This window comes from Coregonus clupeaformis, chromosome 34 (genome assembly GCF_020615455.1).
Source record: "Coregonus clupeaformis isolate EN_2021a chromosome 34, ASM2061545v1, whole genome shotgun sequence".
In the NCBI taxonomy this organism is placed as follows: Eukaryota; Metazoa; Chordata; class Actinopteri; order Salmoniformes; family Salmonidae; genus Coregonus; species Coregonus clupeaformis.
Genome location: NC_059225.1, coordinates 26,326,308 through 26,446,135, shown reverse-complemented (window position 1 = coordinate 26,446,135; position 119,828 = coordinate 26,326,308). Strand labels below are relative to the sequence as shown.

General features: G+C 45.7%; 3 protein-coding genes across 3 annotated transcripts; 1 reads left to right on the top strand and 2 right to left on the bottom strand.

Annotated features, from left to right (window-relative positions):
- Window positions 1–16,537: 16,537 nt before the first annotated feature.
- timm10b (translocase of inner mitochondrial membrane 10 homolog B (yeast)) lies at window positions 16,538–24,119 on the bottom strand. Its single transcript, XM_041870949.1, has 3 exons — window positions 23,824–24,119; window positions 23,597–23,692; window positions 16,538–17,308 (listed from the first exon to the last, which is right to left on the bottom strand). Exons 1-3 carry the CDS (start codon window positions 23,848–23,850, stop codon window positions 16,694–16,696), a joined length of 738 nt encoding a protein of 245 aa, XP_041726883.1. The 5' UTR covers window positions 23,851–24,119; the 3' UTR covers window positions 16,538–16,693.
- A 4,295-nt stretch (window positions 24,120–28,414) lies between these two features.
- kpna7 (karyopherin alpha 7 (importin alpha 8)) lies at window positions 28,415–38,871 on the bottom strand. The gene is made up of 13 exons (XM_041870950.2): window positions 38,731–38,871; window positions 38,363–38,503; window positions 36,900–36,985; window positions 36,217–36,385; window positions 35,661–35,760; window positions 35,505–35,587; window positions 31,310–31,396; window positions 31,049–31,225; window positions 30,838–30,894; window positions 30,254–30,430; window positions 29,113–29,295; window positions 28,868–29,014; window positions 28,415–28,585 (listed from the first exon to the last, which is right to left on the bottom strand). The coding sequence occupies exons 1-13, from the start codon at window positions 38,794–38,796 to the stop codon at window positions 28,499–28,501; spliced, it is 1,560 nt and encodes a 519-aa protein (XP_041726884.1). The 5' UTR covers window positions 38,797–38,871; the 3' UTR covers window positions 28,415–28,498.
- Window positions 38,872–68,478: 29,607 nt separating this feature from the next.
- LOC121557076 (ras-related protein Rab-38-like) lies at window positions 68,479–93,783 on the top strand. The gene is made up of 5 exons (XM_041870951.2): window positions 68,479–68,708; window positions 68,907–69,072; window positions 90,244–90,395; window positions 90,518–90,646; window positions 93,506–93,783. The coding sequence occupies exons 1-5, from the start codon at window positions 68,637–68,639 to the stop codon at window positions 93,656–93,658; spliced, it is 672 nt and encodes a 223-aa protein (XP_041726885.2). The 5' UTR covers window positions 68,479–68,636; the 3' UTR covers window positions 93,659–93,783.
- Window positions 93,784–119,828: the final 26,045 nt, after the last annotated feature.

The following is a 119,828-nucleotide window of genomic DNA, read 5'->3' as shown; positions in this document are numbered from 1 at the left end:
TGTGATGTAGCATGTCAGAGGAAGATATGCATAGCGCACGTTAGCTAGCTATCTTGCTAACAACAGCTAACTGTATCCTACTAGCATTTAGGGTCAATACAGGGCAGGCACTTGGATACTAGCTTGCTGGCTAATCATAGGATGTAGCCAGCTTGCTTTCAAAGAAAAAAACGATTTAATCAATTTTAGAATAAGGCTGTAACATAACAAAATGTGGAAAAAGTCAAGGGGTCTGAATACTTTCTGAATGCATTGTATAGAGATGGCTCTGGCAGGAAATAGCAAAACATATCATCAAGCATTCAGCAACGTAGCTGATTGCATAGTAATGAAGTCAGCCTGAATCTATTCTGTAGTTACAGTCCCTCTATTAGCATATGCAGTGCATTCGGAAAGTATTCAGACCCCTTGACTTTTTCCACATTTTGTTATGTTACAGCCTTATTCTAAAAGGGATTTAATAGTTTTTTTCCCCTCGTCAATCTACACACAATAACCCATAATGACAAAGCAAAAACAGGTTTTTAGACTTTTTTGCAAATGTTTTACAAATAAACAGAAATATTACATTTACATAACTATTCAGACCATTTACTCAGTACGTTGTTGAAGCACCTTTGGCAGCGATTACAGCCTCGGGTCTTCTTGGGTATGACGGTACAAGCTTGGCACACCTGTATTTGGGGAGTTTCTCCCATTCCTCTCTGCAGTTCCTCTCAAGCTCTGTCAGGTTGGATGGGGAGCGTTGCTGCACAGCTATTTTCAGGTCTCTCCAGAGATGTTCGATCGGGTTCAAGTCCGGGCTCTGGCTGGGCCACTCAAGGACATTCAGAGACTTGTCCCAAAGCCACTCCTGCATTGTCTTGGCTGTGTGCTTAGGGTCGTTGTCCTGTTGGAAGGTGAACCTTCACCCCAGTCTGAGGTCCTGAGTGCTCTGGAGCAGGTTTTCACCAAGGATCTCTCCGTTAATCTTTTCCCCGATCCTGACTAGTCTCCCAGTCCCTGCCGCTGAAAAACATCCCCACAGCTTGATGCTGCCACCACCATGCTTCACCGTAGGGATGGTGCCAGTTTTCCTCCAGACGTGACGCTTGGCATTCAGGCCAAAGAGTTAAATCTTGGTTTCATCAGACCAGAGAATCTTGTTTCTCATGGTCTGAGAGTCTCCAAGCGGGCTTTCATGTGCCTTTTACTGAGGAGTGGCTTCTGTCTGGTGGTTGTCCTTCTGGAAGGTTCTCCTATCCCGACAGAGGAGCGCTATCAGAGTGACCATTGGGTTCTTGGTCACCTCCCTGACCAAGGCCCTTCTCCCCTGATTGCTCAGTTTGGCCGGGCGGCCCGCTCTAGGAAGAGTCTTGGTGGTTCCAAACTTCTTCCATTAAAGAATGATGGAGGCCACTGTGTTCTTGGGGACCTCCAATGCTGCAGAAATATTTTGGTACCCTTCCCCAGATCTGTGCCTCGACACAATCCTGTCTCGGGGCTCTACAGAAAATTCCTTCGACCTCATGGCTTGGTTTTTGCTCTGACATGCACTGTCAACTGTGGGACCTTATATAGACAGGTGTGTGCCTTTCCAAATCATATCCAATCAATTAAAAATACAACAGGTGGACTCCAATCAAGTTGGATTATCAATGGAAACAGGATGCACCTGAGCTCAATTTTGAGTCTCATAGCAAAGGGTCTGAATACTTATGTAAATAAGGTTAACTTTTTTTTTATGTGCAAAACCTTCTGAAAAACTATTTTCACTTTGTCATTGTGGGGTTTTGTGGTAGATTGATGAGGAAAAAAAGAAATGTAATCAATTTTAGAATAAGCCTGTAAAGTAAAAAAAATGTGGAAAAAGTCAAGGGGTCTGAATACTTTCCGAATGCACTGTATATAGGGCAGCAGTGTCTAAGGTGCAGAGTTGAGTAACCGGGTGGTAGCCGGCTAGCGACAGTGACTAAGTTCAGTGCAGGGTACTGGGTGGAGGCCGGCTAGCGACAGTGACTAAGTTCAGTGCAGGGTACTGGGTGGTAGCCGGCTAGCGACAGTGACTAAGTTCAGTGCAGGGTACTGGGTGGAGGCCGGCTAGTGACAGTGACTAAGTTCAGTGCAGGGTACTGGGTGGAGGCCGGCTAGTGACAGTGACTAAGTTCAGTGCAGGGTACTGGGTGGAGGCCGGCTAGTGACAGTGACTAAGTTCAGTGCAGGGTACTGGGTGGAGGCCGGCTAGTGACAGTGACTAAGTTCAGTGCAGGGTACTGGGTGGTAGCCGGCTAGCGACAGTGACTAAGTTCAGTGCAGGGTACTGGGTGGTAGCTGACTAGCGACAGTGACTAAGTTCAGTGCAGGGTACTGGGTGGAGGCCGGCTAGTGACAGTGACTAAGTTCAGTGCAGGGTACTGGGTGGAGGCCGGCTAGTGACAGTGACTAAGTTCAGTGCAGAGTACTGGGTGGTAGCCGGCTAGCGACAGTGACTAAGTTCAGTGCAGGGTACTGGGTGGAGGCCGGCTAGTGACAGTGACTAAGTTCAGTGCAGGGTACTGGGTGGAGGCCTGCTAGTGACAGTGACTAAGTTCAGGGCAGGGTACTGGGTGGAGGCCTGCTAGTGACAGTGACTAAGTTCAGGGCAGGGTACTGGGTGGAGGCCGGCTAGTGACAGTGACTAAGTTCAGGGCAGGGTACTGGGTGGAGGCCGGCTAGTGACAGTGACTAAGGTTCAGGGCAGGGTACTGGGTGGAGGCCTGCTAGTGACAGTGACTAAGTTCAGGGCAGGGTACTGGGTGGAGGCCGGCTAGTGACAGTGACTAAGTTCAGGGCAGGGTACTGGGTGGAGGCCGGCTAGTGACAGTGACTAAGTTCAGGGCAGGGTACTGGGTGGAGGCCGGCTAGTGACAGTGACTAAGTTCAGGGCAGGGTACTGGGTTGAGGCCGGCTAGTGACAGTGACTAAGTTCAGTGCAGGGTACTGGGTGGAGGCCGGCTAGTGACAGTCACTAAGGTTCAGGACAGAGTACTGGGTGGTAGCCGGCTAGCGACAGTGACTAAGTTCAGGGCAGAGTACTGGGTGGAGGCCGGCTAGCGACAGTGACTAAGTTCAGGGCAGAGTACTGGGTGGAGGCCGGCTAGCGACAGTGACTAAGTTCAGTGCAGAGTACTGGGTGGAGGCCGGCTAGCGACAGTGACTAAGTTCAGGGCAGAGTACTGGGTGGAGGCCGGCTAGTGACAGTGACTAAGTTCAGGGCAGAGTACTGGGTGGAGGCCGGCTAGTGACAGTGACTAAGTTCAGGGCAGAGTACTGGGTGGAGGCCGGCTAGTGACAGTGACTAAGTTCAGGGCAGAGTACTGGGTGGAGGCCGGCTAGTGACAGTGACTAAGTTCAGGGCAGAGTACTGGGTGGAGGCCGGCTAGTGACAGTGACTAAGTTCAGTGCAGGGTACCGGGTGGAGGCCTGCAAGCGACAGTCACTAAGGTTCAGGGCAGAGTACTGGGTGGAGGCCGGCTAGTGACAGTGACTAAGTTCAGTGCAGGGTACTGGGTGGAGGCCTGCTAGCGACAGTCACTAAGGTTCAGGACAGAGTACTGGGTGGAGGCCGGCTAGTGACAGTGACTAAGTTCAGGGCAGAGTACTGGGTGGAGGCCGGCTAGTGACAGTGACTAAGTTCAGTGCAGGGTACCGGGTGGAGGCCTGCTAGCGACAGTCACTAAGGTTCAGGGCAGAGTACTGGGTGGAGGCCGGCTAGTGACAGTGACTAAGTTCAGTGCAGGGTACTGGGTGGAGGCCTGCTAGCGACAGTCACTAAGGTTCAGGACAGAGTACTGGGTGGAGGCCGGCTAGTGACAGTGACTAAGTTCAGGGCAGAGTACTGGGTTGAGGCCGGCTAGTGACAGTGACTAAGTTCAGGGCAGAGTACTGGGTGGAGGCCGGCTAGTAACAGTGACTAAGGTTCAGGGCAGGGTACTGGGTGGAGGCCGGCTAGTGACAGTGACTAAGTTCAGGGCAGAGTACTGGGTGGAGGCCGGCTAGTAACAGTGACTAAGGTTCAGGGCAGGGTACTGGGTGGTAGCCGGCTAGTGACAGTGACTAAGTTCAGGGCAGAGTACTGGGTGGAGGCCGGCTAGTGACAGTGACTAAGTTCAGTGCAGAGTACTGGGTGGAGGCCGGCTAGCGACAGTCACTAAGGTTCTGGACAGAGTACTGGGTGGAGGCCGGCTAGCGACAGTGACTAAGTTCAGGGCAGAGTACTGGGTGGAGGCCGGCTAGCGACAGTGACTAAGTTCAGGGCAGAGTACTGGGTGGAGGCCGGCTAGTGACAGTGACTAAGTTCAGGGCAGGGTACTGGGTGGAGGCCGGCTAGTGACAGTGACTAAGTTCAGGGCAGAGTACTGGGTGGAGGCCGGCTAGTAACAGTGACTAAGGTTCAGGGCAGGGTACTGGGTGGAGGCCGGCTAGTGACAGTGACTAAGTTCAGGGCAGAGTACTGGGTGGAGGCCGGCTAGTAACAGTGACTCAAGGTTCAGGGCAGGGTACTGGGTGGAGGCCGGCTAGTGACAGTGACTAAGTTCAGGGCAGAGTACTGGGTGGAGGCCTGCTAGTGACAGTGACTAAGTTCAGGGCAGAGTACTGGGTGGAGGCCGGCTAGTAACAGTGACTAAGGTTCAGGGCAGGGTACTGGGTGGTAGCCGGCTAGTGACAGTGACTAAGTTCAGGGCAGAGTACTGGGTGGAGGCCGGCTAGTGACAGTGACTAAGTTCAGTGCAGAGTACTGGGTGGAGGCCGGCTAGCGACAGTCACTAAGGTTCAGGACAGAGTACTGGGTGGAGGCCTGCTAGTAACAGTGACTAAGGTTCAGGACAGAGTACTGGGTGGAGGCCTGCTAGTGACAGTGACTAAGTTCAGGGCAGAGTACTGGGTGGAGGCCTGCTAGTGACAGTGACTAAGGTTCAGGACAGAGTACTGGGTGGAGGCCGGCTAGCGACAGTGACTAAGTTCAGGGCAGAGTACTGGGTGGAGGCCGGCTAGCGACAGTGACTAAGTTCAGGGCAGAGTACTGGGTGGAGGCCGGCTAGTGACAGTGACTAAGTTCAGGGCAGGGTACTGGGTGGAGGCCGGCTAGTGACAGTGACTAAGTTCAGGGCAGAGTACTGGGTGGAGGCCGGCTAGTAACAGTGACTAAGGTTCAGGGCAGGGTACTGGGTGGAGGCCGGCTAGTGACAGTGACTAAGTTCAGGGCAGAGTACTGGGTGGAGGCCGGCTAGTAACAGTGACTAAGGTTCAGGGCAGGGTACTGGGTGGAGGCCGGCTAGTGACAGTGACTAAGTTCAGGGCAGAGTACTGGGTGGAGGCCTGCTAGTGACAGTGACTAAGTTCAGGGCAGAGTACTGGGTGGAGGCCGGCTAGTAACAGTGACTAAGGTTCAGGGCAGGGTACTGGGTGGTAGCCGGCTAGTGACAGTGACTAAGTTCAGGGCAGAGTACTGGGTGGAGGCCGGCTAGTGACAGTGACTAAGTTCAGTGCAGAGTACTGGGTGGAGGCCGGCTAGCGACAGTCACTAAGGTTCTGGACAGAGTACTGGGTGGAGGCCGGCTAGCGACAGTGACTAAGTTCAGGGCAGAGTACTGGGTGGAGGCCGGCTAGCGACAGTGACTAAGTTCAGGGCAGAGTACTGGGTGGAGGCCGGCTAGTGACAGTGACTAAGTTCAGGGCAGGGTACTGGGTGGAGGCCGGCTAGTGACAGTGACTAAGTTCAGGGCAGAGTACTGGGTGGAGGCCGGCTAGTAACAGTGACTAAGGTTCAGGGCAGGGTACTGGGTGGAGGCCGGCTAGTGACAGTGACTAAGTTCAGGGCAGAGTACTGGGTGGAGGCCTGCTAGTGACAGTGACTAAGGTTCAGGACAGAGTACTGGGTGGAGGCCTGCTAGTAACAGTGACTAAGGTTCAGGACAGAGTACTGGGTGGAGGCCTGCTAGTGACAGTGACTAAGTTCAGGGCAGAGTACTGGGTGGAGGCCTGCTAGTGACAGTGACTAAGGTTCAGGACAGAGTACTGGGTGGAGGCCGGCTAGTAACAGTGACTAAGGTTCAGGACAGAGTACTGGGTGGAGGCCGGCTAGTAACAGTGACTAAGGTTCAGGACAGAGTACTGGGTGGAGGCCGGCTAGTAACAGTGACTAAGGTTCAGGACAGAGTACTGGGTGGAGGCCGGCTAGTAACAGTGACTAAGGTTCAGGACAGAGTACTGGGTGGAGGCCGGCTAGTAACAGTGACTAAGGTTCTGGACAGAGTACTGGGTGGAGGCCGGCTAGTAACAGTGACTAAGGTTCAGGACAGAGTACTGGGTGGAGGCCGGCTAGTGACAGTGACTAAGTTCAGGGCAGGGTACTGGGTGGAGGCCGGCTAGTAACAGTGACTAAGGTTCAGGACAGAGTACTGGGTGGAGGCCGGCTAGCGACAGTGACTAAGTTCAGGGCAGAGTACTGGGTGGAGGCCGGCTAGTGACAGTGACTAAGTTCAGGGCAGGGTACTGGGTGGAGGCCGGCTAGTGACAGTGACTAAGTTCAGGGCAGAGTACTGGGTGGAGGCCGGCTAGTAACAGTGACTAAGGTTCAGGGCAGGGTACTGGGTGGAGGCCGGCTAGTGACAGTGACTAAGTTCAGGGCAGAGTACTGGGTGGAGGCCTGCTAGTGACAGTGACTAAGGTTCAGGACAGGGTACTGGGTGGAGGCCTGCTAGTAACAGTGACTAAGGTTCAGGACAGAGTACTGGGTGGAGGCCTGCTAGTGACAGTGACTAAGTTCAGGGCAGAGTACTGGGTGGAGGCCTGCTAGTGACAGTGACTAAGGTTCAGGACAGAGTACTGGGTGGAGGCCGGCTAGTAACAGTGACTAAGGTTCAGGACAGAGTACTGGGTGGAGGCCGGCTAGTAACAGTGACTAAGGTTCAGGACAGAGTACTGGGTGGAGGCCGGCTAGTAACAGTGACTAAGGTTCAGGACAGAGTACTGGGTGGAGGCCGGCTAGTAACAGTGACTAAGGTTCAGGACAGAGTACTGGGTGGAGGCCGGCTAGTAACAGTGACTAAGGTTCTGGACAGAGTACTGGGTGGAGGCCGGCTAGTAACAGTGACTAAGGTTCAGGACAGAGTACTGGGTGGAGGCCGGCTAGTGACAGTGACTAAGTTCAGGGCAGGGTACTGGGTGGAGGCCAGCTAGTAACAGTGACTAAGGTTCAGGGCAGGGTACTGGGTGGAGGCCGGCTAGTAACAGTGACTAAGGTTCAGGACAGAGTACTGGGTGGAGGCCTGCTAGTAACAGTGACTAAGGTTCTGGACAGAGTACTGGGTGGAGGCCGGCTAGTAACAGTGACTAAGGTTCAGGACAGAGTACTGGGTGGAGGCCGGCTAGTGACAGTGACTAAGGTTCAGGGCAGAGTACTGGGTGGAGGCCGGCTAGTAACAGTGACTAAGGTTCAGGACAGAGTACTGGGTGGAGGCCGGCTAGTGACAGTGACTAAGGTTCTGGACAGAGTACTGGGTGGAGGCCGGCTAGTGACAGTGACTAAGGTTCAGGACAGAGTACTGGGTGGAGGCCTGCTAGTAACAGTGACTAAGGTTCAGGACAGAGTACTGGGTGGAGGCCTGCTAGTAACAGTGACTAAGTTCAGGGCAGGGTACTGGGTGGAGGCCTGCTAGTAACAGTGACTAAGTTCAGGGCAGGGTACTGGGTGGAGGCCGGCTAGTGACAGTGACTAAGTTCAGGGCAGGGTACTGGGTGGAGGCCTGCTAGTAACAGTGACTAAGGTTCAGGACAGAGTACTGGGTGGAGGCCTGCTAGTAACAGTGACTAAGGTTCAGGACAGAGTACTGGGTGGAGGCCTGCTAGTAACAGTGACTAAGGTTCTGGACAGAGTACTGGGTGGAGGCCTGCTAGTAACAGTGACTAAGGTTCTGGACAGAGTACTGGGTGGAGGCCTGCTAGTAACAGTGACTAAGGTTCAGGACAGAGTACTGGGTGGAGGCCTGCTAGTAACAGTGACTAAGTTCAGGGCAGAGTACTGGGTGGAGGCCTGCTAGTAACAGTGACTAAGTTCAGGGCAGAGTACTGGGTGGAGGCCGGCTAGTGACAGTGACTAAGGTTCAGGGCAGAGTACTGGGTGGAGGCCTGCTAGTAACAGTGACTAAGGTTCAGGGCAGAGTACTGGGTGGAGGCCTGCTAGTAACAGTGACTAAGGTTCAGGACAGAGTACTGGGTGGAAGCCGGCTAGTGACAGTGACTAAGGTTCTGGACAGAGTACTGGGTGGAGGCGGCTAGTGACAGTGACTAAGGTTCTGGACAGAGTACTGGGTGGAGGCCTGCTAGTGACAGTGACTAAGGTTCTGGACAGAGTACTGGGTGGAGGCCTGCTAGTAACAGTGACTAAGGTTCAGGGCAGAGTACTGGGTGGAGGCCTGCTAGTAACAGTGACTAAGGTTCAGGACAGAGTACTGGGTGGAGGCCGGCTAGTGACAGTGACTAAGGTTCTGGACAGAGTACTGGGTGGAGGCCGGCTAGTGACAGTGACTAAGGTTCTGGACAGAGTACTGGGTGGAGGCCTGCTAGTGACAGTGACTAAGGTTCTGGACAGAGTACTGGGTGGAGGCCTGCTAGTAACAGTGACTAAGGTTCAGGGCAGAGTACTGGGTGGAGGCCTGCTAGTAACAGTGACTAAGGTTCTGGACAGGGTACTGGGTGGAGGCCTGCTAGTAACAGTGACTAAGGTTCAGGGCAGGGTACTGGGTGGAGTCCTGCTAGTAACAGTGACTAAGTTCAGGGCAGGGTACTGGGTGGAGGCCTGCTAGTAACAGTGACTAAGGTTCTGGACAGGGTACTGGGTGGAGGCCTGCTAGTAACAGTGACTAAGGTTCAGGGCAGAGTACTGGGTGGAGGCCTGCTAGTAACAGTGACTAAGGTTCTGGACAGGGTACTGGGTGGAGGCCTGCTAGTAACAGTGACTAAGGTTCAGGGCAGAGTACTGGGTGGAGGCCTGCTAGTAACAGTGACTAAGGTTCAGGGCAGAGTACTGGGTGGAGGCCTGCTAGTAACAGTGACTATGGTTCAGGGCAGAGTACTGGGTGGAGGCCTGCTAGTAACAGTGACTAAGGTTCAGGGCAGAGTACTGGGTGGAGGCCTGCTAGTAACAGTCTCTAAGGTTCAGGGCAGAGTACTGGGTGGAGGCCGGCTAGTAACAGTGACTAAGGTTCAGGGCAGGGTACTGGGTGGAGGCCTGCTAGTGACAGTGACTAAGGTTCAGGGCAGGGTACTGGGTGGAGGCCTGCTAGTAACAGTGACTAAGGTTCAGGGCAGGGTACTGGGTGGAGGCCTGCTAGTAACAGTGACTAAGGTTCAGGGCAGGGTACTGGGTGGAGGCCTGCTAGTAACAGTGACTAAGGTTCAGGGCAGGGTACTGGGTGGAGGCCTGCTAGTAACAGTGACTAAGGTTCAGGGCAGGGTACTGGGTGGAGGCCTGCTAGTAACAGTGACTAAGGTTCTGGACAGGGTACTGGGTGGTAGCCGGCTAGTAACAGTGACTAAGGTTCAGGGCAGGGTACTGGGTGGAGGCCGGCTAGTGACAGTGACTAAGGTTCTGGACAGGGTACTGGGTGGAGGCCGGCTAGTGACAGTGACTAAGGTTCTGGACAGAGTACTGGGTGGAGGCCTGCTAGTAACAGTCTCTAAGGTTCAGGGCAGAGTACTGGGTGGAGGCCTGCTAGTAACAGTCTCTAAGGTTCAGGGCAGAGTACTGGGTGGAGGCCTGCTAGTAACAGTCTCTAAGGTTCTGGACAGAGTACTGGGTGGAGGCCTGCTAGTAACAGTCTCTAAGGTTCAGGGCAGAGTACTGGGTGGAGGCCTGCTAGTAACAGTGACTAAGGTTCTGGACAGGGTACTGGGTGGAGGCCTGCTAGTAACAGTCTCTAAGGTTCAGGGCAGAGTACTGGGTGGAGGCCTGCTAGTGACAGTGACTAAGGTTCAGGACAGAGTACTGGGTGGAGGCCGGCTAGTAACAGTCTCTAAGGTTCAGGGCAGAGTACTGGGTGGAGGCCTGCTAGTAACAGTGACTAAGGTTCTGGACAGGGTACTGGGTGGAGGCCTGCTAGTAACAGTCTCTAAGGTTCAGGGCAGAGTACTGGGTGGAGGCCTGCTAGTGACAGTGACTAAGGTTCAGGACAGAGTACTGGGTGGAGGCCGGCTAGTAACAGTCTCTAAGGTTCAGGGCAGAGTACTGGGTGGAGGCCTGCTAGTAACAGTGACTAAGGTTCTGGACAGAGTACTGGGTGGAGGCCTGCTAGTGACAGTGACTAAGGTTCAGGACAGAGTACTGGGTGGAGGCCGGCTAGTAACAGTCACTAAGGTTCAGGACAGAGTACTGGGTGGAGGCCTGCTAGTAACAGTCTCTAAGGTTCTGGACAGAGTACTGGGTGGAAGCCTGCTAGTAACAGTCTCTAAGGTTCTGGACAGAGTACTGGGTGGAAGCCGGCTAGTAACAGTCTCTAAGGTTCTGGACAGAGTACTGGGTGGAGGCCTGCTAGTAACAGTCTCTAAGGTTCTGGACAGAGTACTGGGTGGAAGCCTGCTAGTAACAGTCTCTAAGGTTCTGGACAGAGTACTGGGTGGAGGCCTGCTAGTAACAGTGACTAAGGTTCTGGACAGGGTACTGGGTGGAGGCCTGCTAGTAACAGTCTCTAAGGTTCTGGACAGAGTACTGGGTGGAGGCCTGCTAGTAACAGTCTCTAAGGTTCAGGACAGAGTACCGGGTGGAGGCCTGCTAGTAACAGTCTCTAAGGTTCAGGACAGAGTACTGGGTGGAGGCCTGCTAGTAACAGTCTCTAAGGTTCTGGACAGAGTACTGGGTGGAGGCCTGCTAGTAACAGTCTCTAAGGTTCAGGACAGGGTACTGGGTGGAGGCCTGCTAGTAACAGTCTCTAAGGTTCAGGACAGGGTACTGGGTGGAGGCCTGCTAGTAACAGTCTCTAAGGTTCAGGACAGAGTACCGGGTGGAGGCCTGCTAGTAACAGTCTCTAAGGTTCAGGACAGAGTACCGGGTGGAGGCCTGCTAGTAACAGTCTCTAAGGTTCAGGACAGAGTACCGGGTGGAGGCCTGCTAGTAACAGTCTCTAAGGTTCAGGGCAGAGTACTGGGTGGAGGCCGGCTAGTAACAGTGACTAAGGTTCAGGGCAGAGTACTGGGTGGAGGCCTGCTAGTAACAGTGACTAAGGTTCAGGGCAGAGTACTGGGTGGAGGCCAGCTAGTAACAGTCTCTAAGGTTCAGGGCAGAGTACTGGGTGGAGGCCGGCTAGTAACAGTGACTAAGGTTCAGGGCAGAGTACTGGGTGGAGGCCTGCTAGTAACAGTGACTAAGGTTCAGGGCAGAGTACTGGGTGGAGGCCAGCTAGTAACAGTCTCTAAGGTTCAGGGCAGGGTACTGGGTGGAGGCCGGCTAGTAACAGTGACTAAGGTTCAGGGCAGGGTACTGGGTGGAGGCCTGCTAGTAACAGTGACTAAGGTTCAGGGCAGGGTACTGGGTGGAGGCCTGCTAGTAACAGTCTCTAAGGTTCAGGGCAGGGTACTGGGTGGAGGCCTGCTAGTAACAGTGACTAAGGTTCAGGACAGGGTACTGGGTGGAGGCCTGCTAGTAACAGTGACTAAGGTTCAGGACAGAGTACTGGGTGGAGGCCTGCTAGTAACAGTGACTAAGGTTCAGGACAGGGTACTGGGTGGAGGCCTGCTAGTAACAGTGACTAAGGTTCAGGACAGAGTACTGGGTGGAGGCCTGCTAGTAACAGTGACTAAGGTTCTGGACAGGGTACTGGGTGGAGGCCTGCTAGTAACAGTGACTAAGGTTCAGGACAGAGTACCGGGTGGAGGCCTGCTAGTAACAGTCTCTAAGGTTCAGGACAGAGTACTGGGTGGAGGCCTGCTAGTAACAGTGACTAAGGTTCAGGGCAGGGTACTGGGTGGAGGCCGGCTAGTAACAGTCTCTAAGGTTCTGGACAGGGTACTGGGTGGAGGCCTGCTAGTAACAGTCTCTAAGGTTCAGGGCAGAGTACCGGGTGGAGGCCTGCTAGTAACAGTGACTAAGGTTCAGGACAGAGTACTGGGTGGAGGCCGGCTAGTAACAGTCTCTAAGGTTCTGGACAGAGTACTGGGTGGAGGCCTGCTAGTAACAGTCTCTAAGGTTCTGGACAGAGTACTGGGTGGAGGCCTGCTAGTAACAGTCTCTAAGGTTCTGGACAGAGTACTGGGTGGAGGCCTGCTAGTAACAGTCTCTAAGGTTCAGGACAGAGTACTGGGTGGAGGCCTGCTAGTAACAGTCTCTAAGGTTCAGGACAGAGTACTGGGTGGAGGCCTGCTAGTAACAGTGACTAAGGTTCAGGGCAGAGTACTGGGTGGTAGCTGGCTAGTAACAGTGACTAAGGTTCAGGGCAGGGTACTGGGTGGAGGCCTGCTAGTAACAGTGACTAAGGTTCAGGGCAGAGTACTGGGTGGAGGCCTGCTAGTAACAGTGACTAAGGTTCTGGACAGGGTACTGGGTGGAGGCCTGCTAGTAACAGTCTCTAAGGTTCAGGGCAGGGTACTGGGTGGAGGCCTGCTAGTAACAGTCACTAAGGTTCTGGACAGAGTACTGGGTGGAGGCCTGCTAGTAACAGTGACTAAGGTTCTGGACAGAGTACTGGGTGGTAGCTGGGTAGTAACAGTCTCTAAGGTTCAGGGCAGGGTACTGGGTGGAGGCCTGCTAGTAACAGTCTCTAAGGTTCAGGACAGGGTACTGGGTGGAGGCCTGCTAGTAACAGTGACTAAGGTTCTGGACAGAGTACTGGGTGGTAGCTGGGTAGTAACAGTCTAAGGTTCAGGGCAGGGTACTGGGTGGAGGCCTGCTAGTAACAGTGACTAAGGTTCTGGACAGAGTACTGGGTGGAGGCCGGCTAGTGTCAGTGACTAAGTTCAGTGCAGGGTACTGGGTGGAGGCCGGCTAGTGACAGTGACTAAGGTTCTGGACAGAGTACTGGGTGGAGGCCGGCTAGTAACAGTGACTAAGGTTCAGGACAGAGTACTGGGTGGAGGCCGGCTAGTGACAGTGACTAAGGTTCAGGGCAGGGTACTGGGTGGAGGCCTGCTAGTAACAGTGACTAAGGTTCAGGGCAGAGTACTGGGTGGAGGCCTGCTAGTAACAGTGACTAAGGTTCAGGGCAGAGTACTGGGTGGAGGCCTGCTAGTGACAGTGACTAAGGTTCTGGACAGAGTACTGGGTGGAGGCCGGCTAGTGACAGTGACTAAGGTTCAGGGCAGAGTACTGGGTGGAGGCCTGCTAGTGACAGTGACTAAGGTTCTGGACAGAGTACTGGGTGGAGGCCGGCTAGTGACAGTGACTAAGTTCAGTGCAGGGTACTGGGTGGAGGCCTGCTAGTAACAGTGACTAAGGTTCAGGGCAGGGTACTGGGTGGAGGCCTGCTAGTAACAGTGACTAAGGTGCAGGGCAGGGTACTGGGTGGAGGCCTGCTAGTAACAGTCTCTAAGGTTCAGGACAGAGTACCGGGTGGAGGCCTGCTAGTGACAGTCTCTAAGGTTCAGGACAGAGTACTGGGTGGTGGCCGGCTAGTAACAGTCTCTAAGGTTCAGGACAGAGTACTGGGTGGAGGCCTGCTAGTAACAGTGACTAAGGTGCAGGGCAGGGTACTGGGTGGAGGCCGGCTAGTGATGTCTATTTAACAGTCTGATGGCCTTGAGATAGAAGCTGTTTTTCAGTCTCTCGGTCCCAGCTTTGATGCACCTGTACTGACCTCACCTTCTAGGTAACAGCCGGGTGAACATGCCGTGGATCGGGTGGCTGTAGGTGTCCTGGAGGGAAGGCAGTGTGCCTCCTGTGATGCGTTGGGCAGACCCAACCACTCTCTGGAGAGCCCTGTGGTTGCGGGCGGTGCAGTTGCCGTACCAGGCGGTGATAAAGCCAGACAGGATACTCTCAATTGTGCATCTGTAAAAGTCTGTGAGGGTTTTAGGTGCCAAGCCAAATTTCTTCAGCCTCCTGAGGTTGAAGAGGCTCTGTTGCACCTTCTTCACCACACTGTCTGCGTGGGTGGACCATTTCAGATTGTCAGTGATGTGTACGCCAAGGAACTTGAAGCTTTCCACCTTCTCCACTGCGGTCCCGTCGATGTGGATAGGGGGGTGCACCCCCTATAGTCCACGATCATCTCCTTTGTTTTGTTGACGTTCAGGGAGAGGTTATTTTCCTGGCACCACACTCCCAGAGCCCTCACCTCCTCCCTGTAGGCTGTCTCGTCATTGTTAGTAATCAGGCCTACTACTGTTGTGTCGTCTGCAAACTTGATGATTGAGTTGGAGGCGTGCTTGGCCACGCAGTCATGGGTGAACAGGGAGTTCAGGAGGGGGCTGAGCACGTACCCTTGTGGGGCCCCAGTGTTGAGGATCAGCGAAGTGGAGGTGTTGTTCCTTCACCACCTGGGGGGCGGCCCGTCAGGAAGTCCAGGACCCAGTTTCATAGGGCGGGGTTCAGACCCAGGGCCTCTAGCTTAATGATGAGCTTGGAGGGTACTATGGTGTTGAAGGCTGAGCTGTAGTCGATGAACAGCATTCTGACGTAGGTATTCCTCTTGTCCAGATGGGATAGGGCAGTGTGCAGTGTGATGGTGATTGCATTGTCTGTGGATCTATTGGGGCGGTAAGCAAATTGAAGTGGGTCTAGGGTGACAGGTAAGGTAGAGGTGATATGATCCTTGACTAGTCTCTCAAAGCACTTCATGATGACAGAGGTGAGTGCTACGGGGCGATAGTCATTTAGTTCAGTTACCTTTGCTCTCTTGGGTACAGGAACAATGGTAGACATCTTGAAACAGAATGTTACAGTCCCCGATGTCTCTCTGGAAGGAGATCCTTGTCTACTTGTCCAGACACTATAGACACTACTAGACAATATGTCCATTCCACTGAAATGTCTTGTCCATTCCACTGAAATGTCTTGTCCATTCCACTGAAATGTCTTGTCCATTCCACTGAAATGTCTTGTCCATTCCACTGAAATGTCTTGTCCATTCCACTGAAATGTCTTGTCCATTCCACTGAAATGTCTTGTCCATTCCACTGCTTTTAAATCCTTCAGGGGAAGAAGGTGAAGCATTTCCCTCCTCGTAACACAAACACATAATAGGAAAGAAGTTGGACAAGAAATCTAATCCCAGTGATGACTTCCTTTCCAGAATCTTTTAATATTTGACAGAATGGTATTTTTACATCATGGTGTAAGACTATACAGTGTTGTACACCAAGGCAACATCATCATTATCAACATATAGTAATAATAATAATATAATGGCATATTATTATTATATTAACATATAGTACTCTGTATTGCTGATAACCAAGCATTTACCCTGCAGGGCAGTAAGGTAACACACTTGATTCAGATAATTATGGCTGACTCCAGGCTGACTGAAGACCCTGATTATTAGAATATGTGACTCAGGGCTGTATTAACCCAGTAGCTCTCCAGGACCCTTTGTTACATTTTAAAGATCACATACACTCCAAGATGGCAGCTGGGAGTCCTGTGTGGTCTGGGTGGATACAGGCAGTAGGCTGGGGGAGAGAGGGACATCACTGCTGGGGTTAGGGCTGGGGCTGGGGTTAGGGCTGGGGGAGAGAGGGACATCACTGCTGCTGGTCGGAGCTGGGACTGGGACTGAAGCTGGCGCTGGAGCTAGCAGAAGTACTGGTGTCTGGTTAGGCTGGGGGAGAGAGGGACATCACTGAGCTGGGACTGGGGTTAGGGCTGGGGTTAGGGCTGGGGGAGAGAGGGACATCACTGCTGCTGGTCGGAGCTGGGACTGGGGTTAGGGATGGGGTTAGGGCTGGGGTTAGGGCTGGGGCTGGGGCTGGGGTTAGGGCTGGGGATGGGGTTAGGGCTGGGGATGGGGTTAGGGCTGGGGCTGGGGCTGGGGGCTGGGGATGGGGTTAGGGCTGGGGATGGGGTTAGGGCTGGGGATGGGGTTAGGGCTGGGGCTGGGGCTGGGGATGGGGTTAGGGCTGGGGATGGGGTTAGGGCTGGGGATGGGGTTAGGGCTGGGGATGGGGTTAGGGCTGGGGATGGGGTTAGGGCTGGGGATGGGGTTAGGGCTGGGGCTGGGGCTGGGGATGGGGTTAGGGCTGGGGATGGGGTTAGGGCTGGGGCTGGGGATGGGGTTAGGGCTGGGGTTAGGGCTGGGGATGGGGTTAGGGCTGGGGCTGGGGTTAGGGCTGGGGCTGGGGTTAGGGCTGGGGATGGGGTTAGGGCTGGGGATGGTGTTAGGGCTGGGGGTTAGGGCTGGGGCTGGGGTTAGGGCTGGGGATGGGGTTAGGGCTGGGGATGGGGTTAGGGCTGGGGCTGGGGCTGGGGATGGGGTTAGGGCTGGGGATGGGGTTAGGGCTGGGGATGGGGTTAGGGCTGGGGCTGGGGTTAGGGCTGGGGCTGGGGTTAGGGCTGGGGATGGGGTTAGGGCTGGGGATGGTGTTAGGGCTGGGGTTAGGGCTGGGGCTGGGGTTAGGGCTGGGGATGGGGTTAGGGCTGGGGATGGGGTTAGGGCTGGGGTTAGGAGCCACTATTGTAGGCGCTGGTGTCGCCTCTACAGGCACCACATGTGTAAATGTGGGCGGAACTAATATTACTGGTGTCTGGTTATCTACTTTGGTGGGGACCACTATGCGCTGCACTAGCAGCAGCAGTGACCGTGGATTCATCATGTCTAACGGGGGACAACTCTAAAATTGGGCCTGAAGTCAGCCTGGTGATCCCTGCTCCGTTCACGGCCTGGGACAGGGAGGAGGGTACCAGTGGTTCTGAGGCTGGGGTGGCGGGGGAGGCAGCTGCTAGTTTAACCTCTGTGGAGGAGGTGGAGGGGGGGTCAAGAGGAGAGGAGGGGGTGGCAGGTGCAGCAGCTATAGATATGGAGGCAGCTGGACCCAGGTCTGCAGAGAAATCTAAAACAGCAGGCTTTAAGACTGAGGCAGCCATCACTGCTACCTCTGAGGCTGTCGTAGCCTCACCTGTCCTCAGGGCTGGAGGGGAGGCTTCACCCGGGGTTGAGGCTATAGGTAGGCCTTGATCAGCCAGTCCAGGTGTCCCCTCCAGTGCCCCTGCAGCCTCGGCCTCCGCCGTGACCAGCTCAGCATTCTTCTTCTCCATCTCAGCCATGCGGCGCTGAACCATCCCGGGCATCAGGTTGACGTAGGTCCCCATCAGACGGTGGTTGGAGCGGATCAGCTTCCCGGCACAGCTGTCTGCACAGCGCTCCTGGAGGACAGGGGGATAAACACAGGTCATTCTAAACACCGTGTCGTGGTCCTTCTGGTCCATACAGTATCAACGGCTGACATCTAACAGAACAGCTCCCACAATCTTCTTATTATCAATTTCTTTCAACCAATCATCGGTCATGTTGAGTCCCCTTCTCCATAAGCATGCTGAAAGTATGTTGTTCATTTGTTTACAGAGAAATAGCATTGCATTTGGTCAAACCATTTTTTCCAACTGTTTTCTAAGAGCTGGCAGCAAGCTGATAGGTCTGCTGTTAGAACCAATAAAAAGGCTGCTTTATCACTCTTGGGTAGCGGAATGACTTTGGCTTCCCTTCAGGCCTGAGGACTAAGACTTTCCTCTAGGCTCAGATTAAAGATATGACAGATAGGAGTGGCTATAGAGTCAGCTACCATCCTCAGTAGCTTTCCATCTAAGCTGTCAATGCCAGGAGGTTTGTCATTTTTTATCGATAACATTACATTTTTCCTCCTATCCCACACTAACTTTACAAAATTCTAACTTTTTTTTCATTATTTGTTTTTTTTATGCATGAGTACGATGGCTCACTGTTCGTTGTTGGCATTTCCTGCCCAAGTTTGCCCACCTTGCCAATGAAGTAATCATTAAAATAACTGGCACCATCAAATGGTTTTGTAATGAATATCCATCTGATTCAATGAAAGGTGGAGTTGAATGAGTCTTTCTGCCCATAATTTCATTGAAAGTACTTTTTTTCCATCATTCTTTATATCATTGATCTTGGCTTCATAATACAGTTTCTTCTTCTTCTTGTTGAGTTTAGTCACATCATTTCTCTATTTGCAGTAAGTCAGCCAGTCAGATGTACAGCCAGACTTATTAGCCACTCCTTTTGCCCGTCTCTTTCAACCAGACAGTTTTTCAATTCCTCATCAATCCATGGAGCCTTAACATTTCTAACAGTCCGTTTCTTAACAGGTGCATCTTTATCAATAATTGGCAGAAACAAGTGCAGCGTCTGGATGTTCCTTATTAATCACATCAGACCAAAACATATTTTTAACATCATCCACATAAGAGTCACAGCAAAATATGTTTTATGATCTCCTATTTACTCTTTTAGGCCCAGCTTTTGGAACTATATTGTGATCACTGCATCCAATGGGTACGGATACAGCTTCAGAACAAAGTTCTACAGTATTAGTAAAAATGTGATCAATACATGTGGATGATCTTGTTCCTGTAGTGTTTGTAAACACCCTGGTAGGTTGATTAATAACCTGAACCAGATTACAGGCATTAGTTACAGTGAGAAGCTTCCTCTTGAGAGGACAGCTTGATGAAAACCAGTCAATATTCAGGTCCCCATGAAAGTAGACCTCTGTTTACATCACATACACTATCAAGCATTTCACACATATTATTTAGATACTGACTGTTAGCACGTGGTGGCCTATAGCAACACCCCAAAAGAAAAGGTTTCAGATGTGCCAGGTGAACCTGCAACCACAACACTTCAATAAGACTTGACATAAGATATTCTCTAAGCATTACAGGGATACAGTGAGGGAAAAAAGTATTTGATCCCCTGCTGATTTTGTACGTTTGCCCACTGACAAAGACATGATCAGTGTATAATTTTAATGGTAGGTTTATTTGAACAGTGAGAGACAGAATAACAACAAAAAAATCTAGAAAAACACATGTCAAAAATGTTATAAATTGATTTGCATTTTAATGAAATAACACATATGGAATCATGTAGTAACCAAAAAAGTGTTAAACAAATCAAAAATATATTTTATATTTGAGATTCTTCAAAGTAGCCACCCTTTGCCTTGATGACAGCTTTGCACACTCTTGGCATTCTCTCAACCAGCTTCATGAGGTAGTCACCTGGAATGGCGCCTCAGGGCTCATAGAAATAGGCTACGTGGCCTGCGCTCCACGCTATGGAGTCAGAACGTTGAATGTATGAATGGTGATGAAATATCATTTAGTCTGATTAAGACGAATGTACTTATGTAACAATGGATGTGGAAATTGCCTTTTACATTGTAGAACCAGTTTATTGTAATTGCCAGTGGGGTAATCGTCTGGTCCTGGGGGCCGAGTGGTTATATTATCCAGGCCTGCCTGTTTCAGCTCCTGTTAGACAGACTCCATTTGGTTTCTCAAGGGGAGGCTCTTGCAGTCTTGCCCTCTACCAGTGTCCGTTCAGATTGGACAGGTTCAACCTGATACAGAGGCTATTTCTTTAAGCCTATTGCCCGTGGATATTTGGTCAATATACTTGTATATTTTGTATGATATAGCGCTTTCACCATTGGATCACCAAGATCTGTAAATAAATCTACACTGAGCACGTCAACCCGCCTTGCCTTCTGAGGACATCAACCCGCCTTGCCTTCTGAGGACATCAACCCGCCTTGCCTTCTGAGGACATCCACCCGCCTTGCCTTCTGAGGCGTCAACCCGCCTTGCCTTCTGAGACACACTTGCCTTCTGAGGACTCAACCGCCTTGCCTTCTGAGGCGTCAACCCGCCTTGCCTTCTGAGGACGTCAACCCGCCTTGCCTTCTGAGGACGTCAACCCGCCTTGCCTTCTGAGGACGTCAACCCGCCTTGCCTTCTGAGGACGTCAACCCGCCTTGCCTTCTGAGGACGTCAACCCGCCTTGCCTTCTGAGGACATCAACCCGCCTTGCCTTCTGAGGACGTCAACCCGCCTTGCCTTCTGAGGACGTCAACCCGCCTTGCCTTCTGAGGACGTCAACCCGCCTTGCCTTCTGAGGACGTCAACCCGCCTTGCCTTCTGAGGACATCAACCCGCCTTGCCTTCTGACCCGCCTTGCCTTCTGCTGATTTCATGCCCTTACGACTGCTACAAGGTCCCCATTTTACAATTACATGGCTAATCACAATGTGTTGTCGACTAAATAATGAAAAGGGCTGTCTGGTAGCCTCAATAAATAGACAAAGATTTGTAGTTCAACAAGTCGTTGCATGTATATATTTTGACTTGAGACTTGACCTTAGAACATTAGAATGCACGACTTGGACTTGACACGAGTCTTGACCCGTTCAACTTGGGACTCGACTTGAGACTCGGACCTTGAGACTTGGGACTTGCTTGTGACTCAAATAATATTGAATTGGTCCCACCTTGAGATCAACTAGATGATTGGTTGGTCCCTCCTCTGCCATGAAACTGATTGAGATCAATCAAATGATTGGCATGCAGACAGATGCAGTAAAACGTGAATAATGATCATTATGACAGATGATGAAGGCCTATTTTCAAATGAGGTATGAACTTGGTGATTGAGGGTATAAAAAATAGAACATTTTCTTCAGACAAGGATATGCATGTATATGTATGTATATATATATATGTAAAAAAAATATATATATATATATATAAAAATAAATAATAATAATAGTCTGAGCTGTAGAAAGAGTCCAGAGTTCCCCTTGGAAATCTGAGTTGGATGACAGTTCAAAGCTCATTTTCCAGTCGGAGCTCGTTTTTTTCAGATTTCCCAGTTGTCTTGAACGCTCTGAAGTCAGAGATTTCCCAGCTCCCAGTTGTTTTGAATGCGGCATTGAAAATGATTATGACAATGTCTCTAGACACGTAAAATGACGTATAATTACATGAAATGCGTTTATAAAAAGGCCAAACATTTTCCAGACCCTAGGCCACAACAAATGTTTCCCATGTGTGCAACTTCTGCTTTATTATAAAGGTCTTTCTTTTCTTCATCCGGTACCCCACCTCACTTTTTGTTCCGGGACCACCCGTGTGTATGTGTACAGTGCATTCGGAAAGTATTGAGACCCATTCACCTTTTCCACATTTTGTTACATTACAGCCTTATTCAAAAACTAAATAAAGCAAAAATAGGTTTTTAGAAATGTATTTACAAATAAAATAAAAACCTTATTTACATAAGAATTCAGACCCTTTGCTATGAGACTCGAAATTGAGCTCAGGTGCATCCTGTTTCCATCGATCATCCTTGAGATGTTTCTACAACTTGATTGGAGTCCACCTGTGGTAAATTCAATTGATTGGACATGATTTGGAAAGGCACAAACCTGTCTATATAAGCTCCCACAGTTGACAGTGCATGTCAGAGCAAAAACCAAGCCAGGAGGTCGAAGGAATTGTCTGTAGAGCTCCAAGACAGGATTGTGTTGAGGCACAGATCTGGGGAAGGGCACCAATTTTTTTTTTGCAGAATTGAAGGTCCCCAAGAACACAGTGGCCTCCATCATTCTTAAATGGAAGAAGTTTGGAACCACCAAGACTCTTCCTAGAGCTGGCCACCAGCCAAACTGAGCAATCGGGGGAGAAGGGCCTTGGTCAGGGAGGTGACCAAGAACCAGATTAGAGCTCTCTCAGAGTGACAGAGTTCCTCTGTGGAGATGGGAGAACCTTCCAGAAGGACAACCATATCTGCAGCACTCCACCAATCAGGCCTTTATGGCAGAGTGGCCAGACAGAAGCCACTCCTCAGTAAAAGGCACAATAGCCCTCTTGGAGTTTGGAGTTTGCCAAAAGCCACCTAAAGGATTGTAGACGTCCACAAGTCTGGTTCATCCTTGGGAGCAATTTCCAATCGCCTGAAGGTACCACGTTCATCTGTACAAACAATAGTACGTAAGTATAAACACCATGGGACCACGCAGCCGTCATACCGCTCAGGAAGGAGACGTGTTCTGTCTCCTAGAGATTAATGTACTTTGGTGCAAAAAGTGCAAATCAATCCCAGAACAACAGCAAATGACCTTGTGAAGATGCTGGAGGAAACAGGTACAAAAGTATCTATATCCACAGTAAAACAAGTCCTATATTGACATAACCTGAAAGGCCGCTCAGCAAGGAAGAAGCCACTGCTCCAAAACCGCCATAAAAAAGCCAGGCTACGGTTTGCAACTGAACATGGGGACAAAGATTGTACTTTTTGGAGAAATGTCCTCTGGTCTGATGAAACAAAAATAGAACTGTTTGGCCATAATGACCATCGTTATGTTTGGAGGAAAAAGGGGGTTGCTTGCAAGCCGAAGAACACCATCCCAACCGTGAAGCACGGGGGTGGCAGCATCATGCTGTGGGGGTGCTTTGCTGCAGGAGGGACTGGTGCACTTCACAAAATAGATGACATCATGAGGAAGGAAAATTATGTGGATATATTGAAGCAACATCTCAAGACCTCAGTCAGGAAGTTACAGCTTGGTCGCAAATGGGTCTTCCAAATGGACAATGACCCCAAGCATACTTCCAAAGTTGTGGCAAAATGGCTTAAGGACAACAAAGTCAAGGTATTGGAGTGGCCATCACAAAGCCCTGACCTCAATCCTATAGAACATTTGTGGGCAGAACTAAAAAAGCGTGTGCGAGCAAGGAGGCCTACAAACCTGACTCAGTTACACCAGCTCTGTCAGGAGGAATGGGCCAAAATTCACCCAACTTATTGTGGGAAGCTTGTGGAAGGCTAACCGAAACGTTTGACCCAAGTTAAACAATTTAAAGGCAATGCTACCAAATACTAATTGAGTGTATGTAAACTTCTGACCCACTGGGAATGTGATGAAATAAATAAAAGCTTAAATAAATAATTCTCTCTACTATTATTCTGACATTTCACATTCTTAAAATGTGTCTCCTGAGTGGGGCAGTGGTCTAAGGCACTGCATCGCAGTGCTAACTGTGCCACTAGAGATCCTGGTTCGAATCCAGGCTCTGTCGCAGCCGGCCGCGACCGGGAGACTCATGGGCAGCGCACAATTGGCCCAGCGTCGTCCAGGGTAGGGGAGGGAATGGCCGGCAGGGATGTAGCTCAGTTGATAGAGCATGGTGTTTGCAACGCCAGGGTTGTGGATTCGATTCCCATGGGGGGCCAGTATGAAAAATATATATATATATGTATTCACTAACTGTAAGTCGCTCTGGATAAGAGCGTCTGCTAAATGACGTAAATGTAAAATAAAGTGGTCATCCTACCTGACCTACGACAGGGAATTCTTACTAGGATTAAATGTCAGGAATTGTGAAAAACTGAGTTTAAATGTATTTGGCTAAGGTGTATGTAAACTTCCGACTTCAACTGTATGTATATATATTCAATAGACTACATAAGTCAGTACAAACTTTGAATGAGGAAACGATGAAGTAATTTTTATTTTTCCCTCTCACACCTAAAATAAATAGCACTACACCACTGGCTAAAGACATAGAGCCGTGTCCCCTGAGGAGTGTCATCTCTCAAACACAACCATGTAATGTCCCAGGCCATACCTCGTCCATGGTGAGACTTCTGTAGTTGAAGTTACTGGTGCATCTCCGGAAGCAGATCTCTGTCATACGGTTGTAGACCATCAGAAAGTCCCGTAGCTAAAACAACCAAAACATAGGATCAACGCATCGCATGAACACAACAAGCCTGGTCTTGGAGTCATATCATGGCTACATCTATAACGTGTCCGTTCAATAAAGCACGAATCGATGACATGGGATGAACTTACGTTTCGCATTTGTGCTTCGGGCTCCATGCTGTAACGTTATCTGTCAAATCGGCTAGTTAGCTAGCTAGCTTCCTAGCTTTGAAATGCGTTAGCGTTGAGTTGAACTGTCTTGCCAGCCTCTACGTTTGTATTGAACTGAAAAGACGCCTCCACACGATGTGCAGTTCATGTATGAATACGTAAAAACGTATAATAGTTACAATGAAGAGAACATACGACCAAAAAGAATCACATTCATATGACAGAACAGAGCAGCATGACTTTCAGGTCAGTGCTATTTGGGATTCTTAGGACGTTCCTTAGTCTTCTTCTTCTTTGATGAGGTTTAACGGCGGTTGACGTCCAATTAATGTTGCATTACCGCCACCTACTGGACTGGAGTATAACTCCCTTATACTTTGCTTGAAAAAAATAAAAAAAATACAACAAATACCCTCCCATCTAATACCACACTCACACAAAAATAATATACACTACCAGTCAAAAGTTTGGACACTCCTACTCATTCAAAGGTTTTTCTTTATTTTTTTACATTTTTTTACATTGTAGAATAATAGTGAAGACATCAAAACTATGAAATAACAAATATGGAATCATGTAGTAACCTAAAAACGTGTTAAACAAATCAAAATATATTTTATATTTGAGATTCTTCAAATAGCCACCCTCTGCCTTGATGACAGCTTTGCATACTATTGGCTCATTCTCTCAACCAGATTCATGAGGTAGTCACCTGGAATACATTTCAATGAACTGGTGTGCCTTGTTAAAAGTTCATTTGTGGAATTTATTTCCTTCTTAATGCGTTTGAGCCAATCAGTTGTGTTGTGACAAGGTAGGGGGGGTATACAGAAGATAGCCCTATTTGGTAAAAGACCAAGTCCATATTATGGCAAGAACAGCTCAAATAAGCAAAGGGAAACGACCGTCCATCATTAATTTGAGACATGAAGGTCAGTCAATACGGAAAATGTGAAGAACTTAAAAAATGTATTCAAGTGCAGTCGCAAAAACCATCAAGCACTATGATGGAACTGGCTCTTATGAGGACCGCCACAGGAAAGGAAGACCCAGAGTTACCTCTGCTGCAGAGGATAAGTTCATTAGAGTTACCAGCCTCAGAAATTGCAGCCCAAATAAGTGATTCACAGAGTTCAAGTAACAGACACATCTCAACATCAACTGTTCAGAGGAGACTGTGTGAATCAGGCCTTTATGGTCGAATTGCAAAGAAACCACTACTAAAGGACACCAATAAGAAGAAGAGACTTGCTTGGGCCAAGAAACACGAGCAATGGACATTAGACCAATGGAAATCTGTCCTTTGGTCTGGAGTCCAAATTTGAGATTTTTGGTTCCACCCGCTGTGTCTTTGTGAGATGCAGTGTAGGTGAACGGATGATCTCCGCTTGTGTAGTTCTCACTGTGAAGCATGGAGGAGGTGGTGTTATGGTGCTTTGCTGGTGACACTGTCTGTGATTTATTTAGAATTCAAGGCACACTTAACCAGCATGGCTACCACAGCATTCTGCAGCGATACGCCATCCCATCTGGTTTGGGTTTGGTGGGACAATCATTTGTTTTTCAACAGGACAATGACCCAACACACCTCCAGGATGTGTAAGGGCTATTTGACCAAGAAGGGGAGATGACCTGGCCTCCACAATCCCCCGACCTCAACCCAATTGAGATGGTTTGGGATGAGTTGGACCACAGAGTGAAGGAAAAGCAGCCAACAAGTGCTCAGCATATGTGGGAACTCCTTCAAGACTGTTGGAAAAGCTGGTTGAGAGTGTAGTGTATGAAGAATTATGACTTTGCTAATGTTTTCAAGTGGAACCTGAGAGGATGTTTATTCTGTTTTAGAGGGAGACGTTTTAGAGGAACACCATAGAACAGAGGAAGTCTGTTGTGTGGAGACAGGTGATTGGTCTGTAGGGGAACACCCATATCAGATTACATAGAATATATACCACAGTTAGGACAGAGGAGAGTCAGAATAATCATATTAGAGATGGGGCGATTATTCTCCGGGTATCTGCAGGTATCTGTAAATCGACGCTGTAACCCTTTGTTATGAATAAACCTTTTGATGAAAATACAGCGTCAGCGGGTCCTCCTTGTCATCACAGCATAATTAGCAACGTTAACTCGACACTACAGAATGGCGACGAGGAATTTGGTCGTGTTGCGTTTTTCCTCAGCGTTTCATTCATGGGCGCCGAGCTGACTCTGGCTCCAGAGGCTGATAAGGGTGAGTTTGCTCTCAACTTTGGGCTCTGGTCGGTTCGTGTGTCTGTGTGTGTGTTGAAAGAATGCACTGTTAAAGAACTTGCGTGTGTGCGTTGCTGATGTGCTGTGAGATAGGAGTCCGTTCTAAATTTGTTTGCGCTGGTAAACAACGCAAAAAAGGGGGGAGTGTCTATAGGGATATTTTGCTTGAATAAAAGTTCAAGAAGAATAGATTGAGAGGAATAAGGCCAAGGTATATGTGTATAACTTAGAACCGCTGCGAATCTACGGTAGCCCTCCCAGGAGGCGATCATTATGATGGGCCAAAAAATCCTTAGAACACGTTAGGTGAAGTTAGGTAAGTCCAGGGGACTTGAGGCTGTGGTATATAATTCGATTGTATGTTACCTCTCAGCATGTGGTTGACGAATCATTTGATTGATGTAACCGCTCATTGGATTTCCGCGGGAACTCGTGGTAGCAGAAATTTAGAGGACAAAAGCCGGTGACTGATGTGGTAATTTCCTCAATGCCATCGGATGAGTCCCGGAACATATTCCAGTCTGTGCTAGCGAAACAGTCCTTTAGGTTAGCATTCGCTTCATCGGACCACTTCCGTATGGAGCGCATCATTGGTACTTCCTGTTTTTAGTTTTTGCTTTTAAGCAGGAATCAGGAGCTCCAGAGCTCCTCTGTGGAGATGGGAGAACCTTCCAGAAGGACAACCATCTCTGAGGCACTTCACCATTCAGGCCTTTACGGTAGAGTGGCCAGACGGAAGCCACTCCTCAGTAAAAGGCAAATGACAGCCCGCTTGGAGTTTGTCAAAAGGCACCTAAAGGATTCTGACCAAGAGAAACAAGATTCTCTGGTCTAATGAAACCAAGATTGAACTCTTTGGCATGAACGCCAAGCGTCACGTCTGGAGGAAACCTGGCACCATCTGTACGGTGAAGCATGGTGGCAACGCCATGCTGTGGGGATGTTTTTCAGCGACAGGGACTGGGAGACTAGTTAGGATCGAGGGAAAGATGAACAGAGCAAAGTACAGAGAACCTTGAAAACCTGCTCCAGAGCGCTCAGGACCTCAGGTTCACCTTCCAACAGGACAACGACCCTAAGCACACAGCCAAGATAACGCAGGAGTTGCTTCGGGACAAGTCTCTGAATGTCCTTGAGTTATCCAGGTTTAGCTTTCTTAATAAACCCCTCCCCCGAAACACTTATTTCTAATTGTTTAAAGTTGGCCAACTCATTGATCCTCCCCTAAGGGTCGTTCACTACAAGCAAAAGGTAGAAGCTAGCCAGGATGTACATATTGGAATCCGGTCTTATGAAAACACCCAACTTTCACCACTCCTTAATCTGAACATTAGGGGACACAAGTAATGGTCGGTTGGAGCCATATGGCTCTGTTCTAAGCCATATAAAGCTATTGGAATGCCTGAATGTTCCATCTAATGCAGTCGGCCCGCAGGAAACTGGGTAAAAAATAAAACTCAAGGCAATGTTTGAATGTGTCAATTATAATGGACCTATACAGTAATTTTAAATAACTTCAATTTTCTGGCCCACAAATTGCTCTTGAACAAATCCGCTGAATTTTGAAATCCCAATGTGGCCCTCGAGTCAATTTCCCACCCCTGATGTGTTTGGGGAACGTCTGAATAAATGCCATGTTGGTCATACGCACCAAACAAACCAGAAACAGACTACCGGAACTAGTTCTGTTGCACAACATTGCTAGTGTGCACTAATGAACACAACCCAGATGTTTAAGTTAGGATTTCCATAGGCTGTATAGAAGCTTTAGAATGTTTCCATATGTTCCATGATCGGATGGATCTAAAAGGAATGTCTTATCTACCAGAGATGAATACATCTGAATGAAGTATCATGAACTAGTACTGCGCCAAAAGTTATTCCAATTAGAACAAAATGATGAGACAGTATCCCCTAACCATGTTTCAACCCTTAACAATAGGGCCTAGATTCAAGCCAGATAGCGAAAGATCTGCACGAGTGAAATTTAAAGGTAACTTGTATTCAGGGAGACTGCGTTAATGGTAAATGAATGTAAGCGCAGTTGAAAATTACGCGCAATTTCAAATTTTTTTATTTTTTTATTGGCAGGGCCTGTAGGGAATAGTGTACTGCTTGGGACGTCGCCAAAGTAACTTGTCTGAACAATAAGAAAATGGGGTTGGGCAAGATACCGTATAACAGGGTGATTAAATACTTTTCCATCAAAAAAGTGTGCACTGCCTGTATCATATACCCCAGAATGGTATGAATCGGATACACCCTAGTAAACAAACACCATTACAGTGGATGATAAACTACTCAGCAGGGCCGGAAATTGCAAAAAATACATTTATTACATATTCCAAAATCATGTTTGAGTATTAACACTGGAAGGTCTTCTGGACATCATGTTGGAGTATTAAAACTGGAAGGTCTTCTGGACATCCTGGGTCTTGAAGATGAAGGAAGTGTCAGTGGCTTCAGTCTGCAGACACTCCGCCTCCTCCTGGAACAAAACAAGATGTCATCTGTTAGACCTGACTGTGTCTCAATTAAAATGCAATAAGACTGTCCTAGGACTCTGTCTGAAGTGTACAAGCAGTCAACTCATTGAGTCCTCAATCAAAAGCTCAATGAGGATGAGGTTGGAGGGAAGATATCATTGAGCCTCCGATGCACTGAGGGGGACATGAGGAATCAAGGACTTGACTGCGTCGACAACTTTCAGACATCACATGAAGGGACATCAGTTCAGTGACTAATTCCAGGTGATTTCAGAGTTACTCACATCAGTGAAGAACTTCTCTATGAGTCCCTGGGCAGTACGGTACACAGTGTCATTCTCATGGTTCTGGAGCATCTCGATCTTATCCAGCCCTCCCAACTCCTCAACCAGTAGACACAGCTTATCAGTCTCACCCAGCTTCTCTGCTGCCTGGAACAAGAGAAGAGGTTTGACTCCACAAAACGGACCGCTTCTCTGCTGCCTGGGAGGGAAAGTACAAAGGCTAACAAACTGACTAGGTGTCTCACCATGAAGAGGTTGTTGATGGCGTCCATTATGACGAGGATGGTCTTGGAGTCTTTGACAGTCAGCAGGTTGAGGATGGCCTCCAGGCCTCCTGATTGGACGAGCTGGATCACCTGCTCTACAGTGCCCCCGTTGGTGAAGTTAGTTATTGCCCACACTGCCTCCCGCTGGGTCTTAAAGTCACCCTGAGAGAACACACCAGATACGGGGTTAAGTGACGTTAGTTATGGACCACACTGAATCACCCTGAGAAACCAGATACAGCGTAAGTGCTTATGCCCTTCACAGTAAAAGTTAACGTGAATGAACTGTGAGGGTGAACACCCGACGAGTCCATCAAATTGCCACCTGTGACGGCATCTTGCGTAGAGAGAGCGGTGAACTGCTACGCAAGTTATAAAGCCATGAGTAGATCTAAAGCTAGCCAGCTTCAAATTCCAGCTCAGGCTTCATCCATACGGTGGATGTTGCTCGCCCGCCTGCAGGATTGTAACGTGCACGTCCCACACGGCTAGGCGAATGCTGACGTCAAAACTAAAAGCTACGACGTACGTGCAACCACCTTTTCCCACTCCTATCGATTTTATTAAGCCCAACAAAAGTGTTACTATGCATGAGGTTGAAAGCTCATTTTGTCATTATTAAATGTGATATTTTAACAAAAAGAATCTGATCGTCTTCAACTAATTGCTCAGACACTTCATTCAGGGTAAATGGAGTTAACCTGCACCAGGGCAGGCTAGTTCTGAAGGACTCGTTGCCATAGACATGCCGGTCTAAAAGGTCAGCCACATTTGTATGACCGTTTAGCACGTTGAAACTCCGTTAGCCAGCTAACTTTGGTGAACTCAAACCTGCTTCATAGGACACCCCTCTGGTCTTTAAGTGGAGGCAGAAGCCTAGTGGTTCCCAACCCTCTTCTCCGGGACCCCCAGCCAGCTGTCCCAACCCTACAGGACCCCCCAGCTGTTCCATGTATTTGATCTATTCCAGAACTAGCTAATCTGATTCAACTAATCATCAAGCCCTTAACTAGCTGATGTTCCAGTTCAGGGCTACAACTAAATATTGTAACTCTGGGGGTTCCAAAGGAGAGGTCTGAAAGCCACAGGTGAGTAGCGGCTGTATCAAGGTGTCACCAACGTTGCGTAGCAGGTCAATAAGCGGGGGCAGCAGGCCGCAGGTGAGTAGTTGTTGTATCTGTTGAGCGGGACCAGCAGCGATGTTGGATACGGCCCAGGCTGCCTCCTTCTGAACACTGGCCTTGTTGTGTCTCATTAACCTGGGCAGGGCAGACAGAACCCCTGCGTCGATGGCCACCTGACAGGAATACAATTATTAAAGTCAAAGTTATTCAAGCTTACAGGTAGTTTAGTATCATCTAGCCACATGATAAAATAATTTATCCTAATGAAATCATAATTCAAGTTCATTATGACTCTGTCCAAAGCTTACAAGTAGTAATCATAGTGTAGTATACTCTAGTTAATGTAACTTAGTGAATTTAATTGACTACTAAAGCTTACAGGTAATCATAAAACAGTGTCACACTGGATAAGTTCAGTGAAATGTTTTATTTTCAGGGACTTTTTACCTCTGGAGCAAGTTAGTGTTAAAGGCCTTGCTCAAGGGCACAGACAGATTGTTCACCTAGTCACCTCTTGGAACAAGCGAACTTTCGGCCAAACGCTTTAACCGCTAAAGTGCATCAGTCAGTGGATAGTCACCTGAGTCTGGACGTCTGAGCCACTCACGATGTTCCCTATGGAGCGCAGAGCTGGGGTCTGGAGAGGGAGAGGAACAGAAGCCTTCCTATGTAGTGGTTTAGAGTCTGAAGACCAAACAAGTCAATCTCATATAGCTCTGGGTAATTCCAACTCACTGATCGTAAATGGACCACTAGTCTTTAAAAAAGACCAGACAGATGACTTTATTTACCACCACAGTGAGCTCCTCGAAGCCCATGAGGGAGACCAGACGGGGGACAATACCGGTCTTCACCACAACGTCGATACGGTCGTTGGAACCATCAGTCAGGTAGGACACGGCCCAGCATGCATCACTCAGGATATCCTGATCACTCAGGTGGAGGAGCTGAAGCAGCGAGGGGAGCACCTGGGGGAGGAAGTGCATATTTCTGAATGGAGGGGCGGGGGGGGGTAGAGAACTGGAGTGCAACAGTGTGTTTGTGGAGGTTACCTGTTGGACAGCAGATAGAGGGGGGAAGGGGTTCTTGTTCCTACAGAGGTTAGACAGGGTCCATGTCAGGTTACGAAGGTAACCGACCTGGAGAGGAGAGATGACTTGTAACTAGAGCAGAGAACAGAATGAGAATGAAAGTGATCTACATCTGCTCTCAGGGGTTTTAGGCTGGGTTTCTGTATAAGCACTGACAACTCCTGATATAAAAGGCTTTCTAAATCCATTTGAGAGACTATACTGTTGCAGCACAGGAACCGGTTAATAACGTTTAAGTTCTGCCCATTTCCCCCCCCAGTTCCCCAAAATGCAAAGCCCACTGTCACTCAGAAAGTTGTCTGCCAGCTGAAAATCTTTGCCAGTGTGCGCGTAGGCTACCTGCCAAAGCATATGCTGCTGACATTGCAAGCGTGATTCAGAAATCAGGAGATAATTGTAAATTGAAGAAAGGTCAACCAATCCTCTATGCTAGCTGATTTATTAACTACAATAAAGGTAAGACCCTTTTATTCTGGTGCCGATCTGCACGTTAGCGGTCCAACATTAACACAACTGAAGTTCAAAGACAGAGTTTTCATAAACTCATTTTTTTTTTTTTAAGAAACGTCCTCACGGTCAACAGCGTTTATTGGCAAACTTAACATATGTTCATACAAATATTTATACCAGATTCAACTACTGAGACAAACTGAACAAGGTCCACAGACATGACTAACAGAAATGGACCTGAACAAGGGGAGGGGGGGGTCAAAAGCAAAAGTGTCAGTATCTGGTGGCCACCAGCTGCATTAAGTCCTGTAGTGCGTCGCCTCATGGACTGCACCAGATTTGACCGTTCTTACTGTGAGATGTTACCCCACCAAGGCACCTGCAAGTGGCCCTAGCCCTCACCCTCCGAGCCAACAGGTCCCAGACGCACTCAATGGGATTGAGAGCTGGGCTCGTCACTGGCCATGGCAGAGCACTGGCATTCCGGTCTTGCAGGAAATCACACAGAACAAGCAGTATGGCTGGTGGCATTGTCATGCTGGAGGGTCATGTCAGGATGAGCCTGCAGGAAGGGTACCACATGAGGGAGGAGGAGGTCTTCCCTGTAACACACAGCGTTGAGATTGCCTGCAATGACAACAAGCTCAGTCCGATAATGCTGTGACACCGCCCCAGACCATGACGGACCCGCCACGTCGATCCCGTGCCAGAGTACAGGCCTCAGTGTAACGCTCATTCCTTCAACGATAAGTGTGAATCCGACCATGGTGAGACAGAACCGCGACTAGTCAGTGAAGAGCACTTTTTGCCAGTCATGTCTGGTCCAGCGACGGTGGGTTTGTGCCTGGTGATGTCTGGTGAGGACCTGCCTTACAACAGTCCAGCCTCTCTCAGCCTATTGCGGACAGTCTGAGCACTGATGGAGGGATTGTGCGTTCCCAAGGTGTAACTCGGGCAGTTGTTGCCATCCTGTAACTGTACCGATCCTGTGCAGGGGTTGTTACGTGGTCTGCCACTGCGAGGACAATCAGCTGTCCGTCCTGTCTCCCTGTAGCGCCTCACACAGTACGGACATTGCAATTTATTGCCCTGGCCACATCTGCAGTCCTCATGCCTCCTTGCAGTATGCCTAATGCACGTTCACGCAGATGAGCAGGGACCCTGGGCATCTTTCTTTTGGAGTTTTTCCAAAGTCAGTAGAAAGGCCTCGTTAGGGTCCTAAGTTTTCATAACTGACCTTAATTGCCTACCGTCTGTAAGCTGTTAGTGTCTTAACGACTATTCCACAGGTGCATATTCATTAATTGTTTATGGTTAATTGAAACAAGCATGGGAAACAGTGTTTAAACCATTTACAATTATCTGTGAAGTTATTTTGATTTTTACTAATTATTTTTGAAAGACAGGGTCGTTTCTTTTTTTGCTGAGTTTAGACGCCGCTTTTCCATAGGTAAACTGTTTTCGGAAGATATTCAGACCCCTTGACTTTCCACTTTGTTACAGTCTTCCTCTAAAATAGGAATTTTAAAAGTGTTCCTAAATTTACAAACAATACTCCATAATGATAATGCAATAACTGGTTTAGAAATGCATTACAAATACAGAAATACCTTATTCAGACCCTTTGCTATGACACTCGAAATTGAGCATCGTGTTTCCATTGGGGAGAGGGGGATACTCAGTTATACGTTCAACTGAAATGTGTCTTCATTTAACCCAACCCCCTCTCAGAGGTGCGGAGGGCTGCCTTAAAAAGCGACATCCACGTCGTCGGCGCCCGGTGAACAGTTTAACTGCCTTGCCAGGGGTAGAACGACAGATTTGTACCTTGTCAGCGCGGGGAAAATCAATCCTGCAACCTTTCGGTTACTGGCCCAATGCTCCTACCCGCCAGGCTACCTACCGCCTCCTTGAGATGTTTCTACCGGTGGTAAATTCAATTGATTAGACACGATTTGGAAAGGCACACCTGTCTATATAAGGTCCCACAGTTGACAGTGCATGTCAGAGCAAAAACCAAGCCATGAGGTTGAAGGAATTGTCCGTAGAGCTCCGAGACAGGATTATGTCGAGGCACAGATCTGGGGAAGAGTACCAAAAAATATTAAAAACTCTGCAGCATTAAAGGTCCCCAAGAACAGTGGCCGCCAGTCTTAAATGGAAGAAGTTTGGAACCACCCAGACTCTTCCTAGAGCTGGCCGCCCGGCCAAACTGCGCAATCAGGGGAGAATGACCTTGGTCAGGGAGGTGACCAAGAACCCGATGGTCACTGACAGAGCGCCAGAGTTTGTGGAGCTGGGAGAACTGACCAGAAGGACAACCATCTCTGCAGCACTCCACCAATAAGGCCTTCATGATAGAGTGGCCAGACGGCAGCCCGCTTGGAGTTTTCCAAAAGGCACCTAAAGGACTGACCATGAGAAACAAGGTTCTTTGGTCTGATGAAACCAAGATTGAACTCTTTGACCTGAATGCCAAGCGTCACTTCTGGAGGAAATCTGGCACCATGACTATGGTGAAGCATGGTGGCGGCAGCATCATGCTGTGGGGCTGTTTTTCAGCGACAGGGACTGGGAGACTAGTCAGGATCGAGGGAAAGATGAACAGAGCAAAGTAGAGCGATCCTTGATGAAAGCCTGCTCCAGAGCCCTCAGGCTGGGGTGAAGGTTCACCTTCCACAGGACAACGACCCTAAGCACACAGCCAAGACACAGGAGTGGCTTCGGGACAAGTCTCTGAATGTCCTTGAGTGGCCCAGCCAGAGCCCGGACTTGAACCCGATCAAACATCTCTGGAGAGACCTGAAAATAGCTGTGCAGCGACGCTCCCCATCCAACCTGACAGAGCTTGAGGATCTACAGAGAAGAATGGGAGAAACTCCCCAAATACAGGTGTGCCAAGCTTGTAGAGTCACACAAGAAGAATTGCGGCTGTAAGCTATGCCAAAAGTGCATCAACAAAGTATTGGGTAAAGGGTCTGAATACTTATGTAAATGTGGTAGTTTAAAATACATTTGCAAAAAAAAATTCCTGGTTTTTGCTTTGTCATTATGGGGGTAGTGTAGATTTTTAATCCATTTTAGAATAAGGGCGTAACGTAACAAAAGGGGAAAAAGTCAAAGGGTCTGAATCCTTTCCAAAAGCCTAATTCAGATCATGCATGTCATAAACCCAGCACTTAAAGCCTCCTCCACGCCCAGCCTCCTCCACACCCAGCCTCCTCCACACCCAGCCTCCTCCACACCCAGCCTCCTCCACACCCAGCCTCCTCCACACCCAGCCTCCTCCACACCCAGCCTCCTCCACACCCAGCCCACCTGCATGTCATAAACCCTTAAAGCCAAGCCTCCTCCACGCTCACCCCACCTGCCAAGTTTCAGCCGCATCTCGCCCGGCCAATGCATGCAAATAGCTTGACTGCTCCATAGAAAGCGGCTCTAATTGGTGCGGCTAACTTAATATATACAGTAACTTAGATTCAAACGGGTTCAGAACTTTATTTTGCTGTTCGGCATCATGTTCAGAAGGAACAGAATGGAAAATTGGTTCCAACATGTTATGAACTTGGTCCACCTGGTGAGTAGAGCCAAACCATGACTTGTAACATGCAAGTAGACAATAGGGTATGGCCAGGCGTACATTAGGGTAAAGGAGTACATTAAGGACCCTACAGAGAGATCACTAGGTGTGCGTGTTTGAACTTACAGGTGTGTCTGGGGTGATCCTAGACAGCAGAGCAGGGATCACGTTACATTCTATCAGAGTATCTCGATACGCCGGACCGTCACCTGAAAAACGGGAAACAGTCTTAGTATGCAGGCTTTTGTTCCAGCCCAGTTGCCCTCCAGCTCTGCGCGTTACCTGCTATGTTTCCCAGGGCCCAGACAGCCTGCTCACTGATGTGTAACATGGGGGATGCCAGCAGAGCGATGAAAGCTGGCACTGCACCGTGCTCCACCACCTGTAGAGGGAGACGTTACACCAGTCAGCTTCATCAGGGCTGGCACCACTTGTGCCATCTAGAGGACGCCTAGCAGTGCAACAGTTTGGAAAGTTAAATACACAATAGTTCATAAGGAAATCAGTCTTGGTGGCCTTTTTTCCCCCCAACGTGCACCTGTGTAATGATCAAGCTTCTTGATATGCCACATCTGTCAGGTGGATGGATTACCTCCTGGCAAATGAGATAGCTCACTAACAAGGATGTAAACAAATTTGTGCACAACATTTGAGAAGTAAGCTTTGTGCGTATGGAACATTTCTGGAATCTTTGATTTCAGCTCATAAAAACATGGGCCCAAGACTTCACAAGTTGCATTTATATTTTTGTTCAGTATAGTAGTGGTTCACCACCAGGTGGGCAGAGCCATAGCTAGCTGAAGCGATGGTGAAAGCTCAGGGCCGTGTGTGTATGAACCTGTTGTGTGTGCCAGGAGGTCCCCGAGGCAATGTTGGTTAGAGCCCAGGCGGCTTCAAACTGCAGACTGGGGTCATCATCTCTCCCTAGGAACTCAACAAATCGGGACAGCAGCCCTGCCTCCACAATCTCCTTCAGCGGAGGCTTACACTCCTGGGACAGCAGCTTCCTACAGGGGGGAAGAGAAGAAGAGTTGAGTAACCCTAGTCCCTGTAGATCTAACCAACCTATTCCTGTAATTAATGCATGCATTCAGTTGTGCCACTGACTAGGTATCCCTTCCCCACACTTGGACAGCCATTATCATTGATGTATTACATTTCAGTCATATAGCTAGTGAGTGCATACATTCTTCATACTGGCGACAATCACCAACATCGTCGCTTCCCCACTTGGCCAGCCATTATCATTGATGTATTAGAGACAGTCACCAATGTTGCAACGGTCGCTTGCCAGTGGACAGGACCTTGCCAATACCCTTACTACCTTCCAGCCATCACTAGACAGGTCAGGTGATCGAGATGCACAGCAAAGACTTTAAAACAATGCGATAGATGAGACTGCTGCAAAAACACTTCAACACAACCAAAATAAGTTGTGGCTCAGTGGGTAACAGTGCTGCTCGCAACACCAAAGTCAGGTTCAGTTACCTAAGGGATCAACCCATCTCCGGTCCATCTCACCTGGCAGCCTGGCATCCTCGAGTCTGTCTCTCCTTACAGTCGCCATTCACATGACCAACAATCTCCTTGATGGTAGTCAGAGTCACCTGGAGACATCATGAAGCATTTTAACCAAGTGTCATGACACAAGGTACAATAACCACACTCATTTTCAAATTCAGAATCCCCACGATACTCAGACAACATTTGTGTATAGGAATTTCAGTTTACTTCCTGAATTGAAATTGACCAACCCAGCCACCGTACAGTAAAGTCCCAAACGGCATCCTGTTATATCGCACTTTTGACCAGCGTCCATATAGCCAGTAGTACACTACATACAGAACATGGTGTTATTAGGGGATGGACCGTTTTGACTAGCGTCCATATAGCCAGTAGTACACTACATACAGAACAGGGTGTTATTAGGGGATGGACCGTTTTGACCAGCGTCCATATAGCCAGTAGTACACTACATACAGAACAGGGTGTTATTAGGGGATGGACCGTTTTGACTAGCGTCCATATAGCCAGTAGTACACTACATACAGAACAGGGTGTTATTAGGGGATGGACCGTTTTGACCAGCGTCCATATAGCCAGTAGTACACTACATACAGAACAGGGTGTTATTAGGGGATGGACCGTTTTGACCAGCGTCCATATAGCCAGTAGTACACTACATACAGAACAGGGTGTTATTAGGGGATGGACCGTTTTGACCAGCGTCCATATAGCCAGTAGTACACTACATACAGAACAGGGTGTTATTAGGGGATGGACCGTTTTGACTAGCGTCCATATAGCCAGTAGTACACTACATACAGAACATGGTGTTATTAGGGGATGGACCGTTTTGACTAGCGTCCATATAGCCAGTAGTACACTACATACAGAACAGGGTGTTATTAGGGGATGGACCGTTTTGACTTTGATTAAAAGCCAACAATATCCTCAGTCTGAAATCACCTGGAGATGCCGTGACAAAAGCTATAACGACCTTATGTAGCCTACATTGACATCCCATATTGTAAGCGCTACACAGATGAAGGGTTGTCAACACATTAGCCTACAACCATTTGATTGTAGGCCACAAATATGACTGTTACCTAGTGATTACTTTAATGTACAGTATGCCAGCAATCCATGGTTTAGTTTCCCCAGGAATGTTTCCACACGCTGACGTTTGAGCATTAGTGCACAAATCCAATTAAAGTCATAGGTCAATATTAAATATCACTTAGTGGGTCTTGCTCATGTTCAAATCATCTAATCATGCCCATGACTTGGATGGGATTTGTAGTACAATTGTTGCTAAAAAAAAAGTGAACATGTGGAGACCGTGCCAGGGAAACTACACTACGCATTGCCGGCGTCATACCTTGTCCATAGACTTTACAGTCTGGGTGAAATGAAACCAATGATGTCAAATTGTAATTTGGGAGAACTATAACCTTTACTGTAACAAGTCATCAAATCTGTACCTTGTAGTCGTCTGTGTTGAACTGTGGTGACAGGACCTCGTCCTCCGGTAGAGTGGAGATGTTCCTCCTTTTGAGAAAGTTTTCGTTCTTCGCGGCTTTCCGCAGCTCCACGCACTCCGCTATCCGCCGCTCACGGAGCTTCTGCAGATCAACGACATTGATATCAAGTTACAACGTATTCAATAAAAAAAAAAAGTCAAATGTTTGGAAAATCATTACGATTGAAGGCTATACGTGCTGCCATCCTGTGCTCACGGAGTTGGATGGGGAAAGATCCAACCCGAAGCGTGGAAAAAGAATGCGGAACAAAAATAAAGGTAACGTTAACTCGACATTATAGATAATCAAAGGCTCCGGATCTGCCTTACCGACGGCTCTTTTCCCTTGTTCTTGAACTTGTTCAGACGGTCATCAGTAGCATTCTTGGTGGGCATGTTGACCGTTGGGTTAGTTTAGACTGACACAGTTCTCTCTTCGCGACACAACAACCGAATGCTCCCTGTAGGATTGTCAGGAGTTTAAATACCTCTTCTGAAGGACGACAGGTGCTTCTCCATCCTGGTGATTAGAGTGACACACGCTCCTCCTTATTCTGCCCCGGTCAATCCACTGGTGCGCTTGATTGAGCTCGCCTGTGGCGCCGGTGGGGAAAGATCCCTCATGAAAACCAATGCATTGTCCCAAAAATGCACAACCCGGCCCATATCAAGCACATACATTGTGTGAAACGGTGTCTTTTTCTTATATTAACAAACTCTGTTTTCAATATTTAATAAACCTACTCTATATTACTAGTTTAGCCTACTAACGTCAAAAGCAATGTTAAAGGCCCAGTGCACTCAAAATTATGTTTTTCCTTTGTTTTGCATCATATTGTACAACAGCTGATGAAACTAATGCTGTAAAAGTGTGACAAAATTTGATCTGTGTTATTTTCTGATACAGTGCCTTCAGAAAGTATTCACACCCCTTTACCTGTTCCACATTTTGTTGTGTTACAGCTTGAATTTAAAATTGAGATGTGTGTCACTGATCTACACAAAGTGAAATTTTGTTTGCAGACAGTTTTTAGAAATTAATAAAAAATGTAAAGCTGAAATGTCTTGAGTCAATAAGTATTCAATCCCTTTGTTATGGCAAGCCTAAATAAGTTCAGGAGTAAAAATGTGCTTAACAAATCGCATAATAAATTGTATGTGTGGGGTACAGATTCAATTACAAAGACCAAGGAGGTTTTTCTATGCCACCAAAGAAGGGCACCGATTGGTAGATGTGTAAAAATGCAAAATAGCAGATGCTGAATATCCCTTTGTGATTGGTGAAGTTAATAATTAGGCTTTGGATGGTGTATCAATACACCCAGTCACTACAAAGATACAGGCGTCCTTCCTAACTCAGTTGCCGGAGAGGAAGGAAACTGCTCAGGTAAGCCAATGGTGATTTGTGACTAGTTTCAGGAAACTAGGTGTATGTCGCGCAACACTACTTCACAGGAGTAAACATGCATTTTTTTTTGTCAGAAATGCCTTCTGGAACATGTGAACTTTCATGTGCCTTAATAACAAATGTGTATGCCATCTGTAAATATGAATAAAATGGTTAAATTACGAGCCTAGTTGGTTTAGCCACGGAAAAAGACAGGAACTTTCCCGCTTGCCATGATTGGCTGAGATAATGGATGGGCTGGACATGCTGCGAGATTAGTTCGGATTGGTCTGCCATGTAGCACGCTATAACATGAGCTGGTCAGTATGTGTAGGTAATCCTTTCTAACGCTGCTTTAAAAAAATATATATCATGTAGTAGAACTGCAAAAGTGTTGCTCTCCACTTTCTGGAGGACCGAGTTTTGAAATCAGTGGAATGCCCGGTAGAAGCAGAGTATGATAGCTAAGGAGATGGAGAAAATTCAGGCGTTTGACTGCAAATGCGGAGGGAGTCGAAAAGAGAACACAGAAGGCTGTTGTAAAACACCTGTCTCCGGATTACATCTTCAAACTAAGGGCAACCATGGCATCCGTGACAGAGAGGGAGAAGCGTTCATCCATGTATACGGGTAAGAGAGTCTAGCTAGTTATAGCCTAATGTTAGCTAGCTAGCTAACATTGACCTTAGCTAGCTAGTTGGTTAGCTTTAGCTACCTGTAGATTCATGCAGGGTTGTAATGTGTTGGGATTATGGTTCATTGTTTTGCTAGATACATGTCTAAACAAAAGACTCCACTATGCAAGCAGCAATTTCACTGTATACCGTTTACACCTTCTGTATCCTGTGCATGTGACAAATAAACTTAGATTTTATTTGATATAGTGTGTGTTTACCAGAGACGGTAATGTGAAGAACAACATGACCTGCACCAAAGTCAGATTAGGATATAACGTTAGGCCAACGAGACAGTGTCCAAGTTCTACACTTCTCCGGTAGAATGCCCTCCTTTTGTTTCATCACAACTTTAAGCTATTTTCTGTAATTAGCTCGCCATTAACTTGTAAATAATGATCTTGTTGTGAGTTTATTTTCCTGTAATAATGTATACAAATTAGCTAAAGTTAAGACGTTGTCAGCTATATGATATGGTCATTATTTGAACTGGCTAGCCAGCTAACTTAACTTTAGCTAGCTAGCTAACAAGCTAGAAACTAACCAAAACATTGTTTAGAAAGTTGGTGTTAGTTGCCTGGTTTGCTAGATTTACATATACTAAATTCATTTTTAAACGGATGGGTTCATTGATGTTAAAATACACCAGTTATGCTATTTTGAACCACCAGGCCACCAGACTGTCGTTTTTGTGTTTATACTTTTTCATAACGGCAACGACAAGTTTGATGTCGGACGACAATAGAATGTTCATGATGTCACCGCGACAACTGTATACAGACATGTCGATAGACGTAGTATAAACCAGCCTTTAGTCTTGAAATCTTTGGTTGTTTAGTCCACTACCGTACTCACTCTGTTTAGCACATGGCCTCAGATGTGAATCCTTAAATAGATGGGTGGGGCTAAGGCTTAAGAGGGTGTGAACGATGCTGAATGGGTGTAGACAAAAGAAGAGCTCTCCAAAAGAAATGAACGTTTTGTCCTGAATACAAAGCATTATGTTTAGGGAAAATCCAACACAACACATCACTGAGTACCACTCTTAATATTTCAAGCATGGTGGTGGCTGCATCATGTTATGGGTATGCTTGTCATTGGCAAGGACTTTGTAGGATAAAAATAAATGGAATAGAGCTAAGCACAGGCAACATCCTAGATGAAACCCTGGTTCAGTCTGCTTTCCACCAGACACTGGGAGACAAATTCACCTTTCAGCAGGATAATAACCTAAAACACAAGGCCAAACCTACACTGGAGTTGCTTTCTATGACAACATTTAAAGTGTTTGAGTGGCCTAGTTACATTTGATACTTAAATCGGCTTGAAAATCTATGACAAGACTTGAAAATGGCTGTCTAGCAATGATCTACAATCAACCTGACAGAGCTTGAAGCATTTTAAAATAACAATGTGCAAATATTGTACAATCCAGGTGTGGAAAGCTCTTAGAGACTTACCCAAAAAGACTCACAGCTGTAATTGCCGCCAAAGGTGCTTCTACAAAGTATTGACTCAGGGGTGTGAATGGGGCGGCAGGTAGACTACTGCAACTCGCTGTTGGCTGGCCTCCCTGCCTGTGCCATTAAACCCCTACAACTCATCCAGAATGCCGCAGCCCGTCTGGTGTTCAACCTTCCCAAGTTCTCTCACGTCACCCCCCTCCTCCGCACACTCCACTGGCTTCCAGTTGAAGCTCGCATCCGCTACAAGACCATGGTGCTTGCCTATGGAGCAGTGAGGGGAACGGCACCTCTGTACCTTCGGGCTCTGATCAGTCCCTACACCCAAACGAGGGCATTGCGTTCATCCACCTCTGGCCTGCTGGCTCCCCTTCCTCTGCGGAAGCATAGTTCCCGCTCAGCCCAGTCAAAACTGTTCGCTGCTCTGGCACCCCAATGGTGGAACAAGCTCCCTCACGACGCCAGGACAGCGGAGTCACTCACCACCAAATGCAGAAGACACATTTTGGTTTAATACATTCAGTTGTGCAACTTCCCCACTTACAGTGGGGACAACAAGTATTTGATACACTGCCGATTTTGCAGGTTTTCCTACTTACAAAGCATGTAGAGGTCTGTCATTTTTATCATAGGTACACTTCAACTGTGAGAGACGGAATCTAAAACAAAAATCAAAAAAATCACATTGTATGATTTTTAAGTAATTAATTTGCATTTTATTGCATGACATAAGTATTTGATACATCAGAAAAGCAGAACTTAATATTTGGTACAGAAACATTTGTTTGCAATTACAGAGATCATACGTTTCCTGTAGGTCTTGACCAGGTTTGCACACACTGCAGCAGGGATTTTGGCCCACTCCTCCATACAGACCTTCTCCAGATCCTTCAGGTTTTGGGGCTGTCGCTGGGCAATAAGGACTTTCAGCTCCCTCCAAAGATTTTCTATTGGGTTCATGTCTGGAGACTGGCTAGGCCACTCCAGGACCTTGAGATGCTTCTTACGGAGCCACTCCTTAGTTGCCCTGGCTGTGTGTTTCGGGTTGTTGTCATGCTGGAAGACCCAGCCACGATCCATCTTCAATGCTCTTACTGAGGGAAGGAGGTTGTTGGCCAAGATCTCGCGATACATGGCCCCATCCATCCTCCCCTCAATACGATGCAGTCGTCCTGTCCCCTTTGCAGAAAAGCATCCCCAAAGAATGATATTTCCACCTCCATGCTTCACGATTGGGATGGTGTTCTTGGGGTTGTACTCATCCTTCTTCTTCCTCCAAACACGGCGAGTGGAGTTTAGACCAAAAATTTATATTTTTGTCTCATCAGACCACATGGCCTTCTCCCATTCCTCCTCTGGATCATCCAGATGGTCATTGGCAAACTTCAGACGGGCCTGGACATGCGCTGGCTTGAGCAGGGGGACCTTGCGTGCATTGTAGGATTTTAATCCATGACGGCGTAGTGTGTTACTAATGGTTTTCTTTGAGACTGTGGTCCCAGCTTTCTTCAGGTCATTAACCAGGTCCCGCCGTGTAGTTCTGGGCTGATCCTTCACCTTCCTCATGATCATTGATGCCCCACGAGGTGAGATCTTGCATGGAGCCCCAGACCGAGGGTGGCCCAAGAACTCTAAGATAACCTGCCTAAATGACTACCGACCCGTGGCACTGACGTCTGTAGCCATGAAGTGCTTTGAAAGACTGGTCATGGCTCACATCAACAGCATAATCCCAGAAACCCTAGACCCACTCCAATTTGCATACCGCCCCAACAGATCCACAGATGATGCAATCTCTATCGCACTCCACACTGCCCTTTCCCACCTGGACAAGAGGAACACCTACGTGAGAATGCTATTCATTGACTACAGCTCAGCATTCAACACCATAGTGCCCTCTAAGCTCATCACTAAGCTAAGGATCCTGGGACTAAACACCTCCCTCTGCAACTGGATCCTGGACTTCCTGACGGGCCGCCCCCAGGTGGTAAGGGTAGGTAACAACACATCTGCCACACTGATCCTCAACACGGGGGCCCCTCAGGGGTGCGTGCTCAGTCCCCCTCCTGTACTCTCTGTTCACCCATGACTGCATGGCCAGGCACGACTCCAACACCATCATTAAGTTTGCCGACGACACAACAGTGGTAGGCCTGATCACCGACAACGATGAGACAGCCTATAGGGAGGAGGTCAGAGATCTGGCCGTGTGGTGCCAGGACAACAACCTCTCCCTCAACGTGACCAAGACAAAGGAGATGATTGTGGACTACAGAAAAAAAAGAGGACTGAGCACGCCCCCATTCTCATCGACGGGGCTGTAGTGGAACAGGTTGAGAGCTTCAAGTTCCTTGGTGTCCACATCACCAACGAACTATCATGGTCCAAGCACACCAAGACAGTCGTGAAGAGGGCACGACAAAGCCTATTCCCCCTCAGGAGACTAAAAAGATTTGGCATGGGTCCTCAGATCCTCAAAAAATTCTACAGCTGCACCATCGAGAGCATCCTGACTGGTTGCATCACCGCCTGGTATGGCAACTGCTTGGCCTCTGACCGCAAGGCACTACAGAGGGTAGTGCGTACGGCCCAGTACATCACTGGGGCAAAGCTCCCTGCCATCCAAGACCTCTATACCAGGCGGTGTCAGAGGAAGGCCCTCAAAATTGTCAAAGACTCCAGCCACCCTAGTCATAGACTGTTCTCTCTGCTACCGCACGGCAAGCGGTACCGGAGTGCCAAGTCTAGGTCCAAAAGACTTCTCAACAGCTTCTACCCACAAGCCATAAGACTCCTGAACAGCTAATCATGGCTACCCGGACTATTTGCACTGCCCCCCCCACCCCATCCTTTTTACGCTGCTGCTACTCTGTTAAGTATTTATGCATAGTCACTTTAACTCTACCCACATGTACATATTACCTCAACTACCTCAACTAGCCGGTGCCCCCCACATTAGACTCTGCACCGTTACCCCCCTGTATATATAGCCTCCCTACTGTCACTTTATTTTACTTCTGCTCTTTGTTTTTCTCAACACTTTTTTTTTTTTTTGTTGTTGTCTTATTCTTACTTTTTTTGTTTAAAATAAACGCACTGTTGGTTAAGGGCTGTAAGTAAGCATTTCACTGTAATGTCTGCACTTGTTGTATTCGGCGCATGTGACCAATAAAATTTGATTTGATTTGATTTGATTTGATTGACTTCTTCCATTTTCTAATAATTGCGCCAACAATTGTTGCCTTCTCACCAAGCTGCTTGCCTATTGTCCTGTAGCCCATCCCAGCCCTGTGCAGGTCTACAATTTTATCCCTGATGTCCTTACACAGCTCCCTGGTCTTGGCCATTGTGGAGAGGTTGGAGTCTGTTTGATTGAGTGTGTGGACAGGTGTCTTTTATACAGGTAACGAGTTCAAACAGGTGCAGTTAATACAGGTAATGAGTGGAGAACAGGAGGGCTTCTTAAAGAAAAACTAACAGGTCTGTGAGAGCCGGAATTCTCACTGGTTGGTAGGTGATCAAATACTTATGTCATGCAATAAAATGCAAATTAATAACTTAAAAATCATACAATGTGATTTTCTAAATTTTTGTTTTAGATTCCGTCTCTCACAGTTGAAGTGTACCTATGATAAAAATGACAGACCTCTACATGCTTTGTAAGTAGGAAAACCTGCAAAATCGGCAGTGTATCAAATACTTGTTCTCCCCACTGTATGTAAATGAGATATTTCTGTATTTCGTTTTCAATAAATCTGCAGAAATTTCTAAAAACATAATTTCACTTTGTCATTATGGGGTGTTGTGTGGAGATGGCTGAGAAAAAAAACTATATTTAATCCATTATGAATTCAGGCTGTAACAACAAAATGTAGAATAAGTCAAGAGGTATGAATACTTTCTGAAGGCACTGGTTGGACCTTCTAATCAGGGGGAGTTTCGGCTTGCCTGGTGATGAGTATATAGACCAGTAACAAAGAGAGTTCCAAATCTCTGCCAATAACAGCTCGTTTTCAGTTTCCCCTCCCCAATCAGACCACTCCCACTCCTAGCAAAATTCTTGCTTGAAAAATAATGTTTTGCTAAAAAGCTATTTTTGTTTCTTTCTGACCATTTTCATGAAAAACTATTACAGTACGGTACTTCATTGTTACCCAGAAATGAATTGATTTGGATATTAAAACGTCTGCATTGGGCCTTTAATTGGCATAGCACTGAAAAATAAAGTACAGTGTCTTCGGAAAGTATTCAGACCCCTTGACTTTTTACACAAGTTTTGTTTTTGTTGCCTTATTCTAAAATGTATTAAATAGTTTTGTTCCCTCATCACTCTACACAAAAAAACAGAAATATCGCATTTACATAAATATTCTGACCCTTTCCTCAGTACGTTGTTGAAGCACCTTTGGCAACGATTACAGCCTCAAGTCTTCTTGGGTATGATGCTACAAGCTTGGCACACCTGTATTTGGGGAGTTTCTCCCATTCTTCTCTGCAGATCCTCTCAAGCTCTGTCAGGTTGGATGGGGAGCGTCACTGCACAGCTATTTTCAGGTCTCTCCAGAGATGTTCAATCGGGTTCAAGTCCGGGCTCTGGCTGGGCCACTCAAGGACATTCAGAGACTTGTCCCGAAGCCACTCCTGCATTGTCTTGGCTGTGTGCTTAGGGTCGTTGTCCTATTGGAAGGTGAACCTTCACCCCAGTCTGAGGTCCTGAGCACTCTGGAGCAGGTTTTCATCAAGGATCTCTCTGTACTTTGCTCCGTTAATCTTTGCCTCAATCCTGACTAGTCTCCCAGTCCCTGCCGCTGAAAAACATCCCCACAGCATGATGCTGCCAGATTTCCTCCTGATGTGACGCTTGGCATTCAGGCCAAGGAACTCTAGAGCTCTGTCAGAGTGACCATCGGGTTCTTGGTCACCTCCCTGACCAAGGCCCTTCTCCCCTGATTGCTCCGTTTGGCCGGGCGGCCAGCTCTAGGAAGAGTCTTGGTGGTTCCAAACTTCTTCCATTTAAGAATGATGGAGGCCACTGTGTTCTTGGGGACCTTCAATGTGTAAGGGATCGGGGGTTGGCTGGGTCTAGACAGAGTCTGACACTTCCCCGATCTACAGAGAGGGGGAGTCATCAGACTCGATCTGGTTCACCTGAGTTCTGAGCACACCTGTCCGTAATTAGGGTAGGATATAAGGTGTGCTCAGAGGTTCAGTCGGTGCGAGGTATTGTTCCTTTGTGACTTGCTAAGCGTTTTGTTCCGAGAGAGAGAGAGAGAGAGAGAGAGAGAGAGAGAGAGAGAGAGAGAGAGAGGAGAGAGAGAGAGTTTGTTGTTTTGATTAACCGTGTATCCGACCTGTGCCTTGTTTGACTCCCCCGAATTGCTTAATCCTCTGCTTGTCTACCCCAGTGATTACCGTGCTCTGATCCTGTGCCTGTGCCCTCGACTACGACTAAGCCCGCTCCTTTGGTACCTCTGCCTGTCTATGCCTTGCCCGGTTTTGACCACAGCCCGCCCAACCACGATTAAGCTATACCCTTGTCTGTACTCTAATAAAGCATCGCTATTCTGCGATTGGATCTTACCACTCTGTCCGAGTATTCATTACAGAATACCTCGCCATTACCATGGATCCAGCGGAATTACAGAGGCGATGGGAGATACAGGAGAAACGGATGGATGAACTCCTACAGCTACTCCACGCTGGTGCGGCTGAAGGCACCACACCGAGCACGGTCAGTCCTCGTCATGCACCTCCGATTTCTCTACCTACAAGGTACGACGGGGAACCTGGCAAATGTCAGGGGTTTCTACTCCAGATGTCCCTGTATCTGTCATATAATCGTACTATGTTTTCCGATGACCGTAGCAGGGTGGATTTCATGATTTCTCTGCTAACGGGAAGAGCACTGGATTGGGCTACTGCGCTTTGGGCAGCTGAGGTCCCCGAGCTGAATGCGGAAGTTCAGTTCAAGAGACTGTTTCAAGAGGTGTTCGACCACCCAGTATCTGGGCGTAGTGTGGGAGACCAACTGTGCGAACTTCAGCAGGGCCGTCGCACAGTAGCCGACTACGCTCTAGAGTTCCGTACTATAGCAGCCGGTAGCGGATGGAGCGAGACTGCTTTGCTCACAGTTTTCCGAAGAGGGCTGCGCAAAGACGTACAGACTGAGTTGGCTTGTCGAGGAGATATCACTGCGCTACATGAGTTTATCAAAATAGCCATCGCTATTGATAATCTTATAGTGCAACACAAGGCATCCACTGTTCGGGAGCCCTCGATCACTGGTCCTATGCAATCGACAGAGCGGAGGAGAGAATCTGAGGAGGAACCTATGCAACTGGGACGGTCACCTCTACAAGGGTCGGTGAGACAACAACGTCGGCAAGACGGACTATGCCTGTATTGTGGTCAGTCGGGTCATTTCGTTCGTCAATGTCCGGTGCGACCTAACCATACCCCAGGATATCGCCTCGGAACTGCCAAACCGGTGAGTGAGACTCCCGTTTTGAACATTACATCTAGACAAATGTATGTACCGGTTACCTTATCTGTCGGAGAGAAAGTGCGCAGGTTGGAAGGACTTATTGATTCCGGAGCGGCGGCCAGCTTTCTGGATATGGGTCTTGCTGAGGAGTTGGGGGTTCAACTTATCCCAATTCAACCTCCCCTGCGAGTCAACGCGCTAGACGGTGAGCCCATGGGCACTGGGTTCATTACGCACCGTACCGGGGAGATCAAGTTACAAGTGGGCTCTCTGCACCATGAGAACATCATTCTGTTCGTCATCTCCGCTCCACGGGAGCCGCTAGTCCTCGGCCACCCCTGGCTCGTTACCCATGATCCGGTCATCTCCTGGAAATCTGGCGATATCACGGCTTGGAGTGGGGTATGTAGGGCTGAGTGCCTCATTTTACCTTGCAAAACGTCTACTGTGGAGGATGCGAAGGGTGCGGTGTCTACTGTTGTTCCTACAGAGTACCAGGATTACGAGTGTTACCAGTGTTACCACCGCATCAGGCCTGGGATTGTGCAATTGATCTGCTATCCGGGGCTACACCTCCTCGCGGACGAATCTACCCTTTGTCACAGCCGGAACGGGAATCAATGAGCAAGTATATTGACGAGGCACTTCAGCAAGGGGCCATTCGCCCATCTACGTCTCCAGCGGCATCCAGTTTTTTCTTTGTTAAGAAAAAGGATGGCGGACTGCGTCCTTGTATAGACTATCGAGGTTTGAACGATATCACCATTAAAAATCGTTACCCCCCTTCCTTTGATTCCAGCAGCCCTCGAGCAGGTGGGGCAGGCCTCCATCTACAGTAAACTGGACCTCAGGAGTGCGTACAATCTGGTGCGCATTAGAGAGGGGGATGAATGGAAGACCGCCTTCATCACCCATCGAGGACATTATGAATATTGTGTCATGCCCTATGGACTTACTAACGTGCCCTCGGTGTTCCAGGCGTTCATGAATGACATTTTTAGGGACTTGATTGATCGTTTCGTCATAGTGTACATTGATGACATCCTAATTTACTCTAACTCTCTGAGTGAACATGTGTCCCATGTACGACAGGTTCTGGACCGACTCCGCAAACACTCTCTGTTCGTGAAGGCCGAGAAGAGTGAGTTCCATGTCACGACGATTTCCTTCCTTGGGGCCATACTCACTCCCGACGGGGTAAGACTGGATGAATCCAAGGTACAAGCTGTACGAGACTGGCCTCAACCCCAGATGGTGAAAGAGCTTCAGAGATTCTTGGGGTTTGCCAATTACTATAGACGGTTTGTGCGTAATTTCAGCACCACCGCTGCTCCCCTGTCGGCGATGACCAGCCACAAGGGGCATGGTCTGAAATGGACGGAGGGGGCAGTGCGGGCTTTTGAGACATTGAAACAACGATTCACCACTGTCCCCATTTTATGTCAGCCGGATCCTACCTTGCCGTTCATCGTGGAGGTGGACGCCTCGGAGGTTGGAGTTGGAGCCGTGCTATCCCAGCGCCAAGGTGAGCCTCCCAAATCACGACCCTGTGCTTTTTTTTCGAAGAAGCTGAATCCGGCCGAGCAGAACTACGACGTGGGAAATCGTGAATTACTGGCGGTGAAGTTAGCGCTGGAGGAGTGGAGACATTGGCTGGAGGGAGCAGCTCATCCATTCCAAGTGCTTACGGACCACCGCAATCTGGAGTATCTTCACAGTGCTAAACGACTGAACTCCCGACAGGCAAGGTGGTCTTTGTTCTTCAACCATTTTCAATTCACTGTCTCTTATATTCCCGGGTCCAAGAATTGTAAGGCGGACGCGCTTTCCCGACGGTTCGAGCGCGCGGACAGACCGGTTGAACCAGAACCTATCCTCCCCATGAGTTGCCGTGCTGGTCCTGTGAGGTGGGCTATCGATGACACGATTCAGGAGAGCCTACAAGCGGAACCAGCCCCTCCAGAAACCCCGGTGTCGAAGGTGTTTGTACCAGCTCCGCTTCGACCTCAACTGATGGAATGGTGCCACACGTCGCTAGGATCTGGTCATCCCGGAATCACTCGAACTATCCGACTCATCAGTCGAAAATACTGGTGGGATTCCCTCACAGATGACGTCCGAGACTACGTATTATCCTGCCCAGTATGTGCTCAGTCCAAGGCGCCTCGAGCACTACCGGAGGGTAAGCTGATGCCATTGCCAACTCCTCAACGACCCTGGTCGCACATTGCAATGGACTTTGTTACCGACCTACCAGAATCAGAGGGCCATACTGTAATTCTCGTGGTCATCGATCGTTTCTCCAAGATGTGCCGGTTAGTACCCATGACCCGTTTACCTAACGCCACTCAGATGGCGGAGACTATATTTAACCAGGTGTTCCGGCAGTTTGGTGTTCCAGAGGATATTGTTTCCGACCGGGGACCCCAGTTCGTATCCCGGGTTTGGAAGGCCTTCTGCGAACGCTTGGGCATCTTGGTGAGCCTCACCTCCGGATATCATCCCCAGGCCAATGGGCAGACAGAACGGCTCAACCAGGAAATTGGGAAGTATCTACGGCAACAATGTTCGCGGCAGCCGCAAGAGTGGAGCCGATTCCCGCCTTGGGTAGAGTATGCTCAGAACTCACTCATTCACACCTCCCTACGTCTAACGCCCTTTCAGTGTGTTCTAGGGTATCAACCACCCCTGTTCCCATGGGATACCGCACCCGGGATGGTACCGGCGGTGGACGAGTGGTTCCGTCGGAGTGCGCAGGTCTGGGAGACGGCCCATCAACATCTCAGTCAAGCCTCACAGCAGCAAAAGACCTACGCCGACCGACGCCGGAGACCTACTCCCACTTATCAAACCGGGCAACGAGTGTGGCTGTCTACCCGAGACCTGCGGTTCCGACGGCGCTGCAAGAAGCTCCAACCCAGGTACATTGGTCCCTTCAAAGTACAGAGACGTATTAACCCTGTCACCTACCGTCTGTTACTCCCTCGACAATACAGGATAAACCCAACGTTCCACGTCTCCCTGTTGAAACCTGTCCATTATAGCCCGATGTATCCACCCATCGCTCAACAACCTACTACACCACCTTTGGAGGATGAACAGGACACCACCTATACAGTCCACGAGATACTGGAGTCAAGACGGAGACGAGGGGGCATTGAATATCTCGTGGACTGGGAGGGATATGGACCGGAGGAACGGTCCTGGGTTCCTGCTAAGGACATATTAGACCCCGCTCTCAAGGCCACTTTCCACGCTGAACACCCAGATCATCCCGGACCCCGACCCAGAAGAAGACCACCCGGTAGAGGTAGAAGGCCGTCAGGAGCCGGCCCTGGGGAGGGGGATACTGTAAGGGATCGGGGGTTGGCTGGGTCTAGACAGAGTCTGACACTTCCCCGATCTACAGAGAGGGGGAGTCATCAGACTCGATCTGGTTCACCTGAGTTCTGAGCACACCTGTCCGTAATTAGGGTAGGATATAAGGTGTGCTCAGAGGTTCAGTCGGTGCGAGGTATTGTTCCTTTGTGACTTGCTAAAGCGTTTTGTTCCGAGAGAGAGAGAGAGTTTGTTGTTTTGATTAACCGTGTATCCGACCTGTGCCTTGTTTGACTCCCCGAATTGCTTAATCCTCTGCTTGTCTACCCCAGTGATTACCGTGCTCTGATCCTGTGCCTGTGCCCTCGACTACGACTAAGCCCGCTCCTTTGGTACCTCTGCCTGTCTATGCCTTGCCCGGTTTTGACCACAGCCCGCCCGACCACGATTAAGCTATACCCTTGTCTGTACTCTAATAAAGCATCGCTATTCTGCGATTGGATCTTACCACTCTGTCCGAGTATTCATTACACAATGCATACTATCCTAAACATCAGTAATCTCCTTTGACATAATGGAATGTAGACTTCCTGACTCCAAACCCATTATCTACTAACTCTTGACTTTCACAACACTATGACATGACATCATTACACTATAAAAACATCATATCAATACACTTTTTTTTTTTTTTTATCTTGTGGTAAGTAAGATCACTTAACCCCCATAAGTTCATATAAACTTAGTGTAAAATACAATATTCCCCCTCAGTAGTACATATATCTCTGACTAGATCCTAAACTATGCTAGATAACTGAGAATTGATCCCTTCAACCTTTCATACCTGAATCCAACCTGATTCTCCATTTATTTAATCAACAAAGGTATAAATTCCCAGTCATCTATCTTATGTGATATCAAACCTCTCAAACCTCTATAAACTCAGTCTGAGTAAAAGATAAACACATAATTAACTACTAAATATTCATGCTAATAATCTATGTAGTCAAAACCTTATTTTTATATATAAAAGGACAAATCCCACATAGACATCATCCCCAGATACACGCAATAAAACAAGAATAAAAAATAAAAAACATAGAAATAAATTGTGACCATCATGACATCATCCATACAAAACAATTCTACATAACCATTACGTAATTACATGAAACACGTGAATATAAAAATAACAAAAACATCCATCTTCCTCATCCATGCGCTGTCAGAGGAACCCCAAGCTTATCACTGGTCACCTGGGGGATCTATCTGATCCACTGAGATAGCAAGGGGCTCTATCTGATCCACTGAGATAGCCATCTGTCCACATCTTCTTCCTGTAAACCTTAATTCCATGTCATACAATTCCACCTTAACATTCCCATTCCTCAATCAACATTATTAATGGACTCTAAACTGGAACAAGATTACATTTACATTTACATTTTAGTCATTTAGCAGACGCTCTTATCCAGAGCGACTTACAGTTAGTGAATACATTTTTTTTTTTATACTGGCCCCCCATGGGAAACGAACCCACAACCCTGGCGTTGCAAACGCCATGCTCTATCAACTGAGCTACATCCCTGCCGGCCATTCCCTCCCCTACCCTGGACGACGCTGGGCCAATTGTGCGCCGCCCATGAGTCTCCCGGTCGCGGCCGGCTGCGACAGAGCCTGGATTCGAACCAGGATCTCTAGTAGCACAGTTAGGATCTCTAGTAGCACACAAAGAATAATTATTATTCCTCTCCCTCCTCGTTTTACCATTAACTGACACATCTCTAACTGTAATCACAGGCATGTTAATAATCGTTTGTACCGATCTGAAAATCCATCCCCGAAAAAAATTTAAAACACCATCCCATAACTATTGGTACAATAATTACTATGGCCACTAGGGGAACTATAATGCTTGCCATCTATGTTCCTATTGAATTACCACTAAAAAAAACTTTGAAAAGACTTCAACAGCATTCAAATTACCATATCCTCTTAATCTTAATACAATAGCATCCAATGCTATGTGATTATCAATTACACATTCTGGTCCTCTGTAGCTCAGCTGGTAGAGCACGGCGCGTGTAACGCCAAGGTAGTGGGTTCGTTCCCCGGGACCACCCATACACACAAAATGTATGCACGCATGACTGTAAGTCGCTTTGGAGAAAAGCGTCTGCTAAATGGCATATTAAAAATTTTAATTTAATGATTAACATCTCAGACCCAATTCTCAAATTGTTAAAATATACAATGTTAAACTCTGACTTTGTCCTCCTAATATACCTGATATGACACATTATAACACTCTATTATCACTCCTTGTTAAATCATTACATCCCTAGACTATTCCTGCTTTAATAATTCAACCAAAATCAGATCATATGAAAATATCATAACCCCATGATAATAACCAATTAAGTACCTACTAATCAACCTAGATATTTACCACTCTAAACATCCATATCAATATCACCCCATACTTCCAATGTATAATGACTAATATATTAATACTGTAACTGAATTCATCAACCTACTAATGATTTCATTCACAATCCTCACCTTAACTTCCATGTTTCAAACAGTATGATTCAACAATGTCTACTCAAAATAAATCATATAAATGTATCCTAAGACATTACCTTAATGTATCACTGTTTTAACCATTAAAATCGATATAAAACATTTCTATACTTATACATACTAATGATTCACTTAAATCACTCATTCATATTATGAATTATAACTAACCAAATTACTTAACTCAACCAATTTAAAATGACAATCCTTATTGATTCACTATCCTTATCAATGAAAATTAAAACCTTCAACTTTATCACCCATTACAACTTTCATTGTACACTTATATTAACATACATTATAAACATTCATAATTCAATTATGACTTTCCTCATCCTGATAATAAATACAGATAGATCATTATCTCAATGCATTCTTAATACTATCAATTTACCAGTGTATATACCTACTACCCAAATTAGCAAATTTAGATAAATCCAATTTTATTATCAACAAGCAACCCCTTTATTCCACCCAGCACTTAAATCTTCTGGCGTCTCTTCATTATGTTCTTCAGACAGCTTCATATTTCAAAATGACTTGCCCATTACAATGTCACAACTACAATGTCCCATTCGATTCACCACCAACTCCACAACTTCAATGTCATGTCCATTTGTCAACCATTATACCAACAACATGAGAAATGTTGCATTCGAACAGATCTTTCTCCATTCTCACTCAATAGTGAACTCCTTTCCCACTCCTTTGATATAAAAACATGAGAAAATCCTTTGATATCTTCGAATGGTTGTAGACCAGTTGCATGTAGAAATTGTATTTTACAAAAACGTCTTCAACGCCTCTGATATTCATCTTCAGCCGGTTGATAGTTTGTTACTTCCTGATTTATAGGTTCACACCATTCCATTCCAAATGATCCCTTATTATGCATCAAGATACCATCTGGATTTACCTCACTAGAAGACAAAAACACAACAATTTAATTGATTTCATTTCTAAAACCAATAAATCCCTATAAACATTCATCATATGACAAATTATTATGCTTTAACAATTATTCCTAATACCAATTCCTAATATACTTCCCAATTTCTATTAGATAAACCTTTTAAATACATACAGTGGGGAGAACAAGTATTTGATACACTGCCGATTTTGCAGGTTTTCCTACTTACAAAGCATGTAGAGGTCTGTAATTTTTTATCATAGGTACACTTCAACTGTGAGAGACGGAATCTAAAACAAAAAAACAGAAAATCACATTGTATGATTTTTAAGTAATTAATTTGCACGTTATATGGAAAGGTAGAGATAGAGAATAATAGAATAATAGATATTGTAGAGGGTTTAAAAAGTAAGTAAGTTAATTGGGTGATGAGACAGGTTGACTTGATGTTGAATGGGATTGTTTAATATAAGTAATTATTTCTATTTAGGTGAATGAGAATATGTTATTAGGTAGTATTGCTTTGTGGAGACGATTTACTAATGAAGAACATATCTAGATAGTTGAATAAGGAAAGATATTTGATAATTGATCATTGTATTATGACATTATATAGTTTGTTTAAACAGCGGTGAGTTATGACGACGGTTCATTACTTCTGATAACGATAGGTTGTTTATAGTACGTTGAACGATGGGAGGTAGTTGTTGCTGTTAGCCTGGTGGATTAAGGTGACATCTTTTTGTGGGTTTTGGATTATGAAACAATAGGTTTATATTTTAATAACATCAATGCAACAGTTTGCGATGATTAAATTACTAGAAAGGGGTTATAGGTTTATAGTAGAAGGTGTAGTTAACTTAATAAACGTGGTATTATCCAGTGTTTTGTGAGGGGGCGTTTTTTTTCCAGGATTGATGGAAGTCTCCTATAGCATTATGACAAGGGGAGAGTAGGAGACAACGTAGCGAACATATTTTAAATAGATGCCTGGGATAAAATATCAAGTCTTACACAAAGTACAGTGGGGAAAAAAGTATTTAGTCAGCCACCAATTGTGCAAGTTCTCCCACTTAAAAAGATGAGAGAGGCCTGTAATTTTCATCATAGGTACACGTCAACTATGACAGACAAAATGAGAAAAAAAATCCAGAAAATCACATTGTAGGATTTTTAATTAATTAATTTGCAAATTATGGTGGAAAATAAGTATTTGGTCAATAACAAAAGTTTCTCAATACTTTGTTATATAGCCTTTGTTGGCAATGACACAGGTCAAACGTTTTCTGTAAGTCTTCACAAGGTTTTCACACACTTTTGCTGGTATTTTGGCCCATTCCTCCATGCAGATCTCCTCTAGAGCAGTGATGTTTTGGGGCTGTCGCTGGGCAACACGGACTTTCAACTCCCTCCAAAGATGTTCTATGGGGTTGAGATCTGGAGACTGGCTAGGCCACTACAGGACCTTGAAATGCTTCTTACGAAGCCACTCCTTCGTTGCCCGGGCGGTGTGTTTGGGATCATTGTCATGCTGAAAGACCCAGCCACGTTTCATCTTCAATGCCCTTGCTGATGGAAGGAGGTTTTCACTCAAAATCTCACGATACATGGCCCCATTCATTCTTTCCTTTACACGGATCAGTCGTCCTGGTCCCTTTGCAGAAAAAACAGCCCCAAAGCATGATGTTTCCACCCCCATGCTTCACAGTAGGTATGGTGTTCTTTGGATGCAACTCAGCATTCTTTGTCCTCCAAACACGACGAGTTGAGTTTTTACCAAAAAGTTATATTTTGGTTTCATTTGACCATATGACATTCTTCCAATCCTCTTCTGGATCATCCAAATGCACTCTAGCAAACTTCAGACGGGCCTGGACATGTACTGGCTTAAGCAGGGGGACACGTCTGGCACTGCAGGATTTGAGTCCCTGGCGGCATAGTGTGTTACTGATGGTAGGCTTTGTTACTTTGGTCCCAGCTCTCTGCAGGTCATTCACTAGGTCCCCCCGTGTGGTTCTGGGATTTTTGCTCACCGTTCTTGTGATCATTTTGACCCCACAGGGTGAGATCTTGCGTGGAGCCCCAGATCGAGGGAGATTATCAGTGGTCTTGTATGTCTTCCATTTCCTAATAATTGCTCCCACAGTTGATTTCTTCAAACCAAGCCGCTTACCTATTGCAGATTCAGTCTTCCCAGCCTGGTGCAGGTCTACAATTTTGTTTCTGGTGTCCTTTGACAGCTCTTTGGTCTTGGCCATAGTGGAGTTTGGAGTGTGACTGTTTGAGGTTGTGGACAGGTGTCTTTTATACTGACAACAAGTTCAAACAGGTGCCATTAATACAGGTAACGAGTGGAGGACAGAGGAGCCTCTTAAAGAAGAAGTTACAAGTCTGTGAGAGCCAGAAATCTTGCTTGTTTGTAGGTGACCAAATACTTATTTTCCACCATCATTTGCAAATAAATTAAAAAAAAATCCTACAATGTGATTTTCTGGATATTTTCTTTCTCAATTTGTCTGTCATAGTTGACGTGTACCCAATGATGAAAATTACAGGCCTCTCATCTTTTTAAGTGGGAGAACTTGCACAATTGGTGGCTGACTAAATAAAAGTCACTGTGTAATATTTTTTTTCCCCACTGTATGTTATACTATTTACTATGTGTCGTAAGACAATCCCTTTCACAACATGTTTATCAAGTCACCTATTAATCTATATCCTCAAAGTAAAAGTGTTGCTTTCTCTCCCTCTCTGGGTTTGAACCAGGGACCCTTTACACATATTCACAACATTCACCATCGAAACACCATTACTCGTCGCTCCACAGAATCCGCGGTCCTTGCAAAGCAAGTTAAACAACTACTTCCTTGTCGCATAGCAAGTTACGTCACCACTCTAAACGTCACTAGTTCGCACCACTAACTAGCTAGCCCTTTCACACCAAACATTCAACCCCCTATGACTTCCTTCTCCACAGCAACCATTGATCCTTGTACACCTAACGTAACCCATAATGTCCCTCCCAGCGCTCTCACGTTTCAGCGAGCCCCAATGGTTAACACCCGCAGACAAAAACATGGACATTCTTCCATGTTTTACTAGTAGACTAATTAACACACTCTCAAACAGCGTTCTACATTAACCTCTATCATAGGGTTTAAAAACTAACGTAACAACATTAACCATCATATAAATTACTCTAGTAACGTCATGTATGTTCAGTTTATTTATTACTTTTCCCAGCAGAACCAAAAAAATATAAATAAATAGACTGTAATTTCCCGGACACTGCTCCAGAAAATATAGCCTAAATTGCTCTCTAAAATAACGTCAGTCTCCATACCAACCAGTCCTTGATTATTCTATGAATTAATTAAGTTATATATCGTAACTTCTTATCCAAATTTATATCAAATTATTATACTAATTTTTAGAACTTATTTTTTTACCCTTCAGATTCAAATAACCTACTGCTCTTTGCTCATAAGATAGCCAATTTCATCCCATTCAATTACTTAATTTTTCATTACTTTTACAAAATACTTATTCTAACTACGATTTTTGCATGTAATAATTTTGTCACTTCCTGTCTCTCTCTTCGAGTTAAATGAAGCGCTGCTTTACGTTTAATGGTGACTGTTTTTCCAGATATCGCTCTACTAAGCTGGTCATTAATTACTATTAGTTCATGCAATCATTAGTAATTAAACACTTTACATAAAATCCCCATCTGTATTAAAATGTCGTTTGCTTATTTCTGCCATCTTGGTGCTAGTATTCAATAGGTTACATGTCATTGGCTCCATCTCCTGGCCATTTTGAGTAATTCATCCACAGGACTTATTGTATAACACGGTTGAGCCTTGACTAACACTTTATGTTGATTCTTTCACACCAAAGGCCTTAAACCTATTTTATGAACTTTATGATGATTCTTTCACACCAAAGGCTGACTCCGGTAAGACAAGGGGTGGCGGTCTGTGTATATTTGTAAACAACAGCTGGTGCACAAAATGAAATATTAAGGAAGTCTCAAGGTTTTGCTCGCCTGAGGTAGAGTATCTCATGATAAGCTGTAGACCACACTATTTACCAAGAGAGTTTTCATCTATATTTTTCATAGCTGTCTGTTTACCACCACAAACCGATGCTGGCATTAAGATTGCACTCAATGAGCTGTATAAGGCCATAACTAAACAGGAAAACGCTCATCCAGATGCAGCGCTCCTAGTGGCCGGGGACTTTACTGCAGGGAAACTTAAATCCGTTCTACTTAATTTCTACCAGCATGTTAAATGTGTAACCAGAGGAAAAAAACTCTAGACCACCTTTACTCCACACACAGAGACGTATACAAAGCTCTCCCTCGCCCTCCATTTGGCAAATCTGACCATAACTCTATCCTCCTGATTCCTGCTTATAAGCAAAAACTAAAGCAGGAAGCACCAGTGACTCGGTTAATAAAAAAGTGGTCAGATGACGCAGATGCTAAGCTATAGGACTGTTTTGCTAGCACAGACTGGAACATGTTCCGGTATTCTTCCGATGGCATTGAGGAGTACACCACATCAGTCACTGGCTTCATCAATAAGTGCATCGATGATGTCGTCCTCACAGTGACCGTACGTACATACCCCAACCAGAAGCCATGGATTACAGGCAACATCCGCACTGAGCTAAAGTGTTGAGCTGCCGCTTTCAAGGAGCGGAGATAGGAGATATAGATATAGTATAGGAGATATAGTATAGGAGGTATAGGAGGTATAGTATAGGAGGTATAGGGGGTATAGGAGGTATAGGGGGTATAGGGGGTATAGGAGGTATAGGAGGTATAGGGGGTATAGGAGGTATAGTATAGGAGGTATAGTATAGGAGGTATAGTATAGGAGGTATAGGGGGTACAGGGGGTATAGGAGGTATAGGGGGTATAGGAGGTATAGAGGGTATAGGAGGTATAGGAGGTATAGGAGGTATAGGAGGTATAGGAGGTATAGGGGGTATAGTATAGGAGGTATAGGAGGTATAGGAGGTATAGGAGGTATAGGAGGCATAGGGGGTATAGGAGGTATAGGAGGTATAGGGGGTATAGGAGGTATAGTATAGGAGGTATAGGAGGTATAGGAGGTATAGGAGGTATAGGAGGCATAGGGGGTATAGGAGGTATAGGAGGTATAGGGGGTATAGGAGGTATAGTATTGGAGGTATAGGAGGTATAGTATAGGAGGTATAGGAGGTATAGGAGGTATAGTATAGGAGGTATAGGAGGTATAGGAGGTATAGGAGGTATAGGGGGTATAGGAGGTATAGGAGGTATAGGAGGTATAGGGTGTATAGGAGGTATAGGAGGTATATGAGGTATAGGGGGTATAGGAGGTATAGTATAGGAGGTATAGGAGGTATAGGGTGTATAGGAGGTATAGGAGGTATAGGAGGTATATGAGGTATAGGAGGTATAGGAGGTATAGGGGGTGTAGGAGGTATACCATAGGAGGTATAGGAGGTATAGGAGGTATAGGAGTTATAGTATAGGAGGTATAGTATAGGAGGTATAGGGGGTATAGGAGGTATAGGAGGTATAGGAGGTATAGGAGGTATAGGGGGTATAGGAGGTATAGGAGGTATAGTATAGGAGGTATAGGAGGTATAGGGGGAATAGCGGGTATAGGAGGTATAGGAGGCATAGGAGGTATAGGGGGTATAGGAGGTATAGTATAGGAGGTATAGGAGGTATAGTATAGGAGGTATAGGAGGTATAGGAGGTATAGGAGGTATAGGAGGTATAGGGGGTATAGGAGGTATAGTATAGGAGGTATAGTATAGGAGGTATAGGAGGTATAGTATAGGAGGTATAGGGGGTATAGGAGGTATAGGGGGTATAGGGGGTATAGGAGGTATAGGAGGTATAGGGGGTATAGGAGGTATAGTATAGGAGGTATAGTATAGGAGGTATAGTATAGGAGGTATAGGGGGTACAGGGGTATAGGAGGTATAGGGGGTATAGGAGGTATAGGGGGTATAGGAGGTATAGGAGGTATAGGAGGTATAGGAGGTATAGGGGGTATAGTATAGGAGGTATAGGAGGTATAGGAGGTATAGGAGGTATAGGAGGCATAGGGGGTATAGGAGGTATAGGAGGTATAGGGGGTATAGGAGGTATAGTATAGGAGGTATAGGAGGTATAGGAGGTATAGGAGGTATAGGAGGCATAGGGGGTATAGGAGGTATAGGAGGTATAGGGGGTATAGGAGGTATAGTATTGGAGGTATAGGAGGTATAGTATAGGAGGTATAGGAGGTATAGGAGGTATAGTATAGGAGGTATAGGAGGTATAGGAGGTATAGGAGGTATAGGAGGCATAGGGGGTATAGGAGGTATAGGAGGTATAGGGGGTATAGGAGGTATAGTATAGGAGGTATAGGAGGTATAGTATAGGGGGTATAGGAGGTATAAGGGGTATAGGTTTTTTTGGAGGTATAGGAGGTTTAGGGGGTATAGGAGGTATAGGAGGTATAGTATAGGAGGTATAGTATAGGAGGTATAGGGGGTATAGGAGGTATAGGAGGTATAGGAGGTATAGGGGGTATAGGGGGTATAGGGGGTATAGGAGGTATAGGGGTTTTGGAGGTATAGGAGGTATAGGAGGTATAGTATAGGAGGTATAGGAGGTATAGGGGGTATAGGAGGTATAGGAGGTATAGGAGGTATAAGGGGTATAGGGGGTATAGGGGGTATAAGAGGTATAGGGGTTTTTGGAGGTATAGGAGGTATAGGAGGTATAGTATAGGAGGTATAGGAGGTATAGGAGGTATAGGGGGTATAGGAGGTATAGGAGGTATAGGAGGTATAGTATAGGAGGTATAGGAGGTATAGTATAGGAGGTATAGGAGGTATAGGAGGTATAGGAGGTATATGGGGTATAGGAGGTATAGGAGGTACAGGAGGTATAGGAGGTATAGGAGGTATAGGGGGTATAGGGGGTATAGGAGGTATAGGAGGTATAGGAGGTATAGGGGGTATAGGAGGTATAGGAGGTATAGGAGGTATAGGGCGTATAGGAGGTATAGGGCGTATAGGAGGTATAGGGGGTATAGGAGGTATAGGGGGTATAGGAGGTATAGGAGGTATAGGAGGTATAGGAGGTATAGGGGGTATAGGAGGTATAGGAGGTATAGGAGGTATAGGAGGTATAGGGGGTATAGGGGGTTTTGGAGGTATAGGAGGTATAGGAGGTATAGGGGGTTTTGGAGGTATACTGACTGTTGAAGAGGGTGGGGCTCAAGGTATATCCCAGGGACTCAGTCTCAGGGTCCTTTTCTTTATTTTTTTTGAAGTGTTCTGATGTTCCACCCTACTCCAATACCTTCTCTCTTAAAAGTGTGATCTTATAGCAGTGTGCCATGCCCAGGGGTAGTGTGATATAGCAGTGTGCCATGCCCAGGGGTAGTGTGATATAGCAGTGTGCCATGCCCAGGGGCAGTGTGATATAGCAGTGTGCCATGCCCAGGGGCAGTGTGATATAGCAGTGTGCCATGCCCAGGGGCAGTGTGATATAGCAGTGTGCCATGCCCAGGGGTAGTGTGATATAGCAGTGTGCCATGCCCAGGGGTAGTGTGATATAGCAGTGTGCCATGCCCAGGGGTAGTGTGATATAGCAGTGTGCCATGCCCAGGGGTAGTGTGATATAGCAGTGTGCCATGCCCAGGGGTAGTGTGATATAGCAGTGTGCCATGCCCAGGGGCAGTGTGATCTTATAGCAGTGTGCCATGCCCAGGGGTAGTGTGATATAGCAGTGTGCCATGCCCAGGGGCAGTGTGATATAGCAGTGTGCCATGCCCAGGGGCAGTGTGATATAGCAGTGTGCCATGCCCAGGGGTAGTGTGATATAGCAGTGTGCCATGCCCAGGGGCAGTGTGATATAGCAGTGTGCCATGCCCAGGGGTAGTGTGATATAGCAGTGTGCCATGCCCAGGGGTAGTGTGATATAGCAGTGTGCCATGCCCAGGGGCAGTGTGATATAGCAGTGTGCCATGCCCAGGGGCAGTGTGATATAGCAGTGTGCCATGCCCAGGGGTAGTGTGATATAGCAGTGTGCCATGCCCAGGGGGTAGTGTGATATAGCAGTGTGCCATGCCCAGGGGTAGTGTGATATAGCAGGGTGCCATGCCCAGGGGTAGTGTGATATAGCAGTGTGCCATGCCCAGGGGTAGTGTGATATAGCAGTGTGCCATGCCCAGGGGTAGTGTGATATAGCAGTGTGCCATGCCCAGGGGCAGTGTGATATAGCAGTGTGCCATGCCCAGGGGTAGTGTGATATAGCAGTGTGCCATGCCCAGGGGTAGTGTGATATAGCAGTGTGCCATGCCCAGGGGTAGTGTGATATAGCAGTGTGCCATGCCCAGGGGTAGTGTGATATAGCAGTGTGCCATGCCCAGGGGTAGTGTGATATAGCAGTGTGCCATGCCCAGGGGTAGTGTGATATAGCAGTGTGCCATGCCCAGGGGTAGTGTGATATAGCAGTGTGCCATGCCCAGGGGTAGTGTGATATAGCAGTGTGCCATGCCCAGGGGTAGTGTGATATAGCAGTGTGCCATGCCCAGGGGTAGTGTGATATAGCAGTGTGCCATGCCCAGGGGTAGTGTGATATAGCAGTGTGCCATGCCCAGGGGTAGTGTGATATAGCAGTGTGCCATGCCCAGGGGCAGTGTGATATAGCAGTGTGCCATGCCCAGGGGTAGTGTGATATAGCAGTGTGCCATGCCCAGGGGTAGTGTGATCTTATAGCAGTGTGCCATGCCCAGGGGCAGTGTGATATAGCAGTGTGCCATGCCCAGGGGTAGTGTGATATAGCAGTGTGCCATGCCCAGGGGTAGTGTGATATAGCAGTGTGCCATGCCCAGGGGCAGTGTGATATAGCAGTGTGCCATGCCCAGGGGCAGTGTGATATAGCAGTGTGCCATGCCCAGGGGTAGTGTGATATAGCAGTGTGCCATGCCCAGGGGCAGTGTGATATAGCAGTGTGCCATGCCCAGGGGTAGTGTGATATAGCAGTGTGCCATGCTCAGGGGTAGTGTGATATAGCAGTGTGCCATGCCCAGGGGTAGTGTGATATAGCTGTGTGCCATGCCCAGGGGTAGTGTGATATAGCAGTGTGCCATGCCCAGGGGTAGTGTGATATAGCAGTGTGCCATGCCCAGGGGTAGTGTGATATAGCAGTGTGCCATGCCCAGGGGTAGTGTGATATAGCAGTGTGCCATGCCCAGGGGTAGTGTGATATAGCAGTGTGCCATGCCCAGGGGTAGTGTGATATAGCAGTGTGCCATGCCCAGGGGCAGTGTGATATAGCAGTGTGCCATGCCCAGGGGTAGTGTGATATAGCAGTGTGCCATGCCCAGGGGCAGTGTGATATAGCAGTGTGCCATGCCCAGGGGTAGTGTGATATAGCAGTGTGCCATGCCCAGGGGTAGTGTGATATAGCAGTGTGCCATGCCCAGGGGGTAGTGTGATATAGCAGTGTGCCATGCCCAGGGTAGTGTGATATAGCTGTGTGCCATGCCCAGGGGTAGTGTGATATAGCAGTGTGCCATGCCCAGGGGTAGTGTGATATAGCAGTGTGCCATGCCCAGGGGTAGTGTGATATAGCAGTGTGCCATGCCCAGGGTAGTGTGATATAGCAGTGTGCCATGCCCAGGGGTAGTGTGATATAGCAGTGTGCCATGCCCAGGGGTAGTGTGATATAGCAGTGTGCCATGCCCAGGGGCAGTGTGATATAGCAGTGTGCCATGCCCAGGGGCAGTGTGATATAGCAGTGTGCCATGCCCAGGGGTAGTGTGATATAGCAGTGTGCCATGCCCAGGGGTAGTGTGATATAGCAGTGTGCCATGCCCAGGGGCAGTGTGATATAGCAGTGTGCCATGCCCAGGGGCAATGTGATATAGCAGTGTGCCATGCCCAGGGGTAGTGTGATATAGCAGTGTGCCATGCCCAGGGGTAGTGTGATATAGCAGTGTGCCATGCCCAGGGGTAGTGTGATATAGCAGTGTGCCATGCCCAGGGGAAGTGTGATATAGCAGTGTGCCATGCCCAGGGGCAGTGTGATCTTATAGCAGTGTGCCATGCCCAGGGGTAGTGTGATATAGCAGTGTGCCATGCCCAGGGGTAGTGTGATATAGCAGTGTGCCATGCCCAGGGGCAGTGTGATCTTATAGCAGTGTGCCATGCCCAGGGGTAGTGTGATATAGCAGTGTGCCATGCCCAGGGGTAGTGTGATATAGCAGTGTGCCATGCCCAGGGGTAGTGTGATATAGCAGTGTGCCATGCCCAGGGGCAGTGTGATCTTATAGCAGTGTGCCATGCCCAGGGGTAGTGTGATATAGCAGTGTGCCATGCCCAGGGGTAGTGTGATATAGCAGTGTGCCATGCCCAGGGGCAGTGTGATCTTATAGCAGTGTGCCATGCCCAGGGGTAGTGTGATATAGCAGTGTGCCATGCCCAGGGGTAGTGTGATATAGCAGTGTGCCATGCCCAGGGGTAGTGTGATATAGCAGTGTGCCATGCCCAGGGGTAGTGTGATATAGCAGTGTGCCATGCCCAGGGGTAGTGTGATATAGCAGTGTGCCATGCCCAGGGGTAGTGTGATATAGCAGTGTGCCATGCCCAGGGGTAGTGTGATATAGCAGTGTGCCATGCCCAGGGGCAGTGTGATCTTATAGCAGTGTGCCATGCCCAGGGGTAGTGTGATATAGCAGTGTGCCATGCCCAGGGGTAGTGTGATATAGCAGTGTGCCATGCCCAGGGGCAGTGTGATCTTATAGCAGTGTGCCATGCCCAGGGGCAGTGTGATTCACACAGGGCCCAGAGGGTAGTGATTCACACAGGGCTCAGAGCGTAGTGATTCACACAGGGCTCAGAGCATAGTGATTCACACAGGGCTCAGAGCGTAGTGATTCACACAGGGCTCAGAGCGTAGTGATTCACACAGGGCTCAGAGCGTAGTGATTCACACAGGCCCCAGAGCGTAGTGATTCACACAGGGCTCAGAGGGTAGTGATTCACACAGGGCTCAGAGCGTAGTGATTCACACAGGCCTCAGAGCGTAGTGATTCACACAGGCCCCAGAGCGTAGTGATTCACACAGGGCTCAGAGCGTAGTGATTCACACAGGCCCCAGAGCGTAGTGATTCACACAGGCCCCAGAGCGTAGTGATTCACACAGGGCCCAGAGGGTAGTGATTCACACAGGCCCCAGAGCGTAGTGATTCACACAGGCCCCAGAGCGTAGTGATTCACACAGAGCTCAGAGCGTAGTGATTCACACAGGCCCCAGAGCGTAGTGATTCACACAGGGCTCAGAGGGTAGTGATTCACACAGGGCTCAGAGCGTAGTGATTCACACAGGCCCCAGAGCGTAGTGATTCACACAGGGCTCAGAGGGTAGTGATTCACACAGGGCTCAGAGCGTAGTGATTCACACAGGCCCCAGAGCGTAGTGATTCACACAGGGCTCAGAGCGTAGTGATTCACACAGGGCTCAGAGCGTAGTGATTCACACAGGCCCCAGAGCGTAGTGATTCACACAGAGCTCAGAGGGTAGTGATTCACACAGGGCTCAGAGCGTAGTGATTCACACAGGGCTCAGAGCGTAGTGATTCACACAGGGCTCAGAGCGTAGTGATTCACACAGGGCTCAGAGCGTAGTGATTCACACAGGCCCCAGAGCGTAGTGATTCACACAGGGCTCAGAGCGTAGTGATTCACACAGGGCTCAGAGGGTAGTGATTCACACAGGCCCCAGAGGGTAGTGATTCACACAGGGCTCAGAGCGTAGTGATTCACACAGGCCCCAGAGCGTAGTGATTCACACAGGGCTCAGAGCGTAGTGATTCACACAGGCCCCAGAGCGTAGTGATTCACACAGAGCTCAGAGGGTAGTGATTCACACAGGGCTCAGAGCGTAGTGATTCACACAGGGCTCAGAGGGTAGTGATTCACACAGGGCTCAGAGCGTAGTGATTCACACAGGCCCCAGAGCGTAGTGATTCACACAGGGCTCAGAGCGTAGTGATTCACACAGGGCTCAGAGCGTAGTGATTCACACAGGCCCCAGAGCGTAGTGATTCACACAGAGCTCAGAGGGTAGTGATTCACACAGGGCTCAGAGCGTAGTGATTCACACAGGGCTCAGAGCGTAGTGATTCACACAGGGCTCAGAGCGTAGTGATTCACACAGGGCTCAGAGCGTAGTGATTCACACAGGCCCCAGAGCGTAGTGATTCACACAGGGCTCAGAGCGTAGTGATTCACACAGGGCTCAGAGGGTAGTGATTCACACAGGCCCCAGAGGGTAGTGATTCACACAGGGCTCAGAGCGTAGTGATTCACACAGGCCCCAGAGCGTAGTGATTCACACAGGGCTCAGAGCGTAGTGATTCACACAGGGCTCAGAGGGTAGTGATTCACACAGGCCCCAGAGGGTAGTGATTCACACAGGCCTCAGAGGGTAGTGATTCACACAGAGCTCAGAGGGTAGTGATTCACACAGGGCTCAGAGCGTAGTGATTCACACAGGCCCCAGAGCGTAGTGATTCACACAGGGCTCAGAGCGTAGTGATTCACACAGGCCCCAGAGGGTAGTGATTCACACAGGCCTCAGAGGGTAGTGATTCACACAGGCCTCAGAGGGTAGTGATTCACACAGGCCTCAGAGGGTAGTGATTCACACAGGCCTCAGAGGGTAGTGATTCACACAGGCCTCAGAGCGTAGTGATTCACACAGGGCTCAGAGAGATGGAATTGTTCTATATCTATTTTGGCCAGAGGATCTCCTGCTCAGGAGTAACTCCTGACCGTCTAGGTATGTTGTAAGATGAAGTGATTGTAGTGGACTATAAGCTACTTGCATTAAGAGGAGTTGTAATGGCAGCCAGTCACAGGGCCGGTATTGTTGGGTAACAACCAGATGATGTTCTTTAGCATCTCCCGTGACGCAGCCATAACAATTCATCATGAATGTGGCTCTCACGAGCTTCCTAGCATGTGTCTCCCTCCCCATGGTGCGAGGCGAGACCGGAGCGGCTGCTGCTGTGTCACAAGTTCCCTGCAGCTAGGCATTCCTCCGTGTGTGTGTGTGTGTGTGTGTGTGTGTGTGTGTGTGTGTGTGTGTGTGTGTCTGTCTGTCTGTCTGTCTGTCTGTGTGTGTGTGTGTGTGTGTGTGTGTGTGTGTGTGTGTGTGTGTGTGTGTGTGTGTGTGTGTGTGTGTGTGTGTGTGTGTGTGTGCTTGCGCGCAGAGCAGAGCAGAGCAGAGCAGAGAGGAGAGATCAGAAGACAGGGAACTGCTCCTTAAAACCACATTTAGAACCAAACCTTTTCCTTCTATAACGTATTTTTTGATTAAACTACCGGGTGAACCGTACCCTGAACTGGCATGATCAACCAACGACTTCCCCCGTCGTCCGCCGCCGGGATGCCGAACCCCGGAAAGGAACACCTGTACAAGGTAACGTGATATTTATATTTTCAATGTATTTGTGAAGTTATTATGATCAGAGAGATATTTTGAATCAAGATGTCTTATGATGTAGGGCTATGGTGGAGAATGGAGAATGATGGGTGATGTATGGGTTGTGCTCCAACAATGTCTAATGATTTCTCATGGAGAATGATGATGTGAGTCTGGTTGTGCTCCGTGTTCCAGGTGTTGGTGATTGGGGACCTGGGTGTGGGGAAGACCTCGATCATTAAGCGGTATGTCCATCAGACTTATTCCACCAACTACCGCGCCACCATTGGCGTGGATTTCGCCCTGAAGGTCCTGAACTGGGACTCTGAGACCGTCCGGCTACAGCTGTGGGACATTGCGGGTAGGACAGACAGCTTCTCATCTAGCCTACTAACTCATTTTTGTTAGGCTCATAACGCTTCTTATCTCAACTTCTGTTATATGCCTATCTATCAATTAAAGCTATCACAATCAATTAGAACATATATTTATTTATCCAAACCTTTTTTGTCGACTTCGTTCATACCGGAAAAGTTGTTAATTATTTATATGGTTAACAGTTGATGGGCAAGTCGACATCTTATTGGGAAAAAACTATTGTTCTTCTTGAGAAACCACTGAGAATGATGTTGAATGACTGTCTGTAATATCTTTATAAAAAAAAATTGACAGGTGAGAATGATAACATATACTGGATTCGGCTATTTCAACCACACCTGTTGCTGACAGGTGTATAAAATATAGCACACAGCCATGCAATCTCCATAGCACAACATTGGCAGTAGAATGGCCTTACTGAAGAGCTCAAAGACATAGGATGCCACCTTTCCAACAAGTCAGTTTGTCGAATATATGCCCTGCTAGAGCTGCCCCGGTCAACTGTAAGTGCTGTTATTGTGAAGTGGAAACGTCTAGGAGCAACAACGGCTCAGCCGTAAAGTGGTAGACCACAAGCTCACAGAGCGGGTCCGCCGAGTGGTAAATCGCGTAGCGCGTAGAAATAGTCTGTGCTCGGTTGCAACGCTCACTACCGAGTTCCAAACTGCCTCTGGAAGCAACGTCAGCACAATAACTGTTTGTCGGGAGCTTCATGAAATGAGTTTCCATGGCCGAGCAGCCGTACACAAGCCTAAGATCACCATGCGCAATGCCAAGCGTCGGCTGGAGTGGCGTAAAGCTCACCGCCATTGGAGTGGAAACACATTTCTCTGGAGTGATGAATCACTCTTCAAAATCTGGCAGTCTAACGGACTAATCTGGGTTTGGCGGATGCCAGGAGAAAGCTACCTGCCCAAATGCATAGTGCCAACTGTAAAGTTTGGTGGAGGAGGAATAATGGTCTGGGACTGTTTTTCATGGTTCGGGCTAGGCCCCTTAGTTCCAGTGAAGGGAAATCTTAACAGCTACAGAATACAATTACATTCTAGATGATTCTGTGCTTCCAACTTTATAGTAACAGTTTGGCGAAGGCCATTTCCTGTTTCAGCATGACAATGCCCCCGTGCACAAAGCGAGGTCCATACAGAAATGGTTTGTCGAGATCAGTGTGGAAGAACTTGACTGGCCTGCACAGAGCCCTGACCTCAACCCCATCGAACACCTTTGGGATGAATCGGAAACGCCGACTGCGAGCCAGGTCTAATCGCCCAACATCAGTGCCCGACCTCACTAATGCTCTTATGGCTGAATGGAAGCAAGTCCCCACAGCAATGTTCCAACATCTAGTGGAAAGCCTTCCCAGAAGAGTGGAGATGTTATAGCAGCAAAGGGGGGACCAACTCAAATATTAATGCCCATGATTTTGGAATTAGATGTTTGACGAGCAGGTGTCCACATACTTTTGGCCATGTGTATTAAGAAGGTGCTGCGTCATAACATAACGTGTGTTCATAATTCCTGCTGGTTTTGGATTGTATTGGTTTTAAAGCGGTGGTTCCATCAGAGTTGAAGAGTTCATGGATCAGGGTTGAAGAGTTCATAAACGATCTCTGTTTGGAGAAGCTGCCTGATGATGCAGCACGTCTCTCCTTTAGAACGCTATTTTAATTGGCCTATCTCATGTGCCAGGACTTCATCTCTCTCTCTCTCTCTCTCTCTCTCTCTCTCTCTCTCTCTCTCTCTCTCTCTCTCTCTCTCTCTCTCTCTCTCTCTCTCTCTCTCTCTCTCTCTCTCTCTCTCTCTCTCTCTCTCGCTCCCTCTCGCTCTCTCGCGCTCTCTCTCTCCCTCCCTCTCGCTCTCTCGCTCTCTCTCTCTCTCTCTCTCTCTCTCTCTCTCTCTCTCTCTCTCTCTCTCTCTCTCTCTCTCTCTCTCTCTCTCTCTCTCTCTCTCTCTCTCTCTCTCTCTCTCTCTCTCTCCTCTCGCTCCCTCTCGCTCTCTCGCGCTCTCTCTCTCTCCCTCCCTCCCTCCCTCTCTCTCTCTCTCTCTCTCTCTCTCTCTCTCTCTCTCTCTCTCTCTCTCTCTCTCTCTCTCTCTCTCTCTCTCTCTCTCTCTCTCTCTCTCTCTCTCTCTCGCTCCCTCTCTCTCTCTTGCTCCCTCTCGCTCTCTCGCTCCCTCTCTCTCTCTCTCACGGTTCATGTATCTCGTGGAAGGTATGGGTCTATCTCGTGAAAGGTATGGGTGGGATCATGTGAGCCCATGTGAGGGAGATTTAAGAGCAAGTCACAGTAGAACCATTGTAAACACACACACACACACACACACACACACACACAGTCCTTGTCTCACTCCCTACCTGTCTGCCTATAACTGCCTTTACAGCCTTGGCCTTGGCTGTCTTTTCATGAACAATATAATATAACTATATATATATATATATATATATATATATATATATATATATATATATATATATATATATATAACAACTATATTCACTTTTTATCCCACCAAAACACTAATGACAATACAAGCAGAACAACCAGAAATTATAATGGAGTACAAGAAGAAGAAGTTTGTTACGACAGACAGGCAGACAGGCAGGCAGACAGACAGACAGACAGACAGACAGACAGACAGACAGGCAGACAGGCAGACAGACAGGCAGACAGACAGATAGACAGGCACACAGGCAGACAGACAGACAGGCAGGCAGACAGACAGATAGACAGGCACACAGGCAGGCAGGCAGGCAGACAGACAGACAGACAGACAGACAGGCAGACAGACAGATAGACAGGCACACAGGCAGACAGACAGATAGACAGGCACACAGGCAGGCAGGCAGACAGCCAGACAGACAGGCAGACAGACAGATAGACAGGCACACAGGCAGACAGACAGACAGGCAGACAGACAGATAGACAGGCACACAGGCAGACAGACAGATAGACAGACAGACAGACAGACAGACAGGCAGACAGGCAGACAGACAGATAGACAGGCACACAGGCAGGCAGACAGACAGACAGACAGACAGACAGACAGACAGACAGACAGACAGACAGACAGATAGACAGGCACACAGGCAGGCAGACAGACAGACAGATAGACAGGCAGACAGATAGACAGGCACACAGGCAGGCAGACAGACAGACAGACAGATAGACAGGCAGACAGATAGATAGGCACACAGGCAGGCAGACAGATAGACAGGCACACAGGCAGGCAGACAGACAGTTACTCTCCTGTGAGTCAGTTATGGCAGCTTTTTTTTTTTACACAACAACCAGGGCCTAAAATACAACCTCTGAAGCTGTTTCATTTCCTCTTCTCCACCTCTGATGCTGTTTAATTTCCTCTTCTCCACCTCTGACGCCGTTCCATTTCCTCTTCTCCACTTTCCCTGACATCTAATGGGAGCACACCAGCTTGACTCTGAACACAGAGAGTTGACTCTGAACACAGAGAGTTGATTCTGAACACAGAGAGTTGATTCTGAACAGAGAGAGTTGATTCTGAACACAGAGAGTTGACTCTGAACACAGAGAGTTGATTCTGAACACAGAGAGTTGATTCTGAACACAGAGAGTTGATTCTGAACACATAGCTACAGTAGATATTTGTCCATTTCAAACAGGAGTTAAATACACTGAAAAAGGAACTAGTGAACTAATGTTCTTACACTGAAAACCTGTTTATGTAGATAGAATGGTGCTGTTTTACAGCTCCTGACCAATTCTGCTATTTTGTGTTTTTGTGCACTGATCATAACATTTTTGTACATAACGTCTCCGCCATAATTTCCTATGACCGAAAATAGCTTCTGGACATCAGAACAGCGATCACTAACCTCGATTTGGATGAAGATTTCTACTTCAATGAGTCGGTGGCACAGGACATACCTGGACATACCGCGGACCAGGACATACCCCGGACCAGGCCCTAATCCCTGAGACTCTGAAAAGGAAGAGACGGCGTAAAAGAGGTCTGACGACACTCTGACCCTCCAGTCTCCAGTCATACCCCGGACCAGGACATACCCCTATCCTCCATTCTAATGGCAAATGTACAATCACTGGAGAACAAACTGGACGAACTCCATTCGAGACAATCCTATCAACGGGACCTGAAGAAATGTAATATCCTGTTTCTCTGAGTCGTGGCTGAACAAGGACATGGATAATACACATAATAATACATAATATGAATCTAGCTGGTTTCTCTAAGCATCGGCAGGACAGAACAGCAACCTCGGCTCAAGGGGGGAGGTGTGTGTCTCCTTGTTAACAACAGCTGGTGCGCAATCTCTAATATTAAGGAATTCTCGAGGATCTGCTCGCCTGAGTTAATATTGATGATAAGCTGTAGACCATACTAGTTACCAAGAGAGTTTTCATGCTCATTCAGAGGCGGTGCTGCTAGTGGCTGGTGATTTTAATGCTCTGAAATCCGTTTTACCTAATTTCTGCATTCCACCTGTGTAATTTTTTATTTATTTTTTGTTCACCTTTATTTAACCAGGTAAGCCAAAGCAGTGCGATAAAAACAACAACAACACAGAGTTACATATGGGGTAAAAAAAACATAAAGTCAGAAATACAACAGAAAATATATATACAGTGTGTGCAAATGTAGCAAGTTATGGAGGTAAGGCAATAAATAGGCTATAGTGCAGAATAATTACAATAGTATTAACACTGGAATGCTAGATGTGCAAGAGATGATGTGCAAATAGAGATACTGGGGTGCAAAAGAGCAAAATAAATAACAATATAGGGATGAGGTAGTTGGGTGGGCTAATTTCAGATGGGCTGTGTACAGGTGCAGTGATCGGTAAGGTGCTCTGACAACTGATGCTTAAAGTTATTGAGGGAGATAAGAGTCTCCAGCTTCAGAGATTTTTGCAATTCGTTCCAGTCATTGGCAGCAGAGAACTGGAAGGAATGGCGGCCAAAGGAGGTGTTGGCTTTGGGAATGACCAGTGAGATATACCTGCTGGAGCGCAGACTACGGGTGGGTGCTGCTATGGTGACCAATGAGCTAAGATAAGGCGGGGATTTGCCTAGCAGTGATTTATAGATGGCCTGGAGCCAGTGGGTTTGACGACGAACATGTAGTGAGGACCAGCCAACAAGAGCGTACAGGTCACAGTGGTGGGTAGTGTATGGGGCTTTGGAGACAAAACGGATGGCACTGTGATAGACTACATCCAATTTGCTGAGTAGAGTGTTGGAGGCTATTTTGTAAATGACATCGCCGAAGTCAAGGATCGGTAGGATAGTCAGTTTTACGAGGGCATGTTTGGCAGCATGAGTGAAGGAGGCTTTGTTGCGAAATAGGAAGCCGATTCTAGATTTAACTTTGGATTGGAGATTCTTTATGTGAGTCTGGAAGTTGAGTTTACAGTCTAACCAGACACCTAGATATTTGTAGTTGTCCACATACTCTAGGTCAGACCCGTCGAGAGTGGTGATTCTAGTCGGGTGGGCGGGTGCTAGCAGCGTTCGATTGAAAAGCATGCATTTAGTTTTACTAGTGTTTAAGAGCAGTTGAAGGCTACTGAAGGATTGTTGTATGGCATTGAAGCTCGTTTGGAGGTTTGTTAACACAGTGTCCAATGAAGGGCCAGATGTATACAAAATGGTGTCGTCTGCGTAGAGGTGGATCTGAGAGTCACCAGCAGCAAGAGCGACATCATTGATATACACGGAGAAAAGTGTCGGCCCAAGAATTGAACCCTGTGGCACCCCCATAGAGACTGCCATAGGTCCAGACAACAGGCCCTCCGATTTGACACACTGAACTCTATCTGAGAAGTAGTTGGTGAACCAGGCGAGGCAGTCATTTGAGAAACCAAGGCTATTTAGTCTGCCAATAAGAATGCGGTGGTTGACAGAGTCGAAAGCCTTGGCCAGGTCGATGAAGACGGCTGCACAGTACTGTCTATTATCAATCGTGGTTATAATATCGTTTAGGACCTTGAGCGTGGCTGAAGTGCACCTGTGACCAGCTCGGAAACCGGATTGCATAGCGGAGAAGGTACGGTGGTATTCGAAATGGTCGATGATCTGTTTGTTAACTTGGCTTTCGAATACTTTCGAAAGGCAGGGCAGGATGGATATAGGTCTGTAGCAGTTTGGATCTAGAGTGTCACCCCCTTTGAAGAGGGGGATGACCGCGGCAGCTTTCCAATCTCTGGGGATCTCAGACGTTATGAAAGAGAGGTTGAACAGACTAGTAATAGGGGTTGCGACAATTTCGGCGGCTAGTTTTAGAAAGAAAGGGTCCAGATTGTCTAGCCCAGCTGATTTGTAGGGGTCCAGATTTTGCAGCGCTTTCAAAACATCAGCTGTCTGAATTTGTGTGAAGGAGAAGCGGGGGGGGCATGGGCAAGTTGCAGCAGAGGGTGCAGAGTTGGTGGCCGGGTTAGTGGTAGCCAGATGGAAAGCATGGCCAGCTGTAGCAAAATGCTTGTTGAAATTCTCGATTATTGTAGATTTATCGGTGGTGATAGTGTTTCCTAGCCTCAGTGCAGTGGGCAGCTGGGAGGAAGTGCTCTTATTCTCCATGGACTTTACAGTGTCCCAAAACTTTTTGGAGTTAGTGCTACAGGATGCAAATTTCTGTTTGAAAAAGTTAGCCTTTGCTTTCCTGACTGCTTGTGTATATTGGTTCCTAACTTCCCTGAAAAGTTGCATATCGCGGGGGCTATTTGATGCTAATGCTGTATGCCACAGGATGTTTTTGTGCTGGTCAAGGGCAGTCAAGTCTGAGGAGAACCAGGGGCTATATCGGTTCTTAGTTCTGTATTTTTTGAATGGGGCATGTTTATTTAAGATTGAGAGGAAATTACTTTTAAGGAACAACCAGGCATCCTCTACTGACGGAATGAGATCTATATCCATCCAGGATACCTGGGCCAGGTCAATTAGGAAGGCCTCCTCGCTAAAGTGTTTTAGGGAGCGTTTGACAGTGATGAGGGGTGGTCGTTTGACCGCAGACCCGTTACGGACGCAGGCAATAAGGCAGTGATCGCTGAGATCCTGGTTGAAGACAGCTGAGGTGTATTTAGAGGGTATGTTAGTCAGGATGATATCTATGAGGGTACCCATGTTTAAGGATTTAGGGTTGTACCTGGTAGGTTCGTTGATAATTTGCGTGAGGTTGAGGGCATCTAGCTTGGATTGTAGGATGGCTGGGGTATTAAGCATATCCCAATTTAGGTCACCAAGCAGTACAAACTCAGAGGATAAATGGGGGCAATCAATTCACATATGGTGTCCAGGGCACAGCTGGGGGGCTGAGGGGGGTCTGTAGCAAGCGGCAACAGTGAGAGACTTATTTCTGGAAAGGTGGATTTTTAGAAGTAGAAGCTCAAACTGTTTGGGCACAGACCTGGATAGTATGATAGAGCTCTGCAGGCTATCTCTACAGTAGATTGCAACTCCACCCCCTTTGGCAGTTCTATCTAGACGGAAAATGTTATAGTTGGGGATGGAAATTTCAGAATTTTTGGTGGCCTTCCTGAGCCAGGATTCAGACACTGCTAGAACATCAGGGTTGGCAGAGTGTGCTAACGCAGTGAATAACTCAAACTTAGGAAGTAGACTTCTGATATTTATGTGCAAGAAACCAAGACTTTTGCGATTACAGAAGTCATCAAATGATAGCTCCTGGGGAGTAGGAGTGATACTGGGGGCTACAGGCCCTGGGTTAGCCTCTACATCACCAGAGGAACAGAGGAGGACTAGAATAAGGATACGGCTAAAGGCTTTAAGAACTGGTCTTCTAGTGCGTTGGGTACATAGAATAAAGGGGGCAGATTTCCGGGTGTTATAGAAAAGATTCAGGGCATTATGTACAGACAAGGATATGGAAGGATATGAGTAAAGTGGAGGTAAACCTAAGCGTTGGGTAACAATGAAAGAGATAGTATCTCTAGAGGCACCGATTGAGCCCGTCTCAGCGTGTATGGGGGGTGGAACAAAGGAACTATTTGAGGCAGTTTGAGAGGGACTTGGGGTTCTACAGTGAAATTGTATAATAATAACTAACTGGAACAGCAATAGGCAAGGCATATTGACATGGGAGAGAGGCATAAAGCAATCACAGGTGTTATTAGAGAGAGCTAAGACAACAACTGGTAATGGCGATAAAGTTTGGGCCGAGGCTAAACAGATAAACAGGACAGGGTACCGTGTAAAGGAACAATCCAGCAGGCATTAGCTGTGCAGCTGAGTGATCATAAGGTCCAGTGAACAGCAATATGTGAGTCCGAGAGCAGTTCGAATTGGTGCTACAGCACAGGCGAGCAGGAAGAAGGAGGCTGTTGATTGCGTGTGCTAGCGGCCGGGGCTAGCAGATGGATCTTCGTGGTCGTCGCAACGGGAAGCCTGTTGAAACCACAGACGATTACATCGGCAGACCAGTCGTGATGGATCGGCGGGGCTCCGTGTCGACTCTAGGAGGTCCCGTCCGGTTGACAGAGAGGTAGATAGCCGGGAGATGTGCCTGACTCAAGGCTAGCTCAAGGTTGATTTGCCAACAACAACGTTCATTTGGTTGCAGCTAGCTAGTTGCGATTGTCCAGTGATTCAGTGATTCCGGCAGATAATCCGATAGGTTCTGGGTCGAAAACGCGCTGTGCAGACTGGCCGATAATAGTCCAGGCTAGAGCTGGCTGGTAGGTAGTGCAGGCCACGGACAATGGTGAAAAACCGCTAACGGTGGCTAATAGCAAGTAGCTAGTTAGCTGGTTAGCTGGCTACTCCCGTTCGGTAGACAGAGAGGTAGATACCCGGGATATGGGCCTGCTCAAGGGCTAGCTCAAGGCTAACTGGTGCTTGCTTCTGGGGCAGTGGTGATTAGCCTACAGCAACATCAATTCGACATCCATTCGGTTGTGGCTAGCTAGTTGCGATCCGGTGTTAAGGTCCAGTGATTCAGTTATTCCGGCAGAAAATCCGATGTTCTGGGTGAAAACCGCTAACGGTGGCTAATAGCAAGTAGCTAGTTAGCTAGTTAGCTGGCTAGCTAGTTTCAACTGGAGATTCTAGATAAAGGTGAGTAAATAATAGAATCCGTTCCACATTGAGTGAGGCGGGTTGCAGGAAAGTATATTTAGTAGAAGGATGAAAAGTGTGATAGGGAAATATATACGTAAAATACAAAAAATATATTAAAAAAACAGACTATTTACATGGACACACAAGAGAACACGACCACACTGCTACGCCATCTTGGACAAGCTATAGTTTCCTAGACACAGATTAAGTCCAGTCCTGGACTAAAAAGCAATGTGTGTCCGGATCCACTCAGTTCAGACATACAGACTTTCCTAAAACTTACAGTTAGTGAGTGCATACATTTTTCATACTTGGGTTTTTCTTTATTTTGACTATTTTTGGCATTGTAGAATAATAGTGAAGACATCAAAACTATGAAATAACACATGGAATCATGTAGTAATGAAAAAAGTGTTAAACAAATCAAAATATATTTTATATTTGAGATTCTTCAAATAGCCACCCTTTGCCTTGATGACAGCTTTGCACACTCTTGGCATTCTCTCAACCAACTTCATGAGGTAGTCACCTGGAATGCATTTCAATTAACAGGTGTGCCTTCTTAAAAGTTAATTTGTGGAATTTCTTTACATCTTAATGCATTTGAGCCATTCAGTTGTGTTGTGACAAGGTAGGGGGGATCTATTTGGTAAAATACCAAGTCCATATTATGGCAAGAACATCTCAAATAAGCAAAGAGAAACGACAGTCCATCATTACTTTAAAACATGAAGAACTTTGAAGGTTTCTTCAAGTGCAGTCGCAAAAACCATCAAGTGCTATGATGAAACTAGCTCTGATGAGGACCGCCACAGGAATGGAAGACCCAGAGTTACCTCTGATACAGAGGATAAGTTCATTAGAGTTACCAGACTCAGAAATTGCAGCCACAATAAATGCTTCACGGAGTTGAATTCACAGACACATCTCAACATCAACTGTTCAGAGGGGACTGTGTGAATCAGGCGTTCATGGTCGCATTGCTGTAAAGAAACCACTACTAAAGGATACCAATAAGAAGAAGAGACCTGCTTGGGCCAAGAAACACGAGCAATGGACATTAGACCGGTGTGTCCTTTGATCTGGAGTCCAAATTTGAGATTTTTGGTTCCAACCACCGTGTCTTTGTGAGACGCGGTTTTGGTGAACGGATGATCTTCGCATGTGTAGTTCCCACCGTAAAGCATGTAGGAGGAAGTGTTATGGTGTGGGAACTCCTTCAAGACGGTTGGAAAAGCATTCCAGGTGAAGCTGGTTGAGAGAATGCCAAGAGTGTGCAAAGCTGTCATCAAGGCAAAGGGTGGCTATTTGATGAATCTCAAATATAAAATATATTTTGATTTGTTTAACACTTTTTAGGTTACTACTTGATTCCATATGTGTTATTTCATAGTTTTGATGTCTTCACTATTATTCTACAATGTAAAAAATAGTAAAAATAAAGAAAAACCCTTGAATGAGTTGGTGTGTCCAACCTTTTCACTGGTACTGTACATATCTACCTCAATTACCTCGTACCCCTGCACATGGACTCAGTACTGGTACCCTGTGTATATAGCCAAGTTAATACCTCGTACCCCTGCACATCGACTCAGTACTGGTACCCTGTGTATATAGCCTAGTTATCATGGACTTAGTACTGGTACCCTGTGTATATAGCCAAGTTAATACCTCGTACCCCTGCACCCGTGTATATAGCCAAGTTATCGTTACTCATTGTGTATCTATTATTACTTTTATTATTACGTGTTTAACTTTTTTATTATTTCTCTGTTTTCTTTCTCTCTGCGTTGTTGGGATATATATATATATAGAGCATATATGTTTTATATATATATAGCATATAAGAGCCTTTCATTGTTAGACTAAACCACATGTTGTTTACGAAGCACGTGATTATTAAAATGTGTTTGGATTTGGAGAGATGAAAATGAAAAATATTTTTTTGTGGACTTTATATCGATATGTGGAGTCCCAATTAGACTAAAACAGGTCCTGAACTTCACTAACAATGTCGGGACCTTGTCCTGACAGTCAACACAATACTGATGTCTAGAAGAGTTGACTGTACCTTTTCTTTACAGTCAACACAATACTGCTGTCTAGTAGAGTTGACTGGCCTTGTCTTTACAGTCAACACAATACTGGTGTCTAGTAGAGTTGACTGGCACTTGTCTTTACAGTCAACACAATACTGGTGTCTGGGTAGAGTTGACTGGCACTTGAATTTACAGTCAACACAATACTGGTGTCTAGTAGAGTTGACTGGATCTTCTCTTTACAGTCAACACAATGTTGGTACCTTTTGCCTTGGTACCATGACAACTGTCTGCTCTGACTGTCTGACTGACCAGACTAGACCAGACTAGACCAGACCAGACCAGACCAGACCAGACCAGACTAGATCAGACTAGACCAGACCAGAATAGACAATACCAGACTAGACCAGACTACAACAGACCAGACTAGACCAGATTAAATCAGACTAAACCAGACTAGAACAGATCAGAATAGACCAGATTAAATCAGACTAAACCAGACTAGAACAGACTAGACCAGATCAGACTAGACCAGACTAGACCAGATTAGACTAGACCAGATTAGACTAGACCAGACTAAACCAGACTAAACCAGACCAGACTACACTAGACCAGACTAGACTAAATCAGACTAGACCAGACCAGACTAAATAAGACTAGACCAGACCAGACTAGACCAGACTAGACTAGACCAGACTAGACTAGACCAGACCAGACTAAATAAGACTAGACCAGACCAGACTAGACCAGACTAGACTAGACCAGACTAAACCAGACTAGACCAGACTAGACTAGACCAGACTAGACTAGACCAGACTAAATCAGACTAGACCAGACCAGACTAAATAAGACTAGACCAGACTAGACCAGAATAGACCAGACTAGACCAGACTAGACTAGACCAGACTAGACCAGACTAGACCAGACTAGACTAGACCAGACTAGACCAGACTAGACCAGACCAGAATAGACAATACCAGACTAGACCAGACCAGACCAGACCAGACCAGACCAGACTAGATCAGACTAGACCAGACCAGAATAGACAATACCAGACTAGACCAGACTACAACAGACCAGACTAGACCAGATTAAATCAGACTAAACCAGACTAGAACAGATCAGAATAGACCAGATTAAATCAGACTAAACCAGACTAGAACAGACTAGACCAGATCAGACTAGACCAGACTAGACCAGATTAGACTAGACCAGATTAGACTAGACCAGACTAAACCAGACTAAACCAGACCAGACTACACTAGACCAGACTAGACTAAATCAGACTAGACCAGACCAGACTAAATAAGACTAGACCAGACCAGACTAGACCAGACTAGACTAGACCAGACTAGACTAGACCAGACCAGACTAAATAAGACTAGACCAGACCAGACTAGACCAGACTAGACTAGACCAGACTAAACCAGACTAGACCAGACTAGACTAGACCAGACTAGACTAGACCAGACTAAATCAGACTAGACCAGACCAGACTAAATAAGACTAGACCAGACTAGACCAGAATAGACCAGACTAGACCAGACTAGACTAGACCAGACTAGACCAGACTAGACCAGACTAGACTAGACCAGACTAGACCAGACTAGACCAGACTAGACCAGACTAGACTAGACTAGACTAGACTAGACCAGACCAGACTAGACTAGACCAGACTAGACCAGACTAGACCAGACTAGACCAGACTAGACCAGACCAGACTAGAACAGGCTAGACCAGACTAGACCAGACTAGACTAGACCAGACCAGACCAGACTAGACCAGACAAGACCAGACTAGACCAGACTAGACCAGACTAGACCAGACTCGACCAGACTAGACTAGACCAGACTAGACTAGACCAGACTAGACCAGACTAGACTAGACTAGACCAGACTAGACCAGACTAGACTAGACCAGACTAGACCAGACTAGACCAGACTAGACCAGACTAGACCAGACTCGACCAGACTAGACTAGACCAGACTAGACTAGACCAGACTAGACCAGACTAGACTAGACTAGACCAGACTAGACCAGACTAGACTAGACCAGACTAGACCAGACTAGACCAGACTAGACTAGACTAGACCAGACTAGACCAGACTAGACTAGACCAGACTAGACTAGACTAGACTAGACTAGACCAGACTAGACCAGACCAGACCAGACTCGACCAGACTAGACCAGACTAGACTAGACCAGACCAGACCAGACTAGACCAGACTAGACCAGACTAGACTAGACCAGACTAGACCAGACTAGACCAGACTAGACCAGACTAGACCAGACCAGACTAGACCAGACCAGACTAGACTAGACTAGACCAGACTAGACCAGACCAGACCAGACTAGACCAGACTAGACTAGACCAGACTAGACTAGACTAGACTAGACTAGACCAGACTAGACCAGACCAGACCAGACTCGACCAGACTAGACCAGACTAGACTAGACCAGACCAGACCAGACTAGACCAGACTAGACCAGACTAGACTAGACCAGACTAGACCAGACTAGACCAGACTAGACCAGACTAGACCAGACCAGACTAGACCAGACCAGACTAGACTAGACTAGACCAGACTAGACCAGACTAGACCAGACTAGACCAGACTAGACCAGACTAGACTAGACCAGACTAGACTAGACCAGACTAGACCAGACCAGACCAGACCAGACTAGACTAGACTAGACCAGACCAGACTAGACTAAATAAGACTAGACCAGACCAGACTAAATAAGACTAGACCAGACCAGACTAGACTAGACTAGACCAGACTAGACCAGACCAGACCAGACCAGACTAGACTAGACTAGACCAGACCAGACTAGACTAAATAAGACCAGACCAGACCAGACTAGACTAAATAAGACTAGACCAGACCAGACTAAATAAGACTAGACCAGACCAGACTAGACTAGACCAGACCAGACTAAATAAGACTAGACCAGACTAGACTAAATAAGACTAGACCAGACTAGACTAAATAAGACTAGACCAGACCAGACTAAATAAGACTAGACCAGACCAGACTAAATAAGACTAGACCAGACTAGACCAGACTAGACCAGACTAGACTAGACCAGACTAGACCAGACTAGACCAGACTAGACTAAATAAGACTAGACCAGACCAGACTAGACTAGACCAGACCAGACTAAATAAGACTAGACCAGACCAGACTAGACCAGACTAGACCAGACTAGACTAGACCAGACTAGACCAGACCAGACCAGACTAGACCAGACTAGACTAGACCAGACTAGACCAGACTAGACTAGACCAGACCAGACTAGACCAGACTAGACCAGACTAGACTAAATAAGACTAGACCAGACCAGACTAGACCAGACTAGACTAGACCAGACTAGACCAGACCAGACCAGACTAGACCAGACTAGACTAGACCAGACTAGACTAGACCAGAATAGACCAGACCAGACTAAATAAGACTAGACCAGACCAGACTAGACCAGACTAGACCAGACTAGACTAGACCAGACTAGACCAGACTAGACTAGACTAGACCAGACCAGACTAGACCAGACTAGACCAGACCAGACTAGACTAAATAAGACTAGACCAGACCAGACTAGACCAGACTAGACCAGACTAGACCAGACTAGACTAGACTAGACCAGACCAGACTAGACCAGACTAGACCAGACCAGACCAGACTAGACCAGACTAGACCAGACCAGACTAAATAAGACTAGACCAGACTAGACCAGACTAGACTAAATAAGACTAGACCAGACCAGACTAGACCAGACTAGACCAGACTAGACTAAATAAGACTAGACCAGACCAGACTAGACCAGACTAGACCAGACTAGACTAGACTAGACCATACCAGACTAGACCAGACTAGACCAGACCAGACCAGACTAGACCAGACTAGACCAGACTAGACCAGACTAAATAAGACTAAATAAGACTAGACCAGACTAGACCAGACTAGACTAAATAAGACTAGACCAGACCAGACTAGACCAGACTAGACCAGACCAGACCAGACTAGACCAGACTAGACCAGACCAGACTAAATAAGACTAGACCAGACCAGACTAGACCAGACTAGACCCGACCAGACTAGACCAGACTAGACCAGACCAGACTAAATAAGACTAGACCAGACCAGACTAGACCAGACTAGACCCGACCAGACTAGACCAGACTAGACCAGACCAGACTAAATAAGACTAGACCAGACCAGACTAGACCAGACTAGACCCGACCAGACTAGACCAGACTAGACCAGACCAGACTAAATAAGACTAGACCCGACCAGACCAGACCAGACTAGACCAGACTAGACCAGACCAGACTAAATAAGACTAGACCAGACCAGACTAAATAAGACTAGACCCGACCAGACTAGACCAGACTAGACCAGACTAGACTAGACCAGACCAGACTAAATAAGACTAGACCCGACCAGACCAGACCAGACTAGACCAGACTAGACCAGACCAGACTAAATAAGACTAGACCAGACCAGACTAAATAAGACTAGACCAGACCAGACTAGACCAGACTAGACCAGACCAGACTAGACTAGACCAGACCAGACTAAATAAGACTAGACCCGACCAGACTAGACCAGACTAGACCAGACTAGACTAAATAAGACTAGACCAGACCAGACTAAATAAGACTAGACCAGACCAGACTAGACCAGACTAGACCAGACTAGACTAGACCAGACTAGACCAGACCAGACTAAATAAGACTAGACCAGACCAGACTAAATAAGACTAGACCCGACCAGACTAGACCAGACTAGACCAGACCAGACTAGACCAGACCAGACTAGACCAGACCAGACTAGACCAGACTAGACTAGACCAGACCAGACTAAATAAGACTAGACCAGACCAGACTAAATAAGACTAGACCAGACCAGACTAGACCAGACTAGACTAGACCAGACTAGACTAGACCAGACCAGACTAAATAAGACTAGACCAGACCAGACTAGACCAGACTAGACTAGACCAGACCAGACTAAATAAGACTAGACCAGACCAGACTAGACCAGACTAGACTAGACCAGACTAGACCAGACCAGACTAAATAAGACTAGACCAGACCAGACTAGACCAGACTAGACCAGACTAGACCAGACTACACCAGACTAGACCAACTACACCAGACTAGACCAGACCAGACTAGACCAGACCAGACCAGACTAGACCAGACAAGACCAGACTAGACCAGACTAGACTAGACCAGACTAGACCAGACTAGACCAGACTAGACCAGACTAGACCAGACTAGACCAGACTAGACTAGACTAGACCAGACTAGACCAGACCAGACCAGACTAGACTAGAATAGACCAGACTAGACCAGACTAGACCAGACTAGACTAGACTAGACCAGACCAGACTAGACTAGACCAGACTAGACTAGACTAGACCATACCAGACTAGACCAGACTAGACCAGACCAGACTACACTAGACCAGACTAGACTAAATCAGACTAGACCAGACCAGACTAAATAAGACTAGACCAGACCAGACTAGACCAGACTAGACCAGACTAGACTAGACCAGAATAGACCAGACCAGACTAAATAAGACTAGACCAGACCAGACTAGACCAGACTAGACCAGACTAGACTAGACCAGACTAGACCAGACCAGACTAGACTAGACCAGACTAGACTAGACCAGACTAGACCAGACTAGACCAGACTACACCAGACTAGACCAACTACACCAGACTAGACCAGACCAGACTAGACCAGACCAGACCAGACTAGACCAGACAAGACCAGACTAGACCAGACTAGACTAGACCAGACTAGACCAGACTAGACCAGACTAGACCAGACTAGACTAGACCAGACTAGACCAGACCAGACCAGACTAGACTAGACCAGACTAGACCAGACTAGACCAGACTAGACCAGACTAGACTAGACTAGACCAGACTAGACCAGACTAGACCAGACTAGACTAGACTAGACCAGACCAGACTAGACTAGACCAGACTAGACCAGACTAGACCAGACTAGACCAGACTAGACTAGACTAGACCGGACTAGACCAGACCAGACTAGACTAGACCAGACTAGACCAGACTAGACCAGACTAGACCAGACTAGACTAGACCAGACCAGACCAGACTAGACCAGACTAGACTAGACTAGACCAGACCAGACTAGACTAGACCAGACTAGACCAGACTAGACCAGACTAGACCAGACTAGACTAGACTAGACCAGACTAGACCAGACCAGACCAGACTAGACTAGAATAGACCAGACTAGACCAGACTAGACCAGACTAGACCAGACTAGACCAGACTAGACTAGACCAGACCAGACTAGACCAGACTAGACTAGACTAGACTAGACTAAATAAGACTAGACCAGACCAGACTAGACTAGACTAGACCAGACTAGACCAGACTAGACCAGACCAGACTAGACCAGACCAGACTAGACTAGACTAGACCAGACTAGACCAGACTAGACCAGACTAGACCAGACTAGACCAGACTAGACTAGACCAGACTAGACTAGACCAGACTAGACCAGACTAGACTAGACTAGACCAGACCAGACTAGACTAAATAAGACTTGACCAGACCAGACTAAATAAGACTAGACCAGACCAGACTAGACCAGACTAGACCAGACTAGACTAAATAAGACTAGACCAGACCAGACTAAATAAGACTAGACCAGACCAGACTAAATAAGACTAGACCAGACCAGACTAAATAAGACTAGACCAGACCAGACTAAATAAGACTAGACCAGACCAGACTAAATAAGACTAGACCAGACCAGACTAAATAAGACTAGACCAGACCAGACTAGACCAGACTAGACTAAATAAGACTAGACCAGACCAGACTAAATAAGACTAGACCAGACCAGACTAGACCAGACTAGACTAAATAAGACTAGACCAGACCAGACTAAATAAGACTAGACCAGACCAGACTAGACCAGACTAGACCAGACTAGACTAAATAAGACTAGACCAGACCAGACTAAATAAGACTAGACCAGACCAGACTAGACCAGACTAGACCAGACTAGACTAGACCAGACTAGACCAGACCAGACCAGACTAGACCAGACTAGACTAGACCAGACTAGACTAGACCAGACTAGACCAGACCAGACTAAATAAGACTAGACCAGACCAGACTAGACCAGACTAGACCAGACTAGACTAAATAAGACTAGACCAGACCAGACTAAATAAGACTAGACCAGACCAGACTAGACCAGACTAGACCAGACTAGACTAGACCAGACCAGACTAGACCAGACTAGACCAGACCAGACTAGACCAGACTAGACCAGACCAGACTAAAAAAGACTAGACCAGACTAGACCAGACTAGACCAGACCAGAATAAATAAGACTAGACCAGACTAGACTAGACCAGACCAGACTAGACCAGACTAGACCCGACCAGACTAGACCAGACTAGACCAGACCAGACTAAATAAGACTAGACCCGACCAGACTAGACCAGACTAGACCAGACCAGACTAAATAAGACTAGACCAGACCAGACTAAATAAGACTAGACCAGACCAGACTAGACCAGACTAGACCAGACCAGACTAGACCAGACCAGACTAGACCAGACCAGACTAGACCAGACTAGACTAGACCAGACCAGACTAAATAAGACTAGACAAGACCAGACTAAATAAGACTAGACCAGACCAGACTAGACCAGACTAGACTAAATAAGACTAGACAAGACCAGACTAAATAAGACTAGACCAGACCAGACTAGACCAGACCAGACTAAATAAGACTAGACTAGACCAGACTAGACCAGACTAGACTAGACCAGACCAGACTAAATAAGACTAGACCAGACCAGACTAGACCAGACTAGACTAGACCAGACTAAACCAGACTAGACCAGACTAGACTAGACCAGACTAAATCAGACTAGACCAGACTAGACCAGACTAGACCAGACTAGACCAGACTAGACCAGACTAGACCAGACTAGACTAGACCAGACAAAACAAGACTAAACCAGACTAGAATAGACTAGACCAGACTAGACCAGACCAGACTAGACTAGACCAGACTAGACTAGACCAGACTAGACCAGACTAGACCAGACTAGACCAGACTAGACCAGACTAGACCAGACCAGACTAGACCAGACTAGACTAGACCAGACTAGACCAGACTAGACCAGACTAGACTAGACCAGACCAGACTAGACTAGACCAGACTAGACCAGACTAGACCAGACTAGACCAGACTAGACTAGACTAGACCAGACTAGACCAGACCAGACCAGACCAGACCAGACTAGACCAGACTAGACCAGACTAGACCAGACTAGACTAGACTAGACCAGACTAGACCAGACCAGACCAGACTAGACCAGACTAGACTAGACTAGACTAGACCAGACTAGACTAGACTAGACCAGACCAGACTAGACTAGACCAGACTAGACCAGACTAGACTAGACCAGACCAGACTAGACTAGACCAGAGCAGACTAGACTAGACCAGACCAGACTAGACTAGACCAGACTAGACCAGACTAGACTAGACCTGACTAGACCAGACTAGACCAGACTAGACTAGACTAGACCAGACCAGACTAGACTAGACTAGACCAGACCAGACCAGACTAGACCAGACCAGACTAGACTAGACTAGACTAGACCAGACTAGACTAGACCAGACCAGACTAGACTAAACCAGACTAGACCAGACCAGACCAGACTAGACCAGACCAGACTAGACTAGACTAGACCAGACTAGACTAGACTAGACCAGACCAGACTAGACTAGACCAGACTAGACCAGACCAGACTAAACCAGACTAGACCAGACCAGACCAGACCAGACCAGACTAGACTAGACCAGACCAGACTAGACTAGACCAGACTAGACCAGACTAGACTAGACCAGACTAGACTAGACCAGACTAGACCAGACTAGACTAGACCAGACTAGACCAGACTAGACCAGACTAGACTAGACTAGACCAGACTAGACTAGACTAGACCAGACCAGACCAGACTAGACCAGACTAGACTAGACCAGACTAGACCAGACTAGACCAGACCAGACCAGACCAGACTAGACCAGACTAGACCAGACTAGACCAGACCAGACTAGACCAGACTAGACCAGACTAGACCAGACTAGACCAGACCAGACAAAACAAGACTAAACCAGACTAGAATAGACCAGACTAGACCAGACTAGACTAGACCAGACAAAACAAGACTAAACCAGACTAGACTAGACCAGACTAGACCAGACTAGACCAGACTAGACCAGACTAGACTAGAATAGACTAGACCAGACTAGACTGGACCAGACTAGACCAGACTAGACCAGACTAGACTAAAGGAGTTCTGTGAGACTCAGACCTGGAGAATGTGTTGCTTCACTGGGCCTCTATAATGACTGGGAATGTGGAGACTGCTGTTAACTCACTCTGGAATGTGGAGACTGTTGACTGGCTCTGGAATGGCCACTAATATAACCACGTTATCCACTGTTTTTCTGTTCGTCCCCTAGACTACAGAATGGAATGAGCTGTAGCTGGCTATCTGTAGAGTAGTAGCAACACTCATCACTAAGGAACCACAGGAAGAGTTTCTCTGCACCTTTTCCTTCTGTCTCCTGAACAGTGGTGGTAACCTTTTCCTGCTGGAGACATGAAAGACAATGTTACTGATTAGTCCTGCCTGAGACATGGAAGATAATGTTAGTGAGTAGTCCTGCCTGAGACATGGAAGATAATGTTAGTGAGTAGTCCTGCTGGAGACATGGAAGATAATGTTACTGATTAGTCCTGCCTGAGACATGGAAGATAATGTTACTGATTAGTCCTGCCTGAGACATGGAAGATAATGTTACTGATTAGTCCTGCCTAAGACATGGAACACAATTGTCGTCCTCAGATCACGAAGATCTTCTCTTGGTCTAATGGTGAGCGTTTTGGGTTACCATATGGGAGACCAGGGATCAAATCCCACCAGTTGCAATAACAGTATATCTGTGTCTCTCTCTCCCCTGTAGGTCAGGAGCGGTTTGGGAACATGACCCGTGTGTACTACAGAGAGGCGATGGGGGCGTTCATCGTGTTTGACGTGACACGGCCGTCTACCTTCGAAGCCATCACCAAGTGGAAGGAGGACCTGGACTCTAAACTCATGCTGACCAACAAAGAGGTGAGGACAGGACAGTGACAGGTTCAAATGTGCGCCGTGTAAATGAGTTGATTCTACCATTGCAAATTTAAATCATCTCGTTCATGCATCACCTTCTTATCTTTTACCTCTCTATTGTACAGAGCATCGCCACAGTCCTATTGGCTAATAAATGTGACCAGGGGCGGGAGGTTCTGACCAATAACGGCTTGAAGATGGACCAGTTCTGTAAAGACAATGGCTTTGTCGGCTGGTTCGAGACCTCAGCCAAGGTGGGAACAAACACGCACGCACAAACGCACGCACAAACGCACACACGTGCACACACACACACACAAAACATGCACAACAGCTTTGTGGGACGGTGTCCTCATTCAGCCATCCTCTATACAGACACACCAACCCAATCTCCAACCAGTGGTGTAACTGCAGCAACATCATTACGCCATGTGGTGCCATTTCTTAGCTGTCAGTCAAACTCCACAAAAGTGAAACTAAAACTTACATTTAGGCATTAATTCTGAGTGGTTAAGTTAAGGGTTAAGGTTAGGGATCGGGTTCAACTTACATTTAGGCATTAATTCTGAGTGGTTAAGTTAAGGGTTGAGGTTAGGGATCGGGTTCAACTTACATTTAGGCATTCATTCTGAGTGGTTAAGTTAAGGGTTAAGGTTTGGAAAACGCTTAAGACAACAACAACAACAACAATAAAAAACTAGTGCCTAGCACTGGGATTGAACATACGACCTTTGGAGCCAGAGTTTGCAGCTTAAACATCCATCCTCCATCCACGAGCCAGCCGCAAGTCTTCTAGAAGGTAATAGGTGCTCACGTTTCCTCAAGTGGATGGTTTCCACATTTCACCAGGTCCAAACCTAATCTGGTACCTGCAGAATGGACCCTCCTGATGTATTCCATAAGAGAATGGACTGAGACACACAGAGCCATAAACCTTTTCAATTCAGCCATTCTCTATCCTAACACAGAGCCATAATCCTTTTCAATTCAGCCATTCTCTATCCTAACACACAGCCATAAACCTTTTCAATTCAGCCATTCTCTATCCTAACACACAGCCATAAACCTTTTCAATTCAGCCATTCTCTATCCTAACACAGAGCCATAATCCTTTTCAATTCAGCCATTCTCTATCCTAACACAGAGCCATAATCCTTTCGCACAGATTACTCTAAAGAACTTGTTAGGAGTCTTCTCCCTCAGGTCACTGCACTCTCCCTGGCGAGGATGTTCTATAGGGGTCAGAGGTCAATGAGGTTATGGGCTAAGCTGCTGTCCAGTCAGACAGTCACTAAACATCCCCACTGCTTCTAAATCAGTTTAACCATGCTGTTTTACCTGTGTACAGTGCATTCGGAAAGTATTCAGACCCCTTGACTTTTTCCACATTTTGTTATGTTACAGCCTTATTCTAAAATGGATTAAATTGTTTTCCCCCCCTCATCAATCTACACACAATACGCAATAATCACCAAACAAAAACAGGTTTTTGGAATATTTTGCAAATATATTACAAATACAAAAATAAAAAATCACATTTACATAAGTATTCAGACCCTTTTCTCAGTACTTTGTTGAAGCACCTTTCGCAGCAATTACAGCCTCGAGTCTTCTTGGGTATGACGGTACAAGCTTGGCACACCTGTATTTAGGGAGTTTCTCCCATTCTTCTCTGCAGATCCTCTCAAGCTCTGTCAGGTTGGATGGGGAGCATCGCTGCACAGCTATTTTCAGGTCTCTCCAGAGCTGTTCCATCGGGTTCAAGTCCGGGCTCTGGCTGGGCCACTCAAGGACATTCAGAGACTTTTCCCGAAGCCACTCCTGCGTTGTCTTGGCTGTGTGCTTAGGGTCGTTGTCCTGTTGGAAGGTGAACCTTTGCCCCAGTCTGAGGTCCTGAGCGCTCTGGAGCAGGTTTTCATCAAGGATCTCTCTGTACTTTTCTCCATTAATCTTTCCCTCGATACTGACTAGTCTCACAGTCCCTGCCGCTGAAAAACATCCCCACAGCATGATGCTGCCACCACCATGCTTCACCGTAGGGATGGTGCCAGGTTTTCTCCAGACGTGACACTTGGCATTCAGGCCAAATAGTTAAATCTTGGTTTCATCAGACCAGAGAATCTTGTTTCTTATGGTCTGAGAGTCCTTTAGAAGCATTTTGGCAATCAAGCAGGCTGTCATGTGCCTTTTACTGAGGAGTGGCTTCCTCTGGCCACTCTACCATAAAGGCCTGATTGGTGGAGTGCTGCAGAGATGGTTGTCATTCTGGAATGTTCTCCCGTCTCCACAGAGGAACTCTGGAGCTCTGTCAGAGTGACCATAGGGTTCTTGGTCACCTCCCTGACCAAGGCCCTTCTCCCCCGATTGCTCAGTTTGGCCGGGCGGCCAGCTCTCGGAAGAGTCTTGGTGGTTCCAAACTTCTTCCATTTAAGAATGATGGAGGCCACTGTGTTCTTGGGGACCTTTAATGCTGCAGAAATGTTTTGGTACCCTTCCCCAGATCTGTGCTTCGACACAATCCCGTCTCAGAGCTCTACAGACAATTCCTTTGACCTCATTGCTTGGTTTTTGCTCTGACATGCACTTTCAACTGTGGGGCCTTATACAGACAGGTGTGTGCCTTTCCAAATCATGTCCAATCAATTGAATTTACCACAGGTGGACTCCAATCAAGTTGTAGAAACATCTCAAGGATGATCAATGGAAACAGGATGCACCTGAGCTCAATTCTGAGTCTCATAGCAAAGGGTCTGAATATTTATGTAAATAAGGTTTTTCTGTTTTTTATTTTTTATTAGTTTGCAAACATTTCTAAGAACCTGTTTTCGCTTTGTCATTATGGGGTATTATGTGTAGATTGATAAGGAATAAAAATAATGTAATCAATTTTAGAATAAGGCTGTAACGTAACAAAATGTGGAAAAAGTCAAGGGGTCTGAATACTTTCCATATGCACTGTAAGGATCAATAAAAACACCTCTTTGTATAATGAAAATGAGTTTATATAAACTGTACTGAACAACGTTAACGTAGCACCACAAGGCAACAGCTCATCGCTGAAACTAGCCACTAGCTTTTAACCATGATGTTGTTATTCTGCTGTGTCCCTTTAGGAGAACACTAACATCAACGAGGCAGCCAACTTCCTGGTGAAACACATCATGGCTACAGAGAATGACATCCTAAAGTCAGTGATCCCAGACACCATCTCTCCAAAACTAGACGACTCACAACCTGGGACCTGCTCTGCCTGCTACAAACCATAGCTAGACGACTCACAACCTGGGACCTGCTCTGCCTGCTACAAACCATAGAGGGAGGAGAGGAGGAGAGGACTGGGGAGGAGGCGAGGGGAGGAGGCGAGGGGAGGAGAGAACTAACCATAGAGAAGGGCTGGAGAGGGGGAGTGGAGGACTGGGTAGGGGAGGAGAGGACTGCGGAGGGGAGGAGAGGAGAGGACTGCGGAGGGGGAGAGGAGGGCTGGAGAGGAGGAGAGGAGACAGAGGAGAAGAGGAAGAGGAAGTGGAAGGGGGCTCTGTGTTGGTCCTCTGTAGTTCATCTGTTGGTCCTCTGTAGTTCACCTGTTGGTCCTCTGTAGTTCACTTTGTAAAGCATGGTGCTTGTAATGCCTGGGTACCTAAAATGTATGCACGCATGACTGTAAGTCGCTTTGGATATTATTATGATGATGATGATTATTATGATTATTATTATTATTATTATTTTGTTGGGGAGCAGAGAGTGGAAAGATGATTGAATGTCACCTGACGAAACTACAAGTTCCCTCCATCTCCACCTCTCCAGAAGACAGAGGCGCTGAATCCCAAATCACCCCCTTCTCCTCGCCCCTCAGCCCTCCATTTACGTGTTCATGCACACCTTCGTGTCCCAAAGCTGAGGGAGTGAAAATTAGACCCTCATATAGCCACTTCGACCGAGCCAGCAAGTCTGCAAGCTTCAGAGCGAAGTGATATCCTGACACGCACTGCGATATGTTTGGAGTATGTTTGGAGTATGTTTGGAGTATGTTTGCACAATTTCATACAAAATAATGGAGAGGCGTGCCTAATTATATGTCAGGTAGATTTGTTTATGTCTGAGTTGGAGATTTGACACATATAACAAATTAAATGTTTAACTGTTACTGAGGTTATAGAGTGCATTCGGAAAGTATTCCGACCCCTTCCCTTTTTCCACATTTTGTTACGTTACAGCCTTATTCTAAAATTGATGAAATTATATTTTTTCATCATCAATCTACACACAATACCCCATAATGACAAAGCGAAAACAGGTTTTTAAACATTTTTGCAGATGTATTAAAATAAAAAACAAAAATAACTATTTATGTAAGTATCAGGTGCATCCTGTTTCCATTGATCATCCTTGAGATGTTTCTACAACTTGATTGGGGGAAGACTCGAGGCTGTAATCGCTGCCAAAGGTGCTTCAACAAAGTACTGAGTAAAGGGTCTGAATACTTATGGAAATGTGATATTTCAGTTGTTTATTTTTAATAAATTTGCTAAAAATTATAAAACCCTGTTTTTGCTTTTTCATTATGGGGTATTGTGTGTAGATTGATGGGGGGGGTGAAACAATGTAATCCATTTTAGAATAAGGCTGAAACGTAACAACATGTAAAAGGTTTTGGTGTTTGAAAAAGTATGGCGTGATGGAAAAAAACGATTTAATCTATTTTAGAATAAGGCTCTAACGTAACAATGTGGAAAAATTCAAGGGGTCTGAATACTTTCTGAATGCACTGCATATGCTAATAGAGGGACTGTAACTACAGAATAGATTCAGGCTGACGTCATTACTCTGCAACCAGCTACGTTGCTGAATGCTTGATGATATGTTTTGCTATTTCCTGCCAGAGCCATCTCTATACAATGCATTCGGAAAGTATTCAGACCCCTTCACTTTTTCCACATTTAGCGTAAGCTGGCCAGTTCAAGTTGAAACATTGTTGAAAGCAAGCTGGCTACATCCTATGATTAGCCAGCAAGCTAGTATCCAAGTGCCTGCCCTGTATTGACCCTAAATGCCAGTGGGATACAGTTAGCTGTTGTTAGCAAGATAGCTAGCAAACGTGAGCTCTGCATATCTCATCAATGTGTAGGTTAATGAGAAAATAAAAACTATTTAATCCATTATGGAATAAGGCTGTAACATAACAAAATGTGGAAAACGTCAAGATGTCTGAATACTTTCCGAATGCACTATATATATATATATATTATTTATTTATATATTTTCCTTTATTATTTTCCCCTAATCCTACCACCCCTCCCATAATTGGAGTAAACTAATGGATAATAACACTTGGGCTTCTACTTTCCATCTTATACATACTACATACATTATACAGACACAGTATATTTTACAATAGTTATCTTTTGTTTGTTTTTAGTCCCACCCTTCAGCTCCCCTCAACCCCTCCCATCTATCTCTGAAAACCATCCAGTCCCACCCTTCAGCTCCCCTCAACCCCTCCCATCTATCTCTGAAAACCATCCAGTCCCACCCTTCAGCTACCCTCAACCCCTCCCATCTATCTCTGAAAACCATCCAGTCTCACCCTTCAGCTCCCCTCAACCCCTCCCATCTATCTCTGAAAACCATCCAGTCCCACCCTTCAGCTACCCTCTACCCCTCCCATCTATCTCTTAACACCATCCAGTTTTGACTTTTCAAATCACCCAGCAGTGCTATTTGCAGAGTTAGCTCCAGGTAAATGTTGCAATCTTCAGTAATTTCTGAACCTGCAACCCAAAACAAGCTACATATGGACAGTACCAAAACAAATGATCTAATGATTCTGTCTCTTCGCAGCAGAATCTGCAGAGCTGGGATGGTTGTATCAAACCAAATCAAAATCAAATCAAATTCAATTTTATTTGTCACATGTGCCGAATACAACAGGTATTACTGTGAAATCACATGTTACCTTACTGTGAAACGCTTACTGACAAGCCCTTAACCAGCAATGCAGTTTTAAGAAAAATAAGAGTTGAGAACTTCCGGTTTACAAGATGGTGCATTGAATACACAGTGCTACAAATCACCTCAAGATAAAAACATAATATTCAATATCAGTAAGTTAGACTAAATATTAGCACTTCATATATTCGAGGATAATAACATTCAATCTGGATAATAACACAAAACAGATCATAAGGCTAGAGAAATTTATCGACAAATATTACAACAACAAGCAACACCCAAATATGACGGAAGGTAAACGAGGAGAATCAACCCCCAAGAGAAAACGCGACTCCTCGACTGATACAGATGATTTATGCTTTTCACCACTGGGACTGGTAAGTGTGGAAAGCGACCTGTTGAAACTGGGCTACGTCAGTAAGGACGTAAAAGAGTTGAAGACGAGTCTTGAAATGAGTGACGGAAAAGCTGCGATAATGGAGAGCGATACAAAAAAACTAAAACGGACAGTCACTAAGATGGAAACGGACATTAAGGAACTTAAAAAGGACAACAACTTTCTGAGAGAAGCCTTAATAGACATACAAACTAGATCGATGAGAGAAAATCTAGTACTTACGGGTATCCAGGAAAAAGAAGGAGAGGTTACCGAAAAAATTGTGAAGGACTTCTTTCTTACAGCGCTTCAAATCCCACTCGAGGCTGTCGATAAAATCCAACTCGAACGTGTACACTGTTTCGGACAAAGAGGGCAGAGATATGAGCGTCCAATCGTTGCCAAATTTGCTTTTTTTTAGGATAAAGTAATGGTTAAAAGCCTAGGTAAAAGACTTGCTGGCACCAAAATAGGCATGAATGATCAGTTCCCGAGGGAGATTGCAGAACGGCGCAAAGTTCTGTACCCAATCTTCAAGGAAAATAGATTAAAAGGGAAGCGTGTTGCTCTCGTTGTCGATAAACTGTATATTGACAACCACACAAAGACTACTCCGCGACACAAAGACTACTCCATTGCTATTCTGAAAGTTCTAATAGAGGAGTCGAATAATGGAACACCCAATACTAGCCATGGAGGGATTGGAATGGAACACCCAATACTAGCCATGGTAGGGATTGGAATGGAACACCCAATACTAGCCATGGTAGGGATTGGAATGGAACACCCAATACTAGCCATGGTAGGGATTGGAATGGAACACCCAATACTAGCCATGGTAGGGATTGGAATGGAACACCCAATACTAGCCATGGTAGGGATTGGAATGGAACACCCAATACTAGCCATGGTAGGGATTGGAATGGAACACCCAACACTAGCCATGGTAGGGATTGGAATGGAACACCCAATACTAGCCATGGTAGGGATTGGAATGGAACACCCAATACTAGCCATGGTAGGGATTGGAATGGAACACCCAACACTAGCCATGGTAGGGATTGGAATGGAACACCCAATACTAGCCATGGTAGGGATTGGAATGGAACACCCAATACTAGCCATGGGAGGGATTGGAATGGAACACCCAATACTAGTCATGGTAGGGATTGGAATGGAACACCCAATACTAGCCATGGTAGGGATTGGAATGGAACACCCAATACTAGCCATGGTAGGGATAGGAATGGAACACCCAATACTAGCCATGATAGGGATTGGAATGGAACACCCAATACTAGCCATGGTAGGGATTGGAATGGAACACCCAACACTAGCCATGGTAGGGATTGGAATGGAACACCCAATACTAGCCATGGTAGGGATTGGAATGGAACACCCAATACTAGCCATGGTAGGGATTGGAATGGAACACCCAATACTAGCCCTGGTAGGGATTGGAATGGAACACCCAATACTAGCCATGGTAGGGATTGGAATGGAACACCCAATACTAGCCATGGTAGGGATTGGAATGGAACACCCAATACTAGCCATGGGAGGGATTGGAATGGAACACCCAATACTAGCCATGGTAGGGATTGGAATGGAACACCCAATACTAGCCATGGTAGGGATTGGAATGGAACACCCAATACTAGCCATGGTAGGGATTGGAATGGAACACCCAATACTAGCCATGATAGGGATTGGAATGGAACACCCAATACTAGCCATGGTAGGGATTGGAATGGAACACCCAACACTAGCCATGGTAGGGATTGGAATGGAACACCCAATACTAGCCAGGGTAGGGATTGGAATGGAACACCCAATACTAGCCAGGGTAGGGATTGGAATGGAACACCCAATACTAGCCCTGGTAGGGATTGGAATGGAACACCCAATACTAGCCATGGTAGGGATTGGAATGGAACACCCAATACTAGCCATGGTAGGGATTGGAATGGAACACCCAATACTAGCCATGGTAGGGATTGGAATGGAACACCCAATACTAGCCATGGTAGGGATTGGAATGGAACACCCAATACTAGCCATGGTAGGGATTGGAATGGAACACCCAATACTAGCCATGGTAGGGATTGGAATGGAACACCCAATACTAGCCATGGTAGGGATTGGAATGGAACACCCAACACTAGCCATGGTAGGGATTGGAATGGAACACCCAATACTAGCCATGGTAGGGATTGGAATGGAACACCCAATATTAGCCATGGTAGGGATTGGAATGGAACACCCAACACTAGCCATGGTAGGGATTGGAATGGAACACCCAATACTAGCCATGGTAGGGATTGGAATGGAACACCCAATACTAGCCATGGTAGGGATTGGAATGGAACACCCAATACTAGCCATGGTAGGGATTGGAATGGAACACCCAATACTAGCCCTGGTAGGGATTGGAATGGAACACCCAATACTAGCCATGGTAGGGATTGGAATGGAACACCCAATACTAGCCATGGTAGGGATTGGAATGGAACACCCAATACTAGCTATGGTAGGGATTGGAATGGAACACCCAATACTAGCCATGGTAGGGATTGTAATAATAAAGCACATTTATAGTATTTATAGTATTTTATAAAGGGATAAGACGGTATTACAAGAAAAGATAACAAGCAAAATAATACATATTCAAATACAACTAAATTAGAACACAAGTACTCAATCAACATAGTGGAGATAAAAACATAGCGAACAGAAGACATAGAAGGCACAGTATGTGGGTCTGTGTGGATGAATTGTGATGGAAGGCGTGGTGTGCGTTTTTGTGTTTGAAAAAGTGTGTCGTTAAGTGAGGGAGAAAGGAAATGGTTGCATATTCCAGAACCAACGTGTGTGTCTGTGAGCAGGGGTTGTGAGAGAGAGCTTTCAATTTTGTGCAGATGAGGGATATACATTTTAAAATATAGTAAACATCTAATATATTTTTTTATTGTCCTATCAGGATGGAAAGATCCCCAACCCTATGTCCTAGACACTATCTCCACCCACCTGAGTGACCCACACACCAAAGAGAAGTCCCCATCTGTTTTATGGACTGTAACTGTATACGCATTCGTAAATCAGGTCCTTTCTTGAGTTGGGCTCTGGGATGGAACAACCGTTGAGCATCTGATCTTATGGTTGATTGTGGAGGAAAGGGGTTGAGTGTGTTAGAGTATGTGCATGTGTGTGTGTGTGTGTGTGTGTGTGTGTGTGTGTGTGTGTGTGTGTGTGTGTGTGTGTGTGTTATGTGTGTGTGTGTGTGTGTGTGTGTGTGTGCGTGTGTGTGTGTGTTTATCCCACATCTGTTGCAAGGGGGTAAGGATGTTAGGGAGAATATAGGATGAACCACAATAATTGTTTGCTAAAATAATAATTGCTTGTCAAAAATGAAATGTAATACAATGGCAATCCGGCTTATATGTTAAAATCCTACACATGAACTGCCGACATTATAATGCATATTAATTGATAATGATGGAAAATAAGATATGCAAGATATTTGAATAGATATATACAGTGGGGAAAAAAAGTATTTAGTCAGCCACCGATTGTGCAAGTTCTCCCACTTAAAAAAATGAGAGAGGCCTGTAATTTTCATCATAGGTACACGTCAACAATGACAGACAAATTGAGGAAAAAAAATCCAGAAAATCACATTGTAGGATTTTTTATGAATTTATTTGCAAATTATGGTGGAAAATAAGTATTTGGTCACCTACAAACAAGCAAGATTTCTGGCTCTCACAGACCTGTAACTTCTTATTTAAGAGGCTCCTCTGTCCTCCACTCGTTACCTGTATTAATGGCACCTGTTTGAACTTGTTATCAGTATAAAAGACACCTGTCCACAACCTCAAACAGTCACACTCCAAACTCCACTATGGCCAAGACCAAAGAGCTGTCAAAGGACAACAGAAACAAAATTGTAGACCTGCACCAGGCTGGGAAGACTGAATATGCAATAGGTAAGCAGCTTGGTTTGAAGAAATCAACTGTGGGAGCAATTATTAGGAAATGGAAGACATACAAGACCACTGATAATCTCCCTCGATCTGGGGCTCCACGCAAGATCTCACCTTGTGGGGTCAAAATGATCACAAGAACGTTGAGCAAAAATCCCAGAACCACACGGGGGGACCTAGTGAATGACCTGCAGAGAGCTGGGACCAAAGTTACAAAGCCTACCATCAGTAACACACTACGCCGCCAGGGACTCAAATCCTGCAGTGCAGACGTGTCCCCCTGCTTAAGCCAGTACATGTCCAGGCCCGTCTGAAGTTTGCTAAAGTGCATTTGGATGATCCAGAAGAGGATTGGGAGAATGTCATATGGTCAGATGAAACCAAAATAGAACCTTTTGGTAAAAACTCAACTCGTCGTGTTTGGAGGACAAAGAATGCTGAGTTGCATCCAAAGAACACCATACCTACTGTGAAGCATGGGGGTGGAAACATCATGCTTTGGGGCTGTTTTTCTGCAAAGGGACCAGGACGACTGATCCGTGTAAAGGAAAGAATGAATGGGGCCATGTATTGTGAGATTTTGAGTGAAAACCTCCTTCCATCAGCAAGGGCATTGAAGATGAAACGTGGCTGGGTCTTTCAGCATGACAATGATCCCAAACACACCGCCCGGGCAACGAAGGAGTGGCTTCGTAAGAAGCATTTCAAGGTCCTGGAGTGGCCTAGCCAGTCTCCAGATCTCAACCCCATAGAAAATCTTTGGAGGGAGTTGAAAGTCCGTGTTGCCCAGCGACAGCCCCAAAACATCACTGCTCTAGAGGAGATCTGCATGGAGGAATGGGCCAAAATACCAGCAACAGTGTGTGAAAACCTTGTGAAGACTTACAGAAAACGTTTGACCTGTGTCATTGCCAACAAAGGGTATATAACAAAGTATTGAGAAACTTTTGTTATTGACCAAATAATTATTTTCCACCATAATTTGCAAATAAATTCATAAAAAATCCTACAATGTGATTTTCTGGATTTTCTTTTCTCATTTTGTCTGTCATAGTTGACGTGTACCTATGATGAAAATTACAGGCCTCTCTCATCTTTTTAAGTGGGAGAACTTGCACAATTGGTGGCTGACTAAATACTTTTTTTCCCCACTGTATTTTTAAATAGCTATATAAATATATTGAGGTGAGAGCATTGGAAATGCTTTTGGCGGTTGACCTGCTTCTGTTTTGTGGGTGGCACTGGGAGCTGTTTCCGATGGATGGGTCCTGGCCTCTCGGGGCCTTAGGGATCCGGGGGACGGGGGTGGGATGCTGATCACTGGGATGACGGCTCAACTTGGGATGGGGAGGGGCTTTAGCGGGAGAACAATTGGAGGGTTACTTAGTAGCAATGCAAATATCATGGTACAGCTATATGGACTCTCAATCATTATGGTATTTTCTATTGGTAAATTTACAAACATATATAATGATAAATAGATTTCAAAGTTGTATCTCATTATGGTGTGTGGTGAAATAAGTATAGCCAGTTATAATTGTAATGGCTTAGCAGATAATAACAAAAGAAGAACAATATTTACATGGCTCAAAGAGAAGGAATATAATATCTATTGTTTACAGGAAACCCATTCAACAATTCTAGATGAAGTTGCGTGGAAAAAGGACTGGGGGGGCAAATATACTTCTCCCATGGGCAAAGAAACTCAAAAGGGGTGATGATATTAATTAACAGTAATTTCGATCCAATTGTGCAAATTGTCCAAACAGATACGCAAGGTAGATGGATTATTTAAAATATGTTATTGGACCATAAACAGATATGGCTCATTAACCTTTACGGACCAAATAATGATGATCCACAATTCTTTGACAATATATATAATAAATGATCAACCCTGCAAGCAATACAAGACTATATTATTATGGTGGGAGATTATAATACTGTTTTAAATAGCTCAATGGACCGTAAAGGAAATCACACTACAAACAATCACCCTCATGCTCTTAAGGACATCGTGAACGTCATGGATACATTAGAACTAGTAGATATATGGAGGCTTAAATATCCTGATCTAGTGAGATATACATGGCGGAGACTCAATCAAGCTAGTCGTCTTGACTTCTTTCTTACAGTATGTCATTCTTGTTGGCACCAAAAGTTTAAAAAGTGTTGATAGGGGACAGAATGTGTTGAGACCATCATATAATTGGCATATACATTACTCTTTCTGAATTTCCACGTGGGCGAGGATATTGGAAATTTAATAAAAGCCTATTTGATGATAACTTGTTTTTAACTAGGACAGAGGAATTTATAACTGTTTTTTTTCCCAACATAACATAGGTACAGCGAATCCCCTTATTGTATGGGACACATTTAAATTTGCCTTTAGAGGCCATGCAATTCAGCACTCATCTCGAAAACAAAAGCAATTTAGGTCAAAAGAGTCCATACTAACAAAGGAAATAGAAGGTCTAACAGAACAGATACAGTGGGGGAAAAAAGTATTTAGTCAGCCACCAATTGTGCAAGTTCTCCCACTTAAAAAGATGAGAGAGGCCTGTAATTTTCATCATAGGTACACGTCAACTATGACAGACAAAATGAGAAAAGAAAATCCAGAAAATCACATTGTAGGATTTTTTATGAATTTATTTGCAAATTATGGTGGAAAATAAGTATTTGGTCAATAACAAAAGTTTCTCAATACTTTGTTATATACCCTTTGTTGGCAATGACACAGGTCAAACGTTTTCTGTAAGTCTTCACAAGGTTTTCACACACTGTTGCTGGTATTTTGGCCCATTCCTCCATGCAGATCTCCTCTAGAGCAGTGATGTTTTGGGGCTGTCGCTGGGCAACACGGACTTTCAACTCCCTCCAAAGATTTTCTATGGGGTTGAGATCTGGAGACTGGCTAGGCCACTCCAGGACCTTGAAATGCTTCTTACGAAGCCACTCCTTTGTTGCCCGGGCGGTGTGTTTGGGATCATTGTGATGCTGAAATACCCAGCCACGTTTCATCTTCAATGCCCTTGCTGATGGAAGGAGGTTTTCACTCAAAATCTCACGATACATGGCCCCATTCATTCTTTCCTTTACACGGATCAGTCGTCCTGGTCCCTTTGCAGAAAAACAGCCCCAAAGCATGATGTTTCCACCCCCCATGCTTCACAGTAGGTATGGTGTTCTTTGGATGCAACTCAGCATTCTTTGTCCTCCAAACACGACGAGTTGAGTTTTTACCAAAAAGTTATATTTTGGTTTCATCTGACCATATGACATTCTCCCAATCCTCTTCTGGATCATCCAAATGCACTCTAGAAAACTTCAGACGGGCCTGGACATGTACTGGCTTAAGCAGGGGGACACGTCTGGCACTGCAGGATTTGAGTCCCTGGCGGCGTAGTGTGTTACTGATGGTAGGCTTTGTTACTTTGGTCCCAGCTCTCTGCAGGTCATTCACTAGGTCCCCCCGTGTGGTTCTGAGATTTTTGCTCAGCATTCTTGTGATCATTTTGACCCCACGGGGTGAGATCTTGCGTGGAGCCCCAGATCGAGGGAGATTATCAGTGGTCTTGTATGTCTTCCATTTCCTAATAATTGCTCCCACAGTTGATTTCTTCAAACCAAGCTGCTTACCTATTGCAGATTCAGTCTTCCCAGGCTGGTGCAGGTCTACAATTTTGTTTCTGGTGTCCTTTGACAGCTCTTTGGTCTTGGCCATAGTGGAGTTTGGAGTGTGACTGTTTGAGGTTGTGGACAGGTGTCTTTTATACTGATAACAAGTTCAAACAGGTGCCATTAATACAGGTAACAAGTGGAGGACAGAGGAGCCTCTTAAAGAAGAAGTTACAGGTCTGTGAGAGCCAGAAATCTTGCTTGTTTGTAGGTGACCAAATACTTATTTTCCACCATAATTTGCAAATAAATTCATTAAAAATCCTACAATGTGATTTTCTGGAAAAAAAATCTCATTTTGTCTGTCATAGTTGACGTGTACCTATGATGAAAATTACAGGCCTCTCTCATCTTTTTAAGTGGGAGAACTTGCACAATTGGTGGCTGACTAAATACTTTTTTCCCCCAATGTAGATACAGTGGGGAGAACAAGTATTTGATACACTGCCGATTTTGCAGGTTTTCGTACTTACAATGCATGTAGAGGTCTGTCATTTTTATCATAGGTACACTTCAACTGTGAGAGACGGAATCTAAAACAAAAATCCAGAAAATCACATTGTATGATTTTAAGTAATTAATTTGCATTTTATTGCATGACATAAGTATTTGATCACCTATCAACCAGTAAGAATTCTGTCTCTCACACACCTGTTAGTTTTTCTTTAAGAAGCACTCCTGTTCTCCACTCAATACCTGTATTAACTGCACCTGTTTGAACTCGTTACCTGTATAAAAGACACCTGTCCACACACTCAATCAAACAGACTCCAAACTCTCCACAATGGCCAAGACCAGAGAGCTGTGTAAGGACATCAGGGATAAAATTGTAGACCTGCACAAGGCTGGGATGGGCTACAGGACAATAGGCAAGCAGCTTGGTGAGAAGGCAACAACTGTTGGCGCAATTATTAGAAAATGGAAGAATGGAAGAAGTTCAAGATGACGGTCAATCACCCTCGGTCTGGGGCTCCGTGCAAGATCTCACCTCGTGGGGCATCAATGATCATGAGGAAGGTGAGAGATCAGCCCAGAACTACACGGCAGGACCTGGTCAATGACCTGAAGACAGCTGGGACCACATTCTCAAAGAAAACCATTAGTAACACACTACGCCGTCATGGATTAAAATCCTGCAGCGCATGCAAGGTCCCCCTGCTCAAGCCAGCGCATGTCCAGGCCCGTCTGAAGTTTGCCAATGACCATCTGGATGATCCAGAAGAGGAATGGGAGAAGGTCATGTGGTCTGATGAGACAAAAATAGAGTTTTTTGGTCTATATTCCACTCGCTGTGTTTGGAGGAAGAAGAAGGATGAGTACAACCCCAAGAACACCATCCCAACCGTGAAGCATGGAGGTGGAATGTGCTAGTGATGGCTATTTAACAGTCTGATGGCCTTGAGATAGAAGCTGTTTTTCATCTTTGATGCACCTGTACTGACCTCACCTTCTGGGTGAACAGCATTCATAAGAGGCATAAGGGGCTGAGCACGCACCATTGTGGGATTAGCGAAGTGGAGGTGTTGTTTCCTACCTTCACCACCTGGGGGTGGCTCGTCAGGAAGTCCAGAACCCAGTTGCACAGGGCGGAGTTCAGACCCAGGGACCCGGGCTTAATGATGAGCTTGGAGGGCACTATAGTGTTGAAGGCTGAGCTGTAGTCAATGAACAGCATTCTTCCATAGGTATTCCTCTTGTCCAGATGGGATAGGGCAGTGTGCAGTGTGATGGCGATTGCATCGTTCTGTGGATCTATTGTGACGGTAAGCAAATTGAAGTGGGTCTAGGGTGACAGGTAAGGTAGAGGTGATATGATCCTTGACTAGTCTCTCAAAGCACTTCATGATGACAGAGGTGAGTGCTACGGGGCGATAGTCATTTAGTTCACTTACCTTTGCTTTCTTGGGTACAGGAACAAGTGTGGCCATCTTGAAGCATGTGAGAACAGCAGACTGGGATAGGAAGAGATTGAATATGTCCGTAAACACACCAGCCAGCTGGTCTGCGCATGCTCTCAGGATGCGGCTAGGGATGCCGTCTGGGCCGGCAGCCTTGCTGGGGTTAACATGCTTAAATGTCTTACCAAGTTTAATTGCCTTGCGGAGTGGGTAGCTACTCTGTTTGTATTCTACCATATTCCCCGTCACCTTGCCATTATTAAATGCGGTGGTCCGCGCTTTCAGTTTTGCGAGAATGCTGCCCTCTATCCACGGTTTCTGGTTAGGGTAGGTTTTAGTAGTCACAGTGGGCACAACATCACCTATACACTTCCTAAACTCAGTCACCGTTTCAGTGTATTCGTCTAAATTATTTTTGCAAGCTACCCGTAACATGTCCCAGTCCGCGTGATCAAAACAGTCTTGAAGTGTGGATTCCGATTGGTCAGACCAGCGTTGAATAGTCCTTAGCACAGGTACTTCCTGTTTGAGTTTCTGCCTATAGGAAGGGAGAAGCAAAATTGAGTTGTGGTCAGATTTGCCGAAAGGAGGGCGGGGGAGGGCCTTATAACCATCCCAGAAGTTCGAATAGCAATGGTCGAGGATTTTAGCAGCGCGAGTACAACAGTTGATATGTTGATAGAACTTCGGCAGCCTAGTCCTCAAATCTGCTTTGTTGAATACACGGCCGTCACTATAACCAAAGAGAATTCTCTTTGATTTGATTGTGAGGTATTCTAGGTCGGGTGAACAGAAAGACTCGAGTTCCTGTATGTTACTACAATTACACCATGAGTCGTTAATCATGAAACACACACCTCCGCCCTTCTGCTTCCCGGAGAGATATTTATTCCTGTCTGCGCAATGAACTGAGAACCCATCCGGCTGGACCGATTTCGACAGAATATCCCCGAGAGCCATGTTTCCGTGAAACAAAGTATGTTACAGGCCTTGATGTCTCTCTGGAAAGAAATCCTTGCCCGGAGTTCGTCGATCTTGTTAACCAAAGACTGAACATTAGCGAGTAGTATACTTGGAAGCGGTGGGTGGTGTGCGGGCCTCCTAAGTCGAACAAGCAGACCGCTCTGAGTGCCTCTCTGATAGATTAATTATTAATGACTAATTATTACACCCTGAAACTGTGTATAATGTGTTAGAAATGTGTGAGTGTAGGACCAGTAAAGGCTATGGCATTGAGCCACTATTTAGCAATGTGAGTAAGAGTTAGGCCAGACAACAAAGACAACTGAGAAACTAAGATAAAGAGGCCTCCCAATTTAGGGAGGGGAGAAACTGTTATGAAAACATGGTGCAGAATATTGTGAGAACAGCAATAACTGAGTAATGCAGGGAGTAGGATATGTGTGTGTGTGTGTGTGTGTGTGTATATGTGTGTGTGTGTGAACTGATGGTCAGTAGAGCAGTTTTAGAGTGGAAAACTACAGCCCGCCTACAGAGGGGAGGGATTTTTTTGTATGACGTATGAGTATAAAAGATGGACTCTGAAATTGTGATGGCAGAATTCTCAATGAATAAATATCTCTGACTATGCAGATCGGGACTCTGTCCGTTACTTAAATCCCAAAAGACTTACAACCTTTTGGGAGACGCACAGAGACACTGAAATAGTTTGTTAAATAATTCACATAACAGCTTGGTCCTTCTGAGCCGGACTCCAATACCCTGTTTCTGTCATTCCAGGTAACTCTGAAAACCGTCGACGGGCGAATGATACATTCGTAAATAGAAAGTCCTGCCCTTTGACATTAAGGGTTAAAACAGGCCAGAGGACACCTGATTAATGACAGAGACGGTGACGGAATCCAAACCTACATTGAATCTCGGCTGCAAGGAGAAGGTCAGTAGTCTTTATTCATTACTTGGTGAAATTGATTTGAGAACTTGCTAAAATATTGAAAAAGTATTAAATTGATCAATGCGTAGCCATTTTAAGTGAAATGTAGGGGACTGTCAGGAATTATCAAGATGACATTGTGAGGATAGATTCCTCCGTAGAGTAGGAGATAATTCTGGGGGACTAGTCAACCTGTTGGTGGGTCCGTAACGATTCACGGTAATAGGCCATTACCAAAAGAAACTACCCGGTGTTGAAATAGAAGGAACTATTAAAAGTACACCTATGGGATGTAACCTGTAAGAGATTATTGAACAGTCAACAAATAATCTGGGTTAAACAAATACAAAAAGTACACCAGAAGGAATTAAAATAGCATGTGTGAGAAATAGAATATTAGTAAAGTCAAAAGTCACAAACAACTGTAGATTTTGCTGTAACTCTATCCGTTCTGGAGCCTTATAAACACCAGGTTACCGATGGTGTTAACCAATAATCATGTAAGGTTGTATATGTGTGAGACCTAATGTTTGCTCAAAAGTCACATCTATGAATAATTCCAGGTGGTTGTATAGAGGAGGGAGAACCCATTCCTGTTGTATGAGACTGTCAGGAATTATCAAGATTACATTGTGAGGATAAAATTCCTCCGTAAAGTATGAGATAATTCTGGGGGACTAGTCAATATTACATATACAGGAAGGGGTGATTCAAGGTGTTGTTGTGTGAAGCTGTTTTGAATTACTTGTTAAATTGACTTGTTATATAGAAGAGGTGGCTAAGGGATTTTTAACAGTACCAACCATGGGGGGGCAAATCCTCACAAGAGGTCCCAGAATTTACTGGGGACGAGAAATACTTGATGTAATTAAAATGGAATCCAGGGATAGAAGAAATCTCCATTATGTGACCAGGTGGAGGGAGAGGTATGGTTTTTGAGGGACGTCTAGACGCAGATAAACTCGAATCCATGCTTAAACAGATACATAAGGTGTGTAAAGGAGAAATAAGCAGTGAGAGAGAGAGAGAGTAGGAGGGGGCCAGTACCCACTGATAGCCTTACCTAATCTATTGGCGGGGAATGAAAGGGGCCCCAGCAACCTTAGATGTATACAGTAATAATATGCCATTTAGCAGACAGGCCATGAACACAGAGGATGTGGCCAGAGCGGTAGAAGGAATGACCCACCCCAAAACAGGAATAGTAAGGTTTGGGCTGCCGTTAGAGGGCAGTGGGTTTCAGGGGATGCCCAGAGGACACTTTTGCCATGGGCCGATCACGGAGAGTATGTTGGGAAAATAACGGAATTGTGTAATAGCCTCAGAGAGACATGCAATCCATCATGAGCAGAATAACAGACAGGACAGAGCCAAGAAAGAAGAGGAAGATGCAGAGTAACTAATTGCCACTCTGGGAGAGATGGCGGGTAGAACTAGAAACTTAGGAGAGAGAAGAGATAAGGCAGGAAAGAGTGAAGGCCACAGGGGGAGAATAGGGGCTTTAACTGTAACAAGGGAGGGCACTTCGCCAAAGAATGTGAGGCCCCGTGTAAATACTGTGGCAAGATAGGCCATAACTTTTCCCGCTGCAAACATAAAGGAGAGGGCAAGAAGGGAAACCGGGGAGAGAAAAGAGAGAAAAGAGAGAAGAGAGAGAGAGAAGTCCATCCCCCAGCTTTGAGCGTGAGGAAGAGGAAGATTAGGCGTGACTAGTCCTTGAGGGAGAAATAGTAGACTCTAGTGGGGGGAAGACTAAGGAACCCTTTGATCCAAATTGTGAGGTGTTTGAATTGGCTTCTATTGACTTAGCACTTCAACAGGAACAGAAACCTTATTTGACATTGACAGTAATGGGTAAGAAAATTAAATTCCTTTGTGATACGGGAGCCTGCAGGACAGCAATCTGTGCAACAGACAAGCCAGATGGAGTCAGGATTGATAGGGAGAAATTCATAGTGCGATCTGCCTCTGGTCATCAATTTATTGACAGGTTATCAGCCCCAATAACCCTAAACACTGAGAGGGGAATGAAAGTACACCTAGTCAGAGACAATATGGTGGTCTGTGGGGAAGGAGAGCCATGTTATTGGTATAGGCAAGATTTGTTAAGGGGGGAACAACTGATATTCCCCGAACCTTGATGGAACTTGCTGATGATGTAGTACCAGGCCCCACTAAAATGTCCCCCGATGACCTACACTGTACTCTCTGGTATAACAAACACCCAGGTCCAGATGCAATCTATGAGGAAGCATTATTTAAAACCACAGAAAGGACTATAGCCTTGAAATGGTTTCACTATGACAACACCCACGCAGCAGTGGAGGTGGAACTAGGGCCCCAAAGTCAGAGACTGTTCAGGGAAATATGGAGCCCACATGTGTCCCTAGCAAAGGAGCCAGCAGAGGACTGGAAAGACATGGGCCAGTGGGTATCCAAGGGTAAGAGGATCACTGATTGGGTCAATATTGTGAGTGGCGATCAACACAGCCCATCCACAGATAGTACATTTAGATGAGAATAGCAGATGCTGAGGAGAGGAATACCTGTTGACAGAACAACAGGAGTCAGACTTAAAAGAAGTTCCAGAGCATTTGTGGTCCCGGGGTCCAGCAGACGTAGGATTAATAAAAGGGGTAATTCCAGTACAGGTGATACCCAAATCTAATCATAGGCCGTATCAGAAGCAATACCCTATGAAATCAGAAGCAATAAAAGGTTTGCAGTTTACCAAGAGCAGATTGGGAGGGACCTTGAGGGAGGGCCAATTCCCGGGGAGATAGTGAGGCCAGAAACAAAGGTGCAGTGTCCTGGAAATCAGTCTGTTTTGTTTTTTTCAGTTCTGCTGGGAGTACATTTGATGATGGAGTTTTGTGTTGAATTAGAGACAGTGAGACTATTAGTCAATACCTAGGAGAGAAGAGAGGTTACGGTAGCAAAGACAGACAAGAAGGAAATGGTAATAGTGGAGACAGGAGTGAGTGGAAGTGTTACAATTGTGACAAAACGGGACATTTTGCTAGAGAATGTGAGGAACCGTGTAGTTACTGTGCAAGGAAAGGGCACCAGTTAAGAAACTGTAGGCAGAAGGGGAAGAGAGAAATCAGGAGTCCTCATGACCTGGCTGTTTGGTTGTTGTTTTTTAATTGGGGTTTTCAAATAAAAAACAACACACCTAGTATGATGTTTATAAAGCCTTGTTGTTTCAATTTTGGGGGGTTTTCAGCAGGTCAAGGGTGATAGGTCTTGGAGGAGCACACAGTGAATTTTATGGAGTTTTTCGGTTTTGGCTGAGTTTGGGGTATATATGATTTCTTATGAGAATGAATGTCATGAGGACTTAATGAACACTTGGGATAAGTAACAATTATGAAATATTTAGAATAATGGTAATGTTTGGTATACTATGGGATGGAACAGTTCGTTGAATAATTTCAATTGCCTCTGAACTCTGTTTTAACCTTCTGGTGTTAATTAATCATCCACACTAGTAAATTCTAAAGGCATGAGAGGAGGACTTTAAGATAGTTTATTTTACTAAGTTGAGGGTAATTTATAATACTGTGAAAAGTGTGAAGAAGATTATAATTTGGTAATAATATATATGATTTGAACCATAAAATAACAGTAGAGAGAGTGGAGGGATGGCAATTGGATAATGAATTACCAATATTACCTAAGTGATTGTTTAGGTAGGTGGTAATATTGACGAATGGGCAAATCATGTGTCAAAAGGGGGATGGTAGGATTAAATATATACGAAGGAGAGGACAAAATACTTAGGTAATATTGGTAATTCAAAATACAGGGGCGGGGCACGCGTAGACAAGATGGCGTATTGAATAGAAATTGGTACAAAACACCTCAAGATAAAAACATAATATTCAAAATCAGTAAGTTAGACTAAATATTAGCATTTCATATATTCGCAGTTAATATAATTCAATCTGGATAATAACACAAAACAGATCATAAGGCTAGAGAAATATATCGACAGATATTACAACAACACGCAACACCCAAACATGACTGAAGACAAGCGTGGAGAGCCGATCCCCAAAAGGAAACGCGACTCATCGACTGATACAGATTATATATGCTTTTCACCACTGGGTATGGTAAGTGTGGAAAGCTACCTGTTGAAGTCGATAAATGACAAATTGGGCATACTAGAATTGGTCAGTAAAGACGTAAAAGAGTTGAAAGCGAGTCTTCAAATGAGTGACGAAAAAGCTTTGGTAATGGAGAAAGAAACCAAATAATTAAAAGTGACAGTCTCTAAAATGGAAACGGACGTTAGGGAACTAAAAAAGGAGAACAATCTTCTGAGAGAAGCCTTACTAGACATCCAAACTAGATCGATGAGGGAAAATCTAGTACTTACGGGTATTCAGGAAAAGGAGGGAGAAATAACAGAGAATATTATGAAGGACTTCCTGCATACAGCGCTACAAATCCCACTCGAGGCTGTCGATAAAATCCAACTCGAACGTGTACATCGTTTCGGAAAAAGAGGACAGAAATATGAGCGCCCAATCGTTGCCAAATATATTTTTTTTAAGGATAAAGCTATGGTTAAAAGCCTGGGAAAAAGACTTGCTGGCACGAAAATAGGCATGAATGATCAGTTCCCGAGGGAGTTTGTAGAAAGGCGCAAAGTTCTGTATCCAATCTTCAAGGAAAACAGATTAAAAGGGAAACGTGTTGCACTAGTGGTGGATAAATTATATATTGACAACCAAATGTTCAGAGACACAAAGACTACTCCATGGCTATTCTAAAAGTTGTAATAGAGGAGTCAAATATTGGAGCACCTGATACTAGCAATGATAGGGATTGTAATATTAAATAGCATTTATAGTAAGTATAGTATTTTATAAAAGGATAAAACGATATAACAAGCAGAATAATACATCTTTAAATACAAATAATTAGAACATGGCTTTTTTGGCGGATGGTTGTTGTGGTTGGTCCTGTGTTCTCTCTGGCGTCCTTTCCCTTTGCGGCAGATGTGGATGCGGGTGCGTTTGCACGCTCAAACCATTTCTTCCGCAGTCAACCATGTGGTGTGCATTTTAGTGTTTGAAAAGGTGCGGCGTTAAGTGAGTGAGAGGGGAAATGGTTGCATATCCCAGAGCCGACGGGGGGTCTATGAGCAGGGGTAGTGAGAGAGAGCTTTCAATTTTGTGTAGATGAGGGATATACATTTTTAAATATAGTATACATCTAATCAAATTTTTCATTGTCCTATCATGATGGAAAGATCCCTAACCCTATAACCTGGACACCCACCTGAGCGACCCATACACCAAAGAGAAGTTCCCATCTCTTTTATGGACCTGCTGAATATGCAGCCTAAACAGAGAAATAAATGCGGTCAGAGACCTACTTGAGCAGCACCGCCCCCTCAAGATTCTGAGCCTGCCTGGCAGGGTTGGTCCTACAAAGCCAGAGCCCCCTGATGGGAGAGCATAATATACAAGGAAATTCTCAAAGCTGCTAATGAGAACCTTGACGACCTTTTACCTAGCCGGTGGGGATTCCGGTGGGGTACGCCCACCCAGGTAGTGGCAGTGCTGGCAACACTGGCTGCAGTAACCCATGGGGAGGGGGTCACACTCGGACAATCAGAGAGGGGGTTTATCATTGTGGCCCAGGTGGCACAAAATAATCAAAGGTCTGACCGCATGGAGATGCTTGGGAAAATGGTTACAACAGGGGATCAGAGTGTTTGTGTCTCAGGTGAAGAGGGTGGATCTGATCTCCATCACCTAGGACTTGAAATAGATTAAGTAGATTAATTAAATCGCACATTGTTATCAATTTCTGCTCAATCTGCATGCTTTCTCAATCAGCTTTAACTGTATGTGCACTCGTAAATCAAGTTATTTCTCGAGTTGGGCTCTGGGATATAACAGCCGTTGAGTATCTGATTTTATGGTGGATTGTGGAGGAGGAGGGTTGAGTGTGTTGGAGTATGTGAGTATGTGCGTGTGTGCTTGTCTGGCATCTGTTGTGGGGGGGTGGGTATGGGATGGACCACAGGAATTATTTGCTAGGATAATAATTGCTTGTCAATGAATTAAATGTAATACAATGGCAATCCGGGTTATATGTTAGAATCCTATGCGTGAACTGCCGACATTATTAGGCATATTAATTGATAATGATGGAAAATAGGATATGCATAATTTTAAAAAAAATAGTTATATAGATATATATAGAGAGAGAGAGGTGAAAGCATTGGAAATGCTTTTGGCGGTTAATCTGCTTCTGTTTTGTGAGTGGCACTGTGTGCTGTTTTCGATGGATGGGTCCTGGCCTCTCGGGGCCTTAGGGATACGGAGGGACGTGGGTGGGATGCTGATCACTGGGATGACGGCTCAACTTGGGATGGGGAGGGGCTTTAGCGGGGGAATTAGTGGAGAACAATTGAAGGGTTACTCCGTAGCAATGCAAATATCACGGTAAAGCCATATGGACACTCAATCATTACGCAATTTTTTATTGGTAAATTTACAAACATATATAATGATAAATAGACTTGAAACTTGTATCTCATTATGGTGTATGGTGAAATAAGTATAGCCAGTTATAATTGTAATGGCTTAGCTGATAATAACAAAAGAAGAACAATATTTACATGACTCAAAGAGAAGGAATATAATATCTATTGTATACAGGAAACTCATTCAACAATTCGAGATGAAGTAGCGTGGAAAAAAGAATGGGGGGGATGAAATATACTTCTCCCATGGGCAAAGAAATTCAAAAGGGGTGATGATATTAATTAATAGTAATTTCGATCCGAATGTGCAAATTGTCCAAATAGATACGCAAGGTAGATGGATTATTTTAAATATGTTATTGGACCATAAACAGATATGGCTCATTAACCTTTACGGACCAAATAATGATGATCCACAATTCTTTGACAATATATATAATAAATTATCAAGCCTGCAAGCAACTCAAGACAATATTATTATGGAGGGGGATTATAATACTGTTTTAAATAGCTCAATGGACCGTAAAGGAAATCACACCACAAACAATCACCCACATGCTCTTAAGGAAATTGTGAATGTCATGGATACATTAGAACTAGTAGATATATGGAGGCTTAAATATCCTGACCCAGTGAGATATACATGGCGGAGACTGAATCAAGCTAGTCGTCTTGACTTCATTCTTATCTCATTCTCGTTGGCACCAAAAGTAAAAAAAAGTGTTGATAGGGGACAGAATGCGGTCGGACCATCATATAATAGGCATATACATTATTCTTACTGAATTTCCACGTGGGCGAGGATATTGGAAATTTAATCAAAGCCTATTAGATGATAATTTATTTATAATTAGAACAAAGGAATTTATAACTGACTTTTTCCAACATAACATAGGTACAGCGAATCCCCTTATTGTATGGGACACCTTTAAATGTGCCTTTAGAGGCCATGCAATTCAGTACTCATCTCAAAAACAAAAGCAATTTAGGTCAAAAGAGTTTATACTAAGAAAGGAAATAGAAAGTCTAACAGAACACATAGATGGCAATAAAAACTGTAACATAGAGGCTCAGAATAAATTAGAGGAAAAACAAAAAGAAATGGAGAAACTTATTCAAGGAAGATCAAGTGTAATATATTATAAAAATAAAGCAAACTGGATGGAATATGGGGAAAAATGCACAAAATTCTTTTTTAATCTTCAACATAGGAATGCTACCAAAAATAACTTTATGAAACTGGTTACAATTGACGGAGTCACCCATAATTCACCAAATTATATTTTGAAGGAAGAAACAAAGTACTTTAAGGATATGTTTTCTTTTCAGTCGCCTCCATCTCCTCTAACTGAAGCTAATTGTAGAGATTTTTTTTCTATTGATAATGTCAAATTAACAGCCACACAGAAAGACTCATGTGAAGGTGAAATTACAGAGGAGGAACTTCTGGATGCAATTAAAGACTTTAAGTCCGGGAAAACTCCAGGGTTGGATGGCATACCAGTCGAGGTATACCAAACCTTTTTTGATATACTAAGAGGACCGTTATTAGCATGTTTTAACCACTCCTATGTAAATGGTAGATTATCTGACACTCAAGAAGAAGGTCTGATCTCATTATTACTGAAACAGGATACAAGTGGAAAATATAAAGATCCAGTCCATTTACAAAATTGGAGGCCCCTTACACTTCAGTGTTGTGATGCAAAAATCCTAGCAAAATGTATAGCGCATAGAATTAAAAAGGTATTGTCGGATATTATTCATTCTAATCAGACAGGTTTTTTACATGGAAGATACATTGGAGATAATATAAGGCAAGTGTTGGAAACAATAGAACACTATGGAAAATATGGGAAACCAGGCCTGCTATTCATAGCAGACTTCGAAAAGGCATTTGATAAAGTTCGACTGGGGTTTATATATAAATGCCTGGAGCATTTTAATTTTGGAGAATCTCTTATAAAATGGGTCAAAATCATGTATAGTAACCCTAGGTGTAAAATAGTAAATAATGGCTATTTCTCAGAAAGTTTTAAACTGTCAAGAGAAGTGAAACAAGGTTGTCCACTATCGGCATATCTATTTATTGTGGCCATCGAGATGTTAGCTATTAAAATCAGATCCAATAATAATATCAGAGGATTAGAAATACAGGGCTTAAAAACAGAGGTGTCATTGTACGCTGATGATTCATGTTTTCTTTTAAATCCACAACTAGAATCCCTCCACAGCCTCATAGAGGATCTAGATACATTTTCTAACCTCTCTGGATTACAACCAAATTATGACAAATGTACAATATTACGTATTGGATCACTAAAAAATACAATTTTTACATTACCATGTAGTTTACCAATAAAATGGTCTGATGGTGATGTGGATATACTCGGAATACATGTCCCAAAGGAAATAAATGATCTCACTTCAATAAATTTTAATAGAAAGTTAGCAAAAATAGATAAGATCTTACTACCATGGAAAGGAAAATACCTGTCAATTTGTGGAAAAATCACCCTGATTAACTCTTTAGTATTATCCCAGTTTACCTATTTGCTTATGGTCTTGCCGACGCCTAGCGAACAGTTTTTTAAATTATATGAGAAAAAAATATTCAATTTTATTTGGAACGGCAGGCCAGACAAAATTCAAAGAGCATATTTATATAATGAATATGAATTCGGAGGACAGAAATTATTAAATATTAAAGCATTAGACCTATCACTAAATGCTACAGTCATACAAAAGTTATACTTAAATCCGAACTGGTTCTCAAGCAAATTAGTAAGATTGTCTCACCCAATGTTCAAGAAAGGCCCTTTTCCCTTTATTCAGATTACAACCTCTCACTTTCAGTTATTTGAAAAGGAAATAATCTCCCAAATGTCACTATTTCTAAAACAAGCCATAGAAAGTTGGTTGCAATTTCAATTTAATCCTCCAGAAACGACAGAACAAATAATGCAACAAATATTGTGGTTAAATTCAAATATACTAATTGACAAAAAAAATTATATTTTTTGACAGAATGTTTAAAAAAGGTATAATCTTCGTAAATGATATCATCGGTAGGACTGGTGGAGTTGTGTCACACATGCAGCTAACAAAAACATATGGAAATGTCTGCTCTACCCAAAATTACAACCAAATAATTGCAGCCTTACCGCCAAAGTGGAAGAGGAAAGTGGAAGGGGGAGAAAGTAAGGAACTTGTCTGTCGGCCTTGCATTAAAGAACATAATTGGTTAAGGAAACCTGTGATAAATAAAAAAGTATATCAGTTTCACTTAAGGACCAAAGGATTGACAGCCGTCCCATATAGATTGCAAAATAGTTGGGAAGAGATCTTTGACGTACCGATCCCATGGCATAGTGTTTATGAACTGACACGCAAAACGACACCGGATTCAAAAATTAGAATCTTTCAATTTAAATCATTATATAAAATTCTTGCTACCAATAGAATGTTATTTATATGGGGGATACAATCTTCCCAGCTCTGCAGATTTTGCTGTGAAGAGACAGAATCGTTAGATCATTTGTTTTGGTTCTGTCCATTTGTAGCTTGTTTTTGGACACAGGTCCAGGAATGGCTAAAGGGATTGCAATATTTACCTGGAACTAACCTTGCAGATAGCATTACTGGGTGATCTGAAAAGTCATAGTCAATCAATCAATAATATAATAATACTTTTAGCAAAAATGTTTATTTTTAATTCACAATCTGTAGAAGCAATGAGAATAGAAAGGTTCAGAACTTTTGTAAAACATCACAGTACGGTTGAAATATATATGGCAAATAGAAATCCTATATGGATGGTGTTAAGAGATAGATGGGAGGTATTGAATACAGTTGAAGGATGGGACTAATAACAAATAACAACAAATAATAACAAAGATAACTAATAATGTAAGCATACTGTGTCCATAATAACTATATAGGTTGAATGTTGGGAGCTTTTGTGAAAGAGCACAGTTAGAAAGATATGGCATATAGAAGCAAACCGGATGGACATCATGAAAATGATCGGAGAGGTTGAGAGTAGAAGAAGTTCAGGAGCAAAAATATATATATATATATATATATATATATATATATATATATATATATATATATATATATATATATATATATATATATATATATATCTATATATATAATAGAATTATTGTAAAATTAACTCTGTCCATAAGGTGTAGATAGTAATTATAGACCGGAAGTAGAGGCCTGGGCATTGTTGTTCACTAATTTACTCCAGGTAGGGAAAGGATGGTGGGGTTGAAAAGTAATAAAGGGGAGTATATATATATATATTTTTTTAATTAAAAAAACATGGGGGATTGGAAGTGATGCAGACAAGTACATTGATAGAAGATACAATCTATCTGCAATATTAAGCTGATCCATTCCCCCCCCCCAAAATTAAATAAAATACTAAAAAAAATACAAAAAGAAAAATACAAAAAAAGAAAATAAGAAAATAAGAAACATTTTTTAAAAGTGGTAAGTAGTGAGACTGGGGCTGTGGTGAAGATAGTGCAAACTGTAGACCTGAAGGAAGTAGTACAGGTGGAGACGGGGAGTGGAGATCCTAACCTGTGGTTGGAATGGATTCAGTATACGGCAAGAACTATGTCTAAAGAGGACTGTTATGCCTGTGGGACAGCCAAACCAAGGTTAACAACTACTCCGTGCCCCTTGACAGGCTTTAACTCTCTGTCAGGTTTATCCTCCATGATTAAATTGTTCAAGCCACCTGGGAATGTGGTGAAGGAGTCTTGTAGTAACTTGCACTATCTGTATCCCCTGATAACAAAGTCACCCCGACCTAGGTTGCCTCCGTTTGAAGTCTCAGGGAATCTTATTATTGTTTTTCTAGGATTAGTAAGAAAGGATACAGGGTAGGGCATCTTAGCTCCTGCTCCCACACAGAGAATATCACAACTAAAGAGACCATGACTAATCTCTCCTCTTTGTTGCAGCCAGAGGATTTTAGGAACCAAAACCAGGCCCGTGCTGACATCTGATGGTTGTGTGGTGATAACAGATTGTGAACTCACCTACATACGCAAACAATCAAACGTGTCAGAGACTGGTGAGTTGTAACGTAGAAAGCGGGACCTCCTCCCGGGATCCTTTGATGA

Bases quoted from the DNA above. Each gene is read 5' to 3' on its own strand.
- kpna7 (XM_041870950.2), bottom strand. From the start codon at position 38,796: ATGCCCACCAAGAATGCTACTGATGACCGTCTGAACAAGTTCAAGAAC. The intron at 38,504-38,730 runs GTAAGGCAGATC...GTTGATCTGCAG, and splicing joins ACAAGGGAAAAGAGCCGTCG to AAGCTCCGTGAGCGGCGGAT. The intron at 30,431-30,837 runs GTGACTATCCAC...TATTCCTGTCAG, and splicing joins GCTCAGACGTCCAGACTCAG to GTGGCCATCGACGCAGGGGT.
- timm10b (XM_041870949.1), bottom strand. From the start codon at position 23,850: ATGGAGCCCGAAGCACAAATGCGAAAC. The intron at 23,693-23,823 runs GTAAGTTCATCC...TGGTTGTTTTAG, and splicing joins CCGAAGCACAAATGCGAAAC to CTACGGGACTTTCTGATGGT. The intron at 17,309-23,596 runs GTATGGCCTGGG...CCTGTCCTCCAG, and splicing joins GAAGTCTCACCATGGACGAG to GAGCGCTGTGCAGACAGCTG.
- LOC121557076 (XM_041870951.2), top strand. From the start codon at position 68,637: ATGATCAACCAACGACTTCCCCCGTCGTCCGCCGCCGGGATGCCGAAC. The intron at 68,709-68,906 runs GTAACGTGATAT...TCCGTGTTCCAG, and splicing joins GAAAGGAACACCTGTACAAG to GTGTTGGTGATTGGGGACCT. The intron at 69,073-90,243 runs GTAGGACAGACA...TCTCCCCTGTAG, and splicing joins ACAGCTGTGGGACATTGCGG to GTCAGGAGCGGTTTGGGAAC.